Source organism: Homalodisca vitripennis, chromosome 4, assembly GCF_021130785.1.
Source record: "Homalodisca vitripennis isolate AUS2020 chromosome 4, UT_GWSS_2.1, whole genome shotgun sequence".
In the NCBI taxonomy this organism is placed as follows: Eukaryota; Metazoa; Arthropoda; class Insecta; order Hemiptera; family Cicadellidae; genus Homalodisca; species Homalodisca vitripennis.
In genome coordinates, this window is record NC_060210.1 from 156,393,135 (window position 1) to 156,513,855 (window position 120,721).

Below are 120,721 nucleotides of genomic sequence, written 5' to 3' on the forward strand. Positions count from 1 at the left end.
GTTGGATTGCTAGATGTTACTGCACGCGCGCGTGTGTATAAATAACAAAGATATTGTTTGTTAAAGCTCACATATTTTTTTCAAATACTAACGAAAGCTAATGGCACTACTAGTGCAATTGGCTCTAATGAAAATATCGTGAATACGAGGAGTAATTTAAACTGACACTTTATAAACTTATGATTGTGCAGATTGCGATTTGGATACTTCTCCACTGCACCACGATTACATTAGATGAATTTACTAGATATACTATAAAAATGTGGGAATGGTGTTGATGAATTAATTAATCATATATTCAGTCTAGTATCGGATATTTTAAAGAAGTTAAAATATGTTTGAAAAATTGAAGAAATAAGATTTTGCAACTCCACCATATTTACTAAACATGTTTAAAATGGATTATTATCGTATACAATAGCAAATTTTAAAACTATATTAGACATGAAAATAAAGATTTAAAATTATGAGTATAAATAAATTTAAATGGTCTGATTATTTTAACGTTTCTTTACTTTTTTATTTATGGATAAAAGTAGAAGTGTAAAAATGTAGCTACTAACTGACATCAATAAATGTAGAAGACAAAATATGCAGCTTCTTGGTATAAATCAAAGCCCAGAAACATGTTTATATAAGAGGAATCGTAGCAAAAGAGGCAATCATATGGCACTAAAATACAACAATTACACATATAGGTACATAGACGATTTCTAAACGTACAAAAAACAATTATTCTTCTAAAAAAGTAACGATAAAGGAGTAAATAAAGCCCAATGGTATAAAGAGGTTGTTGAAACGATGCCAAAACATACGTGGTTCAAAAACGTTGAAATGAAAAGATGAGAAATAATCAACATTCTGAGATTAAAATTTGGTCACGCCAATATAAATAAACACCTATATACTATTGGTCAGTACTTCACTCCACTATGTCTGAGATGTACTTTAGCTCATGAGACTTTGGAACATATCTTTGTTACGTGCCCTGCATATGATCATGCTAGAAGCCAAGATTTAAATTTAATTAAGAATAAATATGGTACGAACTGTCAAAACTTAACTAAAGTTCTCTAGTAAAACGATCTAGGGATTTTAAAGAATTACTTGAATTTTTGAGCTCATTTAAGAAATTAATTTAAAACAAAGTAACTCTCTGCATATTGGTAACATAACTGTAACCTGGATAAGGTGCTTCATCCAAGGAAGCCTAATGGGTCCTTAGCGAGAAGTTACCCTCGATCCTTACAAGACTCCTACGTCAAGAAACAAATAGTACATTGAGGCGGCATGGGATTTCCCGAAGCCTATTAGCCTATAGATAACAATTAGAGAAGAAATAAAAATTAATCAAGACTGTCACAATGTTGATTAATACAATCGTTATCAAAATGTCAGCACAGTCACAAATCACAGATATATAAGTATTGCCAAACTGAAAACATCGTCTTTCTGCTCTATGCCTCTGTAGTGGTCTATTCTATTCCGTTTCAGTTAGTTTAGTAGTAACCCTTGAGTGTACGTATTTGTTTGTACTTGATTCATTTGAATCAACAGGTAAGGTCATGTTTTAGGTTATTGATGTTGAGAATGGAAATAAGGAATGTTGTGATTGTGTTAGATTTGATGAATAAATTATAAGTAATGTGGAATATGTAATTTCTCTTCATACATTTAGTTTTGTTTAAATGCAATAACTTTTGTTAATACTTTTTTTTAACTAATTGTACGTTCTAGGTAGTATAACTTGCATCTCTTTGATGTGGGCACATGTATAACCAAATACACTTGGTATGCAGATACTTGCCTCAATAAAAAGTGTCTTTTTAAAAGTTCCAATATCCCTATGAAAGATTGGATACCTCAATCAGGTATGTTTTATGGATAAATACAATTCTATTTTAGGCTATAGTATAATAAGAGGTCACCACCACAATAGAATCAAAGTAAATCCTGAAGAACAGTATACTAACAAGTAAATAAATGTTAAACTTTCTTGTTTGTTACATTTTATTGTTACACACCATAGATAGTTGTTATATAATGTAATTCGTCAACATTTTTGTTTCTATAGTTTAGATTATCATAAATATGATTCTATTATGGTGGTGGCCTCTTATTATACTGTAGCCCTATTTTAATTATTGGTATGTGTCAAATAGGCTATTTCCAAATTATTGCTAAGGTATCTATGAGGTTAAAGGCCAACCCGGCAAATCACGAATTCAACGTTATTAACGTATTCTTCTCATCCTCCTGAACATAAATGTATATATGGTTTTAGGGGGTGCAAATAACATGGTTTTAGGGGGTACATTCATAAATAGTTGTTTTTATATTTTAAAGTTCTGTTTCTTCTTCTCCATTTCTTTCCATTACTTTTCAATTTATATTTCTGATCAGTCCCTATAGAATTTGATATTTTACTGATAGATACTATCTTGAGGGATGTTTTTCTTTCGTTAGCTTTGGTGTTGCCTCGCGCTGGTGGCAAGAGGCACTCTTCTCAACCCGATAACAACTAATTATTTTTAGCTTGAAATTAAGATTTAAACATCTTTAATTTGGGCCAAAATTCTGCTTATTTCAGTATATTATTTTTTGTTTAAATTTCCAAAGATGGCGGCGCATCTGATGACATCATCACGAGGTTGAATCACGGTCATAAAAGGTCACGTGACGCCTGACGCAGATGTACAACATGGAAATATTGTTCCACGCGTGAAAAGTAGTTCTATATTTTATGTTTTACAATTTTGTTATTTTTAATTTCCATCCCGTGAAACCTTGTATTGTTTTGATTAGTAGGATGATTCTAATAAGTTAATAACGCGAAACTCGTATTTTGTCGCTTCGGCCGTTACTTTCACAATTACCATTGCAAATCAATATATAGGCTTAACATTTTGCGATCAGAAGGGCCACTAATGTAGCTAAAACTTATCTCTCGCTCTATTCCGAAATAGTCTTAGGTTGTTGTCCTCTCAGGTTGCCGGGCAATGGAGAGTGGTCTACTAGTTTCTGTGTCACCACTCGTTGCTTGCGTAAGCAGTACGTCACTTTTACTCTGATTTAAATGGCAGTATTTGACATTCGACTGTTTAGATGTCAAATTTAAATTAAATTCCCAAATTTATTAACTCCAAGGTTGAAATTTTGTGTATTGGTCATTTATTATATCTATTTGTTAAGCCTATTTGCCTTTAAACGAACCTAGTAATGTGTATTTAAGTTATAGGTTGATTTGTTTTAAAAGTATTTTGGTTGCAGTATAAGTGCTCAAACGCGAATGGAATCAAATATTGATTAAAACTATTTAATTGCCATCATTTTTACCCTGTAAAGTATTTGTAAGTACTATATGTTGCTCAAACTTATTATAAATAAAGTTGTATATTTTCTATAATTTAAAATATGTATCTATTTCTTTTATTTATAGATAACTGTATACAATCTTAAAAGTCTATAATGTAATTCAGTTCGATACCATTGTTCCAAATTAATTCAAACAAAGTTAAATCATATGTATGGTATTAGAGTAATGGCCGCTAGAGACAGGAAATACAGTTATTTGTCAATAACTTACTACAAAATAACGTGTCGTGGCATTACGTTTATGTAACCTTTTATTGTGGTAACCATCTGATTCAGTCTCTGTATTAGCATCATGTTGTTACTGAAATGATGTTATTTAGTTGCAAGTAAACTGATACTAAATGTCCATGTATAGGTACTTTGGGATTATACCGACCACACCAGTATGAAGAACACAAAAATGTAAATTTATAGAAACAAACATGATAGAACGAAAAAACAACTCTTTAATTACAAAATTACAAACTTACAACGATTATCAATTGTTAATGGGGTCAAATTCCGTTATATGCCCCCAACGCTTAAACTTTTTTCAATGAACTTAGAACGTTATAAAACAATGTAGTTGAGTAACAGACCTAACATTCCATCAATCAACAAGCATTTCCAGGTATTGTGATCGGTATTGTTGTCGCTGTTATCTTATCTTTCTCGAGAATCCCGATTACGACAGGCCGCGCGGCATCACATGATTATTTAAGTTTTTTGCACGGTACATAATTGCCATTCCATTACAATTCAATTTATATTTCTGATCAGCCCCTCTAGAATTTGATATTTTACTGATAGGTACTATCTCGAGGGATGTTTTTCTTTCGTTGACATCAGCGCGGGGCAGCACCGAAGGTGTTGCCGAAGCCCGCGGAGATGGCCAGAGGCACTCGCAATTTGGGTGGCGGAGTGTGATCAAGAATAAAAACAAGTTTTGTGTGTTTTTTTTCAATAAAGAGTTTAGTTTTTGTTTGTTTATGTTTATTTGTTTTTTTTTTTTTAATGTTTGTGTTTGGAGAAATGGAGGGGTAAAACACGGAAGTACAACAAAGCGACGCACCAGCTGAACGGTGGCGAGACTCTGCAATCACATTATCTACTAGACCGCTCGACTTTGACCCTCTGTCTGAGGATGGGGAGGGGTTTGCGATAAGAGAATTCCTGTTTTATATTGACGAAATATTGTTCTACGCTAATCTAGTAATCAGTAGAAGCAAATTGTCATATAACGATTCATGTCTGGGTGTGGTCGGTATAATCCCAAAGTACCCATGTATATGAGTGCTCACGTGATCTGACCTTGAATTTAAGTACTATATCAAGGGATGCTTTTATTCTTCCAGAAGTGCGGGGTGGCACATGAAGCGTACAGTTATGACCTGGGGTATTTCTGATCGGTACTTTCCTGACCTCGGATCACATCCTAAATGGTCGAATGTGATCTGATGTCGGAGAAGTTGGGTCTGACAAGCTGAATGGCAAAACAGCAAGGGCCACCAGGTGTGGCTCACTAAGCAGATAGATAGGACTAATCATAAATCAATGACTTGAGGCAGAGAACAGCCAGGGGCACCCTTGTCATCCGGCGATCTGAGAGGGAAATTATATATAAGTTTGGTGCTTATCCTAAAGGGTTGGGGTCTTTTATAACTATGGGCAATTACAGTGGCTCAGGCTCCTAGCTACGATCTTGTTGCTACTGTTGCTAGGTTATTATGTAGGCTAATTGTTTATAATTTATCGTTATGTTGTGAAATGGGCGATCTTTGTTGTTCAAATGAAATACGTGAACTATTGGATGTCGAAAATATTAGATCTGATAATGACAGTGACATCTGCAATTGAAGTGCATGATGATGTTTCTTTGTCAGATTTGTTGTCAGATAGTATGGATGATTATAAACTGGTGGAATGTAAGTTGCGTTGTAAACAAATTGATAATCACAGTGACAAAAATTCATCATTGTCTGATATTCTTCTTGCCCAAAGAATTCATCAACACCAATATAGATGTGTACTGCCAAAAAAATAGTACATACTTTACATGTCTATCAAAAATCTTTTTTGTGTTGTAAATAAGTGTATGTATATGTTCATTAAAAAAACTGTGTATATTTTGTAAATTTACAGGATCTTACTATTTCAAGTCATGTGCAAGTTACATGAAGTGAAACTTAGAAAACATAAATCTACAATACACATTTTTGAATTTATGTACAAATAAAAGAAAACAATACTCTCTTAAATGCATATTTTTATTATTTTAATATTTTCTCTGGTTTCTAACAAAAAAATTTACATACAAAACTTATTACTTAGCATTAAGCACCTATTTAAAAAAATGTATGAAAAATATGCTGTGCAAAGAAAAAAAACCAGTGTATCATTCTGGGAGTTTCTTATTATCAGTCGGAGTAAGACACTCGTTATAACCAAATAATTCTTTTCTGATTGTACAGTTTCAATCATATTGTTAAGACTTTTTAAAAACTCCTTATTATTGACATTTGGTGTTCTGTATACTGTATAGGCCTGCCAGTAAAATATCTCTGTTGCCAATTTTAAATTATGAAACACAACATTCAGATTGATTATTCTCACATAGCTGATCTATGCAAATGTATGTTTTTGCCTTTTAAACCCTCTTTTGCCAGAATTAATACCCCCCCCCCTCCTATAGCAGCTGTACATGAATAATGTGAAACAATATGATAGTTATTTAAGTTAAATCTTTCTAATTCAAATTTCTTCATATTATGTTCTGTTAGAACTAATATATTAAGATCTATCTCTGCTAAGATAATCAAGTGGTTCTACTCGTGATTTCAAATCTTGAATATGCAAGGTTTAAAATTAGTTTGTGTTTTTTAGACTTAGTTACACTAAGTCTAACTATACTTTATGGTTTATAGTTATGTCAAGACAACCAATGTTTGCAGAAATTTTTGATTTGAGTGAATTATTGGGACTTGTTTACAATTTTTGTGTGTTTTGGTTGAACACAGTTAAAGCTAAAAATTACTGTCATTATTTTAAAAGATTGACTTGTTTTTTTTAGATAAATCTTTTTATATTTATTTAATAGTGTAACAGTACACAAATAAATCATTTAATAGTGTAACAGTACACAAATTTAATTCTTGAAATGAGAATATAAATGACTTTCTTAAATGTTACATTGTAAAACAGCAAACTTTTTTTATCTAATGTATGATCTCTAAGGAATGTTTACCATTACACGGACGTGAGCAAATTTACCTCCTATCATCTGTAGGGTTTGTATTCGTAAGCACCTCCTACAATATTTGGCTCTTTGTTCAAGGAGCATCCATTATATTTTAGCGCTAACTTGAAATTATTGGTCACAGATGATATCATGCAATCAAGGAGCAGCTTTACATGTTGGTGGTAACTTGACATTATTGATCACAGATGATGTCACGCAATCAAGGGGCAGCCGTTACATGTTGGCTCTAACTTGACATTATATGATCACAGATGATTTCATGCAATCAAGGTGCATCCGTTATATGTTGGCCCTAACTTGACATTATTGGTCACAGATGATTTCATGCAATCAAGGTGCATCCGTTATATGTTGGCCCTAACTTGACATTATTGGTCACAGATGATTTCATGCAATCAAGGTGCATCCGTTATATGTTGCCCCTATCTTGACATTATTAGGCAGATGATTTCATGCAATCAAGGAGCAGCCGTTACATTTTGCCCCTAACTTGAAATTATTGGTCACAGATAATTTCATGTAATCAAGAGGGCAACCTTCACAAGCTGGTACTAACTATAACCTTGCAATTTCAAGTAATGTATTCTTTTTGTAAGTAAGCTTCCCAGTATTGTTTATACAGGGCACAGAAAACTCTCACATCTAATTTATTTAAATAATTACTATCTTTTGGTATATTATCATGGCAAACATCCTGGTTTTAATATGTGATACCATCTTGAACATTCGACACGACGATAATCTTCTGACACAAACCCTAACCTTGTCCGTGAATTAATCCTAACGTAGTTTCTGAACTACTTCTAACCTAGTTCCTGAACCAGTCCTTTGAACAAAATGTATGAACAATTTGTGCTGTTCTTGACATTCAATCCCTTGAGACATTTTTGTCTTGGGTACTTGAGTATCTCATTATGTTTACAGTTACACAACCAAGGACTAACCCACAGCACATAAAAATTATGCTTGCTCAATTAACATGATTTTGATATAACTTAGTAATATTTGCAAATAATGAAAATAACACTTAAAACTAAACTAATTAAAGTTTTGAAGTGGTATAATATAAATAACAATAAACTATAGAAATCCAAAGTATATATATGTAGTTTAGTGTGAAAGTTGGTTTCATTTTGTCTAACTTAGACTATACTTTTAGATTAGTATATCTACATTTCACAGTATACTAATGTATATTGTGGAAGTTTGTGAATAATGGTTTATTGTTTTCAATTTCAGGTCGCTTTTTGCAGGAATGGAATCTAAAGACGAATTGAATTTTATACTTCGTGGTCTTTTAATATCAAATCCAAAAGTAACAAAGGCCAATAGATTGCAAGCAGACTTTTTAGAAACTGAAGGAAAACATTTTCCTTACCGACAGCTTGGATTTTTATCATTTCTTGATTACCTCAGGTCTATACCATCTGTAGTTAAGGTGAGTGAAATGTTAATGTCAAACTTTCATAATTATTGATTAATCCAGATTAATACTTGAATTTTTATGTAATATAATTTAAGAACTAGTTGGAGGAGCGTTATGCATTAACCCCGGTAAAGTTTTCAGTGAGAAAAAATCTAGACCGATATTCAAAATATTAAAATTTGTTTATTGCAAATTCTAAAGTCAAAATATATTAGGCTCTACTGGGTATGGTAAACTACAATAGCGTTGATTAGGCAAACCCCTGTCACCACTACTGTGGAATGTATTATCGTGACAATTCTGATATCTAGACAACCGAGGTCATCTTGAGGCTCTTAAAAGTCTCAAGATATGCCTAGGAGCTAAAAGTCTCACCTCAGTAGGTTTTATAAAAGCCCTGTAAAGATGTTTCCATATAGTCAAGGCAACTGCTTCGCATTCACAGATGATGTATGAGGGCAATTTCAACGCCCGTCCTCGTGCCATGATGGCCAGACACGTGACAGATCCGCAGTTTGTGCAGTAGTCGGTTGCGCATCTTCCTTGCTATATAATACATGTCACTCCCAAGTTCAAGTAGCTAGTTGTAACTGAGTTGCAGACATGGCTGCCTTAACCCTTTCCACTCGGATTTTTTTCACTAGTCTGCCCCCTCAGCTCGTATTTATTTTAGCATATTTTCAGTAAAAACCCATTTTTAGCAAACTGGAAGTCAATAAAGTATATACATTATTATATTGTATAATAATTTTATTTTATTTCTAATTTATATTTTAGAGATATAAAATTTGATACTTACGCTAATAAGTTTTATATTTTAGCATGGTATGGTATCGTTCAAAACACTCTGCAGGATGAAGACCAGGATTTTTTGAACAGGTTTTACAATAGTAAAGTGTTTCCTTTCTTCCTCCTGGCACCTTTCTATTGCTACAAACAGCACAGTCTTTAGTTTTTTTTTGTTGGATGAGCTGCAAGAAAGTGAGGTTGTTTGTTTAGCCTTTCTTCTTTTTCTACTGATGAAGGACGACCCCGCTTCAAACTCATAGGGTTACGGACATGGCCTACAAGTTCAGTGATAAGGATTTCTCTGAAATTCCTGTGTTGAATTGTTTTTTCTCCATGGTTTTGTTTATTCGTGTTGAACAAGAGAAAGCTATTTACTATTGCCACTTCCAACATCCAGAAAAATAGCTTTCTCCACTACTTCAGAGATTTACGGGGAAATTTGTAGGAAGCAATATAGTGGTCTGCTTGGTCCAAGCCACCCATATATTTGTTATACTGACAGATAACTGTTGGCTTTTGTATGTTTATTTGATTATCCTTGCCTTAATTAAGTAATTCAGCAATAACTTCTGAATCAGAAAGAAAAGAGGTACTTGGTAACGACATATCGAGTCACTAATGCGAACGCGTCTGAAAATTGGTTAGGAAACGTGACTACAATGACAAAGCAAAATAAATCAGCAGCCGACCAATCGTAGTTCAGCTGTAATTTATTAGTTCCTGAGAATGCCGTGCGATCGCAGCACCAATCGGAAACATCGTAGGCCGGCTAAAAATAAAGTAAAGCTGACGTCACTGCAATGTCGGATGGCGTCCGACATACGAGCGGAACGGCAAAATAGCAATGTCGGACGACGTCCGACATACGAGCGGAAAGGGTTAATTGATTCTCCCACCATAGGTGAATTGAGGAGTGTTATATGTTTCCTGCAAGCAGAATGCAGCAGAAATCTATCACAGAATGTGCCGTGTTTCCATAGAAAACATTAGTAATAGTGGTCTGCATGAATGGTGTAGAAAGTTTAAAGATGGTTTAACTGACGTGCACGATGAAGAAGTTTAAGGATGTTAGTATGTCACTACAGGTGGCCTTGTTAAAGAAATTGACTGTGCTTAGAAAAGCACAGATTCACAACAAGTACTTTAGAATTTCTATAAGTGTCAAAATCTTCTCTTTACATTATTGTTACAGAACATTTAGGCTACAAAAAGATTTGTGCTCGCTGGGTGCCAAAGATGTTGACTGACACCCACAAAAATCACCAAATGGCTTCAGTTTTGACATACCTTGAATTTGACATTTGGCCATCTTTAAACTTTTGACATGATTGATGCACAATACTATCACTAATGATGTTTTCTCCGTAAACACAACACATTCTCCAATGAGAAAATTCCTCTAGAAACTTTTTCCTTGTTTTCCAAACAGCAGTACAGTTCAGCCATATGCGTTCCACTGATTCTCCTGCCTCTCCGTAGAATCTGCATTTATCAGTCTATGGCTTAAACCCTTCTTCATCAAATGTTTCTGAGGGGTGCCATGTCCTAGTTGTGTTTCCTCCTTTGTTAGTTGTAGGAAACTAATCCAACCTTTAACATACGGAGCCATGAGGCCTTTTATTCTTGATTCAGGTCTGATCCTATTTTATATAGTCTGATCTTTGATTAATACGGTCTCTACTCATTACTGTAATTACTAGGTCATCTGTGTAACCCTGTATTTCAAAACCTTCATTGCTGAGTCTTAATCAGTAAACCACGAATGACAAGGCACCACAAAAGAGGCGAAAAGACACTTCTTTAAGGACAGCCTTTAGCTGCGTTACAGAAACCGACTGTCCACCAAGTCTAGCCGTTACTCTATGATAAGACATCAACCTGATCTAACAAAGATGACCAGGTCTGTGTCCTTCTTCGTTTAAGGGGCAGCCTATTGCCATAAACAAAGCCTATGACTATGATGTCCTTCCTAAGTGCTGCTCTGTAAATTCAAAAGAATCTTCATACTTTCATAAAAATCATAATAATTTTAGCTTTATAACTGTAAATATTGTTTGGTAGAATGTGTTAATCTCTAGACCTCGGGAGTTCTGGCAGAGTTATAGTATTAGCAAATAGTGATTGTAGCTAGGGCCCATGTAGGTTTACACTAATATACATGCAGATTCTTTGGGTGGTAAAGGGGGTCTGACCGCATTTGCACCCTATTAGTTAACTATTGCACTTCACCAATCAAACCCAGATTTTATTTTTGTAATTTTATCCTAAAGTGATTAATATATTATATAGGTTATAAACGTCATAAGACAAAAATTATACCAAACAACATATAATACACTGAATTGTCACAGAGTATTGCTTGGTCATGAGTCTAGATGTTACTGAATAACCAGGGAAAGAAAACAGCAGGTGCCTGGCTGTTCCCAACCCTTTACATTTGTGATAGTGTGGGTACGTGCATGCAAGGTGACCTGGCCCTTCAGCCACAATTCCTAATAATTGGTAATACTGTAGTTAAATCATCCATCCATGCCTTGAATAGGATTGGAGTAAATTAAAAAGTGCTGTTACAGTTGAATATAGATAAATGAGCTTTTTAAATTGGAAATCTTGGTTAATTTGAACTTTTTTCCATTTGCTTTACATTTGTATGTTCTTTAATGACAAACTGTTGTGATTAATTTTAATTTTGTATTGGATAGTTTAACAATTTGTGTATTTATCACATATAGTTTTGTAGAATTCCTTAAAGTAAACAAAGCAACATTACAAAGCATTGTCTAATATTGTAATTAAGTAACTGACTATGGTAGTATCCACTACTACACAGGTCATTGCAATCCTGACATAGTAGGGTGAATCATATTAAGTTCACAAGAGAGAGAGAGAGAGAGAGAGAGAGAGAGAGCCTCTTCTCGGCCGTGCCACTTGTGTGCTTGTTTGATTTCTATGTGTTGACATAGTGGTCAATCTGAATATCTCTATACTTTGCCTGTCAAGATCAGTATTCTATTCCCCTGATATTTCAACACATAATCCTTCCTCTTCCCAAGATACAATGGTCGCTAAATCTGTCAGATTGAATGCGTAAATCTGAGCTCACTCCAGATTCAAGCACTTCTAATATCTTTGAACAGTTTTCGAAATACCATTTGCATAAAAATGTGTTGCCTGTGAATGTAACCAACCTTTCACAACATTTTGAAGCTCTTAGTTACTGGTGAATCACTGAGATGCAAGCCAGCGCTTCATATTCAGGAGCAAGTGAAAGTCACTAGGAGCCAAGTCTGGCTGTTTGGGGAAGATCATAAATGTTCCATTTGAACTTGTCTAAAAGTTAGTTATTTGAGCTGTGTGAGAGCGACCATTATCATGCACAAATGTAAAATCATGGTGTCAGAAGGCCATGACGCTTGTTTTGGTTCACTCTTCTTGGTCTTTTCGAAATGTCACGATAGGCTTCAGAAGGGATGGTCTTACTGCTTTCCATAAAATCAATGAGTAATATACACCTAGCATCCCAGAAGGCTGTAGCCATGAATTTTCATGCTGACAAAGTTTGACCGACTTTCTGGCTTATTTGGTAGAGGGGTATGTCCCCATTGCATTGACTGCTGTTTTGTCTGAGAATTTATTTAGGTAACAAATTCTCATTACTAGTAATAATCCTGTCCAAAAAGGTTTACGGCAAAACTCGTTTATATTTGTTTGTTGTCGGCAGTAAGCAGTTTTGCAATGAGCACAAAACTTGTGGTAACCTAGTGTTTGTCACTGTCTTGTGTAAAAGACAGAAATTTCAGGAAAGTTCCGAAATTGTGAAGTAATGGTTCTCACAAACTCTTTCATTCATTTGTTCAGTAGGTCGTCACTAACAAAAGAAGACCTTCCTCTCCTTTTTTCATCCTGTTCTTCCATTTGCTTAAGATCGCAACTATTTACAGATTACACTTTCATCATAATATTTGAGCAATAAACTGTACACAATTCACGATAATTCTCAGCTGCTGAATGATTTTTCGCCCAATGAAATTTTATAACACCACGCACTTCACACTTGGTAGCATTTTTGTTATGGAACTCATATTTTGAGGTTATAACTGGACAACGCACTAACTTACGATGCTTCGCCTTGCAAAGCTAGTAGCATACTGAACCACTGTACACATCAATGCCAACATGGCGGAGCTACCTCCACTACTTCCCATGTTATGCATTCACGATAGTTACTTTCTGGATTACCATCTTAGTGTTAACCCATCAAGTGTTAATTAATGTGATATACTTCTTAAGTTATTGCTTAATAATTGCTCTTGAATCATAAAAATTAAGTAACTAATATTGAATTAAATTTTCATTTTAATAAAGCAACCAATACTTAATTTTAACAATTAAATACTTTGTACTTACATGATAGTAGTAATGTAACTTTCAATAGGATGTTATTTGTATAACATGGAGTAATTTTCAATTTGTGTTTTCAGTTGGTACCATTTAATTCTGAAAATCCAGATGTGCTTCCAGTTGCAACGAAAGCATCCAGTCACATTGACAAACTGGTTTCAAAGCAACGAATTACAGCACCGAAAAAGAGTAGTTCGACATTTTATAGCAGACGTGGTGGATACAATGGAAGACCTAGAAGAAGACCTCCTTGTGGAATAGCTCCAGCGCTACCTAAATCATTACCTAAAAAGGTACCATCAACTTTTGATCCTGATTTTATGAAAAATGTTCTTTGGGAGCTTGTCAAGAAAGTGGCAGGTTCAAAAGCTGTAAGTTTCAAAATCAGTATCAAGCATTTAATTTTAATTTTGAGATTTTATATACAATGTTAACACAATGAGTGCAGTGTTAACATGGTACTGCACCTAACTACTTCTTTTGCTGTTCTAAACTCGATACATGAATCGTGTCACAGTGAAGGTGTTAACAACGTATTCTGTAGCTAGAGATGTACCATAGTTTAATACAATGATTGTGGTGGATGCATTTAATGACTACTCTGGCTGTTCTAAAGTCGGTACATGAATCGTGTCACAGTGAAGGTGTTAACAACATATTCTGGAGCTAGAGATGTACCATAGTTTAATACAATGATTGTGGTAGACGCACTTAACGACTACTCTGGCTGTCCTAAAGTTGGTACATGAATCATGTTGCAGTGAAGGTTAAATTAAACTAAATTCTTTTAAAACAATATGTTTGACTTATTTCAATTTGTAATTATTAGTCTGAAATACAGTTCAAGCACCCTAAATCTGTTTTAATGTTCAGTTTACTATTGGACATAGTAGTGATATTTATTCATGCTTTGTCTCTGGTCTCGTGTTGACCAACGAAGGTAACTAAAAAATTGTAAAATTATTGTTTATTCGTGCTAAAAGACCTCTGGGAATTGTGTCCTTCAGTCTTCTTATATAAATTTTGTATATTAGGGAATATATTACAAGGTAGGAGTACACAACACCACGTGCTGTGTAATATGCTTTGCAGAATTTGGATGTAAACTTTCAAATCTGTAGCTTGTGTATTGATATGTTTTAAAAACTTGCTAAAGGTGCATTAAAGGCTGTGTATAATATCTCCACAGGTGACGAGTCATGGATATACCCCCGCATATAACCCCAATACAAGGAGCAATCAACTGTGTGGGTCTTTCAAGATGAGCCAAATCAACAAAAGTTGTTTGTAAAAAAAGCGGGTGGTTGCCTGTTTCTTTGGCATTACCAGTCATGTGGTAATAGTGGCATTAAAGCAATGTAAGACAGTCTATTCTTAATGGTACAAACCATTTGTTTGCCAGAAGGCATTGGAGAAATCCAGAAAACGTCAAAGAAGAGGTGAATCGTTCTTCATCATGACAATGCAGCCTGCCACACCGTTACTCAAATAATTGAATTTTTAGCAAGGAGAAGGAAGGAGTTGATGGGCCATGCACTATAGAGCCCTGCTTCAGCACGCAATCACTTCTTTTAGTTCTCGCGCATTAAAAAACAAACAGCGTGATCAATGATTTTCAACACCGGTAGCAGCCGTTTTTTGCATTCAAAATAGTTTGGAGCTATCTCAGTCGGAGTGAAAAAAGTGCTTAGGAAATTATTGGTTCAAATGCATGGAAGATACATTAGCATATATTAAAACAATAACAAGGTTTTTCCAAGAAGGATCTCTTTTAGTTTTAGAAAAACCATTAAAATTTATTTACAGAACTAAGAAAGACAATATTGGTACAAAAAGTTATAAAAGCCAAAAAATAGTCAGATTTATTTTTATTTTGAAGAATAAATATTCTTGTTAATTTTAATTAAAGACAACTAATGACTATGCTTTAATCCTTTGGTTGCTCAACACTTTATCAAAACAACAAAAAGTATTCAATAGATCTCAAAGACTATCCTTGTTTTGGATATTTAAATAACCAGTGGGTAAATACCATATTAATATTTACCTTTTCCATGGGTATTTACTTGTCCCACATCACTACACACATTAATTATCATCTAAGTCTGTATATTAGCTAAATGTTAGTTTTGTTTCAGGGAGTTTATGTGAGTGATGTAGAAGAACATATTCAACAAAATTACACAAGAGAAGACCTAAGAAAAAATGGAATCTATTCCGGAAAAGACGTTCTTTCTCATGCCAAAGACCTGGTGACAGTAAAAGAAGAAAGAGTATTTCCTAAAATGTCCAGTAAGTATGTGTAATATAAATTTGTTTGAAAAATTAATTTTCTTGTGCCCTGTGATCATGCACAATGAAAATTGTCTTTTCATCACTCTCAATACTGTATTTCTACAACAACACCAGTTTTAGTGAGTGCTTTTATTGATACTTGGCTGAAGTATTAAACACTATAACTCCATTCAATATTAGTAAAAAGAGTTGCCTCTTAGTTGATTGTTTTAGGCCTACAGTATCTCTCATCAGTGAAAAAATTTTGCTCTTTCCAACCAACACAGCTTAAGTAACACGTAGGGTTGATGCTTAATGTAACCATCATGAGTTTCTTGGCAACATTTGTAATGACTCATTTCATACACCCATCTCACATTCATATGAATACTTAATTTATTTTAGAAATTTATTAGTAATAATAATTAAATAATTAAGGAATAATTATTTATAAATTGTTTCAAATTTTAATACAAGCAATAATAAATACAAAATTAAATGTATCAAAATTAATCAAAATTCACCTTATTACATATAAAACTCAAAAGTTATAAAGTAAACTAAAGTCAGTGATACAGTGTGCAGGGATGATTGTTGAAGAGTGAAGAGAGCAGAGGTTTAAAAGTTTAGAGGAGAGAGGGATATAGAAGAAGTGAAGCAAGATTATTATATTAAATAAATAAACTGGTTACATTTTATTCAGCAGTATTTGATTCAAAAGAAAGTTTAATTTATTAAATTCATATTATCACTGAAGTACAGAGAAGCAGAAGACAGACATTGGGTGAGAAAATTCCTTTTAAGTTTAACAGTGATCCATTGGAAGAACATAAAACCCAGGAACATTCGATTTGGCTAACAATTCAAAAATTAATATAATTAAAATTTAACAAAATTATTTTTCAAATTACAATATCTTTTATTAAAAACAATACCTAATATTTCTATTTCATTAAGCCAGCACGACCACCCTGTCCTAAAATTTAAGAACTGTATTTTAAAAAATTTACCATTATTGTATCCTCCATCTTGTTTCAAAAGTCAAACCTGTATGTCAATTTATCATCATTAAAGTTCACATTTGTATCATACTGAGCTATTTGTTATTTCTAACTATAATCATCAGAATACAAATTAAGTTTAACCATTTATTTAAAGTGTATAGCAAATTTTAGTATATTACACATTATATTTACATATGCAGTGTCTCTCATCAATGTCTAACAAGCAGCATGTGAAAATCTAATCTTTTCAAATTTGGAAAATTTATAAGTGAAACATTTGTAATGTTTTCACATGCTGCTTTCTGGATACTGGACATTTTGTCCGACACAGAGATAAAATGTTAACTGAAACATTTGTAATGTCACTGTAAGTGTACAGTGACGACTGTTTATCATGAACACAAATGTTTGAGTGGTTTAAAACGATTTAAAGATAGCTGAAAACACACGCGTTAGCAGACCATCACCATCAATAACTGAAGCTAACATGGGAAAGATCGGTAAACTTGTACAACTATAGTCTACTATCGATATTTAGTCAGAATTACTACATTAGCGTCCTGACTACCCTACGTGAGTGTGTGTATAGAGAAAACTGAATGATTTTTCGAAAATGAAGACCCTCCACCAGGACAACGCTCCACCTCTCCAAGCTTTGTCAGTGAATGTTTTTGGCCAGACACAACATCTCAGTCTGTGATGATCCACCCTACTCACCCAACTAGACTTTGACTGTGACTATTTTTGTTCACTAAAGTCAAGTCAGCTTTGAAAGGAACGAGATATTTGACTGTTGAATCATTAAAAGAAAAAGTGACGAAAGTCATGAACAGAGTTATGGAAAATGATCAGCTACGGTGGAATAATTTTACAGGGCCAGACGAAACGTGAGCAGGAGTCATGTGACTGGCTGTACGATATTCAGCTTTATTACGTTCAGTCTGTGGGTCTGCCAATACTAATCCGGTTATTTCTAGCCACACTTTGTATCCAGACAAATTTGAATTAGCACCAGTTTCAATTTATTAAGAAATCTGGTTTCCATGGTTAGGCCATGCTTTGACTCTTAAAGGGGTTGATTTATTGTAGATAGAAAAGTGTTTATGTTGTGTATTGAAGAAAAAATAACATTCAATTAATTTCCTAAAGGACAACTCATGAGAACAACTTTAGTGCTTGATGTATCAATTCAGACACATGTGATTCCATCCTGATAAAGGAATGTTGTTTAATGTCAAAGCTTTTCATTCTGGAATTTTATTCTTAATGTCAGATACAATCTATTTTGATTATTGGTTTTAAAAAGTGTACAAACCGCTAATGTTGTGTTAGGACATTCTTTATTTTATTTGAATTGTGTAATGAAAAATTCTGTTTTGTAGGATTTATGTAACTATCTTGTGCATTGTGTAATGACTGTCACCATAACGCAATATTTACACAAAATATTAATTTGTGGTAGCGAATAAATTGAAATAATTTAAGGGCTTTTGGAAAGACATTGTTTAATAATGTCACAAAGACTCCTACACTACACATATAAACCATTAATTATGCAGCAAGTCTGTAACTTTGTAGGCCTCTATCATCTCTTTCGGTACCAGTACTTAATAAAAAGGTTTGGAAAATAATTTTATTTTTCTCTTCTTGATTTATTTAAATGTTCGTTTTCCTTATGAATAATGTTTTTTATGATTCACAAGCTGTATTATATAATACCAATGAAAATGTTGAAATTAAATAAAGACAATGTATACCATTATAAATTAAAGAATGTGGCTGAAAGACCAGGTCAAGTTGCCACACATGTACACATCTCCACACTCATGAGCATAAAGGATTGCAGCCATAATGGTTCCTTTCAATCAATATCTATGGTCTATCTATTAATATTCATCCCCTCTCAAATATTCTTGACAACACAAAAGCACACAATAAACACCTAGTGCTGATTGGAGACATTAATATAGACAGGATGAAAAAAAACCATAGATAACACTATCTTGGAAACTGAACTGTCCACCCATAACATCAAAAGATTGCCCCTACTTGCCACCCGCATTACTCACGACACAGCCTCTTCGATTGATTGCATATGCACCAACATACCTGAGTACAATGTTGACACAGCCATTATACAAACAGGACTTTCTGATCATACTGCCCAGATATGCCAGATAAATAGCTATGAAATAAACACTCTGCCACAGACTTCCTTTAAAAGGCATTTTAGTCAAACCAATTTAGACAATCTAAAATCCCTTCTACTGAACAAAAACTGGGACAACAACCATAATGCTCCTGACGCTGATACAGCCTACAATATATTTCTAGGAACCTTGAAATTATCACTTGATATCGTAAAAGTAAAAGTAAAATGAAGAAAAGTAAAAGGAAAACAAAAAATAAAAGTTTGTGCTATGACAATGAGTCAAAACACCTCAAAGATACTTTTTTTAAATCACTGTATAAATACGAAATGTCAGGAAATATCCAAGATAAAGTAGTTATGGTGGAAAGGAAGAAAAAATATGACAATAAACTTAGAGCCCTAAGACAAAATGCAAACTCAAATTTCATTGAGTCAGCCGCCAACAAAACCAAAGCCCTATGGACTGTTATTAACAATGAAAGAAAATGACAACGAAAACTCCTACCTCAAAGCCGTATTGTAATCAATGGCAAAGTGGTGGATAATCCAATTGAAGCTGCAGAACATTTCAACACTTTCTTTACTCAAGTTGCTGAAGCAAATCTGAAACTCAGTAACCACACAGTAGGAAATCATGACAACAATGCAAACGACCAGTCCAATAACAGACAACTGCCAAACTGTTTTTAACTTAAGCCCGACAAGTGACAGAGAAGTAAGAGCGGTCATCAATTCCCTTAAATCTAAACCGTCAAGTGGAATGGATGAATACTCATCAAAAATTGTAAAGCATTGTGCTGAAGAGCTGATACCACCTTTGGTCAGCATAATAAACGCATCTTTCAGCCTTGGTCAGTTTCCTGCTGCATTAAAGCAATCAAAAGTGTATCCAAAACATAAAAAAGGATCAACGACTGAAATAAAAAATTACCGTCCTATTTCACTTGTTTCAACCTTTTCAAAAATAATTAAAAAAGTAGTTCTTAATAGACTCATGACCCACCTGGAGCAGTTAAACATAGTCACTAGTTGTCAACATGGATTTCTGAAAGGTAAATCAACCACATCAGCTATCATCAACCTAACTGAATACATCATTGACCAAATAGATAGAGAACAATACATCTCTGCTCTGCTTCTTGACTACAGCAAAGCATTTGACTGTCTAGAACATGATCTCATATCAAAAAAACCTAAATCTCTAGGCATTACTGGTATAGCTAACAGTTGGTTTATGAGTTATCTCTCAGGGCGAACACAGGTAGTTGAAGTACAGAGTACACATGGCCTTAAAAACACCTTTCAATCAAACCCACAACCAGTCACACGCGGAGTGCCACAAGGATCAGTTCTAGGCCCAGTCATCTTTGTTTTATTTGTCAATGACTTCCCAGCATACATCCAAGACCACAACACCACCTGTGTTATGTATGCTGACGACACAACACTTCTAATCAGTGATGCTACAGGAGAAGGAGTGCATAAAACTGCCTGCAACTCCCTGCGCAAAGCACTGACATACTGCAGAAAAAATGACTTGGCTGTAAACCCATCAAAAACCATACAGATTAATTTTAGTAAAAGAAAAGACTACATTACAAAAATACCTGACGTAGAAATTGAAAACCACGTTAAATTTCTAGGAGTCATCCTGGATGGAAGTCTAAACTGGACAGAGCATGTAGATGGCATGTGCAAAAAAATCAGCACAGGTATATATGCTTTACGGCGCATAAAATTGACTGGAAATTTAAAAACAGCTTACTATTCATTAGTAGAAACGCACATGAGGTATGGGCTCGCTGTATGGGGTGGGTCCTCTGCTGGGAACCTCAACAGGATGCTCATCCTACAGAAAAAAGCCATCAGAATCCTCGCTGACCTTTAACCTCAACAAAGCTGCAGGCAAGCCTTCCAAGCCCTTGGCATAAAGACTATCGCTGCTCTGTACATTCAAGAAGTTATTCTACATGCTCATAATCTGGGTCTTCAAACAGGGAAAGACTTCCACTCGTACAATACTCGTCATGCAACTAACTACGTTCTGCACCCACATCGCACAGCAATCTTTGAAGAAAAACCATCCTACATCGGCCGGAAATTGTGGAATGCTCTACCAGATACAATGAAAGGATTGAAGAGGAATGCCCTACAAGGAAGACTGCATAACCTCCTAGTAAATCAACCTTTTTATACACTGGATGAGTTCCTGAATGCCTGCAATGGAGAATGGATACTACCAAAACCTTGACTTTGTTTCATCATAAGCTAACTTTTTGTAATAATATGTGACTCTATTACTATTTATTTAAGAATAATATGTCAATAAAGAAACTTGTCTATTGTCTTGTCATTCCTACTAACATGGGCCACTAACATATGAATGTTGTGACTTTTTTTATTCTGAAGTGGCAATTTCAGTGTATTGTACATTGATTGTTATCATTCTTCTTGTAATGATGTTTACAATATGCATATACTATTTACTTAAGGATAAAATTCAAAAAATTACAAAAAATATATATTTTATTTTGGAAAGTGCAGTAGGTTATTAAAAGGGTGGAAATATAGCTGATCCTAATACTCTGAACTAGCATGTGTGAGGTCTGTATGTGTGGGTGGGTAACTACATAAGCCCAGCCGCAATCCCTATTTAATAATGTTATTGTAGGCCTTGTGGTTTAATTTACGTACAACATGATAGTCTAAGATTTTATTTATAGTTTAAATACTGTTGATATTGGTAAAAGATAATTTTAACATTTTAGTCTAAAAAGGCATTGAAAATTATTCACACACTGAATTTCAGTGTTAAATATTTTAGAATTTTTTAAATACATTATTTCCCATACATTCAAGTTTAATTTTTCTTATTTCACATTTTTGGATCAACAGAATCTTGATCCAGATGAATAAATATCACTAATGAGTACATATGGTATTTTTTAATTTTCTTATAAGGTTATAATACATATATAATATATTAAAAAAGATTTATGTAATCTTAGAAAATTACATGGGAAAAATACATACTGTTACTTGTGGCAGTCATACAAACGATTATGAAATACTGTAGCCTACCTCAAATATAAACACTACTGTCAATCAGCAAAGACCCAGTTACGGAGCCCCCCCAGCAGCCTGGCTATTTTGTAGTCTATAATTAACTACCCTTATAGGTTGCTCTCTTATCACCAACTCATTACCCGTTAAATAACCCTTCTTCAGTTTTTACTTGACCAGTCTATAATTAAAGAAAGCTGCAATATCTCGTATCCTTGCAGGTCTGGAATGTTGTTTTAAAAAACTTCTAAATTAAAAAAGAATTATGAATTAGATTTATTCTAAATATATGAAATTTGATTGTTAACTTTTGCTTAAGAGTAATTTCTATGATCCTACTAAATTAAGAAAATAATAAAAGAGATTTAGATCTAAATGGGCAACTCACTGAAAGCTAGGATAGGTACTCCTTGAGGAACATGAAAACTAGGAAGTGAAATGAGAGACTTGTATGAGTTAAAATAAGTTTAATTAATGTATGAACTAAAATACAATATATAGATCAATTAATTGGATTAAATACAATTCAACAAAGGATTGTAATCTTGAAGAAGCAAACCTTTTGCAAAATTGTTTAAGGGGAGTTGAACGGTCCATAAGGCCCAATGTTAAAATAAGGTAACTTTATGTACCTTTTTTCTCAGAACTCATAACAGTTAGGAAGTTGAAATTTTTACACAAGGTGTAGGATATAATATTGTATTTATACCTCTAAAATCTTTGTTAAATAATTGATACAACTAAAGAAAAAATTTTGTATATTTGTGTTATTTTTTATTTTTATATTTTAAGATAAAATATTTTTCTAAATATTTATTTATTGATGAAATTTGATAAAACTAGAGCTACATACTTCTAAAAGGCTACTTTATAACCAGTAAAAAATTTCATGTGTGTAGCATTTATAGTTTCTGAGAAAAAGGTACATATATATTTAAAAACCGGTAATTTTCAAAAACAGCGGAAAACAAAAAATCAAAATATTATAAGTTTATATTACCTTTAGAAGCCTCAAGGACAGTAGCTACCATCCATTTCCTCTTCCTCACCTAATAACTGTCTCCTTTTCTTTATTCTTGCTTCCTCAGTCATTGATTCTGCTTTCAGATCTGCCTTCCTCATCCTGACTTCATCGAGGCTCTTCAATGTGCTTACGGTGTATTTGCCACAGTCTTTTATTCCTAACTCCTTTAAAACCTTGATCCTTCCAATGTTACATTCATTGAATGTTAGAACAGCATCATGAACACCTAATACAAGAGTCTCTCTTCCAACAAACACATTTTTTGGGATTTGGTTCCACACTACATTGTTGAAAGATTCGTTCACGTTCTGGGTTTTACAGTGAAGACATTTTAGTAGATCTAATCTTGACAAATCTCTGTATGTAGGTTTTATTGCTGTCAATACAGCTTGAGGTAGAGAATGTTTGTGATTGTAGGTAATTTCTTTTTCATTTGCAGCCAGCTAAAATAATTACTATATAAAAGGCAAGAACGCAGCGCTCAAAACGCACGAAATGTGTTATGTAGTCTTATATTTGAAAAATCATAGAAGCTCAACGGAAAGCCATTTTTATGTAGGGATTGCAGTAAATTGTTCAGAAAGAATCAAATAATAAAATAAAAAATAAAAGCGAAAAAACATTTTTTTACCGATTTTTGCGTTCAACTCCCCTTAAACTAAATTAGAAAGAAATAAAACATTTGAAATATATTAAAATTATGTATAAAGACTCTATGAATATATTAATGATTATGTGTTGGATTCTAGAATGACTAATTATTAATTACTTAATTATGAATAGATAGAACTTGCATAATGTTAAAGAGAATTATAATATCCAATTTTGAGTACACACAGTCACATTACACAGCTGCTTGAGCAATCATGGCGGAGGCCCTGCACACGTGATCAGCACTGTTAGAAGAATACCCAGTAGTCTGACCTTTCTTCCATCCTCCCGTATCATCTGGTAGATTGACTCCTTTGCCACATCTTCCATCAGCAGAACCAACATACTATTTATGATTTTTGATAAAGCTGATGACTATAATTGGCGGTTGCTATATAAGGTGAGAGAAATTCAAATAATTTTATGATGAATCGTAAGAATCATGCACGTGGAGGTTAAAGTACAAGGAAATAAAGAGTCTGCAAAACCTGGTAATCCAGAGTCGAAGATAACCAGATGACTAATGGAAGTGTATGATCAGAAGATTTGTAAGCGTACTATGAGATAGCGAATGTTTGTCTAAAGTCGATGAGAACGGAAGTCTCATTCAGGAACAGATAGTGTTGTGAATTAAGGGAATGTCTTACGCAATTTATTAAACAGGGAATCATTCTAAATACATTAACCAACTTAATATCAACTTATTTCTATATTATGGTTTACTTGTAAGAATTTTAACTAATGCGTAAACTTATCAGTAAATGCCATTAGTTAATTTCAGTTAGTAAGGTTCTTGTTGATTGTATGTTCATTTATGTTTCAGAGTCACCAGACGTCTCGTATTCAGGCACAATAGATGATTATAATTTGATAAGAAATGAAAATGACTATGGTGATTTTGAGCTAGATTTCAATAATGAAGATATTTGGGAGTCTGAGTCTGAAGAATCATTGAGTAACTGCACGATCAAACACGGTTTTGATTCTACATTTGGTTCACAAAAACACCAAATAGAGAGGTAACTATAAACGAATAATTATTATATACATTTGTTTTAAAAATATTTTATTTACATAGGGGGAATGCATTTACGCAAAGTGTGTGGGACTCGCCCTGTTCCACACATGGCACAGCGATAGCCACTAAACCCCCTACGGGCTGTGGGAATCCAGGCCGGGAATCTTTTTCAGGATTACTTCATGCCTGCACCCCCTAACAGAGTCGTGCTACTTTTCCAGGAGCTTTAGGGTCAGTCAGATAATCTTCTTCTTATTTCATGCGAAGAACAACGTGGACAAAAGCAGAAATGGCATTACACAAGTCCTCGCTTTGCAGCATTATTCCCCCCACGGTTTGTGACGCGACATCACTGATAGTAGAGACAAGCGTTCTTTTGTATTTTGTAAACGCTCGCACTTGAAGTACGAATGATGAGTGTCATCATCACACATCAGTAAAGCTATTATACAGATTACATGTTATTTATTGTGCGTGCTGAATTGTGACTCAATAAACACTTTAAAAAAATTTAGAAACACTATCATTATGAAAACTTAAAAGACAAAATTGTTGTAGGTTTATACATAGAGTGGTTTTGTGTTAGTTGCAATCAATTACAAATTATGTTTGTAAACATATTTACTTTTATTGTTTCATAGCTATTGCCTTCTTCTTAGAATTTTGTACAGGAACTATTTTAAGGTGTTATGAGATATAAATTACCATCTAAATATTGAATTTGTTGTAATTAATTTGAGGATTCCAAAACGTTTCCTGTTTGAGTATAACTATTTTTTTCCTAATTTTGAATGGCCACCGTCTTGATGTAAGCTTGAAAGATTTAAAAAGTGAATAAATACGAGTATATCAAACTTATTTAATGTTTCTAACAAAAGTGTCATTTTGGGCCTATGATATAAACAGACAAGATCAAAATGTTACACAAATGTGAATGTCTGTCATCTAGAAACTTTTATTGGTTAACCCTTCCAACGCGGCTAAGGCCTATAGACGCGAAACGTGGATAACGTCTACAAACGCAGAAGCTTTACTTTTAAAATGGCGAAGAATTAGTTGTTAAAACTTCCGTAAGAGAGCAGGTCGATGTTCCTTTCGACTGTCGGGACTAGACAAAACGCTTTGTCACCGTTGGTGGACTTTGTAACGGTATCTACTCGGGTTGAAAGCAATCGCCGCCATGTTTTGTATGGCCTGTGACGCGGCATACGCCTACAGACGTGTTCGTTTCATTCAGCTGTTTAACTACGTGTGTGTTTGTCGTATGTTGGTTATATTGTTAAACAAAGTGTTTTGAATCAGACCGTTGTTATTCTTTTAGTGTTTTAGTTTGTTTTTACTAACATTTAGTACAATTTTTTGTTATAATGGCTAATCCAGATGATCCAAGTTTTGACGAATGAGCACATTTTTGGTATATTATGTGTAATATTTTTTTTCAATTATTTGTTTTGTATTTTATACCAGTTTAACCATACAAGTCCAGTTTATTTATTCTAAATAAATAAGGTTTATAAGTACAATATTTGTTTAATTTCCCTTGTAGGCTATCATATAAATAAGTTTGTGTTGAATTTCATATTATTACATTTCAAAATCTTATACTGAACTTATTTATTTTTATGTACTAATTATACAGGAACTTCAGTTACAAATTACTCATTATAAATAACCTGTATAAATGTAATGCAATCTGTCAAATAGTGTTCCTATGTACATTATCCTGCAATGCAGTTTAGTCAAAATTTCAAATGTTTTCGTACGTATAAAATTCTCAAAAATATGTAATATTACATGTTTATTATTTTTTCTTATTAAGGTAATACCAAGTTATATGAAAAAAAATTAGCATTTGAAAATTAAAAAAAAAAAAAATAATTTTTTATGTCTTAGCGTTTGACAGTAATTTAGATTAGCGCTTTAAGGGTTAAGACTGATTAATGATTATATCCTAACTACAAATACTGTCTCTGTATCAAGTTAGTGGGAATCTGTATATATTAAACTCATACACAATTACATTTTCACATGTTTGTGGTTTAGGGTGCTGGAGGCCAAAATCAGGAAAAATTAGAAAATTGTTCCTGATTTTTCCTCAAAAAACGAGTTATTTCAAATAAAGTTTTATAAAAAATACCTCTATTAGAGAAAAATGTTTGGCTAGCTAACAAAATACCTAAAATTACCATACAAAGATCAAGAAATTATTTTAATGATATACATATCGAAATATTTAATGATTCTGAATTTCATGTAAATGTGGGCTTTGAATCAAAATATTTTGATTGTATAATTCATACCTCTTAGGGCGCAATAACTTTTTTATTAAAAATGTACGTATTGACAATAATTTTGTAATTTTTAGTACACTCTGCAGCAATAGATTTTTTTTATTCTAAAAGTTACTTTCTACAGTGGGGGTCCTTTTCGTTGTGCTATGTCAAAGAATGTAGAATGTATAATTTTAAAAAGAGAACCATGTTTAGAATGTTCAGCATATTGAATTATGTTAAATTGTCTTTTTGCTTTATTTATTTATTAACCCGTTCTTTGCCCTTGCTTAACTAGCTATTGATATAAAATAAATAAACTTTTGATTTACAATTATTGTTATTGAGTTTATTTGTCACATACAGGGTTTTGTGGATTATACTGCCATGGGCACATAAAACAAATTATATCCAACATAGGAAAAATTGGGATACATGTTAAATTTGAATTTATACAAAAATAGGTTTAAATTTTGAAAAATTTGGAATCATAAATTGGGTAGATCTTACTTGAGTTCAAATCCAGTTTTACTTTGTATGTTCCATTGACACTTATTCATCTTCCAATCATCCTTGTCGGCTTAATGTAGATTTAATAATGGTAGTAGTAATTTTTGCAGATCTGAGAGTTCTGGTTGTCATCCAATATTCAAGTGTTCATCATCTAGTAAATGTCTTTTCTGTTCTTGATTCAAAAATCTAGATTCACTAATTTAATACAAATAATAAAAGTATTACTGTATTTAATAACTCAAATGTTTATTAACTTTGATGAGAAATGCTTCTTCTCAGTCTACTATTAAGCCATCTTTCAAAAGAATAAAAGATTCCATTATTGTAGCCACCAGCTGATCTAAATTCACTTTATAACTCCAGGTGTTGTAAACTTACTTTGCATAACAATCTCCTTGGTATTAAGATTTAATGTATTTTGTGGTATTTGGTCTAAAGAAATTATTATATTTTTTTTTATCTGATGATTCAATTTTTACAATAGTTTATGTATTTCTATCTTATATATATGGTAATTTGTTTTATGTTAATTTAAACTCTAAAATAGGTTGCTAGTTTTTCTTAAATTTAAAATCTATTGATTTATATATGTATATTGTAAGGTTATCAAAATTGCATGGGTGTATGTTCTTCTTCTTGTATGGATTCCTGTGTATGTGTGTACTTATGTGGTATAAACTCCTAAGTTATTTATTAATCTTTTATAAACAAACATAAAATAATATGAACTATTAACTTTTCAAAACAAAACTGTAACAATTATTACAATCATATTTCTTTAGGTATGATGAAACACAGCAAGAGCCTGAGATTGATTGTAATATTAGTGATGCAATGATAAGAAACTTCAGAACCATTTTAGAGAAATATCCTAATGGGATTTGGCTGACTGATTTACCTCAATTATATAAGGTGAGTGTTATGAATGTATCAATTAAGTAATATAGTTAGATTATATATTACTAAAGATAGATATTGGAAATGTTTCTGAAAGTTTACAGTACATAACCCGTTGAGGTAGAGACACACACACGCTGGTTCTGTGGTCGGCATTTGATATTACACTGTTCACGTAATTCACTGTGTTTCCACTAGATATCGTTGGTATGTCTTTTACTAAGTGTTTAAATGCACAAACAAATAAATAATTTAATTTTTATAAAGTGGTTAACCTGATATTTTTAAATATTTGGTGTTTATTTTGCTGCTGATCAGCTGATACGAGGCACGTCCAGAAAGTAAGTGTACTGGTACTCTCACAGCTGTAGGGAATACTTTTTCGACACGTTGGCAACACTGCCGCGTAGCCTGACTCCTTCCCTTCAAAACGGGATCAATCCGAGATTAGTGTATTGAAAACTCTTGACGCAGTAGCATCTCTCATGAAAATTGATGGCCAAGATGGTCAGATTGTTCATAATTTCTTCAACAAACAGTTCTACGTCGAACACTGGCATTCATATTACAAGAAAAGTGGAGCGTTCGCCACTATCTGCGATCGACTGGCAGCCCCTCTGAATCCTTCAAATGCTCCCAAATATGTACTACGTCATCGCTGTCAGCTGCAATCTTGTAGTGGTGGGCGGTTGTTCACAATCGTTGCGTCTGCACATTGCATTCGACTGCGATCTGCCAGGTCGCACTCGCTCGTGTGAACCGCTCCATAATGTGATTCAATTTGATACAAAGGCAGGTTGTACGCAGACCGCAAAAGCCGATCTCAGCTTTTCATTCTCTATCACCAACTGCTCGTTTGTTGGACTTATGGAGTTGCAAACAATGGGTGAGCATCGGTGCTTTCTCACGGAGTCGCCTATTTCAGTATGTAGTGCCGAAACGTGCTACAAATGTGTGCAGTGGCCCATCACTCTTGGCACTATTGGTTCTTGTGTCTGAACTCAGCTTGAACACAGGTGTGTTTTATTTCAGTTCTGACGATATTGACATTGTTTTACCATTAAAAATGTGTGGCTTAAACTTTTTTGTGGAATCAAGAAACAAGTAAACAAACTTGGACATTTGGTAATAATTTTTAAAAATTCTGGCGTCGTCCCTAAGTTTTGAGTGCAGTAGCATTAAGTAAAATTGACTTGATTAAAACCTTGAACTCAAGATGGAATAAACTCTAAACTGTCTTGGCACTTTCCAGTCTCTTCTGTGTTGCCTTAACACGTTCGCTGCTAAAAATCCCTATATACAGTTCCTTATATGCTGAAATTTTTAAAATATATTTTTACTTACTTTTGGATGAAATATGATAGAAATATATGGAAATTACTCATAAATCACAAAAATTATCAATCTCTACCATTTTGGGAATGCAGTAACTGGTTACCGCTAGCTCCTGAGGACAGTCTTCCTTGCCAGCTGGTAACTCTAGTTACCGCTCGCACTAGGGAACGTCCTTTTATGGCAGTGGGAATATTCCAAATGAATACATTGTAGCTAAGTAAATTATATTTTATTCGTTTTAGACACATGTAAACAATATTTATACGTAAATTTGAAAACCAAAATGAATGTAAAAGTTTATATAAATCTCCACTAACTCACTCAAATTCAGTTGTTATTTACAAATATGTGGTGAGTAATTATAACAAAATATATTTAAATGTTTACTTGAAATGATACAAAAAATATTGTAGTACATAAGTTTATAAACATGTATTCCAATCCAGTTGTGAGCGCTGCATTGGCGTGGGTTGGTCTCGTAATCAGGATCCTCAACTTCCGAGTCCGTCTGGTACTCCACATCGTCCATGTTGTCACCCTCGTCGTTTGAACTCAATACTGGGCTCTGTTATACGCTTTCAACTTGGTTATTGTACACCATGTGGTCCCGTGGGAAGATGCATTGTGTTGCTTATTTACCACTTACCACTTTAAAAAGCATGGAAAATAATGAAAAAGTCTAATTTGAAAACAAAGTGCTTAAAAATGCAGGAAAAGTACCTCCCGAGGAGCGAGAAATACATCGTTGTGATAGCTTGAGTGCTGGCCGCACACTGACCTCATTTCAGAACAAAGGCTCTGTGATAAATACAGTTACCGCCCGCTCCTAGTGCAGCGTTTGAATGCTGTTTCATCAAGGGACTATTGCTGAATAAGGCAAAGAAGTAAAAAAAGTCAAGATGTCTTTTTATATCAGGTGAAGTAAGGGCTAAGAAACCCTCTCAAACACTTAAGGAAGGGGAACTTGAGTCGCAGTAAAATTCCTAAACTTGTCTTTGCCGTCTAAAAGGGTCCCGCAATATTGCTGCCCCAGCTAACAGCTTTTATTTGTGTTTCGTCTGCATTTTGTGGCCTGTGTCAAATCACGGCAGGACCGATTGTTGTGAGTTGCTGCGATTTAGCTTGGGCCTAATTCTCACTTGTTTGAACCGCTACGAGCCGTTTAATAGTAAGAGCTCTGATATGATACAAGCGGGAAATTTTATCCCATTTTATACTCATTATTCAGTAAACCATACCGTTGGACGCATACTGCCCCTGCTTGTGTCCTACCCAAGATCTAAAGATCTATGCTTATTCTTGTAGATGCATCCGTCCTTTTCTGCACAAATCATCAACTTCTTTAGTGTCATAAGGAAAAATATTAAATAGTTTCACCATTTCGCCGCGTCTGAGAAATGAAATACCTGTATTCGAGCTGAGTTGAAATGCGAGAGCCGGCAACAGTCGCCGAAGTGCCAAGGCTTAGGCAACTGCACGCACTCATGGCGTGTTTTGGTGCTAGATACTGAAATCGGCCACTCCCTGTCAAAAACACAATCTTTTTCTATTTTTATTTGTAATGTTTATAAAAACTATCAACCGTCAAATTATTATTTTTATACTGTAAAAATTGTGAAAGAGTCGTGAATTTGATGATTAAGATTGAATGGGAACCCTGAATATAATATTGTGATTTATCAAATGAGCATTTAATAATTACATGATGTTATTAATGCTTGTTAATAACAAATTTTGAAAAATAAAGTATCAGTTCAAGTCATCAAATGATTCTTAAATTCAAGTTGGAAAATTGTTGGATTAGAAGTTCATATGTATGAAGCAATAAACACAAAAAATAAGTTCGAATTTGTTTCATAAAGTGATTTTACAAATTTTACAAATTTACAAATTTCATGCTATGATTTATATAAATAGGTTTATTACTCAGGAGAATTGAAATAGTAAAAACTAATAATGTTAATAACTGAGGAAGAATGATTTAATAGTGATCTTCTGTTATTTTCTTACATAGAAACTTTCATAAATACATGCATTTATGGACCTTATGGACATTATTATTCTTAGTCATAAAGTTAATGTTCATCATAATTGAAAAAAGTTTAAATTAAAATCAATCAGAGTTCCAATGACAAGTGGTTTAAGACGTAGGACTTTGGATCTAAACCAAGGGCTGTCCCCCACAAGAGCATTTTATTTAAAAATAATCAATTGCTTATTTTTGACTAAAAGTATTGTTTTTGTTGAAATTTGAAATCAATCATATTCCAATATGTAAATTCAAACTTTATAGTTATTTTTATTTACGAAATACTCCTCACTGTACATACTCGCATAATAATTCAACTTTGTTCCAAGAGCTAAATATTGAATTTAACCGTCACAAAAGCTGTGAAAGTGAGGTTAGTTCTTATTATTTATTCAGGCTTCTACCTGTACCTGGTATTTTTAGTAAACAAGTACATTCTGTACATGAGTACATGATTCTGACTCATGTGTTACAGAGTAATCCTAAAACGGTACAGGTTCCAGTTAGTGTTACTGCTAAACAAGTCAGAGTACTTTGTTCCAGGAACGACGGTAAACTTGTTAAGTATCTGTATCATAAAAGTACATGTAACAGTAACTTGTACAGGGTACTTTCGGTTTGGGGTAAGTAATGGGTACTCTCAGACAGACGAGTACTCGGTATATAGTATCTGTTAGAGTAGTCCCGACGTGATCAGTTGTCACAGTAGTGAGTGAGTTGCGGAGGTCAGAGAAGTTATATACTGTGCTAGTTTGCTTTCACTACAAGGCAACACAGCCCTGGGCAGTCTGGCAATTTGTGCCTTAAAACGAAAAGTTGGCAGTTGCAGTAAATTAACTAAACCTTCTCAATTTAATCTGTTTAAAAAATTAAACGTTACAAAATTACACGCTCAAGATAATGACTAAGAACTTCATAACCTGACAAATGCTGAATTTTGTGGACCACCCAGACAAGAATAAAAGTTTGGATGATAGCTTAGTAACAACTTTATTTTCATACTATTCTAAAATTACATACTCAATTACAGTACACTTTTATCTATCTTGTTTATACATTTGATTTGAATTGGATGACAAGAATTTTTAAAGTTGCAGTTTTGTTGAAAAGCACCAAAAACCAGAATTGGTGATATGTAGAAATGCAGAAATAAACGAGCTAAATTTCAATATAACTCCCGTTATTGTAGCTCTCTTAGTTTGTGGTAACTTTCAAATTCTGATATCTATACTTTTTGTTATAGGACACCCCGTAAGATATACAAAGAAGATTTCTGGGTGCGCCCACTGATCTGAGCTAGAGATAGTGCAGGTTCAAATCCTGTCCGTGACTGTAGTATTTTTTATCAGTACCATCAACCTTGTATGGTATTAATTGACTCTTACTCTTATTTTGTTTTATAAGATGCTTGCATAATCCAGTGGTCCATGAGGACAGGCAGAATATCACAACCCATTAGGGAAGACATACGCGCTTGTTACATAGTCTATGTTTAGCCACTCTTTATTGTTGTGGGCCGTTCTAGTTCTGAAAATATCTGACAGAAATCGTTTCCACTGTCTTTACTGATTCCTTTACTAAAAAGATAATTTCTTTCAGCTTTGTTACTGGCAGTTGTAAAAAACTGCGGGATTCTGTTGTTGATTTGTTACTAAACAGTGATTATAGGTGCAATTCTGTTATCAGTGATAGTGATGGAAGTGTGGAAGACATAAATTTCCCTTGCTCAAAAATTGTTAGCCGTTTCACAGTTTGTGCGAGAATGAAGAACTTGAATGTCAAGAAAGTCTTTTGGATTGTTTTACAATTGTATAGTATGTTTTATTATTTATACATACGTGTGTAAAGTCATTTTGTGTGCAGTGAGAATAAAAAAGTGAATTTCCTAATAAACAATAAGTTTGTGTAAATGTCCACCAAAATCATAAAAAACATTACTCATATTATTTTCCTGTATTTTATTTTCAAACATATTATTTTAGATATACGCATAACAATTTTTATTTACGTAGAAACATTGTCATAGTTTACAAGAAGGTAGTTAGAAAGTAACCAAAAAATAATGTAAATGTTTGTTTTAAAAATTTAAGAAAATGTATATAAAAATATTTACACAATAAACATTTTTATAAAATGAATAATGTTATTAAGAATATAGTATTTAGTATACTAAATACAAATTTTAATGTATATACAGTGGTAAAAACTATAGGTCTATCTTTAAGGATTTTGTTTAAGACAGCTTTAACCAAGATCTTACATTTTTGCCAAATTTAATTGCTGCTACCAGTCCTGTAGGCCTCAATAAATACTTCCTCAACGGGTTAAAATGGGACCAGACTCTCCTTAAAAGAAAGTGAACTAATTTTTTACTTTTGCATACAAAATAAAATATATAACATGTTCACGATAACGGCTTGTTTTCAGACTTTTTTGTTTGCTATTGAATTTTTCAATAATAATGGCAAAAAACCGTAATAGTTATTCTTACTCTTAACGTCTAAGTATAACGAGAAAAATACGTATTCTTAACAATTTTCCACAAATCAAATTATTTCAATATTGTTTCCAATTTTTCTCCATGCACCCCAAGGGTACCTAAAAAGTTAATTTATCTTAGACATTATGCAATTGTGCGCCCAACAGGGTACACGATAGCCTTAGGTATTTAAGCGCGGGATCAAATTTAACATACCACCAAGGCAGGCAAATAATAAAAACGCAATAAGGAGATTCATAGCAATGTTAACCGCATCGGCGCTTTACAAAAGCCGGTCATGTACCTTATGGCATTTGTGGAAGATCGCATGTGGCCGATGGGGTACATGTCGTCTTGAACGTGTTAAAGGTGCTTTTATAATAAAGCTGTACTTTATTACAGAACAAACTCAATTTGATTTAACTGTTTAAAAATTGGATGATTAAAAAATCTTTTTTTGTTGCAGGATGAATTTAAAGTTACACTGGATTTTGTTGATTTAGGATATTCCAGTGCAATCACTATGGTGTCATTCTTACCACATGTATTTAGATTTGAAAGGATTGAAGGTGATTGGAAACTCTATGATGCCCGCACAGTGGAATCTTCACAACCAGATCACAAAGAATGTGGCTTCTCAGGTAAATTTCATGTTTTACTGAAATGAAGGCTATAAATACCCAAATGAAACACTATAGATGTATAGATTTTGAAATCGAGACCACAATGTTGGCATTGTTATCAATTTTTTTATATTAGCTCATCACTAATGAAATAGTGAAGCAATTAACTCCATGATCTTTACTTTACAGTATTTCATGTTGACGTTACACTGCCCTCTATCTTTACAGCTCCCACTTCTTTGGTTTCATCAGCAACTTGTGAAATTTTAGGCTGGTGCTCATGGAGCACTATCGCTGTCTTGCTCCTGGAGCAAATGCAGCTCCAGTCAACTTTCATTTGAAGCAATGGCAGTCACTTCTATTGGTGCTCACAGCCGATGTGATCTCTCAGTGTTTTATAAGGGGGCCATGTCCTGTCAGCATCCCTACAATCAATCTTGTATCTTCCTTACACGAGCAGGTTGTCTGCAACTAGGTTCCACAGAAGAGGAGAAATTACGCTACTCTGGGGAGACCCTCGTAGTCCTGGCAAAAATTTTAATTTATGACAATTCCTATTTCATCTACAAAAATTATCAATGGCAATAAATGATTTGATTGATCTATGGTAACCATACTACATAAGAGATAGTGGTTTGTGGGCACCCAGACTTAACAAAGTACAACTTCAGATTTTATTTGGGCATTCATGTAATTTTATAGGTGTTTATAAATGGTTTTTTAGTCTAACTTTGCGTTTCTGAACCTTTCTTTAAGTGGTACAAAAGTTAAGAAGTGATTCTATAGATGAGATGTCTACTGGTAATAATCAGTAGTATTAATAATCTCAGGAATATTAAGGAAGGGATTTAAAAATATTTTGCCGGAGATGTCTGTGGCAAATGCAGAATAATACTTGTGAAATAGTGATTAACCATTTACATTTATTTGTTAGTTAATTGATATATAAAAATGTCATTTAGTATTGAAACTAATACTTTTATCTTATTTTCAGGTGAATTTGATTCAAATGTAAGATACATCCCTCAATCAATACTCGAAAATGTAAAAGAATTAGTTGAAATAATATATCCAGGAGGTTTCAGAAGTACAGAACTAATCTCTCTGTATGAAGTAAGTAATTTATGTATTATAATTTAACAATATATACAGTTTATTAGCTACTAATATCCATATAATACTTATATGGATATTTAGGGTTCCTTAAAAAATTTGAAAATTTGAATTTTTAATTGGGAAACGTTTGAAGTTAAGGTTTGTACTTCCAAAAATAAAAATATCTTATGATATAATATAATTTCCATGTTCGTATTGTAATATACGTTTCTTGAAAGTCAAAACTTGTATAGATAACATCTACAGATTGTTTATCCTTGTTTAATAGAATAGTGTTTACACCAGATACAATTCCGTTTTACTAGTTTTAAACAAAATTGAACTATAAAAATAAGACTTAACTTTTGAATATAAAAACTTTACTCAAATAGTTTAAAATGGGGTGAAGAAATGTTTAATGTTAAATTTAGAATTATAATTGGTGTGGCTCTCATCTTGGATCTGAGTAAAGATTTAAAATCAAGAAAAATTATTGATACAGTTCTGCCTAAAATGTTTAATTGTACAGTGTTAAGATCAATTTTTCCTAACATGAATATGAATTCCCACCACCTCATTTTCTAAAAAAGAATTTGATAAAACTTAAGTTGTTAAAACTCAAAAAATCTCATCTTTCACAAATTTTAGTTTGTTACAAATTCTTACTATTACCAGGCATAAATCTCAGTCAAGGGAATGAGCTAGTAGCTGTAGTAACTGTGAGAACTGGTGTAATGCCGAGTGATTTCATTCATGATATGAATAACCAAATCAGGTGTTTTACCACAATGCAACAGTATTGATTGGAGAAAGCTATGATCTTGAGAAGAGGAATATAATGTTGATATTTAACTTTTTCAATGCCAATTTTCGACTACACGAACGTACTTACAGCATTCTAGAGGTGCCACCAGTGACCGGCTATATATTGCACACGGTTAAACGGAAATATTATATGGTTAAGATATATGATTAAATGAAAATAAGTTTATTATATATGTATTTATATAGCGACCTTAAAAACTATCACATGTATATTTATCATTCTTTATTTCTAGTTTTTAATAATTATTTACAACCCAATAGTCTTTGTTCGATTGCCTTTTTTAACGTTAATCAATTAACATAAAGGATTTTTCTGTGCTACTAATATTTTATCCAGGTTTCTTTTAGTAATGCCACTATAAAGGGAAATTCCTTAAGCCACAATGTATTGAGTTAATGAAAAATGTATAGTATTAAGGGTTTGAAAAAGTATATATTGTTTATAATATTAACAATTATGGGATGTATAAAGTGTTTTATTAATTTTCAAGGTCGTTATCTATTTTGTCAATAATAATAGTATGCTCAAAATAAAATCCCTTGGCTCATTGTTTAGATTACAATATATAAAACCCAGACATGGATGAAGTTAATAATTTGTTTTTTCAATCATATATGTATCACATATTTATATAATAGATGTTTCCATGGCTTGCTGAGTGCCAAACAGTAATTTTATTTGTAAACAGTTCAGTTGTAACTGTTTAACAAAAATAACAGATTGTACATCTATTGGAAAATGAAATTATAATGGATTGAATTGAATTCTTATTATATTATTATTATTTTCTGTTAGGTTTTAGTAGCTGTATTGTTTGATACCTTGTAGATTGCCGGATTATGATGCCAGATCAAGAATGAGTTGTAAATACTCATTAACTATGTACCTCAAATTAGTCCAAACAGTATGCATTTGTAATTACTATGTAATTATGTTTTATTGATATTGAAATAATTTTTCAGAAACATTTTAAGAAGTCGCTTGATCTCAAAGCTCTCAGTATAAAACGATTGGAAGATTTTCTTGAAATACTAAAAGATGTAATAACAGTTAGAAAAGTTACAGATTTTTATTTGTTGCTACCAAAACACAAAACAATGCTACTTGAGGCAGCCAGGCCAGATTCTGCAGATGAAGTCCTGAGAATACCGGTAAGTCTTATTGACAAGTTCTAGATACAAGCAAAGTTGGCTATCTATATATTTCTGATACAATATCAAACTACTGAAATATTGTGAGTTCATTGTACTGACATGATGCAGTATTTTTCTGTCTCCTAATCATCCTCATCTTTACTTTAAACTTCTAATAGTTCATAAGTTCTAGATACAAGCAAAGTTGGCTATCTATATATTTCTGATACAATATCAAACTACTGAAATATTGTGAGTTCATTGTTACTGACATGATGCAGTATTTTTCTGATACAAGCAAAGTTGGCTATCTATATATTTCTGATACAATATCAAACTACTGAAATATTGTGAGTTCATTGTACTAACATGATGCAGTATTTTTTCTGATACAAGCAAAGTTGGCTATCTATATATTTCTGATACAATATCAAACTACTGAAATATTGAGTTCATTGTACTGGACATGATGCAGTATTTTTCTGATACAAGCAAAGTTGGCTATCTATATATTTCTGATACAATATAAAACTACTGAAATATTGTGAGTTCATTGTACTGACATGATGCAGTATTTTTCTGATACAAGCAAAGTTGGCTATCTATATATTTCTGATACAATATCAAAATACTGAAATATTGAGTTCATTGTACTGACATGATGCAGTATTTTTCTGATACAAAGCAAAGTTGGCTATCTATATATTTCTGATACAATATCAAACTACTGAAATATTGTGAGTTCATTGTACTGACATGATGCAGTATTTTTCTGATACAAGCAAAGTTGGCTATCTATATATTTCTGATACAATATGAAAACTACTGAAATATTGTTGAGTTCATTGTACTGACATGATGCAGTATTTTTCTGTCTCCTAATCATCCTCATCTTACTTTAAACTTCTAATAGTTCATAAGTTCTAGATACAAGCAAAGTTGGCTATCTATATATTTCTGATACAATATCAAACTACTGAAATATTGTGAGTTCATTGTACTGACATGATGCAGTATTTTTCTGATACAAGCAAAGTTGGCTATCTATATATTTCTGATACAATATCAAACTACTGAAATATTGTGAGTTCATTGTACTAACATGATGCAGTATTTTTCTGATACAAGCAAAGTTGGCTATCTATATATTTCTGATACAATATCAAAACTACTGAAATATTGAGTTCATTGTACTGACATGATGCAGTATTTTTCTGATACAAGCAAAGTTGGCTATCTATATATTTCTGATACAATATAAAACTACTGAAATATTGTGAGTTCATTGTACTGACATGATGCAGTATTTTTCTGATACAAGCAAAGTTGGCTATCTATATATTTCTGATACAATATCAAACTACTGAAATATTGAGTTCATTGTACTGACATGATGCAGTATTTTTCTGATACAAGCAAAGTTGGCTATCTATATATTTCTGATACAATATCAAACTACTGAAATATTGTGAGTTCATTGTACTGACATGATGCAGTATTTTTCTGATACAAGCAAAGTTGGCTATCTATATATTTCTGATACAATATCAAACTACTGAAATATTGTGAGTTCATTGTACTGACATGATGCAGTATTTTTTCTGATACAAGCAAAGTATGGCTATCTATATATTTCTGATACAATATCAAACTACTGAAATATTGTGAGTTCATTGTACTGACATGATGCAGTATTTTTCTGATACAAGCAAAGTTGGCTATCTATATATTTCTGATACAATATCAAAACTACTGAAAATATTGTGAGTTTCATTGTACTGACATGATGCAAGTATTTTTCTGATACAAGCAAAAGTTGGCTATCTATATATTTCTGATACAATATAAAACTACTGAAATAATTGTGAGTTCATTGTACTGACATGATGCAGTATTTTTCTGATACAAGCAAAAGTTGGCTATCTATATATTTCTGATACAATATCAAACTACTGAAATATTGAGTTCATTGTACTGACATGATGCAGTATTTTTCTGATACAAGCAAAGTTGGCTATCTATATATTTCTGATACAATATCAAACTACTGAAATATTGTGAGTTCATTGTACTGACATGATGCAGTATTTTTCTGATACAAGCAAAGTTGGCTATCTATATATTTCTGATACAATAATCAAACTACTGAAATATTGTGAGTTCATTGTACTGACATGATGCAGTATTTTTCTGATACAAGCAAAGTTGGCTATCTATATATTTCTGATACAATATCAAACTACTGAAATATTGTGAGTTCATTGTACTAACATGATGCAGTATTTTTTCTGTCTCCTAATCATCCTCATCTTACTTTAAACTTCTAATAGTTCATAAGTTCTAGATACAAGCAAAGTTGGCTATCTATATATTTCTGATACAATATCAAACTACTGAAATATTGTGAGTTCATTGTACTAACATGATGCAGTATTTTTTCTGTCTCCTAATCATCCTCATCTTACTTTAAAACTTCTAATAGTTCATAAGTTCTAGATACAAGCAAAGTTGGCTATCTATATATTTCTGATACAATATCAAACTACTGAAATATTGAGTTCATTGTACTGACATGATGCAGTATTTTTCTGATACAAGCAAAGTTGGCTATCTATATATTTCTGATACAATATCAAACTACTGAAATATTGTGAGTTCATTGTACTAACATGATGCAGTATTTTTCTGTCTCCTAATCATCCTCATCTTACTTTTAAACTTCTAATAGTTCATAAAACTATATAATACCCTACAAAAATAAATGCTGTTATGAAAATTTGTTGAAAACATTGTGTTTTGTGCTAGTTGCATCTAGGTTACAATACACTATTAAATGCTGGAAAGATACTTTTAACTGATATTAACAGAGAGAGGACCAAAATAATGATACAATTATTTTTACAGAAACAAAACAGGGAAATGTAATAATAATAAATCTCTGTATTGCTGTAAAACCATTTACACATTGCTTGTCATCCATCACTTTAATCCTAATTGTAAGGTAATTGATTAGAGAATAAATTTATCCTAACATTTAAACAGATACTTACACATAACGTGACATATGTAATTGAATATACACAACCACCACAGGTTATGTCAAATCAAACTTAATGTTTACCAAATAAATAACAACTATATATAATTTAAACTGCACAATTACAAATACCTATAAAATGGTTAAAAAATTTAAAATATTATACAAAACTTTAAAATATATCAGACCCTTAACACTGTCTCATGGTCAGCAAACAAAGTAATGCCATAAAAGGCTCTCCTCTTTAAATAAATAAAAAAATTCTAAATAGTGTTTCCCTGTGTTCTTCACATACTCCGAGGGAAAGCAAATTGATCAATTTGACTATGACCTCACAGATTAGAGTTTCATGAGCTCGGAGACTGTGCTGTGCTGCCCGTAACACATCCCTCCCCCTAGTGTTATAACCATGCACATCCCTGTCACAAGAGGTTTTACATTTGTACCAACTGTACAAGGCAGTTTCGCACATGTAGAGGGATGGGAATGTCAGTCAATTTGAGTCTTATAAAACTCCCCCTACACGACTCTCTGAAACTAAGTCAGAGGCTCATAGTGTTATTAATGGTTGTTGGACTGGACCCATACTCAAATGTATGTAACTAATATAGGCAGGTTGTTTAATGTACAAACTGACAACGTGACAAGTATGAGCCTCACAGTGAATGGACTGGACCCATACTCAAATGTATGTAACTAATATAGGCAGGTTGTTTAATGTACAAACTGAAAACGTGACAAGTATGAGCCTCACAGTGTTATTAATAGGTTGTTGGACTGGACTGATGCTCAAAAGTATGTAGCTAATATAGGCAGGTTGTTTAATGTACTAACTGAGAACATGACAAGTAAGAGCCTCACAGTGTTATTAATAGGTTGTTGGACTGGACTGATGCTCAAAAGTATGTAGCTAATATAGGCAGGTTGTTTAATGTACTAACTGAGAACATGACAAGTAAGAGCCTCACAGTGTTATTAATAGGTTGTTGGACTGGACTGATGCTCAAAAGTATGTAGCTAATATAGGCAGGTTGTTTAATGTACAAACTGACAACGTGACAAGTAAGAGCCTCACAGTGTTATTAATAGGTTGTTGGACTGGACTGATGCTCAAATGTATGTAGCTAATATAGGCAGGTTGTTTAATGTACAAACTGACAACGTGACAAGTAAGAGCCTCACAGTGTTATTAATAGGTTGTTGGACTGGACTGATGCTCAAAAGTATGTAGCTAATATAGGCAGGTTGTTTAATGTACTAACTGAGAACATGACAAGTAAGAGCCTCACAGTGTTATTAATAGGTTGTTGGACTGGACTGATGCTCAAAAGTATGTAGCTAATATAGGCAGGTTGTTTAATGTACAAACTGACAACGTGACAAGTAAGAGCCTCACAGTGTTATTAATAGGTTGTTGGACTGGACTGATGCTGAAATGTATGTAGGTAATATAGGCAGGTTGTTTAATGTACAAACTGACAACATGACAAGTAAGAGCCTCACAGTGTTATTAATAGGTTGTTGGACTGGACTGATGCTGAAATGTATGTAGCTAATATAGGCAGGTTGTTTAATGTACAAATAAATGTACAAATGAAAACAATAAATTACTTGACATTGATCAACATGACAAGTAAGAGCCTCACAGTGTTATTAATAGGTTGTTGGACTGGACTGATTGATCATGGATACAGGAAAAATAGATCCACATTAACAGCATTAATAAATTATATTGAACACATTTTAGATAACTTAGATGAGGGATACAACATTGTTGGCGCCTTCCTAGATTTGACCAAAGCATTTGACAGTGTTGATCATAAAATATTACTAGAAAAGTTAAAAAGCTATGGTATCATTGGTTAAGAGCTTAGCTGGATTAAGTCGTACTTGGAAGGTCATCAGCAGTTTGTTAATGTTAAGTATTTGAATAAAAATAATCAGCATGATGTTAGGTCTCATACAAAAAATGTGACCTACTCTGTCCCACAGGGGTCAGTATTAGGCCCTTTCCTGTTCTTGTGCTACTTGGGGGGTTTACCTAATTATCTGTATGATATAATTGAGAATAGTAAACTTTGTATACTGATGATATAAGCTTGTGCATTGCCAATATGGAATTAGGTATAACTAAGAAGAAATGTAACAAATCAGTTTCATTGTTAAAAAGTTATTTAAATAACAGAAATCTTTTGCTCAATGATAATAAAACTACTAAATTATTATGAAAAACCTGGATAAAGAAACTAAATTTTTAGGGCTACATTTAGATAATACACTTAATTGGAACATTCATGTACAAAAAATATGTAACAAAATAAGTTCAGGAATTTTTGCACTAAGAAGGCAGACCTTTTTGTAATAAACAAACCTTTAAATCAGTGTACTATGCCATGGTTCATTCACATATCGCATACAGGATTGAAGTGTATGGGGGAACAAGTGCTGTAAACCTGAATAAAATTTTACGTCTACAAAAGGAGGCAATTAGGGTGATTCTAAAACTCAAAAAAGATGAGTCATGTAAGTTATATTTTAAAGAGCTCAAGTTTATGACTGTATACAGCCTATATATATATATATATATATATATATATATATATATATATATATATTATATAGAACAGTATTATATGTAAAAAATAATGAGACTAAATTACCACAACAACTACATGTTCATGATTATAATACTAGAAACAAAAATAAATAACTTTGTAATAAAACAACATAATAAAGACAGATTTAAGCAAAGCCCAACTTATATGGGAATCAAGTTTATGGGGAACCTGCCAGGTAGCATCAGGAATGAAAACAATAGTGTTAGATTCAAAAATAAATTTAAAAAGTTTTTAATTGATTTATCATATTGTTATAACTTTGAAGAGTTTTACTCCCAGAGCCATGTATTTTGATTTTGATTTTTGAAGTCTAGTGGAATTAATTATAATTTGGTAATAAAAACGATTTAAATAATATTAAACCTATTTTCATGTATATATCACCCTATAAAATCTGATTCCAATGATTTATGTTTCAGAGTGACATTATTTCAGTATTTGTTCCGGAAAATGTACTGAAACCTAACCAGATAATTGCGTACCAAGATCTACCCCAACCTAATATGGATTGTGCCTGTAATGAACCTCTGATGGAGATTGAAGTGCGATTAGGTGAAGTTATCTCTCCTTCCATGTTTTATGTCATGCTAGATTCCAAGTACAATGATCTTCAAATCATGATGGATGACTTAGAGTAAGTATAAGTGAATTTATGTGTGTATATGAATAGCAATTTAATCCATTGTAGCTCTGGTTAATTTTTAGGGAATAAATGAACAGTTCATTGTAGTTTAAAACTGAATCAGAATTACTTGTATATTGTAGTGTTACAAGTTATGCCTTTTTTTTAATATTAGGAGCTCAATCTAAAGAATTTTAAATTCAGACTGCTAGATGTTAAATTATATACTTATGTCCATACTAAGTACATGAAAACATGTTTATGATTCTGTTTACATAAATGATTAAGATTAAACATATATTAATACAATATATATTAATATAATTATATAGCACTACATGGACAAATATATCAAAAGATGTACAAAAATCATTCAAGAAACATACAAATAAAAACGTCACATATAAAACAACAAGTCACTTGAAAGAATAAATTGAAAAATCCAAAAGATGACGAAGAAATTATTAATAAATCAGGAATATACCAAATTAAATGTGATGACTGCAACAAAAAATACATTGGACAAACAAGAAGAAAAATTCATACACGATATAAAGAACATTGCTCCCACATTAAATTCAACAGAAAAGAAAAATCGGCCGTCACACACCACTGTATCAATACTGGACACACTATATCACAGAAAAACCTAAAACTATTAAAACATGTTAACACTCCAAAATATTTAAATGCATGGGAGTCATATTACATTAATCAAACAAACACAGAAGATTTATTAAATCAAGAAGATGGACCAATACAAAGTTCAATATTACTAACACGAAGATTACAAAAATAACATTCAAAATTTATATAGTATGATATCAGTAATAATTTAATTGTATTTACACACTATGCCACACAGGACAAATTAATATTAAATCACATACGTTTAACTATTATTAAAATAAAATTTACTTTTTGTATTTACTTTTGTGATGTGTCTGAAGAAGATATCCTTGATATCGAAAGGCCTCACAAAATAATAAAAGTGTTAAATATTGGTTTTATGTTTCAATGTAAATAAGTTATCAATACCAATATAAGCTCCATCTACAACATTATGAATAATGTTTAACAAAAATTCTATTAGAAAAATAATAATTTGGGGACTACAGCTTTAAACATGTGTCACAGATGAATTCACTAGTTCGATTGTTGTGTGTTTCATTGCATTGTATTGCCAACTTAAAAAGGCATAATTACCAACATTTAGTAATACCAACATCACGGACGAAAACTATTGTACTACGTCTTGCTGTTATTTTTTTCTTCTTTTAACCAACTGTCCAGTGACTTTTGCGCCACCCTGTATATATATTGGTCTTAATAGATGTAAGGAAAATTTGCATAAATATAAAATTAAATCAGACATACACAATTATAACTCAAGAAAAAAATATGCTCTAGATTTACTGCTTGCTACACCTACAAAAATAAATAACAGCAAATTTTACATGAAAAATAGATTATTCAACAAATTGTCACAATACGGTCACACTGTCACTGTTAATAAATTCAAAAATTGCTTGAAAAAATGTTTAAAGGAACACGTTTTTTCTACAACGTTGACGACTATCTAGCTACTGAATATAGGAAATTTTAAACAATCTTACAAATTTTGAATTAAAGGCTAAATTCAGATAAGATAGTTAAATGTATACATTTTTATAAATGTTGTATATGATGTATGGTTTTCAATTTTGTTAGTTCAAACATACATTTGATTTTTTGTGTTTTAACCGTTTGTATATCAGTTATTTATTTGTAAATGTATGTCTTTTACTCTGTTAATAATGTACAATGTTTGCTAATATAAATGTTATAAGAATTATTCATATCTGTATGGATATGTTTTCAATATTTATTTAATTTTTACCTGTTTTCATTTTTTTTTTATTTTTTGGATGTAAATATTGTTAACTCTGTGTACCTATTTATTTTTGAATACATGGGTTTGTTTAATCTGTTATGTTCTTACCATCATACATTTTGCAACATTTATTAGTATTTATACATTATTTATAATGTTATTCTATATTTATTTCAATTTTTACTTAAAACAGTAGTTACAAATAGAGGTAAAAATTAGTAGTTACACATGATGAAAAGGTAAAATTGTTTTATACTAGTATTTATAAAGTACATTATTTTGCACCACTTTATGTATAATGATTAATAAAATCTTGAATCTTTAAATACTCAAACGGGTTAAACTTGTATGTTAAACTTAAAAAAAAATTTCAAAATGTATGTATTTCATGAATTTCAGAATAACACAATTAAAACTATTTTTATACGTTAGTATTATGTCTTATTTATAATACATCTCTCTCTAATTAATATGTGTACAACAATGTAATAGCACATGAAGTTATAATGTGCTATAATAATATTAGAAAAAAGTAGCACAAACATCTCGTACAGAACGATTCCGTGATGTGGAATATGAAATAAACTTGGTCATAAAAAAGCTTTGGATTATAAGTTTCCAATGAGTTAGTTGTTTATTAATGTTTATAGCCTTTTATGGATATATTAAACATGTGAAATAGTGCAAAATTGGTACAGAAATGCAGCCAGCCATTGTATTTTTTCTCAGGTTTAGATCCAACTAACCTCTACACTCCTTCCTCTTCCCTTCTACTCATCCCATGTGCTCAGTGTCACTCAACCGATAGAAGTTCTGAGGCAAATTAAAAGCTGGATGTTATACAGAAAATTTATTCTTTCAATAAAATTAAGTTAGCTGTATGATAATTTTGACGTTTGTTTGTTTCAGCAAATTCTATAAATTAGAACAAGATCTCTATCAAATTCCTCTACCATCCGTCACACTAAATCTGTTCTGTGCATGTGAATATGAAGGTAGCTGGCACAGAGCCAAAGTAACTGGCTTTAGATCAAATAATCTCATTGAGGTAAGTAGTTAAACTTATACAAGTCGTTAAAATTTATAATACTGAATCTTTCTTCAAATACTATGAGGTGCAACGTAAAAGTAAGCTCCATTTCTCTGTAATACAATAACAGCGCTACCACACATTTCACACATGCACATTTGTTTCTTTACTTCATAAGCTCTACAGTGACACCATTATGGTTTATAAGCCTTTTATTTTGGATTTACCATAACAGTTTTATAATGTTTAAAACAATTAATTATTCTACTGAATATAAAATTTCTTATCTTGTCAGTTTTTGAATGCAAGGAGTGTCACAGTGGCCAGAATCCATCATCAGATTACAGCGATTATGAAAAGGCATTAAGTGATGGAATTGTTTGAAAATGAGTTAGATAGTTCAATAAAGAAGGTCCAAACCAACCCAAAAAAATGTCTTTCTGTCCTTATTCCAAAGGCTGGACTAAGCTCCTAGACCTGGATAATGAGAAAAAAAATTGAACTTTGTGATGCAGTCAGTAGCTCTTCACCACTTCAGGGGAATGTCCCTTAAGGAATCAGTGGAAAATCTTAAATGTAAGCATAGGTTGAGGTGCATACTATTTTAAAGGTCTTAATTATTAACAGAACATCATGCCACAAATAAGACATAAAAAGGTTAATCTTAAATATAATGCTGGTGCTCGAAAGTTAAAGATTTTCCAGTGATTACTTATGGGACATCCCCCTGAGGTAGTGTAAAGCTACTGATTCCATCAAAAAGTTTTAAAAAGGGTAATCATATTTTTAAATATTAATGCACTAAGCACCTACCTCAAATACAGGATTTGAAAATGTCATGCAACAAAAAAATCATGACATACTGAAATAAGATTTTAAACCTCAGTCTGTGGATCTTGTACTGTACCGACCCTCCCCTGTTGTAGTACTGTTGTAATTATTGTTTATATCTTGAGCATCTCAGATTTACGCACAGGCCACTATTAAATATATATATGGCCAATAACAGCCAATGTCAATGTGCCAATGTGACGGAGTGTGTCTGGTGGGGAAGGGAGAGGTTGTGGTTAAAACCGTCCTTAGTAGGTTGCTATCAGTGACTTGGCCTCTTATACAGTTAAGTTTAAAGTTATGTTATTTATGCTTTTTTTTAATTGAAGATGCAGAAAAAATATTAGTACTGTTTAAATTTGAAGAAATATTTCAATACAACATTTGTGAAGTGTAGTAGCAATTAGTAGTTGAGATCCATTTATTCATTCTGAGAAATTTAATTCCTGTACTATTGGAATAGCGTGTGTTATGTGAATGTAAGACTGGAGGAAAGAGGTTATTGGAATTTTTGTAAATAAAAAGTAGGAGATTCTTGATATAAAGTTGTCTTATAGTAAATATTTGAATTTCTCTGTATAGAGCATCAGTTAGGAATTTTTGGGGCTTTATAAATCCGATTTTTAATATAGTTTTTTTGAACAATATTGAGTGTTTTGTGTGCACTACCCTTCCTTCCTCAAGCAATTATTCCATAGAGATCAGCGATTGGACATATGCGTAGTACCCCAATCTAACCTCTCACCTGTTAAGAACATCACTCAGTTGATGAAATGCAAATGTATATTTACGGAGGTTCTTTTTTAGTAATTCTATGTGCTCTGACCATTTTAATCGGCGGTCAAATGTGACACCTAAGTATTGTAATTACTCACATTTTGTATAGATCTACATCCATGTGTAGTTTAAAGATTATTGTCACATCTGTGGATCTTGAAGAAAGTAATCTGATTTTTTAGACAGCGAGAGTGGCATAAATTTAGTTTCAGAATGTTTAAAGAAAGAACATTTTGATAAAACCATTTTAATAGCATATGGAGATCTCTCAAAGCCTTCATTTGAATTTCTTCCCATGTTTTTGAACAAAAAAATAGTAGAGTATTATTTGCAGATAGGAATATTTTACTCATTAAGTTCAATTTAGAGATGTTGTTGATGTATATTAAAAATTAAATTTGCCCCAGAGTACTGCCCTCTACTACGCCATAATTAACTGGAAGGGGTTTACTCTCTGCTCTATAAATGGTCACATACTGTTGCCTATTATTCAGATAACTTTGAAACCATGAGAGGGCCCTGCCACACACCTCTATCACCTCCAACTAAACTAATAATTTATCTTTGTGAACAGAATCAAAGTATTTTTTTATAACTTAAGAAAATTAGCATAGCACAGTCATTCCATGAGATGGCATCATTCATTTCTTTATTAACTTCAAATAAGGCATCTGAAATATTTAATTTTAAATAGGAGGGTCGTTAGGCCAACGATCAGTGGAGTAATTGAACCGTTCCCATTGTAATTCCTGATTTGTGCATTTTACAATGCATCTGATATGATTGTTAGGATTAGTTATTCACCTGAGGAAAAGATCAGATTGAAGGTATTGAAATGGAGTGTTACTGATTTTTTTATCACTGAACAACAGCAAATGTCCGGAAAAATCCTGTTTCTTGAACAATCTTACCATTGTTATAAACAAACTTCAAACAAAGAATTTTAAATATCGAATAAAAAAGGAATCTATTGATAATGAATGCACCAGTTTGAATTACACTATGTAATATAACAAATTTTATTCTGAAATACAAGAATGGAATTGAAAGTGGAAAAGTTATAATTGAATTTTACCAGGGGTGTGCGGATCTGCTTGGTGGCATTGTGATGAATGTGTGATACTGATTGATGTTTTTTATTAATATGATCATATGGGTGTTAGTGCTACATCTATGATCTTAGGTTGATGCAGCGAGTATCATGGCTCTCTTCTATTCTTTGCATTTTACACTGTGTCAAAACACTAAACATAATTAAAATATTTAGCCGTTTTCAAGACAATAGATGTTAAAGTTTTTTTTCTGTTTTATTTCATACAGATTTATGATATTTGATATGATATATACATCTCTTATTTTATTTTAGATTGAATACATTGATTATGGTACTCCGGCAACTGTAAAACGATCTGATTTACGATATTTACAAAATGAATTTGCAAAACTACCAGCACAAGCAATTTGTGCTAAACTTATTGGAATCCAGCCAGTAGATGGAAAGAAGTGGCCGAAAGAAGTATGTGTTGAATTCTTACATCTTGTATCGGATAGAAGGCTGTTTGCTGAAGTATTCACTGTAAGCCACATTGTTTCAAAGGTAAGAGATACAACATCTGATCAACAAACACATTGTTATAGTACAACTCAATTCCTTGAGATTGGATATTGGCATACATTGTTTATATTTAAATCCAGATAATTAGTTAAATGACAGTTTATTGTCGTGCTAGAGTGAAAGCTCATGCCAGTGAATAGTAATAATTATTGCAAAATAAGAAAGTTTAATAAAACATTTGTATTTGAATTTTCAATACCCTGTATTATAGATATCTGTATACTTTACTATAAGAATGTATTTCATGACACTTTTTTATAGGAATCCATGTTGTACTTTACAGCCTCTTAAAAAAAGACAATAAAACTACATTGGAATTAAAAGCATAGTCATATACCGGGTGCTTCAAAAAAATGTATATGCACTTTAAACTATCGTAGTTTTCCCGCTCTACAAGGCTAATGTTATATTTCTTTCGCCAGGTGGCAGCATAATCGTCCCTTTGTGTTATATTGTTAGTTGGAATTGAATTTGTAATATCAATATGGCGGACGTACGTTTGAGTTTTGAAGAAAGTAAGCAGGTTATTAAGTGGTACTGGAAGTTTGAGAATGTAAATGAAGTTCAAAGACAGTGGAGAAGGGATTATAATACAGAACCACCTTCAAGATTAACAATTACACGCATACGAGACAAATTCGAAGTTCATGGAACAGTGTGTGATGTGCATAAAGGTCATTCAGGTCGACCTCGAACAGTTACAAGTGATGAGTCTTCAACGGCAGTCTTGGAACTGTTTCAACGCTCTCCTAACAAATCTTCAAGGCAAGGGGCACGTGAAAGTGATGTAAGTGCTAGCAGCGTGCTACGCATTCTGAAGAGAGGCAAGTATCGTGTTTACATTCCAAGGCTGGTGCAACAGCTAAGTGACGACGATCCAGATCGAAGGTTGCAATTTTGTGAATGGGTTCAGGAGATGGTGATACGTGAACCGGAATTTATGGGTAGCATCATTTGGTCGGATGAAGCCCAATTCAAACTTAATGGAACTGTCAATAGGCACAATTGTGTTTACTGGGATGAAGACAATCCTCACATTACAATTGAAAAAGCTGTAAATTTGCCTGGTGTAAATGTGTGGTGTGGTTTGTCTTCAAGGGGAGTCATTGGACCTTTTCGATTTGAAGGTACTGTAACTGGTATTAATTACCTAACAGTGCTTGCTAATTCCATATTTCCTGCCATTCGTGCATTATATGGTAATGATAATTTCTATTTTCAACAAGATGGTGCCCTGCCGCACTATCACAGGGACGTACGAGCTTACCTGGATCAAAATTTGCCAGTGGATAGGACGCAGGGGGCCAATCGAGTTTCCAGCACGCTCTCCAGACCTTACACCACTGGATTTCTTCTTATGGGGCACAGTAAAAGATGAGGTGTACAAACGTAAACCACGTAACCTAGACATTCTTTGGAATGAGATTCAAGCTGTGTGTAGAGAAATCTCATTGGACGTTCTGATACGATGTACAGAATCAGTGGTGACTCGTACTCGGAATTGTGTTGATGCTGCAGGTCACCAATTTGAACAGTATTAACATTTGTTATTTACGTTTCATTTACATTGGACTTTTAAGCTTTCTAATTTCCTGAAATTTTACTTTGTAGAACGGTAAATAAATTTTCTATGGAAGTTCAAATTGTGTATACATGTTTTTGAAGCACCCAGTAGAAAAGACTGCAACGATATTTCGTAATAATTTGATTTCTTTGGAAGGTATTAAAATAAAAGTTATAACATGTGTTACCTTTTAGATCAAGTAATTTTAAGTACTGTATGTTCCAATTTCATAGATATCAAGTTTTGGAATCATATAGAATAATGATCATAAACAACATATTATAAATTCATATGGCTTTTTTCTTAAAATGTTTTAAAAGTTGCACACTTATGATACATGTGTTTTTTAAGATTTTCTAGAAAACATTAAAAATTTCATATAATTTGTAATGAAAATGTTGAAAATAAACCAATTTTTTCATAATAATTGACAGTTTTTGTTTTAAACCATTTTATGGATTTACATTTATTAACAAATTGGTGATTGGAAAGTTTGAAAAATCAACTTTCAATTACAAAAAGTTGTAGAATTAATAGGACTATTATTACTAAGTCAAAATTATTTTAAAAACAAAACAGCTTTACTGGTAGCCATATTAATTTTAGCCCCATAAGAACAATATTAAATTCTACACACATGTTCAACTTTATTTTTATTTGTAGTATGTCTCATTTTAAAGTTTAGATTAATATGCATCCAAATGCTATTTCAAAATTTTTATTGGTTATTTAAGAAAATAATTCAAACTTTTTGTTCTTATTTCGTTTGAATACTCAAAAAGTATGAACTTAAAAAAAAAAAACTAAAAAGGTTTAGATTTGTATTAATCATATATTTGAAATGGAATACCTCCCAAAATTCTATAACCAAAAGTAACAGTGTATAAGTTTTTAAAGTTTGTTCTCATGGGGTAAAACTCTAGGATGTACTACTACAGCTGGCTTTTAATATTATTACATTTAAAACAACATTATGTACATATATTTCATTGTTTATAATATAACCAAATGTACGTTCAACGAAATAAAACACAAGTTAAGTATAACCAATGTATTAATAAACAACAGTCCATGAGTTACTGTAATAAACACAATAAACTAATTACCACTATTGGAAGAGCTCGGTACTCAAGGAAATGTTACTTTTGATGATGCAAGGAAATGTTACTTGTGATGAATAAACAAAACATGACAACCAGAATATCTACATCAGTTAATATATTATTTTTTATGAATCTGAGGTACTAATCTGGTATTTTTGTGTCCTAAAGCTTCCATTGATTCTTAAGTACCTTGCATTATTAGTAAGGTATTAATTCTGGTATAAAACTATTGTGATGAAGAATTGTTTTATTTTAGGGTCGAATACAACTGGAAATGATCCTCCATGACACAGAAAGAACAAATGAGTTTAACTTCAATGACTATTTTGTTCTTGTCAAGAAATCAGCCATGTATATCTATAATGACAAGGTTTGTAATATTGTTAACCTTTATAATTTCACAATTATTAATCCATAGAAGAAACTTATTACCATAATGAGTACTCTTTTATTGCTAGAAATTGTAAGTACATTATTTTAGTACATTTTTGTGTAGAACTTAACCCTTCAGTTCATGTCAATATATTTACATGAGAAAAATCATCATGTAGTCCAAGACAGTATATTCTCAAAAAATAAAAATATGATATTTTACGTAAATACAGTACTCCAAGTATTGCATGGTTCTGTGTGTGTTTTTCAGAGACATTGGTGAGATAATGGAATCTTTACTATTTTCATTTTAGACTATATCTTTCCTCAATTTTCAATATAATTTCCATATAAATCTCAACAGTTATATCTTTGCACTAAATTAAGGATTTTTTTATGCATAAAAATCTGCCGTCTAGGCGTTGAACCAACCAGAAATTGTATCTTTAAGTTCATTGTCATTCTCAATCCGCTTGTGCCCATTGCTTCAAGTGCATGAATAGGTGAAAAGTCACTGGGGGCCAACCTGGGCTGTTTGGTAAATGTCTAAAAATGGTCCAATTTGAATTGTCTAAGGAGGGGAGCATTGTGGGGTTGTGTGTTGTCATGCAGAAAAATGAAACCACCTGGAGAGAGACTTATGTGTTTGTTTTGAATTGCCCTTTGTAAACATTGATTGTTGCTTCATGCTCCATGACTCCCACCAACAGAATTCCTTTTGAATTGCAAAACACAGTTACCATCTACTTCATGCTTGAAAAATCCTGCCATCAGGTAGAGATGGGAGAACTGTCTTTATTACAAAGTGGTTCCACACGAGACGGTTATGCAACGATAACCATTCTAATAAACAGTTCCGCAGAACTGTCTGAAGTTGACAGGTTATGTACGATAACTTTCAATAGAGTCAACTTAAAGGGTTGAAATTTGGTGAGAAATATTGACTCTACTTCGTTTATATTGAAAATTGAAAATGATAAACGTTGATTCATCGGGAGTCACACTCTCAGGCCTGGATGTTGTTGTTGCTGTAGAGCGATTGTAACCCCAAGTCTTGTGTGCATTTAACTTTGTGCATGAAGAAAAAGTACCTTATTGGAGCTTAGATGTTTTTCTTAGTACTTAATTTTTATTTATCTAATAATAGATCATGCAGTAAAACCTGTCATATCCTAATGCACATATGGTAGTCTGGATATCGTTAAAACCAGATATGGAATCTTTTATATAAAATGCACTACCAATGTTGCAGATTACTTTTTTATTGTACAACATAATTATAAAAACATTAAATACTGCACTGAAACTATTTCCTATGAAATTTTGTAAATCTACGATACAATAAATGTTTAGTCTATGTAAAATTTTAAAAACTGATACACTAAATATTTTTTAGTTTTCGTGGTTGTGTAAGTAAAATAAAACGCAGTATGAATACAAATTTATTTGAGTAACCGTTTCATAAATTATTTATTTACTTTTAAGAATAATTCAATTAACTAAAGTAACGATCCGAATTAATAATGGTGTACTAACTTTTTTTAATAACCTTCAACAGCTGATCAATGTTAAAATATGTAATGCTTATTTTCTTGTTATAACAATATAAAGTTACAAATATTTGATTTATTGTCAAATTGATCATAATTCCCATAAGGCAGTTATCTCATGCAATAAAGTTTCAAAATTCAAAATTGATCTCATTCCCTACTTATTCAAGTCTCTTAAGTTACCTTGATAACAAGTGAGAGTTCATCATGCTTCTTCTACATTGAACTTCACCTGTGTTAAAAACTAAGATTTTTAGATTTAAACACAGGTACAATCTTTTTATACCCCTTTAAATTAGTGTATCAGCACCCAGAGCTGAAGTTTTAATAGGTTCTAAGCGCCACAGATTCAATATTAATCCGTCTTAGGCCAATCTAAACAAGGTAGAAGTATATAAATTAGACTTCACCAAGCCACATTATGTAACATATTTCACTAAATATTCATATAAACTTTCAAAATTTATATATAATTTTGTTCTCTAGATATCCTGTAGACAGACAGAAAAAGAAAAGTTTTAAAATTAACCCTTTCAGTGCCAGACATTTTTCTACGTTACTTTGCAAAAAGTGCCAAGTTATATGCCCTATGCTGTACTAAGAAGAGCCAGAGGAACCTTTACTTTTTTACAGTCAACCACATTTAATATTATAAATTTGTTAATTTTGGATTAAAACACTTGATTTTTTTCATTTCTTTCTTAACAGTATACTTTAACACGTTCGCTGCTAAAAATTCCTATACTATAGAGTTCCCTATATGCTGAAATTTTTTAAATATATTTTTACTTACTTTTGGATGAAATATGATAGAAACATATGAAAATTACTCAAAAATCACAAAAGTTATCACTTTCTACTATTTTGGGAATGCGGTAACTGTGGTTACTGCTAGCTCCTAAGGATAGACTTCCTTGCCAGCTGGTAACTCTAGTTACCGCTCGCACTAGGGAACGCCCTTTTAAGGCAGTGGGAATATTCCAAATGAATACATTGTAGCTAAGTAAATATTTTATTCGTTTTAGACACATATAAACATTATTTATACGTAAATGTGAAAACCAAAATGAATGTAATAGTTTATAAAAATGTGAAAAAATTGATATAAATCTCCGCTAACTACCTAAAATTCAGTTATTATTTACAAATATGTGGTGAGTAATTATAATAAAATATATTTAAATGTTTACTTCAAATGATACAAAAAATATTGTAGCACATAAGTTTTATAAAAATGTATTCCAATCCAGTTGCGAGCACTCCATTGGCGTGGGTTGGTCTCGTAATCAGGATCCTCAACTTCCGAGTCCGTCTGGTACTCCACATTGTCCATGTAGTCATCTTCGTCGTTTGAACTCAATACTGGGCTCTGTTGTACGCTTTGAACTTGGTTATTGTACACCACTTGGTCCCGGGGGAAGATGCATTGTGTTGCACAACCACTTACTACCATAACAATTTTAAAAATCATTAAAAATAATGAAAAAGTCTAATGTGAAAACGAACTACATAAAAAAATTTGGGAAAAATACCTCCCGAGGAGTGAGAAATACATCGTTGTGATAGCTCGAGTGCTGGTCGCACACTGACCTCATTTCAGAACAAGGCTCTGTGGTAACCACAGTTACCGCCCGCTCCTAGCGCAGCTTAGCACCAGTAACCAGAGTTACCGCCGCCCGCAGCGAACGTGTTAAACTAAATATGAAACCTATTTTATTGTGCATGCATACAAAAATGATATGAACCTATTTTATTGCGCATGCATACAAAAATGATGTATTATCTGTTTTGCATATTTATAAATCCATACACTTAAGATATTTTAAAATGTTTTGCGCACAGAAACACTTTTCTATGATATTTTCTACAAACCAGTAATTTTAAATTTAATAGCTGATATATGATTTTGATTTGAATTAATAAGGCTGAAAGCCAAGGACTATTACTAATGGATTGGGAAATTAACAGGCGTATCTTGAAAACTTCCTTCTATAGTAAACTGATTTAAAAGAAACATTTAACATATATCCAGTAACCTGCCACTTCCTCAAAGGAAAGGCTCACATGGAGTTAGAAGAAAATCTTAAATGCAAAGCATAGGTTGGTATGTACATCAAATAAAGGTCTGTCTTAGTAGAGGACAATGCAGAAAACCCGCCGGATAACCAACCTGGAATTGGCAGCCATTCAAAGATGGCTTAAATTTACAATTATTAGATAAACATAACCGAGTCCATGGTAGTTTGATTAATTTATTCACAGACACAACTAGAACAATTGATGATTGCTGAATCCCATTACAATGGCATAATTTAGGTATGAAATGGCAATGATTCAAACATTAGTAGTTTATTATTTACAGTGCTTAATGGAAATTTAAGCCATCTTTGAATGGCTGTCATTTCCAGCTCAACTGACAATTTGAGCTCAGATTTATGTTATTGTACTATACAAATAAGGATATTTAATTTGATCTGCATACCAATATATGCTTAAATTTAAAATTTTCTTCTGACTCCTTATGGGCCATACCTCTGTAGAAGTAGCAGGTCACAGGTATGTTTTAAATTAGATTTTTATGTCCAGTCAGTCTGTACCAAGTTTTGTAGTTCTATATTAATCGTTAAGATAATATTTATCATTAAATAATATATAAGAAACTGGTAGCCTGCTGAAAGGCGTGAAGGTGTGCTGTCTTTTAGTAATAATTTTACTACTGTGGATTTAAAATAGATACTTGAAGTCAGTGATTTGGTTTGCAGCATGTTGGGAACTGGTTTATCTTTGTAGTGTACTTTGACATCTTGTCTGTGACCATTCATTCTTGTTCAGAGGTATTAGTTATGAGTCCTATATATTGTGCAGGACAATGTTGGGAATCAAATTGTTAAATGAGATTTTCTGTAAAGCAGGTGTTGTGTCCTTTTATCTTAAAGAATCAAAGCATTTATTCATTCAAAACCTATTTAATTAGTTATGAATACGTCCATTGGTGCAACCAAGAAGTTTTCTCTGGTGGTGTCTGTAATACTAGGGAGTTGGAGGTATGGTAACCCCTTAGACCAATAGGGGGGGGGGGGTTCTGGCACCCTCCCCTGAGTTTTTTTTTGTTGAAACATTAGGTCCTAAAGTTGTTATTTTATAGTACTTCTGAACTATTAAAAGGGAGGCAAAGATCAGTTCAGGGTATATCAATTTTACGATAAAACCACTCTACTTTTAATAACCAGGAAGTATATACAGAAATAATTCAAATCTTTTGCAATAACTACAATTTATATAAAGTGTATTTAACTAAAATTAAATGAAATTATAACATTAACAAAATGGTTAGGTTTAAATCGCACATCAAGACCGAAGCAAAATGTTAATGTCTACTCTCAGACAAAAAAGTATAGATATCCAAACTCGAAAGTGAGCCACAAACCAACTAATAAAGTTTCATTAACCCTCCATCGGGCGCTAAACGGAGTTTTCCTCCGTGTATGTTTTATTATTAAAAATAGTACTACTTTTCTGATGTCGGCAGTCGTTTCCCGCAGTGTACTTCACGAGCATCTTTCGGGGAAACGAAACAATAGCCTCCCGCTTTTATTTATCAAAATGTGTCAGTATGAGGTCTACTTCCGTGCGTGACTGGACGATTCCTCCGTGAGCGCCCGATGGTGTGTTTGTAGTGCTTGGACGAAATCACCGTGAGCGCCTTATTGTGTTTAGTTTTTATGTTGTAATAATCCGTGTGCGCCTAAATGTGTGACCTGTGATGGTTTCTTTTTAAATTTTACTATATATTTTATTTGAATTTTGTGAAATGGAGAATGAGGACGAGAGACTTGTTAGTACAGTTACCAGTGTGCTAGGGAACATTTCAGTAATGATTATGGAGTGAACATTGTCGCTATAACAACCAGAAGGAAAATGTTTTGAAATTTTGTGCAGTGTGTAAAAAAATTGTTAGTAAAGAATAAATTTTTTATTTCAGAGCAATAATTGACATTACAATTGTATAATATCTCAAGAATTGAAGTAAGTTGTTTTTGTAAGAAGTTAAAAAACTAAGTTAATTTCCATACATATTTACAGAAGGTTAAACATTTTTACAATTAATTGCATTATTTCCTTAAAATTAATCATGTTGTTATTATACAATAACATTTTTTAAGATTTTGAATTTCTTATTTGGAAAATTCATTACATAAGAGTGTAATTTTTATTAAATTTCTTAAAATGAATATATTACATTGTAATTAAATCAGTATGAATATTTAAACAAATAAAAACAGTTTAAACGATTATGATATCCATTACTCGCCAACCTGGAGGAAACCTCCGTGAGCGCCTGATGGTGTTTCTAATTTTAAGCGCCCGATGGAGGGTTAACCAGAGTCATATAAAATCTACCTTCTTTATTTTTATGATTCTATGTACAATACTGTTTACTAACAATAACTGCCAGTTTTTATATTGATAACAATGAAAAAAAAACCATCTTCTGGGGCTTTTCAACCAAACTGCAAATTTGAAAATTCATAACTCAGAAACTTGTGATGTGATTCAAATGCGTATAATAGATAAATACAAGTGTACTGTATTTAATTGAGTATGCAAAGTTGTTATTAAATTACTATCTTAACTTTTATTCTTGACTGTGTAGTTCACAAAATTTGGCAATAGTCACAATATGGAACTCTTATTATCTATGCATGTCATTATCGTGAGCATATAATTTTGTAAACCACTATTTAAAACATTAGTTTTTAACACAGATTAAATTAAGGAGGTTTTGCTAATTTACCGCTACCGGCAACTGCTCATTGTAACATGCAAATTGCCAGATTGCCCAAGGCAGTGTTGCCTCGTAGTGACAATAGATGACATCAAACTAACGCAGTACAGAACTGCTTAGAGCTCTGCAACTCACTAATGTAAAAATCAATCACGTCGGGACTATTTCAAAAGATACGTACAAAGTACAAAGAGTACAAGTTACCACAGACCGGTACAGGTTACTGTTACTACAGATAGTTTTACGATACAGATACTTCATACGTTTACTACTGTTCCTGGTATGAGGTACTTGGAACTTATTTAGAAATAACAGTGACCGAAACATATCTGTCTCATTTGATGAGTACTTTATAATGCATGATTGTAAACAAGTACGAGTACATTACATTGTTACCGTCATTCCTGGGTTTAGCAGTAACAAGTACCTGTACCATTTTAGGAGTACTCTCTAATATATGATTCGAAATCAGTATGAGTAAATTTTACTTGTTTACTGAAAGTACCAGGTACAGGTAGTGTAATCACAAGAAATAGTAAGAACAAACCTCACTTTCGTAGTTGCTGCGTGATAGTAAAATTAAAATATATAGGGTTTTGAAGAAAATTGAATTATTATATGTGTATTCTTAGATTTTTTATTATATTAAAATAGTTGTAAAGTTTGAATTTATATATTTGATCATGATTGGTACTCAAAGTTTCAACATGAATTTTATTTTTAGTCGAAAACAGACTATTAGGCAATTGTTTTGAAATAAAATGCTCATGGGGAGCCTGGTCCCATTCACCCCCCCCCCCCCCCACCAATTAGTGCACTTCTGAACATGTCATAAGTACAATATTTGGATTAAAGCAATGCTTGTAAAAATAAAGAACAGTACACAAAAATAAAACATATTGACATTATTAAAAGTATTAAGTTGGTAAGAAAACAAAATACAACCTTAGTTGTATTAAGGCATTCATTTCAGGAAAAGTGTTTTTAATTTAGGCAAGTTCTTAATTTTCCTCCTTAATGTCAGTGGGCAAGGCATTATAAATTTTCACACATAGGTGATAAGGTCCTTTTTTTCTTATTCCTTGGTGTAATGCCTGCAAATTGCCAGCATCAGCACGGTCCTGCCTCTCGTTTGGTATGAGTGATAAGATCCACTGACAGTGAAGAGCTAGCTAGGATTCTTTCTGACAAAAATGCAGCATTCATAACTCACTAATACTGCAAGTGTTTCAGTTTTAAGTGATTTAAAATGGGATCTGCATTACTCTCTAGTGTCCATTTTGGTTCCTCTTATTTGCAGGAAGTTCGTTTTTTTCAAACTGGAAGTTGTTTTTTCAAAGTGCAAACCTTGTTATACTCATCCTGTTGCATGGTGTCTTGTCGAATTTAATAGGTTTGAGTGGCCTTACTTGATTAGTAAATGTTGACTGATTATGACAATTCATCATAACATCATAATACTGTGTTGTTTTGATAATTCTGTTGTTATACATTAAACAAAATTTCTATATTGTATTACTTCAACTTAGAAGCATAAATTAATTCAGAATTTAAGTAGGTATCATAATAAATGTTTTACACCAAATAAATTTGGTATTACCAGTATTTGTAGAAATTACTAGATAGTTTCATACATTCAATTTAAAAATTAAAAGCAGTTATATTTTTAATATGTATAAATTAAAGAATAAGCAAACAACATGTGCAAATACAATAGTATGTTAACAATTAAAATGTTTTCAGGGACAGAATCACTCTGAAGAAAAACTACATAAGGAGAAAGAAGACTTGCCTCAAGTAGTTTCCCAGAGTATGCCAAAACCGGTAAATCAGTTTGCAGATATTTCATTTAACTTAAAGCAATTCATCATAAACACTCGTTTGTCACAATATCAACCTTGTAATAGTTTAACCTGTAAAACATGTAAAGGATCTCATGTTAAAACATTTAGTGATATTAAAATATCAGGTGAAGATCTAAGTTATCCTCTAGGAAAAAGGTTACCTGAAACAAAAATTGTTAATGGTTCGTCAGAGTTACAACATAATAATATTTTTACGAACGGTAGTAAACTAGAACAACATGTATTACAAGATCTTGAACTTAGTATAGTTGCAGAAAATGTGAAACGTTTTACTTTAAAGAACCTTTGGGCGTAGTTGTGCTGCCTCACACTGTTTCATAATATCCTATTTAACTTTCTAAAAACCAGCTAAATACTTTGATTACTTAGTTTTGCTAAAAAGACTGGTGTAATCTAATTTTTAAAATGTTTGAAATACTTCTGGACTTATAAATAATGTTCAATATATCTCAAGTAAAATGTATATGTACCTGTAAAACAGTATAGTGTGATATGGTCTACTTTTTATGGTTGAACCTTGTATTATTATTGTTAACCATTTAATTGAGGAAAATAAAGAGTTTATTTATTGTTTAATAATACTTTTACTTTTACAATAAAACAAATTTTTTAAACTTGTTTTTTTAACCCTTTGAAACATTTACTTTAGTAAACCTCTTAAGAAAATACTCATAATAGGTATTAGTCACACTCTGAGTGCCCACATAAGTTTTTGGTTTAGGGAACAGATAAGTTGAAAATAGAAATTGTTTTTATTCTGTTCTGCTAGATTTTGAACAGTTTCAGTTAGAGAAATGACTCAGGGAGTGACCCTGGATAAATGGAAACTACTTTTCATTGTACAGTATTTTAATTTTTTGAAAATCACTCCTCAGGAGGGGACAGATTGCACCAAATTAAAAATTTTCAAATTGGAACTCTTACAATCAAAATTCTCCTACTTATACAACTTCCTCTTGCTCGTACAACAGACAATGTTCTAGGTCTAACCCAACTTGGTGCCGGAGCTTTTTGTTTGGTTTCATAGCTATTACTAACATTCTCTTTTACATCACTTGCTGCACTTTCACTCTTAGATACAGCAAAATCAGGATAAATATCAAAGTGACTTGTTGATGCTCCTTCAATGACTTCATCGTGCATAACAATTGTTTCACCACCGCCTTGATAGTTAAGTTATGATAATTAACCCTCTCCTCTACACATTAAGTAGTGCCAACGTAGTGAAATCTATTTATCCACCCGCTCAAGCAAAAGCTGTAATATTTAACCTTCATACAGAATTTAGCTTTTAAACTAAAATTATGTTTTTAGTACCATTTAAAGCTTAAAAATGTCTCTTCCAAACTAACACTGCCTAAAGTACCACAATGCATTTTAAAGGTATTTGTTAATATGATAAATAAAATATTTTTAGATTTTTCGTTTCCGTTTGTGAAGTAACTGTATTATTTTAATGTTAAAGTTGCAAGAATGCAAAGTAAAATAATTTTCAAACAGCATACGTATAACATTGACTTATATCGAAGCTATTGTAATTCACAATCTATTTCGCTGCAACCAATGTTATAACATGTTATGACAGTTTTGTAACTCGCCATGTTAGCAACAACACTAAACTATAACTGCAAATAACCATATAAAAATAGAACAGGCTTTGGGGTTTTTCTTCAGTTTCCTGTATTCCATATTTCAGTTCGTTTGGAAGAATATTGATGGATTTACATCCAGTACATGTAGGCTTGGTTTCAGAGAGATATAGTCTGTGTAATTGGTAGAGTTAAGGCCTTAGCCTGCCTTGTGTTGTATGCGTGAATGTCTTGGTATTACACATAATGTAGAGCAATGGTGGGAAGGGTTAATTTAATATGAATATTAAGTTCAGCTCTATTTAACCTTCCACTTAGTGCAGTGTCGCAAGTCTAACGTTGTACCTAGAGTACAAACAAATGTAATCTTGATGTATCTGATGTTGAAACAATGTGGAGAGTTTGTTTTGTGCTTCTTCGTCGCCAACTGTTTTGGATCTCTTCAGATGGATGTTGATTGCAGATACCTGAAGTCAAATCTGTCATAACGTATCTGTAGATTTCAGACACTGAACTAAGTAGAAGGTGAAATAGAGCTCAAGTTATCATTCGTCTTGTTGTTATTGAACATTCTGGGATTTAGCTATTATGGTGTAAATGCTTACAGCTGTTTATAGTTTCCTTTCTCCGAACACTTCCCTACAGCTCATCTTATAATCCGGACCAGCTATAATCCTCTGAGCCCTCTTCTGGAGAACAAGCACCCGCTGATGATTTTCTTTTGTTGATCCATCCCAGGCAATAATCCCATACCTCACATGGCCCTTGAATAAAGCAATATAGGCTGTTATTGTGGCTCTATTGGTGTTAATAGTTATTGAAAACAGTGCTGAGTTTAGTCTATCAATGTGATTTTGCTGTGAAATTTTAGATCTAAAATATCATTCTTTCCCTTTCCAAATGGATTTGCATTGTCTTTGATTCATTAAAAACTGGGTTATTGTTCCAACAGTAGTCCATATTAAGGTTCACTGCTGATTGATATGAGGTTTTTAAGGTGATAAGTTTATTTGTATATTTTCCACTTAGTTATTGGCAGTTAAAAGTATAGTCATCAGTGTACATTGTCAAGTTGCTGTAGAATTTAGAATATTTGGCTGATCATTAGTAAATAAAATAAACAATACAGTACCTTTTTACTAGTATCTTAGCCATTTGCGCTCGAAAGGCCACCAGCACTGGCCATACCAAGGTTGCAGACAAATCGTGTTAGTTTTGCCGTAGATTGTTCTCGCAATTCATATGGCCAGTATAGATGGCCGTGCTACTTTCATTGACAGCTCGGTGGCCATATTTGTTGTTTGCCTCCCCAGATCAGAATTATTTTTCTATTTCCTCCGTATTATTTGCATAGTAATTTAAAATTTGTAAAGAGAAATGAAAAATAATTAAAAATTTATTTTTAATAAATCTTTCTAATACAAAGATAAACACTGCGAAATTTAACTGTTATACATATATTGTTAACAAAGATATGTAAATAAATGTTATAAAGTAGGCCTTTACAGTTATGTTAATTCAACATGAACTATTTTACATTTTTCTCAGTATTTACATTTTTTCAGAATAAAACATTTAAAACTACATACATATGTGTAGTCAAAAATAGTTAGCACACGTATTTGAATCAAATGTTCTAGGTTTTATCCTTTTCATCACTTCAGTGTGTAGGTCCACTATGCGTCATCCATCTTATTTGCACAGTCAATGTTTAGAGAAGAATTAGAGGCTAATTTAAAATTTACTGCTTCAATAAAAAACTATTAGTAGTAGCTTTATTATTAAAATAAAGCTGCTCGATAGGTTTTAGCACACACCATTATAAAACAAACAAAATATTAGAAAATAACTGCTATGTTTAGTGGCCAGTGAAGCTAGCCATACAAGTTCCAAGGACAGATTATAAATACTGCCTTCAATCAAATGCATAGGATTAAACAAAAATATATTGGTTGTGACTCAAGATATAGTGTTTCCTCAGATACTCCAACAGTACCAAAATGCATCACTTAGTTCTGTTTAGTTTTGGAACCCTCTACTTGAAAGCTGTGTTGCACTGTAGAGGCACTTCAATATTCTGTACCTGGTCCTCATACAGTTATTAAATAAAATATTGCATATGAATATAAGATATGTAAAATAATTACGTGTTGTATAAGCATGTTATATTAGCCTGTCTTTAAATTTTAATCTTTCAAACTATTTAAAAATTTATAAGTATATGTATACACTTTATTTTACTTCAGTCTCAAGTAAAGTAAACTGTAAAGGTTTTATGGATCACCTTATTAATTTATTAATACTTGTAACTTATAAAAGTGAATACTGGACCTAAACATAAGATTTATACATTAATAGTACTATGTAATTGGCATGAGCTGCAGCATTTTCTCTAAATATTGCAGTAAAATATTCATAGAGCAGTTCTAGTAATTTTATTATAACTATACCTAATTTAAATTTGTATAGTAGCACCTTTTTACCATGATAAATGGATTATTTACAATAAATCAGCTTTACTTACAATTAAAATTAACTACCCATGGTGGTGCTTCTTAAACAAGTCAAACTAAAAAAGGCATTAAGAATTGACTATATTTGAAAGGTTAATAGGATTATGGGTGTTCTGCTATTGTTGTATGATACAGACTGATATCTGGTTTCTTATTAAGTGTGCATGAAAGTTAATAAATCACAAAACATGGTCCTGAACTTCAAGTGTCACATTCACTATTAAAAACTTTTTTAGTGTGTTTGTGGTAAGAATCAAATAATTACAAATAAAATAAATCAAATAGATCTGGGTATTTGCTATCCAAATTTGAGTTTCAAATTTAGTATAAGGCCAGTGGCTTCATTAGATTAATAACAATTATTACATGCAGACACTAGTTTCAAGATATGTTCAGCTTTTCTCCTTTATTTATCATCGTCCGTATTCAGTTTAGCGTCTTTCTCTCTTCTTATCCTGACTCAAGCTAGTACAGCATTTCATACTATCTAATCTTTTGAAATTAAAAACTAACATTTTAAAACTTTAAATTTGATTAAAAAACTAAAATTAACCATAGTAAAGAAATCAAGGCATATTTTAATGTGTTAAGCTATTTACACCTTTTTCTGATTGTTTATGATGTTTCATACTAAGTAAAAATTTCTGTATATCTCAAAATGCTAACTTAAGAGCTGGTTGTAGAGAAAAGACTATTTCCCCATAAGAACAATGTTAAACCTTATGCACTTTTACGGCCTTATATTTTACTGTAGCATTAAGAGAGTTGTGTCTTGTTGAAGATATTGAACACATCCAAACACTTTTTAGTTTATCTTGTTAAATTGTATTTTTTAAATATTTAAACGATGGAAGTACAAACAAGTTTAATAGTTTTTTCACGAATAATCAATATAAATATTGAAAAAAAAACTAACAAAAAGTGTTTGGAATCGTATTAGTTATATCTCTAAAACTAGACACCTTCCATAATTCTATGGCTGAAAATAAGGTCGTAAACATGCATGAGGGTTACCATCGTTCTTATGGGGCTAAAACGAAGATGGCCGCCACTACAGTCAGCTCTTAAGTATTTAAAATATAAAAAATTTCCATTGGGTGTTTTTTTGTACGTTTTACACAAATATTAACAATATATTTTTACACACCAACAAGTTTATAGTTTACATTGTATAAAAAGTTTTCACAGACACTTTTTACAGCAGGCAGTTAAAGTACTTACGGTTTTATTCTAATTAATATAATTTATTGTTTTATTATAGTTGTTTTACTAGTCTTGACATATTTTCAAGGCGTAGTGAGTTATTATCACAATATACTTTTTAAAATTCCAGCTCAGAAATCATATATGATTGACTTAAAATAAAATTCGGATGGATGTGTGATGAATTAAAAATAAAAGTCAAATTAACCACTATATCTAACATTATACATAACATAAAATGCTTAAGAATGGAACTATAGATCGAATTATTCTAAATTTTAGGCTAAAAAAGTTAAAATTATCCATGATTCATTGTATATTTATCTTTGTTTACTATTGTGTAGTATTAGTTTTAATTACTGTAAATACATTTTTCCCCATTGTAACTTGCAATTTTCTAGCTTATTTAAAAGCTTATGGAAGGAATTGTTTTGATGATGTTTTAAGTAACCAATTTTACAAACAATACATTTTATTTCATTAGTGTAATGTTTTTGAAAGGACAAGTGATTTAAAATATGTTTCAATGTATAACGTACCCAGAGTGTTAATTTACTCCCAGTAACTTACTATAAGATGTGAGCTTTAACAAAATTTAATTTTTCTTTTGAGTCATATGCTATGTTTTATTATTAAAAAATAAATATGTTTTTGAAGTATTTTGGGGTTTCTTTTTTCAACAGACCCAAAATCTCGTTTGTTTGAGGTATAAATATAAACTAATAGGAACTGAACTCTTTATAGACTTAGTTATAAATATTAAATGTTTTGACTGAAAACAATCAGAATGGAACAGAGAGTATTCATAAGGATAAGTAGATGGGAAAGGGTTTAACATATTTTAATTCAACATCAGGTATTATTTTTTTTAAATATAAAAGGTATTTCATTGTTTTTAAAGTCAAAAATTGTGGCCACCAGAGTTAAAAAACCAATTTTAGAAAATATACTAGAATGGAATGTCAAATTTAATATGTTTTCATTCTGAACTTCTAGTTTTTTAAAGTCAAAAAGTGTTTGTGTTTTTAGTCTTAAAGATTTGCACAAATAAATATGGGTTTGTTGTGAAGTAATCTAAATGTAATAAAGTAGATTTTTTGTTTATGCAGTTTTAAATTGTTTTTGATTCTTTATTTGAGTTTTTGGTAATTACTAAAAAACGGATATTGATTCTTGAAAAATAAAAAAATAAGTGTAATAGTTTTATGAAGGCAAAATTCTCAGTACTCTGGCAAATATTATTCCAGGCAAAATTATGAGGGATGAGGAGTATGGATATAAGATCAGATTGCACATCCTTATCACGTTATTACCAATCATAATATACCACTAATACCACATTATTTTAACAAATATGTGTTCTGAAAATTACTTAGGAATATTTAAAATGCAGTTAATAAATTTGCAGAATAGATTTTAGGAGTAAATTCAAAAAATAAGACTTGTAAAAATTATGCCTGCCTAAATAAATTGCTTGAAAATTTTTTTTAAGATAGTAGTTTCCTTATTGTTGAATGGACATTGTACAATTCTATTTTTTTTTTTTTTTTTTTTTACATTTACGACATATTTGTATTCACCCGTGATGTGTGTGTGTGTGTGTTTATGTATTAATCTTCAATAAGAAATAGGAATATATATATATAAAATAGTTCCTTGTTACCTAATACACTTCTTCAAGACGAAATATAATTTAGGCCTCGTCCAAGTTCTGTTTGTCAAACTAACCAGTAATCAAAAGAACTGGAAAAAGTAAAATGGGAAATCACTCAAAGCATCAAAATAGTTTTGAAAACACCTGTTAAATAATGCACATAAACAAAATGTACTAATTAATTAGAATAAACAGGGAAATGAGATGAAAATGATCCTACAACACTTTTATGTAAAAGGATTAATTACTGTTTAAGTATAAACAACTTTCAAACTATAACGTAACAAATAATATAATTTAAATTGATTGTTGCAATGTAATGTAATAAATAACACATTTTTTTAATGACAAGTAATTTTTTGAGGTTCTATGTAAAACTGCTTTGTAATGGTAAATTAATAAGTTTTTACTATTAATAAGTATTAAAATGGAAGTGGGATAGTTATTTTACTAATACTTAAAATTAACACTGCACAATCTATGATACAGTATCTTAAATAGTTTTATATGTTTGTCATTCCTTCAACATGTCTGTGTAAGACAATAGTAAGAATAACGATAATGTAAGAACACTAGGATCTTGAAGCTAGTGTTTTCTGCTGTAGAGTGATCTCCCTTGTCATAAAGGGAGAATGCAACCCCCCAGCTCGTCTTATATGTTGTTGTCATCAGTTATATAGTGTTGCAATTTTCTTATAATAATCTTCAAACTTCTCTAAATAGATTTGTGACCACTGGATATAACTTCTAAAATACCTTTAATTTTATGAAAGGTAAATTCAAAGTCATCAGAGATTTTCACCGTTAAGTCTTCATTGGCAAAAAATCTGTTGGTATTGCTGTCACTTTAATTGCCAAATCCATGCCAAATGCATGTAGGTTTAACCTGAATTTCCCTCCTTAATTTATCTCTTGTATAATAAGCTGTATGAGTATCATTTCTTAGTTTCCATTTTTTCACAGTTGGTTTATAAGAATGGTGTAATAACCATTTAGAATCACAAATGGTGATGTGTATAATTGACAAGTTAAAGGAGAATGAAATATCACCAGCAATTGTCTTTAGAACAAGACTGTTCTGTTTTAAAACTGATTTGAATGGAAGATAATATTACAATGAAATTCTGCTACAAACCAGTTGAACAGGCACAAAACTGCTTTAGAAAATGTTGGCATCATACTCAGCTTGTGTTTTTATTGCAACCTATCACATCCTCATTAATTAATCAGCTGTAATGTGTTACTTTTTTGATAAAATAACCTCCTTAGAAAATTTCTACAATCTGTTAACAGTGTGGTGTAGCAAATCGTATAGAGTTGCTTCAGTACATGTCTCAGTCACTTTAAAAGACTGTTTTGAAATAGGCAGCAGTCACTTTTAGCTTTCTGTAACAAGCTATAGTTAGAATAATCTTTAACACATTCACTGCTAAGCATTTGAGTATTAGCGAAACCCCGGTGCTAATTTTGTAAATTTGTTTAATTAGAAGATATAACTTGCAGAAGTGACATAAAAGCATATGTTTGACCTATATTTACACTTTTTTTGACATCATTATACTGCGGGATCGATGGGTCCCGTCAGCATGGACCAATGCCCATTGAACCTGAAAGTGACATTTATTACAAGAACTATTGTATTATTTAGGGGTGTACACGTAACCTTATGACTGTTGATGGTAGTACAGACAAGAAATTAGGCATTATGTTCCCAAGACTCCTAAAATTATGTAATACATTGCGGGACTGATGGGTCCCGTTGTCCTGGCTGCAGGTCTTCGTTGATTTATATATGAGTTCACACTCAAAAACAAGATAATTTTCACTGAAAGCCACTAATAGTATATCATTTTATTATTTACAACCATCCCCTCCCTTCTTTGTAGTTTTTAACACATCTTACTTACAATATGTACATCATACCAAACACTTTTTGTTATTGTGCATTTTATTGTCATGGCACTTGTTATATCACGAATTATTGGTAATGTATTACAAACTACCTCGGGGTCTCTAGATGTCCCAGCCATTGTTTATTTTGCTAACAACAATCACGAAATAATAGCAAACACAGCACTAGATGAAAACAACTATAGTTAGCTGAACCGAGAAACTATGCACACTAGAACAAAGAACGAAACCGGCCCAACACGTTCACGCTATCAGAAAGGGCCTCTTTGCAGTGCTGCCTAAACAGTGCCAAGAGCAAAACAACAATGCCCAGCGGGACCGATAGGTCCCGCGCGCACCCGTGAATGGTGCCGAGACGCTCGGGCGGGACCGAACGGTCCCGCTTAGCACTGAATGTGTTAAGTTACTTTTTGTAACTATCTCATAGTCCTGTCAAGATGTCAGCTTCCGCAAAGATTTAACGTATTATTTGTTTGAAGTTACTTTCTTAAAATTCTTTCTTCACTTTCTTTAGTTTTGTACCTCGCGCTGAAGAATTTGCAATTTGTTTTAAGTATATTCTAAGCATTTCTTTATCCAGTAATTTTTAATTCTGTCCATAGCAAGTATTAACCCATTGGGGAACGTGCCCAAGCGTCACTCATGGCGGCCAAGCGGGACTGAATAATCTTGCCCGAGCGGCACTCATGCTCTTTCTAGACGCTAACGATCTTTGTTTTTCCACTAGATTGCAGTTTTGTGCCCTTGTCTGTGCATCCTTATAAGCAATTATTCTGTTTCGATTCTTTATGTTTGCACACTGGAACCACAACTAATAGCTTGTTTCGTTACATTTTGCCGTATCAAGTTTGCACTATCATCATTAATGAGTGATTAATCAAGAAAGTGCGGTTTATATATTGTTTATTATAAAATTTCCTATGTTTAATAAAACTAAGAGCAGGAATGTAACTTGAAGTACAATAAAACTCTTTAAAGTCTTTAAAAAGTGGTTGAATATTATTAAAAGTTCAAAATTTGTTCCATCCACTGCGAAATGGTTACTAAAAATATATACATGTGGTCTCTTAAAGCTGCCTATCGCCCCTTCCCCCCCCCCCTACCAACACATTACAAAGTCCGCTGTATTAAACCTTCAGATCATTTTACCGCATCCTGTATAATAATTGCTGTATTCTTATAAGGATATTCTCTTCTTTTACAGATCCTTTAAGTTCTAATAGCATGAAACATTGTGTTATCAATAAATTATCCCTTTGTTGCAAGCAGCATACTTTTGTTCAGTTCAAAAACAGTTGCTAATCTAGTATTTGTATAGTGATGTGCTGCAAGTTTTTTTACAATTATGTTTTGTTCCACCTTTCATGCAACTTTGCAATTTTTTTTATTTTGGAAAAACCTCATGTGATGAAATTACAATTACAATCAAATTACATTTCCATAATAAACTGCGTATTTTATAATATGGAATTGTTTGTTTAGCTCTAACATTGAGCAATTGTAAATGGGTGCCATTTTTCAGATTAGATTACATTTATATACTCTATAAATAAATGTTGTCCTCATCCTAAGATAAAGAAAGAAAATAATTGTCTTTTGGTTTAAGACTTTTAAATATTTATATATTTAAGTATTTCAAAGTAGTAGTTTCATGAACCAAGTATTTTTAAATGTTACATTATTAATACTTATAAATCTATTCTATTGTATTTTTCTACAGATATACGTATTGTTATAACATTTATTATTCCATGTCTATCATTGGATGTTCAGTTTAAATTTAGTTTGTGTCATTTCTCATTTAATTTCAAAACATTCATTTTAAACAGATATAATAGAATTTTTGTATTTTTAAAATACTTTAGGTAACTACTTTGTAATAATTGATGAACGAAAAGTCACAATTCTCCAATAATTTTATTTTTAATACATGAGGCCTTTCAACATCAAAGATGCTATCATCTTTAGGTAACATTTCATTCTCTTCAGTTTAGATTGTCATTACAAATTTCTAGTTGAGATAAAATATATTATGGATAATTAATGGAAATCAAAGCAATAGATAGTTCAAAAGTTGGAATGAAATATAATTGTATTGATTGTTGAATTACAATCCAGTGATTGTGTTTTTATTTTATTTTTTCATAACCCATATTGTTAATACTCATCTTCTATAAAATAATTCAAATAATATTTAAATCAGATTATTTTGAACACCTCTCTTGCGATGAACTGCTGACTCAACATCAATATGGCTTCCTGATTGGAAAATCCACAAACACAGCACTAATCAGTATAATGGACCTTTTATTAGATCATCAAGAAGAAATATGTCAAGTGCTGTATTCTTAAATTACAGCAAAGCTTTTGAGTGCCTAGACTATAGAAATTTACGACACTAGGAGGAACATGTGGGACTGCAAAATCAAGGTGCTTCCTAACCAACATAAGCAAAACTACATGTACTAGAACAGATGTAATACATTGAAAAACCCAAAGTCAACTGTAAACTTAGACAAAACTCACAAGGAGTCCCGCAATGGTCGGTCCTGAGACCTGTTCATTTCATACTATGCACAAAACTTCCACATGACTTCCTAGCATACATGCAAGACTATAGTGAAACGCTTATATATGCTAATGACACAGTACTATTGCGTGGTACACCTAGGGCTGATCAACTTGAAATAGAAAGCTATATTAACGTAAACAGGCTACACAATACTATCACAGCAATGTTATTGTTGTGAAAGAAAGTAAAACCAAACAGCTAGTCCTGGGTAGGCAAAGCAAGAACACAGAGGACTTCCTGAAATGGAAGATGTCACAACTACAAAATACCTTGGTGTAACACTAGATGAAAAACTCTCTGGTCCGCACACATCGACTCTCTCTGTAATAAATTAAGTACAGGACTGTTTGCAATAAGATGAATGGAGAATTTACGTGACATGATGACAGCTAAAACAGCGTATCAAGCATGACCTTATAAATAATATGCCAATATGCCTTACAAAGAGTGTCTTTTAGTTGTAATTTGGAGACACTAAAAATATTTCTCTAGTGCACTCCCATATTTCGTATTATGAAATATCTGTGTATGGGGCAACCACCAAGAAAAACTTGGATATTGTTCTCAAACACAAAAAGATGAGTATTGGAATAATGAAAAAATTGAAAACAAATGATAATGTTTAAAGAGCTTGAGACTTTTACAGTATATGGATTATATATATATATGAGAGTATAAAATTTGTAAAAAATAACAGCCCTTCCATGTTAAGAGTGAGCTATAAGTACAGTACAAGATGTGGTATTACATTGGATGAACATAGACTGCAATTTTATAAGAAAAACACTAATTACATGGGAAATAAATGTTAAACTAAAATTCCATTAACAATAACTGCAGAGAAAAATAATGCAGTGTTTACAAAAAAATTGAAGTTATACTTAATTTCTTCATCTCTATAATTCATATGACGAATTTTGTCATTCTGGGTTTCAGCTGAATTTTTTTTAGACAACAGCAACAATGCAACATATCAGTTTGTGTTTATTTGTATTTATTTGTATTGTTTTTTGTATATATTAAAATTATTGTTGCTAACTTATTGTTGATTACTGAAATATTTTATTGTTATAGTTCCATAGTTTAAAAATGTTTCTTTTTAATTATTTATAATGTTAACTATTTCCGTATTTTTTAAAGTTAATCTGTGTTATGGCTAAACCTGCAATTATTGAAGCATTTGTGATTAGATTGACTATAGGATTAGAGTATTTTATCACATTATAACCTTTTAGTTTTTAAGTATATTAGTTAAGTAATTTTTATGATGCTATTCGATATATACAAAATGTATGTTCAATGAATAAAGTTATTTTCAATTCAGTTCATTGTTTGAGTCACACCTTTGATACGGGATTGCAGTCTGGGGCAGCACTACAGCTGAAAACACGCAATGCATTCTTGTTCAAAAACTGGCAATTCAAAAATCTGTATAATCTGCAGTCCACAGAACCCTGTACAGAGCCTTTTAAGAATCAAAGATTCTGACAGTGGTCAACTTGTATATTCTGAAGACAATAACTGACGTCCACATTAAGGAACCAGAAACAGCTAGGAGTGCAACCGTAAGTTCAGTAACCAAACAACTACTGCGTACTGTGAAACTATACCTATCTTGATCATGTAACAAGATATTTTTTACTTTGACTGAAAAGAACATTTTAAAAAGTTTATAAAACTAATGTTTTTTTTGGTTTAAAAGAAAACAAAAATTCAATCACTGGTTTGTAATTCAACAATCAATAAAATTATATTTTATTCCCATTAAATCCAATTCCAGTCCATACATTAATCTTATCATAACTGCAACAAAACTCCAGTAGTAACATTTATATTTAGATATACAGAGAGCAAATAAAATCAGTATCTCAGATTTAAAATGTAACTGTGATAAATAAATTACTTGGAATAGGATGCACTTCAGAATGCTATACTCAATTGGTTTACATGTGTTTACTGTTAAGTGCAACTTCTGATTTGTGAATATATACTTCATTTCACTTTCAATGTGGATTAGAAATGGATAAGAATAAAATGCAGACTATATTAGTTTTTCCTTTTTCTAAATATGGGAGCAATGAATTTCTAGAAAAGTTTGCGAGACTATTCAATCATTCAATCAATTTAAATACATTTGAATGGACTTTTTTTATTAAAAAAGTGATACAACTGAACACATTAAAACTTAAAAAAAACTCAAGTCTCAGCAACATCCAGTGGCTAGAGCTAGAAACTATGGTTTATTGCTAAAAGCACAAATACAAATACAAATATTCTTTATTTTCAAATACATTAAGTATTGAAATGGCGTCAAATAAAATCATCACAAACAGTTGTTACAATTTCAAAAATAAGCTTTTCAAATGGCAATGTTCATTGTCTTCTTTCAATAAACTCGTTAAGTGAGTAAAAAGGATTGTTAATTAGCCAGCCAGTAAGAGTAGTCTTCAGTCTTCTCCCGGTGAGGCATCTCAATTCTTCAGGTAGAAGGTTGTGCAGCTTCATGCCCATGTAGGAGGGTTTCTTTTCATATAGGGAGAGATGGTGAACTGGTAGTTGGTAACGAGTACCGTGTCTAGTATTGTAGTCATGTAGGTGTCTATTCTGCATCAGGGGTTGTCCAACAGCATACAAGATGACTTCTTTTATGTAGAGGTTTACTATTGGCATAATCTTCAGGGTTTTGAAGGCTTCTCTACAACTTTCTCTGTAGCCTAGCTCAGCTAAGGTTCTTACGGCCCTCTTTTGTAGAATCAAAACTTTCTGAAGATTACTTGCAGAAGTTCCTCCCCATATCATTAGGCCATACCTGATGTGAGTTTCAAACAAGGAATGGTAGGCAATTTTCGCAGTAGATATGTCGCTTATAGATTTTGTACGTTTGATCATATAAAGGGAGGAATTTAATTTGGAGAGAAGATTGTCTACATGCTGTGACCAGGTAAATCCCTCATCAACAATGACTCCTAAATATTTAGCTTGGGTGTTTCTTTCCACGTCGGGTATTGTTGGTACTTCATCACATCTTCTCCCAAATGCGACTTGACTAGTTTTGTCTGGATTTACCACCAAGTCATTTGAGTGGCAGTACTGATAAGCCATGTTCAAGGCTGTGAATGATCTGATATCTAGATTGTCTTTTTGTCCACTCAAGAGCAAGGTGGTATCATCAGCGTACATTGAAACTGTACAAAATTTGTCCAGGTGTTCGGGTATGTCATTTGTAAACAGTATAAATAATACTGGTCCCAAAACAGACCCCTGGGGCACTCCTCGATTTATAGGTAAAGGTCTTGATCTAGTTATTGCTGTGATTCCACTTGTTGCTTGTTTTATTTCTACTATTTGTTTTCGGTCTTTAAGATAGCTTTTAAACCACATCTTGGCTGTGCTCTTAATTCCTAATTTGTCTAATTTGTGTAATATGAGATCATGGCTCAAGCAGTCAAATGCTTTACTCAGGTCTAGGAAGAAACTAGTAACATGTTTTCCTTCCTCAAGGTTGTCAATTATGTAGTCAGCAAAATCGGTCAGGGCGGTCATGGTTGATTTTCCCTTGATGAAACCATGTTGTCTCTCAGTTAATAAATTAAACTTCTCACAGTGGTCCAAAAGCCTTCTCAGGACAACTTTTTCTAAGATTTTAGAGAAAGTTGGCAATATTGATATTGGCCTGTAATTGCCAACTTCGGTTTCAACAACATCAGTGAATTAATTTTACTGGAACTATATTAACTTTCATGAGGAAGATCTTCTTTGGAGCAGAGATTGTGATCGAATGACATCTAATCCAAATTATAAATGACTGAGAAAAGGTCAATATAACTTTCCTTTCTTGAACTTTTTTACAGTAATAAGTGCCATTTTTGTCATTGTCAAAATGTAAGAGCACAAGTAATCCTCAAGTATTAAATAATGTGTGAAATATATCCCAATTTCAATTAAATTATAGATATTTAAAACCCTACCTGTTATATCTACTGCTGTCACAAATAACGGAGTGGTCAGCATCTCAGCTTATTATTTCAGGAACCCAAAGAAGTAAATAAAACTGACAACAAAGCTTTGAACTCATAAATTTGATCTTATACAAAATTTAATTTATTTCTATTTACTCCTAATCTTCTAATTATTTTAATTTTGCCGTCTGAAGATCAGCCTTTTAAAAGCCAACAGTTACCTATATACTGAAATTTATATTTTTCTGTATGATTTGTGATTTTCTTAACACACATATTTAGAACTTAAAAATATTAAATATTTCAAAAAGATACAATATAAAAGTTTTTGATCTTGTAAGAAAAGTCTGTCTGTAAGTATAATTATGTTTGTTTTATTGAGATCTGGTGGAGAACTTTTTTTTGTATAAGAGTTGACAGTTTTTTTTAAGGATTTCTATATAAATATATAATTATAAACATTTAATTTTTCAACCAACTTTAGAAGTTCTATACTAAACTGTGCCCTGGATGCATTCAACTCATTACACACATTCCGCAGAGTTAGTATGTCTTTGATCCAACTAAAACTACAGTATTCCCTGTCTCTTGATCTGAACTAGATTAACAAGAGACAAGTATGTGCTAGAAACGGTGTGTAGAGCCTCCATGTTGGCGTCACTGTAAGTCTCCTGCAGACACAGTGCATCTGGAGGTTGAGTGAGAAAATCTAGGTTGTAGTATTTAACATGTCCAAAACCCTGTCATCGTTTCAAATAATAATTGATCAACCTACTTAAAAGTGGCAGCCAAAATGTATTGAAATAAGACTGTATTGTTTTTATGACTATTCTATGTTCAGTATCACCATATCATAAATATATAAGTAAACAAAATACAAATATTTCTCAACATGTTATTGTAATATACATTATCATATTACTAAACATTACTATCCCTACAATGTTAACATGTTTTGAATATAGAAAAATTTCCACCACTAAAATTATAAATAGTGGCACAAGGTCTTTTGACACATCAGTTTAAAGGCTGTACAAAACTGATCAACTTTCACACAGTGTATTTTTCTAAGTCTAAACATAACAAAATTGTAGCTAAATATTTTGTTTATGATGTTCTAAAATAAGAGTTAAATTTTTTTTTCAAATATTACAATTTTCCACCCTATATCGGACGTTTGCCGACATTTCAAAAGCTATTCTGGCGTAACCATTTCACCGTCTGTACTGTAGTGTCTGTCTGTGAAGTTGACAAAGGTAGATAGACAGCGAGGGCATTCACTTGGCTTCCATTTCTAAAATTATTGCTACATAATAAAATAAATTTATACATTTTGTTAAATATTTTGAATTCTATTCTTAAAAAGCAAATGCAATGTAAATATAACTAGTTTAACAGAAGTTTCAGTTGAAATTGAAACAACCAGAACTACAAAGAAAGACAATGTAAGTAAGCATACCATTTCTCTTATTTCATGGTTAATTTTATTCTGAGAGCTCTAGGAAACAAATATACATATAAATGAATTGAAAAAGGTGAATGTAATCAAGTTGAAATAAGTATGTGAAAGTTTAGAACTATAATTTCTGCAAAACTCAGCTAAAAGGAGGTATTACTTCCTATGTGCATAAATGAAATTTAAATTGAAAATAAAAGCAATTAATTCATATCAGTATTATAATAAATTATTATTACCAGTCAGTATTTCCTGCTCAGAGAACATTCCGTTGGTAGCCTATCTTTTCCTACAGGTTTTTCTTTTTCTTACAAGAATAAGAAAGTTTTAATAAAGTTAGCTATACAATAAATTATTATACAGAGTGAGTTTTATGTCCTGGCACACCTGGATATAATTTAAACGGCCCGAGATATATATATGTGAAACCTTGACCCTACCTATTATAACATATTTTTTTAATTTTTCAAGTTGTAGAAAATTTTGCCCCCCTTTTCTAAAGGAGGACAACTAAACATTTTCAAATACAAACCCCTATCATGTGACCCCTCATTTTAAACAAATAAAAAAAGAAATCCAATAATGCAAACTAGAGGTCTCTACGTTTATTTTAACAGATTTTATGACAAATTTACAATTGAGTAAAGGGGGGCAACTAACAAATTTTCAAATACAAACCCCTATCATGTCTCAAGTTTTTACACACGTCTAGCACACTGTCAAACAGCCGAAGGTGAACAGTTTGAACACCTGCTACATTAAAACAGGTAACTGTTTTTAGAATTTGCGTTAGTGTTGATTCATGTTACGATAAACAGGACAAGACAGTTACTGATTTTATTATTGTAAATTTGTTATAAAATCTGTTAAAATAAACGTAGAGACCTCTAGTTTGGATTATTGGATATATTTTTTTATTCCCTTTAAAATGAGTGGTCACATGATAGAGGTTTGTATTTGAAAATGTTTAGTTGCCCCCCTTTACCCCTCCCTTTACTCAATTGTAAATTTGTCATAAAATCTGTTAAAATAAACGTAGAGACCTCTAGTTTGCATTATTCCCTTTAAAATGAGGGGTCGCATGATAGGGGTTTGTATTTGAAAATGTTTAGTTGCCCCCCTTTAGAAAAGGGGGGCAAAATTTTTAACAACTTGAAAAATTAAAAAAATATGTTATAATAGGTAGGGTCAAGGTTTCACATAGATATCTCGGGCCGTTTAAATTATATCCAGGTGTGCCAGGACATAAAACTCACTCTGTATACATCAACACATTCCCTACCACAGGTCACAGTAATAGTGATTGGTTGCACTCACAATATACGACTCTACACCGCTTAGTAGCCAAAGTGTTATGGTAAAGAATAACTTAACTTCAAAATGCCATGTACCAATGAAGTGGCTTTATATTCACAGTATTAATGTGATATAAAACACTTATAGACCTGCAGTAAGAATTGTCTATCAAGAGTATCGTTTCTATTACACATTTAAAAGATTTATAACTCATGTCAAAAAGATTTAGCAGGTTCAGCCATTTAATATTGGTTTTAATTGTGGTAAGGCAAGCTGAAGATGATTTTGTTACTGTACATTTAATAATCCTTTTGTTCAGTTGGAAGTCTGATTCAGCTGTCAGTGCAATATAGAAATTTAAAAGATAATAAAATTGAACTGCTTGAGTATCACTATACCAAGAAGAGGATCCTCATTGTTGAATTGAACTTTGCATATAAGGGCTCAAGACGAACAACTACATAATGATTAAATGTTTTATAACAATGAAGCAATATTTGGAAGTAATTAGATCAAGTCCTTTAGGAGGTTAATAAATATAACACAATGTACTGTGCCACAGGCAATCCATTCTGAATGAGAGAAGTAATCTTTATAAAGTACTGGAATGTATTCACAGTATTATTAATTAAATTTACTGTCAAGGTTGCTGTGAGATGTTTCTCAAGAGATAAAGCTAAGACATGCTTTCATATATTTTCATGAAACATGAATTTCCAAACATACTGATCTATCTGTAAAGAAGTGATTCAGTCCCCTGACCAAGTAGGTCATCTGATCTTAACTTAGTTACTACTAGCCCTAGAAACGGCTGAGACATTGTCTACAAAAACTGACCACTACTCAAAAAGACATGAAGAGTGAAAAAAAGTTTTAGTGTGTTCATGAATTTACGAATATAATTGAACTTAGCCTGAAAAACAATGTAGAATACACATCAAGCTCTTGGATGATGCTATAAAAGTTTGTTTTAAATATTTTTTTCTCATATTGTTGGTTTAAAATCAGAATAGGTAATGATTTTTTTTTAGTAGCATTGGTGGTAACAATTAAAGTTATTAACTATACAAATTAGTAAATTTCATATAGGCAGTAAATTGATGTTGCCATAAAATAAACTTCCTTATTTAAGCTGTTTTGGCTACAAACATTTTTCTATTTTCCAACTTTGTAGATGCGGTAAGACTGAAAAATAGGAAATGTATATTATTACGTACTCAGCTATTTTGAAGCTTATGTAAAGAAATATTGCAGAAATTCTTATATTTGTTTTAACACATTTGGAGTTGAAGGCACTAATCAATTACAATGTCCTTAATGTCCTTGGTGTCGGTGCTCAAGTGTGACTAAGATACAACTTTTAACATCTGCTTATTTATTTTCGCAAGTGTCTCTTAAGTTGTTTGTTACAATTAATCCTCTTAGAAGCTATTGTATCTTTCAGTGCTTGCTAAATAGGGGCTGAGCTATTATAGGTGATAAATTGAATATGAAGATGAGGTTTTCCAGAGAGTTTAGTGTATTATATTTTATGTTTCCTTTTCCGAATGTTTCCATCAGTTACACGAAAAAGGCTGCAGTAATTTATAGGAATAAATTAATTATTGTTTGCTATAGAATTGCTATATGTTACACAAATTTGGAATTTAGAGGATTTTGTAGCTTAAATGTTACAGATATGGGAAAAATTAACTGTACCTTATTTTTTAGACAATTTAATCCCCTTAACATAAAAACTAATATTTTCTAAATTTTTTGAATTATTAGTTAGAAGACCTAGGCAACAATTGTTCCATGTTTACAGTTTTAGCACCTCCAACTTCATGAATTTTAATGGTTGCTAAATTCATGGGTTAGCTTAATTAAAAGTAAGCCAATAGAGGTGGTTAGGTGAGGCCAGAGGTTAGGTTTGCTGGGGAATAAAGTCAACCAGAACATATGTTAACTAAACTTTTTCGTTTAACAGGAGGTTTGTGACCAAGGTTTGCATTCAAAGTAGTTTTGTACTGACCCGTATGTACGTTTTATCTTTGGTACTGATTGTAGCAAATGTCTAATGTGTACAGTGAACTGTGTCAAAAATACATACAATTAAATATTACTACAGCAATACAAAATTTTTAAGTTTCACTTATTGTAAAGTTATAATAGGAATAAAATAATAAACTTACACATGTGGAAGAGCTTTTTTCCAAAAACAGTTATTTAAAATCATTTTTACAATTAACAGTAATGATTAAGAATTAATTAATCAGTACATATAATTTTAAGTACAAAGAAAATTATATTTGTAATATAATTTTGTTATAATATGAAAAACCCATTGAATTGTGCCATTATTTCCATGTATAATAGTTTAGACTCATTTGTTAATCCATATCATAGTAAAAAAATCAAAGGTAATAAAAAAAAAATGTGAATTCAAAATATATTTAGGTGTACCATTATGTAATGTAAGGAGATTATTTAAATGACTTATTTAAATACGTCTAAATTAAAACTTCTGAGGTTTGGAATCTTTTGTAATTTCACCAGATGAATACATTTTTAATACAATCTTAGAGTTTAGAGAGTTTCATAAAAATAAACCAAATTTCTTTTACTACAAATACTTTAGTTGTCTAATGTGCCCCTTATTCACAATTTTGTAGCAAATTGAATGTAATATCCAGAATTCCTTAACCCGAATGGATTCTGGATTCCTTATTAATAATATCTAGAGTAAAATTAGATAATACCATTGTCATTAGTAATTATAGTACACTAACACCTCTCAAATTGCTTTGAATTCCCATCTCCATGAGAACTACAGTTTCTATATTTATCCTAATATCATTATAGATGCAAAAGTTCCTTTGTTTTTTTTTTTTTTTTTGTTTTGCTTTCACACTTAAAGTATACAACCGATTGTACTGAAACTTTACAAGGACATTCTTACGGTTCCTGGTATTAATATATGTCTATTCTTATTTTGAAATTCCCTCTCTGCTACGCCCCACTGATCATTAAGAGTGATAAATCCCATCTTGGTCTCTAAAGCTGCAAAATATTAATTTAAAGAACCTATCATATATAATCATCTATTCTGTGTGAATATTGTTTTATGACAGCACAACCATGTTTAATTAATTTAACCACTATTTTCAAATTTTTTACATCTATAGTATGAAATCATTGAGTATGCTTGATAATAACTTTCTTATTTCAACCTTTCCTGTAACTGCTCTTGAGCACAAAGTAAAAAAATATGCAGATAATACAATTAAAAGTTTTAGTAAAACTATACTTTTTACCGATCATGTTTAGCAAATATTAAGTATTAAATACAAAATACAAAGTTACTGTATAGCATTTACAATAAATTTTAAAGATTTTATAACCCCTTCTGAGTTGTCTTTTGAGATAAGTAGACTAATCAATATATATATATATATATATATATATATATATATATATATATATATATATTCTTGATCACGGAACAAGGTAAAATCAACTATGATGATCGTCAACAAAAATATTAAGACTAGAGTAAATTACAATGGCCATAAATATACACTTTTTGGCAGATTTTCTTGACTGTGGCAACAAAGCAAACTCAACATTGGTGTCAGAAATATAACTCACTTGAACCAGAAGATCTTCACATGCGAAGCCTGAAATTCACTTGTGCTGAAAATACAAGGGCTATCCAGAAAGTAACAGATGTTTTTTATTGGTACGGCTACAATCAAAACACTCTGGTGTTCAGTATGCATCGAGCTGTGTAGCCGATGCGGTCTATATCTCTTACTTTTCTCACTGTGACTAATTAAAATGTGTGCTGCAATTGAAAATCTTGCCACTTGTGAAGTGCGTTCAGTGATAAGATATTTGTTGGCAAAAAACCGTAAACCAATTGAAATCCATCGCCAACTGTGTAAAGTTTATGGAAATGGAATAATGAGTGAAAGCAGAGTAAGGCAGTGGTGTATTGACTTTAAAAATGGCCGCACCAATGTTCATGACGATAGTCGTAGCGGTTCACCTAGCCTATTGACTGAAGGTTTGATGTTGGAAATTAATGACAAAGTTCATGAAAATCGTTGCTTCACAATGACTGAACTCTTGGAACATTTCCCACAGAATGTAGTTTACTTCATGAATTGTTGTAGGGAAGCTTGGATACCACACATTTTGTGCCAGGTGGGTTCCAAAAATCCTTACGGAAGATCACAAAAAAAAACTTTATGCATAGTTTACTCTCCTTGATGAATATGACAAATATGGTAACGATCTTCTCAATCGTATCGTTACTGTTGATGAAATATGGGTGATGCATGTTAATTGTGAAACAAAACTTCAGTCTATGAAATGGGGACACACACATTCTCCAAAAAGACCAAGACAATATCTCCTCCAAACTCGCGAGAAAGATTATAGCAACTGTTTTTTGGGATGCTAAGGGTGTGATTCTGGTTGATTTCCTTGATCAAGGACCAACAATCAACGCAGAGAGATACTGTGAAACATTGCAGAAGCTACGGCGAGCAATACAAAACTGAGGATAATTGAGCTCGAAAATTTTGTTTTTCCATGACAATGCATGTCCCCATACAGCCAATCGTACACGACAAGTCTTGGATGATTTTGAATGGGAAGTGTTTGATCATCCGCCTTACAGCCCAGATCTGGCACCAAGTGACTACCATCTCTTTCCAGCGATGAAGACTTGGCTCGCAACGCAGCCCTTCGATAGTGACGCTAAACTTCACGATGGCGTTAATCAGTGGTTAAGATCTCAGGTGGCAGATTTGTACAAAACTGGAATTAAAAAAACTTGTGTCACATTATGATAAATGTCTCAATTTGAACGGGAATTACGTTGAAAAGTAACCTAAGAGTTTAGCTTTTAAATGTATATAATAAAATGTTCCTATTTCAGTTGGTTAATTTTGTATTACAAAACGTCTGGTACTTTCTGGATAGCTCTCATATCTTAGACCGGAAGTACATTACATGTGTCGAAAGTAATCACATTTTTGATCCAAATTGGTTTATGTCACTATATATTTTCTTAATGTGAGGGGCAACAAGGCCAACTCAACTATGTCATTGGAAATACCTTAGACTGAGAGTGAATTTAAATGGCCAGAAGTTGATGTTTTTTTGTCTGAAGTAGGTTTCCAAGACCTTAATATGTATATATTTTCTTGATCAGGGCAGGTAAAAGCAACAGTGGGGTCAGAAATGTCATGTATTTGAACTAGCAATGATCTTACACGCGTAAATCCTGAAATAAATACCAATAAACAATATATTAACTATTGAATCTCAGCCACGGACACTGAATTAAAAGTATGAGATCTGTGCCTACTTCTGTTTGAAAAACATAAAAGGGGTTCATCATTTTACATCATAAATGTATTGAGTAAGAAGACTACACTCTTCGCTTTTTAAAATTGTGTGTAAAGCCGCAGATAAGTGCTAGTGAATATATATTTCCAACTTTATCAATTTTTTTATTTTATATAAACTTAATTTGTATTATTACTAACATTTAAAATGAAAAAAGTATTCTTCAGTTATTTACTTACCATAAGAGAATATTTTATTTTATTTAAGTATACATAAACTAATAGATTGTAAGGTTGGGTACCTTAAAATTGTGAACGAAAAATTAAATATTTTGGTTTTAATTTATTTACACCATATGCTTTATTTATTGTGATTATAGTGACTTTTTTAATGTTAACTTTTGATGATTTGCATTTTACCTCAATGTTTGCATTTGTTACAGGATCAAGTGAATACAGTTAAAAGAAGACCACCACCTGGGTTTGAGGTAATTATTATTGGAGTTGGATATTATTATACGTTATTATGCCTTTTCTTCTCTGTAAATGGCATTTACTTGGAGGGCCAGTTGTTTGGATGGTCATGAATCTTACTAACTTTACTTTGAACTCTTCTGACTGGAAGACTATAAACATAAATTTAAATTTGTCTTAGCTGAAAGTATTGGAAGCATGTGAGATTAATATAAGGAAGAAGGAAAATTAAAGGAAATAAAAATAGATTTTGGAGATTCTGTGTTGAAAATGTTAGGAATTCATCTGGGCAACTATAGGCCAATATTACGTCTACTCACTTTTCCCAAAATAATTGAAAAATTATTAATGACCAGACTTATAACTCATCTGACAAGAAACAACCTGTTACCTAAAGAACAGCTTGGCTTCACGGCTGGGAGATCAACAATAACTGTGATTATAAATATAGTAGAATACCTTATCCAAGCCATTGAAGAAGGAAGCACTGCCACTGCAATATTTTTGGACTATTGCATCAATCATGAAATGCTAATGAAAAAAACTTAAAAACATAGGAGTTTGTTACCTATAAGTTTAGTGGTTCAAAAGCTACTTAACTTCAAGAACAAAGGCAGCGGAAATAAACCCAAATAAGAAAGGAGTAATCAGCGTAACCAAATACAAATCACTGAGCATAAAGAGAGGAGTTCCATAAGGATCAGTGTTGGGACCAATCTTGTACATTATATTTGCCAGCAAACAAGGAAGTGAATAGGACCAGTGCTGCTGAAGTAAAGAACAAACTTACCAAGTGGCTTCTTGACAGACCCTAATACTACTAATGGATATGTTAATAAAGTTATTTGTTTATTGCCTATTGTCCAGAATGTCCAGAAGACACTAATGGCTATTCCTTTCTCTGCTAGTGCCTTCTCTATCGTGCATACTAATTGATGCATGAAATGATCTTCCTGAAATGTAAGCATGCTTAATTGGATGTTGATGACAGTCCAAAAGAAATCCCTACCATCAAACCTAGCAGTTAACTTATCCATGGTTTTGAGAAGAAAGGACAGACATATTGGCCTAAACAACTATCCAGGCTAAGCCTCCCCTGCTTCGTTATAAACATCATCCTTGAGATCATTAAGTGGGGAGTTAGGATGTTTTTGCTAATAGCTTCTGAAACCTTGTAGACTATCAATATCAGTGCGGAGTTTCTTCCAGGCTAATCTCTTAACTGTACGAACCTTGTGGTTGTGCAGTGCAAAAGTCTCATGATAAGTCTACCAAGTACCCTAAATTTCTACTCTCCTGAATAAAGCTCTCTGTTTCTCAAAGCCCAGTTCAGAGCTTCAACACTTTGGTTACTATAGATCTCCTGTTGTTTCCCAAATAACAGATCAAATGAACCCACAATTGCAGAAAGCAGACTGTTTCAAGCTAGACTGTATTGTAAATCTAATTCTTAGATTTCTGCTATGTCTTCTACACCGACAATATTCTTGTGGCATGGAAGTCTGAAGAGAATGTTTGAACAACTCTCCTCTTGTGGCATTTTAGTAAACTCCAGCAAGTACATCAAGGGTGCCAAATAAGTCCATTTTCTGGGGTTCCTTGTTTCCGGAGAGGGCTTCAAACCCTAACCTGAATACATACAAGCATTTCAGTCTTGGTGAGGTGGCATTGTTGGCCCATCTAATTCTGTATGTTTCGCTGGCTATCATGTGTGGAGTTTTCCTACAACAGAAAGTAGGTGTGACATGGCATGGCAGCTGTTTTTCTTAAAGAACCTTTGTCTTACCCAACAAAAGTACAGCGCCTACTATCGAGAGTTGGAAGCTATCGTATATACCTGGCTGTCAAACACTTTTTGTATATGGTCAAGGGTAGGGATTTCTCCATCTACACGGACCACAAGTCCCTGACCTTTGCTTTCCATCAGAAGTCCGAAGAATGCTTCACACGTCAGTCCCGCCATCAGGAATATGGTGTCTAGCTCAAAACGGATATCCGCTATATCTCTGGATCCGACAATATAGTGGTTGACTCATTGACAAGGATTGAAATAGCGTTGCCTCAATAGACTACGAAGCCTTAGCTGTGTCACAGTCTGATGATGACAAACTACAGTAGTGCCTCAATGCGGATTATAATCTTCAGCTAAAGGAAGTTCCAATTCCAGGCACAAGTCTATACAGGCAGGGTGGCCACCCGACCGGGAATAAGCCGGGAATTTTTCTGAGAACCGGGAAAATTTCAAAAATAATTTTTCCGTCTCCAAGAACTTATAAAATCAAGACATAATTTGACAGCTTCTTGAATCAAAAACTAATTAATCACAAAACATCGTATTTTATGCGACGTAGATAGTGAAATTGTTAATGAAGATCGATATGTTCGTGAGCTACATCTGACGCCGGTTGATCTAAGGTTACCTCTAATAGTGTAGGGAGTTTAGTTAGTTCCACTCCTGTGCCGTGGCAAGCCTCCGCCCTCCCCAAAAAACGTAACAATGCATTGAATAATTAAAATCTGCCGACCGATCGATTCTCACTTTGGCACTAAAAGAGTGATAGTAACCGCGATACAAACGGGTTTTTGTACTTAAGTATTATTCAGTCGCCGAAGAGGCGTCTCCGGACGAAGTTACCCAACTCTTATTCTTTAGACAAAATAGTGTTTTGAAAAGATGCGTGTTAGATAGACAGCACAGACCTAAAATGTACAGTATTGACAGGCTTCAGAATTCAGTTCGTTGAATAATATAATGTTAGATGGTTTGATAAGTGTTGCAGCCCAGGTTTTTGAGTACACCAGAATGTCAGTTGGATTTATACAAAGCTTAATAAGATACCTTTTGGAGAAGAAAGAAGTGGGTTAGTTACAACAAGTAACGTTGAAAAGGGGGCGTTTGCGTCCTGTTACACAGCAATGACAGACTGAGCGGGTCAAGCGGCAGGAGAAACATTAAATGTTTAGAATTGGCGGCGGATAAGCGCCATCGTGTGGTAATGCCCTGCTGTTCACGTCTGCCATGGCTAGGGTCGAGTGTATCCCATATGTACATCACAAACATTAAACTTTAAGTCCCCGCCCAATCTAGCGCTCACCGCTAACCGCTGGTATCGCGGCCGAGGCCAAGTTGTGTGTCCGACTATAAAAATCGCTAGTCTAAACGGGCGCAAGAGCTCTCGCGAGCACTGCCGCAACCAGAGTCGGACAGTTGGTTACAAGAACTGAAGAACAGTATCGGATATTAAAATTCCAATTATAAACACTGCCGAGACATCACTGGCGTGTGTGAACAGGCCCTCTTGACCCCCATAACAACCAGCGATACAACTGAGCAAGTGTACTTGCGACAGTTCTCGTGAGTAAAACTGCTTATCTTCTTCACATTATACTACAGTAGTTGTGCGAATTCTCTCGCAACTTTACTTGCTAGTATAAACGCAACTTTATGTTGTTGCCAGTATACAAACGGCAGACGGCCAGCCGATCGAATCAGCCACGCTCGTCAGTTTTCGTCATCAGAGCGGCATTGGTTGGACGACGGCTGGAAATCCCGTCAGATCTCCGGTCAACTATTTACCTGAACGATTTCTACGCACACTTGACGATCGTTCGGTTCGGACGATTCGAACTTTTCAAACCAAATAGTCCAACGTGCATGAGGATCTTTATGTCTTGTTGTTTCGTAGTCCTTGACTGTATTCTTACTGACTGAGTCTGCACTATTCGTGGACAAAAACGATAGGTAGTATTAAAATTACCGATTGGTGAAATATGTTTTTGTAATTCTTTTTGTTTAAAACTGTTTATAAATATATAGCAACAGAATAACGTAAGTTATAAATAATATAATAATTGAAGTTCGTTTTTTCTGTGTATATATTTTTCAACGCTAGCGTGTCTGCTGGTTCTATGAGCGGACTTTAGCTTCGCGATAGATCGGTAATTCATATTGTATCCGTACGTCGTACCTTCGTACCTTGCGTAGTTGTAAATAAATATATTCTCTATACATAGACATCCATACGTTTTTACGTAAATGTAATATATTCTGGAAGCTCATTTATATCCTGTCATTTCTATTACTTAAAAGAAAAATGACCTGGAATTTTAAATATATTCATTTCTCTGAATCTCTGCGAATTCCTTTAAAGTAGACTTCCCCCTCCTCCACAAAAGATTAACTAATTAAGTAGAGTTCAGATGAAAGTATTTGGTTTATTTGTTGATTGCACTGAACCGACCTTGTGTACCGGAGAAATCATAGTCTCGTACCGAAAGTTCGTCCACCGCTCGACCTCTGACCCGCAATACTGGGCTGCAGTCTGCCCTACGTGTTATGTTGGTGTTTATTTGTTATCTTTGTATTTCCGAATTGGATAAATGTATTTTCTAAACATCAAAGAAAGGAAGGTTATTAGGTATACACGATGTTAAGTCGACACATCAAAAGACACAGAGATAAAAACTAAGAAGCTTAAAATAGGCGATAGCGATAAATCGTCACCGAACGTTTCGCATAATGCTAGCGAGGAAATGCTAGAGTACCGCAGCTTTGTGGCATTTTTTGCAAATACTGCTAGTGACGATAAAACGTCATCGTTGCATTTGGCGTAAGAGTTAAGTACTAACAGTTGTCTATTTGGTTTGAAAATAAACTAGATAATCGGAAATTTCCGACTGGGAAAAACCCGGAATTTGGAATGAGGTTTTGAATGGCCACCCTGACATGTATTGTGACTTCTCTACCTCCACTTTTTAACCCTTTTTAATCAAGAGTTTTTGAAAGCTGCATTTCCAACTGTCCACGACCTGTCCCATCGTGAGGGAAATGGAACAGATCGATTACTGATACAACGTGGTCTGGTCTTCGATCAAATCTGACTGCTCTGAGCCTGCTTGCCAGAAATTCAAGATAACCCGTTACATTTGGACATCTGTGGGAAATTTCACTCAGTATTTCTGAAGTTTTAAACACATTTGTTCTGTCCAGACCATTACTTGTCTCACAGGGCTTCAGTTATTGTCTCATCTGTGTGGACAGATTTTCTTGCTGAACAGAAGCTGTGCCTCTGGAAAATATCGAAGTAGGTACGATCACCAGTGGATTTGCAGGTTTGGCACTCCACTACACATCATGACGGACCAAGGCAAGCAGTTTGAGTCCCGACTTGGTCTGTCATCTTGGTATCCTTCTGGGTGCTGACCGTTAAGAACTACTGCTATCATCCGTTGGCCAACAGTTTGGTCAAGAGGTTCATCAATATATAAGGAATGCCAAGAGATTTTATGTAACAACATTGGACTGAGGTTCCTATGATCCTCCTCAGTATTCACGGATCTTGGCATGAAGATCTCAAAGCCTCAGCTGTAGAGTTGGTGCATGACAAACCCTTTGTATTCCAGGAGATATTTTGGCTACACGTCCATTGGGGGCCATACGTCTACTTCGACTTTTGTTACAGATCTTCAGTGGCATTTCAACATCCTTTTACAACAAAGTATCCTGATGGATTAAATCCAAGTCAATGATCTATTATTAATTTCAATTAACATTTAAAATTTTCTCTTTTAAATTAACTAATAAAATTATTTATTTATATTTATTGTATATATATAAGGTTTTACGTAAAATATGAAATTATTTATATTCTCGGTGCCATTTCTATTTATTAATGGGGTAGACTCTTGAGACCGGTGAGAAGAATTCTTCCTTAGTGCGCCTCTAGGACACAAGATAAAACCTATGTACCAAATTTCATGTCTCCATCTTTCATGGTTTCTGGGTGTTGATGTCAGTGAGTGACTGAGTCAGTCAGGATATCTCCTTTTATATATAGATTTCAAATATAATACTCCGGAACACCACTGCTATTTAATGCAAATTAAAAAAGATATTCTGGAACATTAATACTGCTTATTAGCAAATTTATGTGCTTGGGAATGCATTAGAAATAGGCTTATGTCTAGAACCCGTAAACAATTTTATTTTAAAAGACAAGTTATAAACAAAACACAACAACTGTGTGTTTTGTTTTGTGTTAGGTGGACAAACAAAGAGATTTTGACAAAAATTGGCTCTTTTAGTTTCATTTTATTTCCTTGCTACTATTACACAATGGTAAATAATTTAAGAATTTAAAAATAGCAGTGGTCCTTATATTTCTGCAGCTTTTATTTAACTGAGTTTCAGTAAAATCACACTTTATTTATTATTTAATTAAGAGATATCAATTTTGTTTCAGTCATTTGTACCAAGTGAGAATACTGACTACGCTGGAACTTCAAGTCAATGTAGTTATCCAACAAACATCCCTAGTTACACTACCAATCCTTTCTCCAGCTACAACATTCAGCCTACTCACAACATCTCTAATCACACTAACAATCCTTTCTCTGGTTACGACACTCAGCCTCCTCACATGCAAATCAATAATTTTCTTAGTTCTTATTATGTAACACCCCAGATGTTTGGAGGACAAAATATTCCTTATATCAATCAAAATTCTTTATATAATATGCTTAATCCTGCTTTACCTTCCATTCCTCCCTCTCCAATTTCCCCTTACTCCTCCTTAATGTTTCCCTATCAAGCAAATATTTCTCATCAAAATGTTAACATTTCCTCCAAAGAACCAAATGTTATTTCTCAACCCCTTGTTAACCCAATATTGGAAGGAAGTTACAACAGATTGAATAGTGGAAATAAAATTCAGTCTGATTATTGTGAAAAATCTCATTTACCAGTGAATTTTCCAGGGTCAAATAATGGTTTACCCTTGCCACAGGCTCTCTCTCAACAAGAGATGAGCAATACATTTTTCCAACCCCACTCCCAACAAAGGTATAACAGTGGCTTGCCCTTGTCACGGACCCTCCCACAACAAGGATTACGCAGTGGTTTGCCTTTACTACCCCAACAAGGATTCACTACTGACCTTGGCCTACCCTTGTCACAACCTCTTACCACCCAACACAATGTCAACAACTTGTGCCCACCAGTTGCCCACAGCTCACTGTCCAAACAGAATGCCATCACTGTCAGTGCTCATAAGAATAGGCCTCAGTCATCGCCAGTTGTAAGTAGTTTTTTTTTTTGTTTAAAGTAAAACGCATATTTTAGTTTACAATAAATTTAAAACTAATAGAAATATAGAGAAGTGTAAATGAAACAAGAAGTGGAGTATAATAAAGATGTCAAGCCATATTGATAAATGAAAGCTAGTTGAAATTCAGGTTATCCTTTTCTCTTCAACTAACTTTATTATTAGCCTTAAAATTTTAATTCAGCCACAAATAATATTTTGAATGAGAAACCTGTTTGCTTATCCAGCCCGTTAGTAATTATTATTTGGATTGTAACATCACATTTTTTTTGTTTCTTATATGGTATTTCTGATTTGTTTGTTCAGATACATTCCTTATAGTCTGTTGAACATTCATTGAGAAACAGTTAAATATTATAAATGTTTGATTAGGGTTACAATGTAGACTTGGTCATATCTAAGTGATGATAATATATCACCAGGTATTCGTAAAATGTTTTATTTCCCAGAATAAATTTGACTTCACTCAACTTTTAGATGAACCGAAATCGTATCACCCCATGAGATAAAATTTATTCTTTTAAAAAGTATGGGAAAGGTTACTGATATGCATATAAGAAGTCAGACACCTTTACATCCTGAACAGTATGCCTATTAGTTAGAGAAGTCCACAACCGAGGCACTCAGCAGTCTAGTCTCCAGAAAGTTTGTTGGTGGATAAGGAAATAGCTTTTTGAGCCTTTCTTGATATAGAGGATTCTTTTGATAACAGGTCTGTAGACTCAATGTATAGAGTAACTTATACAAAAGGTAGATCAGGTCAATATTTTCTTGTAGCAAAGTATCGCCCAGGCTGGATAGTGTGTCAGTGTGTAAGTGCAGTTAAAGGTTGTCCACCAGGAGGAGTTCTGTCATCTCTTATTCCATGACTCTCCATGATGATGGTCTCCTGATTAGAAAGAGGCTTTGCAAGATTAGTAACAAAAGTTTTTTGTTATCGCAATTGTTTTCACTATTCTCTTTTAACATTATAAAACAAGCTGCTAGTACAATTTATAAATTAATCATGCTATTGTCAGTTTGAAGCCAATCATATACACCTTCCAAATTCACAATTATAAAACTCTCTTAGGCATACTACAACATTTTTAATAGTGTAACAATGCGGCAGTTTGTTACATAACGAGGTTCACTATAACTGTACAACAAGTTTCCACTTCCATTTTCCTGACAACCCGTTGAATTTTCTCTTTCAAGTCACTGATGTTTCAGGGTTTATTGGAATGTCTTCAGATAACCCCAAAGATTATCACGCAAGGTGTCAAGTCACACCATTTGCTGGCCATTGTTGGGTCGGCATTCAGAGAAATGACATGTTCCTAAAACCATTCACGGAACAACACAATTTTTTGTGGGCAGAGTGGCAGGTGGCACTGTCCTGCTGAAACCACAACTCATCAATGTCCATTCCATGCAAATGAGGCCACAAAAACTCCCTAATAATCGTATGGTTTCGGTTTCCATTTATTGCCATTAATGTTTGCCACTGGGCATACATTTCCCTTTCTTTAATCATGAAAGGGTTTTCTGAACCACAGATAACGCAGTTTTGCTTATTAACAAATACATTTAAGTGGAAGTGTAATTCATCATTGAAGATGATTTTTGTTTGCCAAGCTCATGTCCTTGTGCTGTTTTCTCAATACCCAGACAACAGGCAACAAACTTTTGTCTCTTCTAATGATATCCCACTTCCAAATTTTGTGTCAAATAAATTTTATTGGAGTGATATTTGACCAGAAGAACATCTTAAACCCAAGTGTTAAGAACCGTGACATATTGATTTTACTAGGCTAACAGCCACACTGTCAGAAACCAACGCAATGTTGTGCTCAGTTCGGCCTGAATGATGATGTCCAGAACTTTTAAGATCAACTGTTGAACTTGTCTCAAAGAACTTTTTCATGAGTCTGTGAACTTTTGATTCATTCGGTGCTTCATTATGCCTTAGAGTAACACAGTCACCTGACAGTAGCTGTATAACTCCCTCCACTCTGATAAAACATTTTAAGGATTAACATTAATTGAAAACAAGTAAGCTTTTCTAAGTTTAGACACAGAATGCAGGAACGAGAGATGTATCAACAATTAGAATATTTTCAGAAATAGAAACGAGGTCAAACATTGTTGCCAACTGTAAACAAAATTTTACCAGCTGTTTCAAAATTGGTGCTCTATTCGAATCACTATACCTAGGAGTTACAGTTGATTGCTTGTTAATGTTTAAAACCGACCTAGAAAAGACCGTGGATTGGAACCACAGCGAACATAATACATTATCTAGCTAGATCATCTTAGGGAGTCAATGCATAACTTTGGTGTATGTCAATTTTGTCTGTGATCTACTCAGCAGCTGAATAATGGAGCTTTTATCTGTCGAAAAAATTCACATACCAGAAAGTTGCAGTAAGTGTTCCACTCCTCTTCCTTGGCTTGTGGTACTTAGTAACATCGCACCTCCTGCTGTAAGTCATTGCCTATCATTTGGACGTCTCACATAACAGAGGTCGACTGAGGTCCAGGTATCCATCCCTACATACTGCCAGTTACCTAAAAAAAGGACTGAGTTTTCATCTAAAAAATTCTCGATAAGGAAAATAAGATTCTTCATTATACTACATTTAAGTGCTTATAGTGGTAGTTAAAAGTTCTTTATTCCTAATCCAATATAAATAGTGGTTGGTGTGTTGCTCCATCGGAGGTTCTCCCATTGAATCTTGTGACTGCAGAGCCAAAGCCTAGACAACCTATGTGTTGTATAGTTGAAGAATGCCCTTTGCATGCGTTTCCAGGAGAGTTAGCCCACCTTCATACGGCAGATGGAGTAGCGTCAAAATGGATAAGAGGACTAGATTTGGTTTCATAATGATGTAAACAATGTCCCTAGTTTCTGTTATAGTTATTGCTTGTCTCTACCTTTTTTGGCTTATGAATAATTAATCATTTTACAATTTACTATTTTATTTGGTACTGATAAATGAAACCATACAATATATATTTTGAATGCCAAACATGTGTCAACAAAAAAACAATTCACGCTTTCAATTAAAAAGAATGTTTATTCTTAAAAAATATTGAACTCCTACCACTCTGTTAATTGGATTGGGATAACCTGGGAATAATGAGTTTGAATGAGTATATTCACCAATACACACTGTGATGGTTATAATAAATTTCATTGAACTTCTTATTTCTGTTTATTATATTTAAATTTAAGAAATTACTCAGCAATAAGTCAAAGTCAGGTTTTTGGTAAAATTCCACAAAATTTCCCAAGAAAATCCGTAATTATGAGGGCTGATGTAGTGATAATGCATTGAAGAAACAACAAACTCAGAAAATTTGTAGAGGTGATATAAATTCAGTGAAATATTGAACGTAATTTACCCTTTTTAATAATAAAAGATTTGGCCAAGTTTGCTTGTTTTCAACAACGTTTTCAACACTACCCTAGCTATAATAAATAATGCTAACACTTTGGCTTATAAGCATTTTGGTTAATATTAGGCAACAAACCAAACACTAGTATTTATGTGTAGTTAGGAAAAACACTGTATATGTGAACACTGATCTAGATATATAGTAGTATACATTATTAATTAACATTATGTCTTCCACACAAATCAAGTGACTTTGGGTTTTGTTTGTGTTAAAGCAAGAATCTGATTATAATTCAAGCTTTTTAAACATTCCAGATTCTACCAATTCAAGAAGAAATCCATGCCAAAAGACCCCTTACATCTCAAACTTCATTATCAGCAGAAATTTTAAATTTTTCCATAGATGATGATTCTGAAAAGTGTGATAATAAAAATCAAGGAAATGAATTGAAAGAAATAAGTGTTAAATTACCTTCATTGGTTGATATTGAAAATTCATGGAATGATATACAAGGTGTGAACTCTGGAAGAAGTCATGTACAAGAAATAAAGGAAAGTTGTGTAAATAGTGTAACTCAAAATAAAAAGTCGTCAAAGCCAAATCAATTTCATAAATCAGTAAATCTTGAAGTTTCCAATGACTTAAAACAAAAAGATGTTTTAAAGCATAGTGCAGATACCAGCAGTAAAGTAAAAGATTGTAAAGTAAAAAATTCAGAACCTTTGAATTTACTTAGTGAAAAGGCACATGTAGACATTGACAACGAAAATATACCAGATAGCTGGGAAGATATTTTGTCAGATGACATCCCAGCCAAAGCTGATAATTTCATTAATGATTTTAAAAAGCCACTGGACTTAACAGCCAATGAAAAAAGGAAGATACAACTTAAATCAACCATTCAACATGACAATTCAATGTTTAATAATATTGTTGAAAACAGTTTATTATTAACAAATCCAAATATGACCCCCATTAACTGGAAGGATGTGTTTGATCCGGATAGTATCAGTATAACAAGGTAAGTAATATTTAATCTTTAATCTTTCTTCTTTTATTCTTATAAAATCTTAGACACTGAACGACTGGCTCTTAAGCCCTTTTAAGCTCAGACTACAGTTTCATGTGTGCCAAATAAGTTTGCAAACTCCACTATTTTAATAGTCTTTATCACTCTCGATGCTGGTATTCAATATATCCAACATTATTTAATTTTAGTACTTAATTTATATATATATATATATATATATATATATATATATATATATAAATTAAAATTAAACTTATATGTATATTAGTTATACTTGTTACAAAACTGCATAATTTTGACAGGAACTCATTTTATTTTTGTAGAGCATTTAATCCAGAACATTTAAATACCTTAGTCATAAAATTAATCTCATAATAAGGTGCCTAAAAATGCTTAAACAAAACCCAGTGGAGAGTTTTAAAAGGTCTTGTGTTTCTCACTTACCTTAACAATATTGGTATATATTTTGTTTTCGAGACATTTAATTGTCAATAGTCAATAATCTTTATTACAATTTCTTTGAGAAATGTGGAAATATTTTGGCTATCTTAAGATTATTAGGAAAAACTCCGGACATGAGACTAACTGTGATTAAATGCAAAAAAGGTTTGAAAATAGCTTAAACATTTTATTTAATAACTTCAGCTTTGACACCATCACAAACGGGTGTTGAACTCCCGTGTAATGTGTAAATGTGCTGTACTATGTTATTCTCAATTACCGCTTGAAAAACAAAGTCTGTAGCTAGTCGGAAGTCCATGTCATCTACCATTTTGTCCTCCCCTGAGACCTCTGCAAGTTTATGGCTAACTGCAGGAAAAATGCATCTAAGTTATTAGCAACTAGTTCACATAATTAATTGCTCTCAAGGGTTCTATTAGTTTTAAATTTGGCAATCAGAATTTTTTTATTTGAGATTCTTCCTGACAGTTCACTTGCAATATTTCAAAACATTTTAGGGTTATGTTTATTGATCTCATTTCTATAATAATCCTTCTTTTGGCCTTTTTTATTTTGTTACTAAAATCTTGCATAGAAACTTGAAAATTGTATTTTAAATTTAAATAGAATAGTTAATTTTCACATTTTTGCTTAATGTATCTCTTGCTCTGATTGCTCAAATTATATCAGTTGTTATCCAATTTTTTAATTTCTTGAGTCTGCTACAACGGATCGTTAGAGATTTTTTACACTGATCAATAGATTTAACCATGGTACTGATTTGATAGATTTAAACATCTCTGACACAGGATTGATATCATTGTATTTAAAAATTGTTCTCAATCTGCGTGAGTAGGTTTTTCAGTGAGTAAAGTATTGTCCATGTACGTGCGTATCGTGTCAGTAGCCAAGCGTGAGGGCAGTTACAGTGATCGTGAGAGCATCTCTACAAGTAAATAATTTTTCAGTAGGTCTATGTTTGTCTCATCCGAACATATACAATTTATTATTTTCGAAATGCTCATAATAACTAAATATTTTATTTATAAATTTCATACAATCACTATCAAAAGTTCTATAAACATCTATTACATTAAACTGTTTATTTAAGTAAATAAAGCCCAAACTAATTCTGTACACATCCCCTAATGTCACTTGTTTAACGGTCACTAAAAGATGTTTATTAACATAAGCAATAACAATGTCATTCCTGTTGCTTTGTGCATAAATCCCGGTCATGTCATACCACTTGATGTCAACTCCTATCTCCCCATCACCCAGCCAACACTCTATTAATACTATAATATCTAGCTCAGTACTCATTGATTCCAAATAAACTAGAAATACGTTAAAGTTTTTAGAGAATATTTAGTGATTTGCTTCTACCATCACTACCCGATAAGATGGCAAGAATTCCCAACAATCCTTTTAAAATATAATTGTAGATAATTATTATAGAAACAACATTTTCTTTATTATTTATAATTAATGTGTTATCCCTACTTCATTGTTACAGGATTATCTTTGTGACACATACAAACACACACATATACATGCATGCATACATTTAAAAGTGAAATTTCTCTTATTTTTTTTTTAAAGGAAAGTATTTTTCTTATGCTCATAGGGCAAATAACATTGACATTCAAATAGTTTTTTTAACTTGTCAACGTTACTTACAGTAAAATAAAACAGTTAATGATCATATCTTAATAAAATGTATATTGTTTTAACTGTACACGTTAAGCTCAAGTGTACTCAAACACACACACACACACACACACACACACACTCATAAAACCACCAAGACATTACAAGCATTTAATAAAATGTACTTAGAGTAACAGAATCAATTTTAATTTTAATTACAGTGTCTCTCTATAGTCAGTCCCAGTGCCAGTCCTGTCCCCCCCATTAGAAAAAGGCAGGGTGCCATCATTGGTGTCAATTTGCGATCCCAACTCATAATAACAGAGTATTTAATGCATTGTTTTTCCGGTTCTGAATAGTGTACATATAATAAAGGAAGTTGGTGAATACTTGGGGGTTATTTTATTTTTCTGCTTATTGTGTCGTCTTTTTAAGTAAAACTACATAATATTATGTAATTTAAACGTGTTTTTCAATTGAACTCCAGTAATCCGGCTTTTTGACTAATCCGACACATGTCTGGTCTGAATTGTGTCAGATTATTGAGGGACTACTGTATAACTAATAGCAATCTGTTAATAAAAATGAAAGAAAACTTTGACTGGATATATTTCCAGTGTTTAGCAATTGAAAGAGTTATTTAGCTAATTAATAATAATCATTTTATTTAGAATTGTATCTTTCATAACAAATTTTGCTGTTCATACCAAATTAACTTTTCTTTAAAAGTACAACTAAATCAAGGTACTAAATTCTTGTTTATGGCAACAAACTATTAGTTAAATAGATTATAAAAAAATTAATTAAAGACTTGTGCCATGTATTAGCCAACTACCTTTAAACTATTTAAGTTAATACCAACACTTTACAGATAGACTGTGACTATTTAAAAAAAAAATAGTATTACAAACAAAATTTTACACTGCATAAGAAAAGAAATAAAAAAATTAACAATGGCATTTTTTAGTATATTAAATGAAGTGATTAAAACTGAAATTATATCTCATGCATTGAAAATCAGACTCTTGACAGTTAGAGAACTTATCTTACTGTAAAATAATTATTGCAAATAAAATAAAACGTAGCAGCATTTCACACATACCGCTTCAAAGGTTAACGTTAACAGTCATAGCGATCGAGGGCCTGAGGTTCCATCAATCTGATATCAGCGTCGTCAATTTAATAAAATCAATTCAAGGCCATAATGATTGTGTTTTTTGATATCATAAGGATCGTGCACATTGATTGGATACCGGAGGGGCAGGCAGTGAATTATAATTAGTATATTAGCGTCCTGACTACCCTACGTGAGCATGTACGGTGAAAACAGAACAATTCGTGGAAACCCCCATCATTATTCAGTTCTTCTATCAGACAATGCTCCCGTTCACAAAGCTTTGTCAGTGAAGTCAATTTTGGTCAAAACAAAATCCCTGTCAGATCATCCACCCTGCTCACCCAACTTGGCCCTCTGTAACTTTTTTGTTCAATAAAAAGCAACGGAAGCTATGAACAGAATTATGGAAATGATCTGCAGCATTGCTACACACAGTGGACAATATGCATGGAGAAGTGTAGAGATTGAGGAGGGGAGTAGGGGAGTACATTGAATGGGATAATATCAAATTGTAAATATCTGTAAGTAAAATTTGTTCTCAGCCTTATTCTGGTTATTTTAAAACCACACCTTGTGTATTAACAGGTGCTGTATATTTTTCTGTTGTTGTATAAATTATGTCTTGAAGTAACGGGATAACTTTCAAAAATGCTTACATTGGTAAGTTTGTATGTCATTTTTTAATCCAGAAAATTGCAGATAAAAAATTGTTTATTATCTAAAAGTTTATAAAAATAATTACAAGTTGAACTTCATGTATACAAAACAACTGCTGACACACTGAATATAATGAAGTAATATGTTTTAAATGTATACAGGTTTCAAATTTATTCCTAGTTAGTCTACTTGAGTGTGGTAAGTGTCAAAACAATTGTCAACAATAAGACGTATTTCTCGTTACAATTCAAAGTAGTTAAAAGCATGAGACAGTTTTATGTTATAGTTTAAAAGTAATTTTTTTTATATATATTAATAACGTGAGACATCACAGAGACCTTCTGTGATGTTTGCAAATGGGTTAAAATGAATGATGACATTAATTTGACAACGTTGTACACAAACATCAAAGAATGGTCATGATTAATCTTTCAACCGCATATCTCATTCAACAATTTCACTGCCAACTTGGATGTTTAAGATTGTGAAAAATGGCAACATACATTTAGAAAAGTCTCTATGTCTGGTTTTACCAGACATCTTGATAATAAAGATGTAAAGTGTTTGAAAGCATATTTTTGCTTTTATTTTATAAGTTTTTTCATTGTTTATTTATCATTTGACTACTTGTTAAATATAATTCAAGAACTAAATCAGCAACAAAATTACAATCACATCGGTTATGCCCTCACCATTGACCAAGTCATCTGTTTTGACATAATATAGTCATGAAATTGTTTATTGTTGGCTGGTTTGTTGTCAGTGTTTATTAAATTGTGCTTCATTTTATTATTATATTTACATCACTCTAGCTCCATTATGTTCTATTACCAAGAAGCAGTAGCTGCTTTTGTAAATAAAAGAAACAAATTTCCTAGGCTTCTAAATGTAATATACTTAAAGTAAATTAAATATACTCTTTTCTATAAAGTGTAAGGTTTTAACTTGAGTATTTATTTTTTTCACCATAGAAATTGAAAAAAATTTAAAGTTGTGGTACATTTTTTATAGTACTTTTAATTTGTTAATGGAGTTTCATTTGAGTGAATTTTGTTTACTAGTTTATGGGGAAGGGAAGGACAGATTATTATATTCTTAATTTATTAATAAAAAACAACAGCAGTTTTATTTATTTAGCATGTGAAAAATGATATGGCACTTCAGAGTACATCAAATAAAAAATATGGCTGGCACTTACAGGGGTTCAACACATTTCATATGGATCTCAATTTCTGAAACTACTTTGTTGATCTAATTGAGAGATTAAAGTAAAAGCAAAGTCTTAAACTAATGTATGAACTTTATAGTTTAACCAACAACTAAGTAATTTGTGATTTGGTTTTATTAATCTATATTATATATTTTTCAGGTGCAATAGAAATATTAAAAATGAAATATGTTCAAGAATAGATAAAGAAAGTATAAAGAAAAATCTTGTTCAGAAAATAGGTAAGAAAAACACTAATTATACTATTGACTAGTGCTTGTGCTTTATAATGGAATATCTGGATTACTTGGATTATACCATAGATTGAAAATCTCTTTGCCTACAGGAACTCCACTTTCACAATTACAGTCCATTCAATGACTGAAAAAGAATTTAAAGACAGATTTTGATTTTTTTAAAACGGTGTTGATAAAGAAATAGTACTTCCCTTACATCGAGAATTGGAGATTCTGACTTCAGGGTTTATACCATACTGTACCCACATGGAAAAATGTTTGGCTGCTTTGTGAATCTTTGGTGATGGCTGTTTACACAGAGAAAATGGCAATTTGCTAGGCGTTTCAAAGTCAGTAACTTGTAAAAATTATTCATAATGTGCCTTTAGCTATTTGTTTGGAATTAAAGGCTGAGTATATTTTATTTCCAACTGGTAATTATGCCAATAGAACAAAAAAATATTTATAAAGTACAAATTTCTTTGTGTTTTAAGTTGCATAATTGCTGAACGGTTTTGGTATATAATAGATGTCAAAAACCTGATTACTTTTATGGAATTTTTTTGGACATGCAAAGGGTTAACTTGAAAAATAATATACAAAGAATGAATTGTATAATATAGTTTTAACTTTCAAGTTAACCAAGGGTTATTAGGCAATTTTAAGATTCAATTAATTGTATGAAAGAATTAGGATTGCTCATTAACAAATTCATAACTTGTGCCTTATTTTGATATATTTTATATTATAAGAAACAATTCAAATCATGTATTAATCAATCAACTTAATATGGCATTGTAGGAATATACTCATAACATGTTAAATGCAGCAGACGCCTTAGGATGTTGTGGGTATTATGAGTACTCAAAATCACTCAATATAAGAGCCGCAAGATCCATATCTACATTGAATATGACTTCTAGAATATTACAGAATATAGATAGAAATCAAAATCATTTTGTTAGCAGAGTAGTCACCATGCTAAAATGCATAGCAAAACATAAATAAACACTTAAAGAACAAGCAAACTAAACTAAGAAAATGTTTAACTAAAGAACATAGTGATGATGATGATAATGCCAGAGTTAGTGTTTATTGACAGCACAAATAGAACCATCTGACCACAGTTATGAATAAACTAATATTATGTAATGGAACTTATAGATTTGATAGTTAAGCACACAGTCAAGGTTCCGAATCCCCAAATACTCGTAGTAGTGCGGCGTTGATGAAGCAGGGAAGGTTGAGGCTGGGACAAAGACAGTGGCTATGGCACTGGATATGAACCGCAGCAACCCTTACAGAGTTCACCATCCTCCTAGTCACGATTCTGTCAACCAAGAATAATCCTATGAATAATATTGTGAAGTAAAAAGTACACAACTTATAACTATTAAAGTCACTTCAACTACTAACCCTTCAAGTGACACGTTTTATTGGTAGGAGTCGAATAAATATTCACTATTTATTAATAAATCAATTTCTTGCTCTTCTAATTATTTTAAGTCGATTATTATTTAAAAAATAAGACTTACCTTAAAGCTATGTTTTAGTCAATTAACTTTTATTTCTTAGTTTATTAGATGACATATGAGTTATAAGTTACTCTGCTACAAATTTGTCGTGTATGTAATGCTGCTTGTACCATTCAAGGAGGAAGAAGGAAAAAATTACTTTTGCCTATAACAGGTGCAGTAAAGGCGTACACCTTATGTGTTAACTAAATCACACTGTCACTATTGTATAAACATTAAAGATTTTCAAGTGAAATTTATTTGACCAACACAGGTCTTTTCAATACAAATACAGTTACATTTGTTTAGTTTTTTTTTAAATTCTTTTAGTTAGTTTAAAAAAATGTGTCTTAGTAAGTTGTAAAGTATTATTATTTCCATTATTTGTAATAAATAAAAGTGTTAAAACTAAATTTAAGTTTTTATGAAAAAAATTGTTCACAACTTTATTATATGCCGTTTGTGTTTTTAATATTTTACACAGGTATAGATTTTAATAATTAGGTATAGATTGAAATGAATTGTTATTGATGACAGTATAATTATCTGTTTCAGATATAGACAACAAGTTCTTCCATTTGATACTTGTAAAAAATAAGCTGGCAATTATTTGTAAAGAGTTTTTTCACCAGTATACAAATGTATATTTTCACGTCATACACAAATTAATGGAATTAAAGGAAAAACCCTTTCCGTTTGTTAAAAAGACTGAAGAACCAGAGTTATTTTCTAAGCTTGCACAGTAAGTAATTAATACATTTGATGTGATATAATTTGTTCTCGTTTGTTGTGTGATTAATCTGCCTATTTCTATTGTTAAGTTATACTTACATGTGTAAAGAATTTCTATTTCGTCTAGTAAATAGTAGTTTTATTTTGTGACTCCCGCTATCACCCAAATGTGGTTTACAAATACTCCAAAAGTAATTGCATATTTGCAATTCAGGAAATATCTTATGGTTGTATAAAATAGTGCTACACAAGGGTTATCTCAAACATTTTGACTTATGGGCAAATTGTAATACTGCAATAATCATATCAACATTATCCGATTGTATGAGGGTTAATTAATACTAAACAGTAATATGGGTTCATCAGTTTACCAGTGCCCTCGGTTATACAATAGAGTGACAAACAAATAAACATATCCAGTTCAGAGAAAGCAAAATGTTATGGACAACATACAAATAAAAAATATCAAGTGATATCATGGTTAGGAAAAACTGACTGAAATCAGACACAGGATATAAAGCCATCCTCAAACACAGTGAATTAATAATCTGAACATTCTGCAGAGACACTTTATCGTCAAGTACTTTATGTGATCTAATCTTTATTCAAATTAAATCTAGCAATTGTGATTTATACAAAATGAATGAATATAATTTATTTATTAAAAGGACATATATAATATTAAAAGGAGAAGTTGTATTATTAAAATAAATAAATTTTTGTTAATATTATACATCTATGCTTGTAGATCAAAGTCATTTTTATGAATTTATCAAGTATTCTCTTTACGAGAAAAATCATGTTTCTCGTAATAAGAGTCATACTGAAAGATATGAGATATACAGAGTTTTTATGCTGGACTCACTAAACGTTAGACATGTTCAAAGTCATCCCCTCCAGCATCAATGTACTTTTGATGTTGAAATTTTCTTATGTTAAAAGCACCCATCCAGTCAATTTTTGGAATGGAATAAAAAAAATGTATGAATTTCATCATTAATTTTGGTTCCTGAAGTAAAACGAGGACTGTGAAGCTATATCTTCAGATTGAAGAATAATAACAAGTCATGTATAGTGATATCAGATAAATAAGGGGTGTGCTCCATCATTTTGATGCCATTTTGGAAAATACTCCAAAGTTTTTGCAGCAGTGTGACAAAAGGCTTTGTCGTGATGCAAAATTAAACCCTTACCTTTCAAGTCTTGAAGGATTTCTGGCAAGCATTGTTCAGTGTACAATCTTGCTGTGGTAGTCCTTTGCCTTTGTCCCTCCGGCTTAATAGCCTTTATCAGTCCTGTTAGTGAACATTACTTTCTTCATTGATTATTATTTCTTGACCATTGTGGGAAACAGCTTTTCTTAAAACACCCACACACAACTCTCTTCTTGAGTTGGAACATCATACAACGGTATGTATGTATTATCACCACCATTTTGGAAATTTTAATCTGATAATCACCATTATTAGTCAGTTCTCTGATTCTCACACTCTCAGTTTTTTACACATGTATCAAATTATGATGTACCCAGCAGACATTTTTTCTGACTTATAAAACTTCATATAAGATTATTCGCTCTGCTGTGTGGATCAACTCATAGGAAATCTTTAATCCTAAAATAAGTGCAGCTTCTGTCCTTTTGGCTCAAGTGCTCACCCGATCAATGTTTTCTAAGGAAACAATGGAATGACGCCTTTTTACCCTTTAAAGCTCTTAAAAATGTTATTTATAGGACTCCAGTTTTCCTGATACTGTCTTTGTTTGTAAACATAAATGTCTGACAAAATCAGCAGATAGGAGAAATCAAATGACTAGATAAAACACTGGACCATTTAAAGTTCTTTATCCACTTTAATGTGGCTGACATCAAATACTCTTGTTTATGAAAATTCTTGGATACTATAACATGATTCAGGATAATTTCTACACATTCAATATAAAACATGTTAATAAAATGTTTTACTGTACTGGATGCGTCCCTTAATGAACATTGGACTGAAGTTTGTATCAAATACAGAACCAGTTAATGTTATGGCTTTCTTTAAACAAAAAAATTCTTTATGGGTTAAATGTAATAAGTAACTACCATTACCCCATAGGCATAAACATAGTGAAATTGCATTAATAGTCTTTTGACATCACAAGATAAATTTTAGTTTTTCACAGATTACATAAGAGAAAAACATATTTTTGAGTGTTTTAGATTCACTTAACTTAGAACCATTTTACATGAATCAGTGTGAGTAATTTACAATTATTGGACTGCAAGTCGCAAATAATAAAAAATAGTGGAATATTTTAAAGATCTCTAATTGATGAGGCCCAACACTTATGACAGTTGCAATTTCAGACAGATTGCTTTAGAGGCTGACTTGTTGAGAGTGGTTAACCAAATATAAATTTAAAAAATCAATCTCAACATCGTTAAAACCATAGTGTAATTACTGAAAAAGGAAAGGTGATTTGGATGGTTTGGAAAATAGATGCCTCCAGCCACTGTTTACTTATCTCTTGTTTTTAGACCTTAAAGTCTAACACAAAATCAGTTGTTTGAGGTCTCAGTGTAAACCCAAATTTAAGTAGGTTTAAAAAAATATTTATAATTAAAGAAGCTTTAATCCATAATCCTTTTATCTGCTGATCTCTATCTCTAATGTCATTCCTATGAACATGGCACCAAGAAATAGCAAGTTCTAGATTAATTAGCTCTCACAAGACCTTTCACTCTGTCCACTGTGGAAAGATTATACCATAGAGACATAAGACAAACTTAATTAAAATACTGTTTTCATACCTTTAAAAGTGTTTCTTTGCCCATTCCATTGATGTCACAATATCAATTTTATATTGGATATTTATTTGAATTTGGGTTAGTTTCAGTTTGTCCAGTATGATGTCACTCATAACATAACATTGAATTAAACTTTAGCCCTATCTGTAAGTATAGATCTCACAAACAACTGTATTGAAGAGAATGTACAACAAAGGAACTTAATTTCTGTTCTTTTATTTCAGAGTTGATTTTTGTGGAGGTATGGACAAAGTTGACATATTCAAATTGAATAAAATCAGTATTGCATATTTATCAGATGTACCTGAAGTTTTGAGAATTCTAAAAATTAATAATGAAGTATTACAAGAGGAATTAAAGGTAAGAGTGTTAACGTACATTTTATTTTATTGTTAGTAAATAGGTAATAGTTTTTATTTTTTGTAAAACTTGTCAATTACATCTCTATTAACAACTTATTTAAATATCTTAATTACTATATTATTATATTTATTTTTGGTTGTTAGTGTTAAATTAAAGGTTTATGCTTCTTTAGTCTCAGATAAGTCAAGACCATTATAAGGTCTGTTAAATATTATCTTTGAATTCAGTATGCTAATATCACCAATTAATATCATAATTTAGATAGAAATAAATTGATATAAATAGATTTAATATAGTTGATACAAGTTTATAACATTGCAGGACTACTAGAGACCTTGAATCCTTGAACTCTGTAGGAATAAACTTAGTGAATGTACTGAAGCTGATGAAAAGAATTTTCATTTAAGTATAAAAATGGTATAGTTGTTATTATTGAGAAATAAAAACAAAAAAGCAAATACTGCCATTGAAAGCATTATATGTACATTTGTAATCAAAATGTTAATGGTTTAAGAACCAAATTGTCTATTTTAAGATCTGTTGCCTCTTCCATATGTTATGACAGTTAATATTAACTGAATAAAAAATTAATAATGATTAGTGTAAGTCTCTGTGGATACTTATTTATTATTTATGTATCATTTATTGATGGATCAATGTAAACTAGATTATTGTATTCCCGATATTAAAATTATTATTTGTTTGTTTCAGAAAATATCCAAACACTTTGATTGTTAAATTGTGATTACTACTTATTATTGTAAGTACTATTACATACTGTAAAGCATTTTAAAGTGTTCAAGTATAAGAAAGTGTGCTAGTTAAAATTAAATTTCAATATTATTAGTGTTATGTATATCATAACTCAAAGACAGATAAATACAAGAAATGTATTTCAGAATTGGATTCTGAATTCATAATTTCAGTGTGGATGAACATTTAGGTGTAGCAAACCAGTTTTACAAACAGGGAGACTGGAACATTGTTCTCTTTCATAAGAGCATTTAATACAATCTAACTTCTCATATAGACGGTACTATACACTGTTCAAAGCTTTGGATAGATGACAACTCTTTCACAATCTGACATTCGCCATGCCTGCAGTGCTGGATCATGATAGTCTAGTGCTGCTTCATTTTCAAAATTATTCAGTATGATCAAATTACATTATATATAATAATACTCTTTAAATGCCAATGAGGATTACCATTAGGGGAGTGAAACCATAACAGTTCTAAGTTCATCCAAAATTATAGCTGCTGCTTCAAAGTTCATTTCTTCATAAAGTTTTAATATATTGTAATCTCTAGATATGTATTTATTGTTAACGAATACACAGGTTCCAGCTCTTATTCGGTTCACTCTAGAAAAATCTGCAGCATATCTGCAAATCTGCCTAACATATCTGTATATTGAGACGATTCACTAAATACATTGCTCTGTTGGACCTAGAGACTGACAGAAATTAACTGTACTAATGTTAATGTAGCTCACAGCAGCACAGGCTTCATCATGAACTACACCACCACCAACCTCATCAAGAACTGCACAAGACAAATCAGCTCTATATTTTCAGCAATTTTCATAATTTCAGCCATTTCTGTCATTTTCATTTCCATTTTAAAGTGGAGACATGTTCCTGGCATAGGTATTGGTGTTGATGGAGACTGTGAGGGAAGGTGTCAGTGCCCTCGCTGGTGTCCCCAGTGTGGATGAGCCCTTAATCTGGCTTTCCAATATTGTAGAGAGATTGACAGTTCTAACGGTTTTGAAAACTCAGAATATATTAAACAATTTCTTAAATCTCTAATGCTTTTTCATCAACAGATATGATCTTAATTGTTGCTCCAGTACAGTGTTGAAAATCTACAAGTCTTTTAACAAAATGTTCAATTGGGACATTGTCCTGCACACAACCCATTGGCAAGCAAATTATATGTTTGATATTTTTTTTATTTGAAATCTTGTAGAAACTGTTCAAAGCTTGTATCATAGTCCACCAAGTTGGGCTTTTGTCCTGCACACAACCCATTGATAAGCAGATTATATGTTTGATATTTTTTTATTTTAAATCTTGTAGAAACTGTTCAAAGCTTGCATCATAGTCCACCAAGTTAGGCTATTGGTAGTACTTGTCTTTGGTCACAAGACCATGGACGTTTGCTCCTTGAGTATGGTGACTATTAACAAAATGTTTGAGTTGTGGTCTATTAAACTTTTCTATAAAAATCACTGCCAACTCTTGACTTGTGTTCTTTTCACTTTGAATGTCAGCTGAAATACAAGTGAAATTTTAACCCTTCCACAAAAACTCCACACTAGGTAGTGCAACCTGTTGCTATGAATATATACAATAAATTGCCACAAAGTAAACTTTCAATGGATGTTACGGCTAGAAGCTAATGTTACTACATTACTTTTTCGGAAACAAAGAATTCCAAGCATTTCGCGATTTTGTAGAGAACTAAATAGCAATGACAGTAATTTCATCTAAATCTATCAGAATCAAAGGCTTTATTTTTTAACATAGAATACAGAATTGATGTAAATAACATTACATTAATTAACTTACGAGAACTATAATGATAACATACAATGAAATCTCTTATGTGTTTTGACATATAAACCGAATAATTTACATAACTATAACTTCCAATTTTTTAATGTTGATAAAAAAAATTTACAATTTTAGTTTTTTAAGTATGAAATTATAGAGTTATATGAAAAAGTTGTTAATTTGAGTGACTAAGTAGTGATTGTCTAACTTTTATTACATATAGTGACAGTGAAGAATTAAACCATTTTGGATATTGTTAAATTGGGCTGGTTTATTCTGTGTATTATTTAATATCAACATAGATAAAAGATGAATAAAATTATGAATAGGTGCATGTGAGGTATTTGAAATTTGTTTTCTTTGATATTGTGGGTAGTATTTCATATACAGTATGAGAGAGGAAGAAAGGAGGGACTGGCATTACTGTGTTGGGCAGTCTGGTGGTTTGCGTGTTCAGACGAGCAGGCACCTGAGGCAGTAAATAAAAAAAATCTGCTCAATTAAATTAGGGTTAAAGATAAACGTTTTAATTAGTGGTTTACAAAATTACATGCCTAAGATGATGACTTTAGGATCTCTATAACAAGACCAATGCTGAATATTTTGTACTGCCTGGTAAAGAATAAAAGTTAAATGGTAACTATTTATTTTTCCTATAATTCTATAATTTTCGACTAAAAAAAAGTACATCTGCACGTACGTCTCATTGTGATTGACACAACAACTGGACATAAACGAAGATTGGAACGATTTATATGAATCCCAAAATGTTAATGATGCATTTTTTATATGCATATTATTATCTTCCTAGCAACATTGACAATGGCCATAGATGCTGCTTGCCCCATTGGGAGGACAGAATCAGAGCCAAAGTTAAAACAAAAGACATCTGTAGACAAAGGAGTGCTTGATCCTAAGGCAGAATATTTCAAATGTCTGGATAAACATCAGCTTATAGACACTGATCGAGACAAGGCAAAAACAGCCAAAACTAAAAAGGACTGAACATTTCTAAAAAACTATCTTCGACTGAAAATACTAAGGCAGCAGGTATCAGCAGATTACATTAACAAATCTAATAATAAATGCAAAGCCATGTGGCAAATAAAAAAATTCTGAAAGACAAAACAATAAATAGCAAAAAAACTCAACTAAATCTGGTAAGTCACTTGTCAACACTACACATCACATAAAAATAGCCAACAACATACAAGTATAACCTATAAAAAGTCATATCCACAGATCAGCCAGACACTGACATAGAAGAAATCCTAAGTATAATCAAGCCCAAAACCTTAACAGGAGTGGACACAGTCTCATCCAAGTTATTACAACTACAGTAGAGTCCCGTTAATCCGACCTAATTGGGACCGAGCCCTATTCGGATTATGTGATTGTTCGGATTAGCCAGAATTACAGAAAAATACGGTTTTAAACTTGAGAATGGGTCTATTTTGTTATAGAATTATCAACATTGTTTATTAAAACACGTTTTCTGACTGTTGCATTGTATTTCTTGACAAATAAACATGTTTGCGAATACGAAGCACATTTACCGTATTTAGTGTGAGAGTTCTATTGTTAAGCAATGTGAGCGTACTGGATATTGTACGGGTCCACGCGTCATCCAATAGACTCTCTTCAATGCGACAGAAGACAATAACTGAATTTATGTCTTTTAACAATTAATATTGTACTCAATAATAATATCAGTACTGTACGCCCAATTTTTGTTTGATTTCACTTCTTAATATAGTAATTTAACTCATACTTAACCTATAAGTTTCAATTTGGTACTGTACCTGTATTTAACTTCATTATTTATGTACTGTACCGTACACAATTTGTCTTAATAAAATACTGTATGTCTATTTAATTAAAGTTTTCTTTGTTTATGTACGAAATGATGCACCCATTTTCATTTTTTAAGTAATTAGTTCCCATAACTGTGCATTATCGTTATAAATAATAATTCCTCCTGGACCTGTTCGGATTAACCGACGTTCGGATTACACGTGTTCGGATTAGCGGGACTCCACTGTATGTGATGTTCTTATATCACCTCTGGTTTTCATAACCAATATGTAAAAAAAAAAAAGTAAAGAATGTCTTATTTTGCCAGGCGAAGTTAGGGCTAAGAAGCCCTCTCTAACACTTAACCTGGATACTAATAACCTGGACTTAATATGTCACTAAGATCAGAAAAATTCTCAACAGCCTTAAAACTGGCAAAATTATATGTATCCTAAGTTCAAAACCAGAAGTCCAAAGTAAGTCAGAGTAAGTACAGACCATCTCACGTATCTCAACCTTCTTCAAAGTGATTGAACAAGTTGTCCTTAAGAGATTGATGGACAGTGTGAGTAACATGTGACAATACAATATGGTTTCTCGAAAGGACTATCAACTACTACTGCAGTAATTGAACTTGCTGAGTTTATAATCAACCACCTTGAGAAAAAACAACTAGTTACAGGCATTATGCTTGATTTTAGTAAGGCATTTGATTGCCTTGGCCATAACTTAATTTTAAACAAACTTAACATCCTGGGTATCAGAGGCAGGCCCTGCTCTCAACTGGTTTAGCAGCTACCTTAAACAACACAGCCAATTGATCGAAGTCAAACATATAGAAAGAGGACTAACCCGTACTATAGGATCCAGACCATTTGCTATTACTAGAGGTGTACCTCAAGGATCTATCCTTGGCCCTGTAATGTTTATTTTATTCACAAACATGTCGTAATACCTGGGCTCTGTCATACGCTTGTGTATACAGATGACACAACCCCTTCTATCTTCAGGGAATTCTGCTGACCAACTGGCAGTAAGCTCCTATATATCACTGAATATGGCTTATCAATACTGCCACACAAATGAACTAGTAACAATACATCAAAGACAAACCAGTTAGAATTCGGTAGAAAATGAAACCAAGTCCCAACTCTTCCAGAAGTTGAAGTGAAACCGCAGGCCAAATTTCTAGGAGTGACTATTGACGAAAATATTTCATGGACATGTTTGTTAACATCCTGTGTAAGAAAATTGTATACAAGCATTTACATCTTAAAACAAATAAAAACCATCAGCAACATTGCAAAATCAACATACTTTGCCCTATTTTAAACACACATATGATATGGCATAGCTATCTGAGGAGGAATATCTCAATGAAATCAACCTGCAGTGGGTCTTTTACAGACCTCAGAATTATGACTGTGATATCCGTCTGTATCCAGGAAGTCATATTACATGTTGATGGGGAAAACTTACCTCGAGTAGCCGACCACCATGAATAGAGACTACCATCTACCGCACACCATCCCACGCTGTACAAAAAGAAACTGTCATATCCAGACCAGAAGCTGTTCAACATACTACCGGCAGAAATGAAGATTCCCAGAGGAAAGGAGTTAAAGAAATCACTGAATGAATGGCTGACTTCAAGACCCTTCTACATACTGAAAGAATACCTGCTCTGGGAAAATTTTTGAAAAAACCCTTATATTTTAACTGAATACACACAACTATGTGTACTTCTGTGTAATCATTATTATTGTAAATAATACAAACAGACATAAAAATATTGTTAAATCGATGCTATACATTTCTTAAAGATAATGTAATTAACGAGTTTCTGATATCTTAAGTTATTGTTTATATACTATTTGTGTTGTGTGTAAACAGCAGAAATAAATAAGCTAAATTTAATGCAACTCCCATTATTCTTGTTGTACTGGTTAGTTTGTAGGTTAACTTTCAAACTTAGTATCTAAACTTTTTGATCCGATAGTAGCTATCAGAGGTTGAAAAGAAAGGAAATACGCTGTATTGTGTGAGATATACAGGTGTTCACATTTTCATACAACAAATACTGAAGGTACAAAGACAGCGAGCCCGGAGTTTCTTAAAGTCACATTTAATGAATTAAACTAATCATTTAAACTATACAAATCTTTATTCAAAAATACTACTTATTATAAAATATATATTACAGAATTTTGTACTCTCATGGAAAAATACCATCTGCCGTAATGTACTGCAGAGTTATGACAGTAGTCATAAGTGTATTTTTACTGTGTGTAATAGTATCTTTACTGTAGGTGGCAGCAGTGACAAACTCAAACCATTTAGTTTATTTTGGAGACTCAAAATTAGTTTTGTTCAAATTTTATTGAATGGACCATTCACTCTGCGACTACATTTTGAGGAAAAAAACAAGCGCAATGAGCCCACCTCTACAGCATATGAATTACATAGTACAATTATTGCTGATGGCAGTAAACCATCTATTGGGTAGTATGACCGATTAGCACTATCTGACGAAGTAGAAAATTATATATAAGTATTATTTTTAAAAGACTAAACCAAAACAATAGGATGATATAGCAGACATTGGCAAGCAAGGGCCTCAGTGCATTGTATCAGGTTTGCAGGTTTTCATACCTTTGAAGAATTAAAACCAAGAGTACAAGCAAAGGCAGCAAGCTGAGTAGCCGACAAAGTATGCACACATTTCATTTTTATAAATTAAAATACTTATTCATAAATATTATTACTATATCAACATGGTCCGAAAAGATACTGTTGTGTAATTGTGTGTATGTGTCTGTATATCTCGAGAACCGTTTAATGTACAGTTGAAAACGTAGCACCAATACTGAACTATTAAAGAATAAGAAGACTCATTCAGAAGCTAGGATTGTTTCTATGTCCCTTATACTGCATTATATTATAACCGACAGAATATCGTCAAGTGATCATCACTTATTATAGGAGTGCTTGTGGTCATATGTCATTTTGAAAGCATATGCGCATTCATCTGGAAACTATATGCAAAGGCCACAGGTAACACTGCTAGTAATGAAATAATAGGTACCTCAAATGTGCATATTTCAGTTCAAAATTATCAGAGAACTCTATTATATTACATCATAATTTCTTTCCCTAAGTTAGCTATGTACTCCGATTTTAGCATTTATCACTGGCCTAAAATACTAGTAGTTATAAGTATTAGATACTGAAATAATTGGAGCTATGCAGTAATATATCTTAGAATTTTGCATAGAAATTTGAGTTATGTCATTTCAAACACCTTGTAAATACGATTCTTTGTGGTAAATTATAAATCAGATAGGAGTGTAATCAGCGGTTGAATAGACATTAGTTGACATTTTGAAACAATTACATATTTGATTTACTTTAAATAACAAACAACAATATGAAACTTTAAATTTTAAACTGGCATATTGTTTTTAATAATACTGTACATTATGAAACTTGATGTTTTGAAACAGACCCGTCAAGAAAATGACTTGCATCACCTCAAGCATTATTCTGAGTTCCTTACCAAATTTTACCACCATTGATCTTGTGGTCACTACTACTGTAAATTACACCAGTAGTGAACAGTTACTGGGAGTTTATACTCAGCCTTCATCAAAACTGACTTTTATTATATTTCCATGTACATTTTATTTTGAATACGCTTTTCATTAATTATTGTATACTAATATAAAATGTATCTAATTATCATTAATTGGTCTAGTCACTTCACTATGTTGGATTGAAACATGTTTGCTTTTTTTTCAGAGACATGCAAGAAAAAATGGCGAGGAATGAACAATGTAAGATAGTGGGTCTTTCCATAGAGTTAGAAACATACCCCTTGTTCTTGTAAATATTATTTGTTATTATCCTGTAGATTTTTCAGCTATATTCAATATTTTATTACTAAAATAGTTGTAATAATGTAGATTTCAATTTGGTCATACCACAAATTCTAAATGTATTGTATTTTTATTGCAGCATTTTTTTGTGATATTGTATTGTTTGTCATTTTGTTTATCATGTTACAATTTATTGTATTAATTTTCATTACAGCTATGTAATGATAACAAATCATTATATATTTATCTTCTATTTGGTTTTTGAAATGAGAGTAACAATTAATTAGTTTCATATTATTCATTAAAATATGTTTTAAAGTTATTTTAATATTATATTAAATAGTAAATAAATATCTGTGATACATTGTTGTTTTTTTATGTCTTCCATTTTTCGTTAAAGACGTTGAGATAATGCTATGTCAATTCCTTAGCCCGACCAAGAGCTGACATTTCTTTGTTTAAAGTTTGTGATTGACAAGGAATGATTTGAAATATTAACAATAATTTTAGATATTTTCCGTCGTTATTTTATAAAAATAAAACACTGTGTTTAGAGGATTGGAATTTATCCTCCTCTTCAGGTCTGGAAAAACTTATTAAAAATAGGGTTAACCCTTTTAGTGCCAGAGATAAAATCAAATCCGTGTTGAAAAAAGTGCAGAGTTATTTTTTTGTGTGTCTATGTGAAAAGTGCCAGGGGGTTTTGGACAAAAACGCAAGGTTTTAGAAAAAATTTACATAAAATTTATTTTTGATAATAAAAAGCTTTTTTTTACTTCTTTTTAAAAGTAAATGAATTACATATCAGAAACTATTCAACATTTAAATTGTTATATAATTTTTTAAATTAAAAAAATCACTTTAAACAGCAACATTTCCATGGAAACTAAATAAAAATCAAGTTTGAGGTAAAATAACTATTATACAAATTTTTATTTAGAAATGTCAATACTTTCACGATAAAGAGAATTTAAAAACAACCCAAAAACATGTGTAATAACCTAATATTGTACCATAAATAACATTTTTATAAATAGTTAATTGCTAGAGATTATTTTTACTCAAACACAAGGTTACAGAAAAAAATTCACTTAAAATTTATTTTTGATCATTAAAAGCTCCTTTTTAATTAGTTTGAAAGGTAAATGAATTGTCCATAAGAAAATATAGATGTTTATATAATTAAAAAAAATTAAAAATTTATACAGTGACTTCTACGAAAACAAAATAAAAATCCAGTTTAGGGTAAAATAACTAATATAAGACAAAAATATTTTTAAATTTTAATACTTTTATGATAAAGAGCATTAAAAAAACTCTAAAATAACCTAATGTTGTATAATAAACACAATTATAAAAATTATTTAAGCGCTAGAGGTTTGTTTTGCTAAAAAGCACAGGGTTTTGTTAAAGTTTATTTTTCACCATAAAAAGTTTTTTTTAATTCTTTTTGAAACTTCAATACTTTAATGATAAAAGCCATTAAAAACAATGCAAAATCATGTTTAATATAAGAATAATTACTAAAACTAAACTAGAAAAAATAAATATAACCTTATTCTGGCAATTTTCAAAGAAACTCTACTACACTGTCTTTATAGACACTTGGAAGTGACTGTAATCACTTTTTTATTAATTTTTATATCTAATATAACTTAGAGACATTTTAAATTAATAAAAAGACACAATTATATAACCTAAAAACAATCCGCTACTCGTCAGGACACCGTGATCGCGATCCAACTAAGAAAGTGTTGTATTTTAGTTATTTGTTTACGTCACCTAACAGCATTACAAAGTAGAAATAATAGTTGAAAAGGTTAGTTTAGTTAATGTATTGGCCTTTGGTATGATATCAGCCAGTATGGGATAAGTTATAGAGATACTACAAATGAAATAGAAATTGTCTCGTTCCGAGACTCCGGCACTCTTTGCGTAGGAACGTCTCGTTTCTAAGTGAGACTTTCGGCACTCAAGCGTGTTTTTACATTGTCTCTTAGCGAGATCCCTGGCACTCAAAGGGTTAAAGGGACAAAAAAAAATACCTCATCAAAATGTGGTGGTGATCTCGCCAAAATCAAACACAGTTGTAGACCACAAAGTCAAGAACGTACCTCAAATCCAAGAAATCACTGTGTAGACTGTACACTACACCAGTGAAGTGAGTGACTGGAGAAAAATGTACTTGTGGCACTGCTTTTAGATTCCAATGTTTGGGAGGAGATGACAGGGCCACTGAGATGGGGGAGTCATGGGGACATAATGCCCCAGGGCCCCAGACACCTATGGACAGTTTTGAGGCCCCATGAGTTTCTCAATTTAAAAAGTTTACTAATAAACTATTAATGCGTTCTTGAAGTGGAAGAACTTCTATTTATTTAATTAAGTATTACTGGGATGCTTTAGCAGCTGTCTATATAGATACAGTACACCAAAAAATTCTGTCTGATTTAAATTAGGAAATTAAACACCTGTAACGTTCTATTTGACCACATGACTCATGGTGAGCCCATCATACACATGCAGGCCATTGTGCCTATGCAGACCACCACGTCTGCACTACATTGTCAAACTCAATCTGACTCCACTCCACCACCAGATCCAGTCGCTACAGTCTACAGCACTGTGTTTGTATGGTGGTTATTGTGTGTGTGTGTGTGTGTGTGTGTGTGTGTGTGTGTGTGTGTGTGTGTGGTGGGAGAATTCATTCGATATTATCTTGTTTTACAGTGTTTATGTTGCTTTATATAGTCATTAAGTTTTCAATAAACAGTCTCCAAAAAAGAATGCTGGGACTTTTAACGGCCGCTACTTAAAAACTATTCAAGATAACTATACAATTTAAACATGAAATTAAAGTTGAAATAGTTTAACTTTCAGTGCAGCGTGGGAGAAATGTTGACCTTTCTTTGTTTGCAATCCGTTGTGACTGATACACCTAGCCAGTTGCAAGTACATTGTTTATGGCACAACAGAAGACACAGCATGTTCTGTGGTATGCAGAATTGAAATAATTTGTTAGTGTGCAGTGTCAATTTCAAGTTTACGTTTCAAGATCAAAATGCGCCAGATGATAAAGCAATTCACCACTGGTTTAATCAGTTTTATGGCACAGAAAGTGTATTGAAAGGACATTCAACTGACATTTTTTTAGGCACGAAGTTACAAAGATTTATAAACAACATAGTGGACTGTATGAGTATGTTTTAACTAAAGACTTCATTGGACAATGATTTTTTTGGGTATCTGATGCAAGATTGTCAGATTTCATCGATTTGCATACTTAGATTGCATGAAATGTCAGAAGAGAATCGTTGAAAATTTAGTTTACTTTTGAATTTTAAGTTAATATTCCAGCTGAGACAGAATCTATTATACAATGGCTTAAATCATTGGAGCTCATCCTTCTCACCACAATCTGGTTTAAACTCCTGCAAAGCGTTGGCGACAAGAACAAAGTTCTACGGTGCCAAAAACTATCTGTGAAGAATGCTGAAACAATAGTGAGAAATGTAGTTTGTGACATAGAAAAAATTATAAATAGCTGGTCTGTCCTTTTAGATGAAGCAAAATTCCTAGCAGCAAATTTTAGTATTGAACCTCAATTTGAACAAGGTAGAAAGAGAAAGAATAAAATGTTCTTCTTCAATGATTCAGGAGAACATATTTTAAATTCAAATGAATCCGATTCAAAGTAAAGTGTTTTTTGCTTAGTTTATAACTTATTAATGTATATTAAAGAAGATCTTGCAAATAGGCTTTGTGAAATTTTAAATGTTTCACTCGTAATCTAACTTTCTACAAATAATGATGGTTAGAGTGAGGCCAGTAGTTGAGAATCTATTTCAAATTTTTGAAAATTTCTTTGTTGAGTTTTGAAGGAGAGGGAAGAATCGATTTTGTTATCACTATGCTGAACAAGATTTCAAAAAAAGGTTCTTGAACACGTAATACAGATTTGTGTTTATCTCTGCCAGTGTCATCAGGAGAGCGACCCAAATGAAATAGCTCTAATACTTACTGCTGTGGCCATTGGTACCCAAGGTGGTATCTCGCCTTGCCAACACACCGTCTCCAGATGTTTCTGCATCTTGTATCCTCTTTCCTTCTTCCCATGTCATTGTTTACGTGATCCCCACCACCTTAGCTTTGGTTGTCCAAGGGGCTTCTACCTTCTGGGTTGTTCTCCAGAATTATCTTCATCATGGAGCTGTCCCCTTTCCTCAAGATGTGGCTTGCCCACCTGACCTTTCTACTTCATCCTCCACTACAATATCTGGCTCTGTATGCAGTTGTTTTGATTCCCAATTGTAATTGATTTTCTATTCTCCATCGTCAAAGGTTGGTCCATACACTTTTCTCAATTATTCTGTCTTCAAAAACGATATTATCTTTGTTCTGTTTTCTTATTTAATATCTAATTTTCAGATACATATAAGAGCACTGATCTGGTAACAGTTCAGTAAATTCAAATTTTTGTTTTATGGGATAGTATTTAAAAACTCATAACTTGTGGCATGCTGAAAAAATTGTGTGGGCCAAATTTAATTTATTTTCTATTTTCAACTTCCTTATTGTCTGTCATTGGTGGGATCTCTTAAATATTGAAAACTATGACTTGTTTAAATTTATAATCATCAAAATAGATATAAAAAAATGAATGAGATCTACGATGAGTCAAGATTAGTTTGATGATTTTCAGCGTGACATTATAGTTTTTCACTTTTAATGACGTAATAGATAACTTATGAAAAATAACATCATCATTAGAAATATTATTACTTTTACTTAGTTAATAATATCAAGAAATGTCTTTTCTATTTAGCAGTAGGCTACAGCTGATTTAACATTTATAATATTAATTCATGTAATTAAAATAACTATGACTAAATAGTGTATGTTATGAAGTATTTTAAATTTAATCATGATAACTGAACATTTAGGACTGGAGTCCCCTAACAGGCATGAGCCCAAGACCTCCTACTCCCTCTACTGCCCTGGGAGGTGGTGAAGTGGAGAGGGACGCGTGCACACACACGCTCACACACAATG

The 120,721-nt window shown here is 32.3% G+C and overlaps 1 protein-coding gene across 2 annotated transcripts; it reads left to right on the top strand.

The window, feature by feature from the left end:
• Positions 1–1,428: 1,428 nt before the first annotated feature.
• LOC124360377 lies at positions 1,429–115,904 on the top strand. Of its 2 annotated transcripts, XM_046813954.1 has the most exons (23): positions 1,429–1,557; positions 1,738–1,871; positions 7,853–8,051; positions 13,310–13,600; positions 15,368–15,521; positions 24,221–24,416; positions 27,981–28,110; positions 34,405–34,579; positions 35,556–35,674; positions 37,445–37,633; positions 43,690–43,904; positions 46,675–46,813; positions 49,770–50,000; positions 52,942–53,055; positions 61,137–61,217; positions 85,191–85,235; positions 91,464–92,297; positions 96,020–96,726; positions 101,970–102,049; positions 104,113–104,299; positions 107,305–107,440; positions 108,155–108,203; positions 115,593–115,904. In XM_046813954.1, exons 3-22 carry the CDS (start codon positions 7,869–7,871, stop codon positions 108,179–108,181), a joined length of 4,233 nt encoding a protein of 1,410 aa, XP_046669910.1. In that variant the 5' UTR covers positions 1,429–1,557; positions 1,738–1,871; positions 7,853–7,868; the 3' UTR covers positions 108,182–108,203; positions 115,593–115,904. The 2 variants fall into 2 exon arrangements, with proteins under 2 accessions (XP_046669910.1, XP_046669911.1); XM_046813955.1 differs by lacking the exon at positions 1,429–1,557 and having other exon boundaries at positions 1,576–1,871; positions 13,310–13,522.
• Positions 115,905–120,721: the final 4,817 nt, after the last annotated feature.

Coding starts and splice junctions, on each gene's coding strand:
- LOC124360377 (XM_046813954.1), top strand. CDS start 7,869: ATGGAATCTAAAGACGAATTGAATTTTATACTTCGTGGTCTTTTAATA. Junction 34,580..35,555: donor CAAAGAATGTGGCTTCTCAG/GTAAATTTCATG, acceptor TCTTATTTTCAG/GTGAATTTGATTCAAATGTA. Junction 107,441..108,154: donor TATTACAAGAGGAATTAAAG/GTAAGAGTGTTA, acceptor TGTTTGTTTCAG/AAAATATCCAAACACTTTGA.